Source organism: Neolamprologus brichardi, chromosome 9 (assembly GCF_056152115.1).
Source record: "Neolamprologus brichardi isolate AB-2024 chromosome 9, ASM5615211v1, whole genome shotgun sequence".
Taxonomy (NCBI): Eukaryota; Metazoa; Chordata; class Actinopteri; order Cichliformes; family Cichlidae; genus Neolamprologus; species Neolamprologus brichardi.
The window spans coordinates 30,271,852-30,416,030 of NC_142112.1; the positions used below are offsets into that span (position 1 = coordinate 30,271,852).

A 144,179-nucleotide genomic window follows, 5' to 3' on the forward strand; every position below is an offset into this window, starting at 1 on the left:
AGGTACTGTCCCTGCTAGTGAATTTAACAGCTACGCTTTTAAATATGTTATCACTTCAGACCTTCAATAAAAATGCACTTCATTGCTGCAACAATGAAATAAAATTAGCCAGACAAGGCTACATCTGTCAAACAATTAACAGGTTTTTTTTAATCTTTCTTAATAAACTTCAACCTTGACTGAATTTCTTTCCTTTCTCTTAAAAAATATATACAATTTCTTATCTCAAACTGGCTCTGAGAAACTGGTCCATGCATTCATGTCAAAAAGGTTACTGTCACACTCTTTTTTGCAGAATTGTGATTTCATCTTATTCAGAATGCAACAACCAGAGTCAATACATGGAAATGTTTGAACATATTACATCAGTATTGAAATCATTTGCTGCCAGTTCAACACAAAGTTACTTTAAAATCCTTCTATTAGTTTATAAAGAACTCAGTTGTTTGGCACCCCAGAACATCTATGACTTGCTCAGTGTCTATACCAAGACACTAAACCTCTCAGAGCATCAGGTACAGCTCTTCTAACTGTTCCCAGAATTAGATCTGGTGGTCATCTTCTTTGGAACACACCTCTGATCTGAGGTCAGTTGGATCTGTGTCTACATTCAAAAACAGTAAATGTTTTTATTCTTGCAGGTTTATGTTTTTATGTTTTTATCTGTTATAGTAAGCACATCACGTTTACGTGCAATATGCTATATACACGAAATATGGCATGTAAATAAAACTGGTGTTGACATTTAAAAACTAACCACTGTAACTTAAAGTTACAGTGGTTAGTTTTTTACCACTAGATGTCAATAAATTGCAGAATGCAGTCAAATTATAATATTAGCTTTGATCGCTGCCATAATCATGTTTTAGTCAGCCAGGATAGATTTAAAACTGTACGTCATAAAGGTCGTGGCTGCTTCTACTACTTTTTGAACTGGATCCAGATGCACCTGTGGAAGGCTGTCAGTTTACTGTTTATCTCAGCTGTCAATGCTGGGTGAGAAGTATCTACCCCTATTTGCTCTGGAAGAGGCATGGCTTTGTGAAAGGAGTCTGATATGGGTCAATGAGTCAGAGAAGCTCACTTCTGACCAATGACAGCCATACTGAGGTGAGTTGTTGAGGATATGCATAACTGCTAGTAGGCCTGCTGTGTTTGCCACTGTCAGCTGCTGTTTGCTGTTGTTAGTGAAACTGTCTTTGAATTCAACTTTGCTGAACTCACAGGCTTAGTGAATAAACTGTCATATGACACAACACTTGAGCCTAACATTAGCTGGCATAGTTCTTGTTGTTATTTAACCAGCTCTTGCTGGCTATCCTGATACGGGAAGGTCACATGTCTAATCTGTTATTTATATGAGAATGAATCAGTGTGTTAGAAGATGTAATTATGTTATGTTATTATGAATATACTTTTTTTTCTATTAAGTAACCTCAAAAATGACTGGCTGTACATTGTAGATACTATACCTTTTTGTTCTGGATTTCCTGGAATTTTTCTTCCATTTGAACAAAAAACTTTGGTAGAACTGCGATTATAAACGCAGCAGTGAATAGCTTCTATGTTTGTCTCAACTTACGTCATCTGAGAAATTTCCAAACTGACAAGTAAGGGAAAGCCTCATTTATTTTGAGTTTGCTTGTGAAGCAATAAAACCAACAAAATTTGTGGGAGAAGTCTGTTTCTTTGACGTGCATTTTTCTCTTTTCTCAGTTCTCATCCATGTTTTTGTTCCCAGATGAGCTGACAAGCATCTGGTGGTGAAAATGCAGTGACACATCAGTGTGCCAGTGTTTCTCAGAATTGAATTTACTGGCATGAGTGTATGACAAATTATTCAGATATATTCATGCAGTTTTCACAATTATTCCCAAGTGGCCTTGTTAAATAGTTTGTTCACAAAATATTTACTTTTATGTTTTTTAGTGTTGACATCAACATAAATTCTTTTAAATCATTAAGTGTACTTTGTTGCCCAATCGGACAAACATGAAAAGAAAACATTTAAAACAGATTTTTTGCTCTGTTTATGTCAGATTTTCAGCAAGACCTGGTTTGTCCCCCATTCAATTTCAGTGTTGCTGTGTTTCAGGTCATCCTTCAACCCTCAGCAACCATTGTTAACATTTCTAGTCACAATATTTTGAACATTTATCTAGGTGATGTTTTGTTTTGGTCTGAACCTCCGCTGCTCTATGTAATATTCAAAATCTGAATATCACATAAGGCAGAATTTGTGTTTGCTATAAAAACATTAAATATCTGCAGTGGACCATCTAAGATTAATGGCAGATAAGCTGGTAGAAGAGGTTTGCTGTTTCATCTCCCAGCCCTCCTGTCCACATGCTGAAGTGTCCTTGGAGAAGACACTAGACCCCAGGTTTGCACCAGTGGCAGGCTAGTGCCTTTTGTAATATGGGAGAGATAATCAAGCAGCTTAACTCCCAACTACCTGCACTAACAAGGACGCATATGTCCGCTTTAAGACCGCTAAATCAAGGTGATAATATCTGACTTTGCCCTGGGAGATTGGAAAACAATCCTTCAGTGTTGCTATACAGGCTGTGTTCTATAAAGCAGGATTTATGAGCTTTAACTTGAAATTAATAAAAAAAAATGATCCAGTGAAGTCCCAGGTGCCAGTAATTAGTTATCAATGTGGCCACGTTTTGGAATGCACATAAACCTACACATGACAAATAACAAAGTGTAAATAAAAGGGTAAAATAAGATAAACCTTTATTAGTCCCACACATGGGGCATGTAAAGTTTCACAGAAACTCTCAAAAGTTACTTTAAAAGCTCTTTCCATAACCTGCATAAAAGTTGTCCCCCACGTAAAGTTAAGTTACATGGTAGTATTTTGCGCTACTTAAATATGATGGGCTAACTCTTCAACTCCAATCAGATTTGCATCTAAAGTTTCTAAAGGCAAAAGCCTGGATTTCCCAGTGGCAGTAAACTTCCCAGTAAACTTGTGGGCTTCAGAAAGACAACACATTGCAACTGCCTTGCATATGTGTATGAGACCCAAATCAAAAACCCAGGAAGTAGAGGCCTTCATCAAAAACATCAACTCAACGGACAGAAACATCACCATCACTGTGAGGTAGCTTGCTGGAAAGCAGAAAGACTGGCAATCTGAAAAAATACAATTAAATCAAACACAAAGAGAAGAGTGGTTTGCACAGGGGAGCGGGAATTAAAAGCCACCTGGGTGTTTGCATGAGAAGGAGAGTGAGTGTCTTCTGAAGTGGGACAGAAGCACATTCTCACACACTCAGGCTTGATCACAACCTCTTCAGCAACACTTTTCAAAATATAGGGTAGTGCTCAGCTTTTGGGTTCAAGTACCACAGTGGTCTGACATTTCTTTTGTTTTCACTTGCTATTTAGTTTGATTTCAACATTGGGTTTATAGGGAAATAACCCATGATCTGTTGTAGTCTGAAGTGTTTGCTTATCTGTCCAGAAAGTGCACAGTAATGAGCCAAAACATTGTGGTTAATAACACAGGCGTGCACTCAGTTACCTAACAGAAGCCTGTGGTATACTGGTGTGAACATGTTATTGGCCTCAAGTCCAGTTATCTGCAGACTGGAGCTGATGATCAGCTGAGGATGATTTATACTCCTTCTGAAGTCTCCACTTCAGATTGTTTCTTGTAGATGGATGAGCCCGTATAGGCCGCCTTCTTCCTGAAAGAGAAGACACCGTTTGGGATTTTAAGCCTAGGTTGGCAGCTAACAGCCCTGTAGAGGAGCCACCACTTCTATTCCTTCAGGAATACTGCTGCTTTGTGTTCCTTTTTGTGTTACTGTTTGTATCAGTTTTGCGATGCTTTTTGCTATGTTTCTCTAAGAAGACAAAGAAAAAGAGTTCTAAGAACTTAAAAAGAGAGTGGGGTCAGAAGAGCAGGTAACATGTAATAGACAGACTGGTCCACTGTCCACAAATGCAGATGTGGGATTACTGCATGCAGAAGTTGCATAACCAGGAGAAGGAGAGTGAATGTTTTTTATTCACTACCGACTTCTTGCCTTAAATGTATGAAGTGCTTTCCAGGGTGCTTAAATGCCAGATATGATTAAGCTAGTCAGCTAACATGTATGTCTATGTAAATGTGTTAATAATACCTGTTTAAGCGATTTCCCATGATTATTGTCATGTTGGCTTAAAATCAATTATCTCCCCCTGCTGTTACTGCAACTTACTCCAACTTCTGCATGTGTGTCTGTCCTCTTCACATTTTGGAGAGGCAAAGCGTGACACGGTGGACCAGCATGCCTATTACACATTTAGCCGTAATATCGGGTTGCATCACAATTATGGAGGTGAAGAATACTTGAATGACTTACAGTTTTCCCCCACAGGATCCATCACAGTCAAGCGGAGCTTAGCTCGCCTCATCACCTCATTGTTTTAGTTTTTCCAAGCTGTTTATAGCATGCAAGCATTTAACTAACAATAAACTCATTATTATATGTAGTATTTCACATAAAATGAGAAATTGTGGCATTTTTTGTTGTCCTTAATAATGTGAAACTGTAAACATGAAATGGAAATGTAACAGTGTGTGAATCATGTGACTTAAAGGTCAGAGACAAAGGTTTCCAGGCATTTTTGTCCATTCCTGGATGACCACTTGGCCCTTTTTTTTCTACTTAAGCACTAAATGTGGCTAAATATGTCTTTCTTTTTGTATGAAAGTCACACAGTGTGGCAGTGTTACATCAACTTTCCCTCAAGGTGAACTAACAAGATGAAGAGTAGTGCAAAAGGTCACAGAGAGTTGAAACAGCTGCATATAACCAGAGCCCACTGAGATCAAGAATATCGGTGAGCATGTTTTTAGGGAGCTGAGGCTGAGCTGCAGCATTTGTCTTCATCGCCGTGATCAGCCGCAGGATGGAGAGAAAGAAAAAGGATGGAGATGATGAATGGTATTAAATGGCAAGATAACAAACAAGCATCACATGGCTGTGTGCTCATGTTGCATGTGTGCGTGCACCCAGGTGTAAATCAGACGACGTGCATGTGTGGGTGCATCTGTTTGAGAGTAATCTGCTGTGATGAATATTCTCATTACTCAACGTGTCCTTTGACATTTCCTTTGGCAACCCATTCACAGCTCCTAAGAAGAAAAGACAAACACAGTGATTGAATGGATGTGAATAATGTGTTTAAAATATTTAAAATATCACATAAAAAGCACGAGGCTACAAAGAAGAAAAGACCCCCCCCCTCTTTAAAATAATAGCTCATTAATTATGATGCAAAATAACCACAAATAAATGAGAACTTGCAGGCAGGATGGAATTACAGTTTAGTTTTATTATGTTTTCAAGAATGCTTGACTTTTCATGTGAAGATCTCTTAGTTTCGGCTCTTTCCCTGAAATTTTCATTTGCACTGTTCTTCTAGTGTCTGTGACTTTAGAGTGTACAGACATTTTTATTAATAAGACCTCAAACTGCACATTTGTTCCACACAAAAATGGAGTAATCAGATTAAAAAGGCTTAACACCTTAGAATTATGTGACGAAGACAAAGGACAAGTTACCAGAGGAAGGGAAGCAGGAATAATTATTGCGAGAGAGACGGATGCACAGACGGGAGGGTTGAAAAGGAGTGAAGCATGCTGAGTGCAAATTATCACACTGGGAGGTCAGAAATGTATGGTGAGCTTATGAACTGACAAGATAGTACAGAACGTGTCTAATAAACTGGGCTTGGCTGGGACATTTGTTTTGATCGATGTCCTCCTTGATGTCTTCATGATAACAGTTTTAGATCTTACAGCTGCGGGTGAAAGGGCTCACTTGTTCCCACTTTTCACTACACCCATTCCCCAGATAACAGTGTGGAGTGCCGTCAGGTATCTTCAATGAATTAATTAAATTTTAACCTTTTTTTTTTTTGGATGTTCTCCTTCTCATAACCTGCCAACCTGGCAGCTACCCTGGTGCCAACTTCTGCCACTTTCTGAGAAGGCTGGTGTAAGCTGTGAGAAATCCCTGTGGGTTTAGAGGGGACTTGGAGGTAGTGGGGGAAGGGAGGGCAGGGGAGTCCTTGTCCTTCCCCTTGAATATTTTGAATCTGCCAAAGGAGTTTACTTCATTCTCGGTACAAGTGAGAAGGATCTTACTTTCATACTAAATACTAAATATTCTAATGGTTTGAGCTTCGACCTTCGTAGGACCTCCATTTATACCACAGGTAGATTCAAATCTTGGATTATATGGGGGTCAGTGAATTTAAAAAAGAATGATTTATAGTCCTATTCAACTGGGAGCCAGACTGGGAAGCCTAAAGTAACCCTGTTAAAAGTTTAATCAAAGCAGACATCTGTGCATACAAGGACTTTAAACTGGATGAAGAAAGGCCTGAGCCTTAATTGATGCTGAGAAGCAGACGATTAAGGAAAAACATGGGTATTGTCATTAAATTGGTCAATAAAAGGCCCCAAAAGAGTTATCATGGATAAACAACATTGTAGGCTGTAAGCAAATAGACAGCTAGAAAATAAACAATACTTTAAGCAGATCCCCAACACAAATCATCATCTAGTCCAAGGAAATTAGAAGACAACACACTTACCATATCATGCTAAGTCCATACTGTACCTGTAAAGCAGAGGAACCTCTTAAGGACTAAGGACCTGCTTAGACTGTTGTATCTGCTGCCCAAGATCCATAAAGCAAGCGCTTTATGGATCTTGGGCAGGTAAAGGTAACGTCTCACCTGACCAACAAAGCTATGTTAAAGACACCAGGACTCCAAGAAGAATATCACTTCTTGGAGATTATCCACCTAGCAGCCATGCCCCTAAGAAAACCCTCCTCTTGACAAGTGATGCTAATACTCAAATGGCTTTGAGGCCTGTTTTCAGACGATGTCCCAATGTCAAAAGACTGGATTAGGGAATCTGAAAAAAGCCATGAGGGGAGAGATGTTCACAATCATATGCGAGCATATATATGAGCAAGTTGGAGAGGGGTATACTGGCTTTGTGCTCTCAACACCAATCTTTTACTTTAGGTTCTGGGATAATATGTGCTCAAGGCTATGAGCGACTTTGAGGCTTTGCATACATACCCAGTGTGTATGCAAAGGCACTTTACTAGGCACTGTGGTGTAGTTTGAGCAGATTCAGGGAAGAAACTAAAACAGGATGTTGACAAAGGTCTGCTTCAAGTAGAATAATATGCATGTACTCTTGCATAGGTCCACCTAATATCCTGCACACACATTTAGGGGTATAGTGAAATTTCAAATGATCCACTTCCGCAGATCCTCCTCTAATAAGAGTAATTTACATCGGGTGGCAGGAACCCTGTTTCAGAGTCTCAAACGCAGGGGATTTCTGTTCCAGAAACAAATTTGCAGGGAAATTCTGCCATTCTTCTCTTACACCTCTGACACAACCCCTCAGACACATGTCCTGTCGTCAAGAATGGAGAAACTGTAGTTCATGTCCTTCAGAGGCCCCAGACACGCAAGAAAACTATTTTTGCCCTTCTTGAGTACTTTCAACACTACATTCCCTTTCAATAAATCCTAGAGAAAAGCTTTGAAAACATTCAGGTGGAGGTATATGCCTCATAGATGTAAGGGGTCATGAGGGCATAAAAAAACATAGACCGATAGAAGGGTGGTGGGGGGTGGGTTTTGCACTCTCTTGCTTAACTATTGTCAGCAACATCCTGTCACCGCCTGGGGTGGTTGACTGGTGGTTGTAGATTCAGAAAGTAGGTACTTATGTTGAACATTTTTCATTTTTAGTGTGTAAGCCACAACAGATGTAAAGTTCCCCTCTTTACACAGTGTTTTGTAGCATACACTTTCCCCTTCCAGTTTATTTCTTCTCACTCTGCTGCTGTCTAGTTATGTACTATAATGGATGATCCTTAATATCCCAGGGGTGGCTGTAGCTCAGGAAGTAGAGCGGGTTATCTACTAGTCGGAAGGTTGGTGGTTAGATCCCTGGCTGCTCCATGTCAAATAACCTTGAGCAAGATACTAACCCCAAGTTGCTCTCCAGTGCATTCATCAGAGTGTGAATATTAGATAGAAAGCACTTAAGTCCTTGTATGAATGGGTGAATGACGCATGTTGTAAAAAAGTGTTTTAAGTGCTCAGGTAGAAAAACATTACATAAGAACAAGTCCATAACCTCTCCATCATTGGTGGATAGTCACAGGAGCACATTTCAGGAAAAAATCTCCATTGATGCAACACAGGAAGTCATCCCAACCAGCAGTCATCTAACATCACAGCTCCTCCCTATTTACTTATTTACTTTTGCCATATTGGCTCTTGAATGGCCTTAGTTTTTATAGAGTTGTATATGTCTGTGAAGGTTCTCAGTTGTATATGGTTTTGATATTTTTCCTGTCTTCATATTTTCTATCTTCAGTATTTACTTTTCAGTTGTCTACAACCAGTTTCCTTTTGGATTAATACAATATTCTGATTGTAACAGAACTGTGTCATTTCATAACTCACATTAGATGAGTGGGTTGACAAGTCCAAAAAGGAGTTGTTTTCTAATAAGGTCCTGCTTGTCGCATTTAATGCATCCCATCTCCAGTTGAACTGATTTGGCCATCACATGTAAGTCACCGGTTAACTCAACAGAGCAGCTCTGATCACACTGCAGACATATCTGACATCAGGTCTTTAGGATGGTGTCCTTTGTCATTTATACATAATTATGCCAATGTGGATCCAAAATCACACTTCATGGTGTTGGGAAATATAGACTTGTGAAAATAAACCCCAGCAGTTTGTGAAAACAGAATGTCAGGATTTTGTTGTCAGTGAACATGAAATTGTAAACAACATTGTCAGGAGAATGTTTGTTTGTTTTTATTTATGGAGAGAAAGCAGGGAGCATGTTTTGCCAGTTGCCATGTTACCATGGTAACTGGCAAAACAAGTTTTGTTTTGTTTTTTTTAAACATGTTTTTAAATAAGTGGCAACATTGTATCCAACACATGATATTTTTCTAAACCTAACAAAGTAGTTTTCAATGCCTAATGTTGGCAAATTCACACTGAGGAACACACACACACACACACACAAACACACACACACACAAACGTGAAAATTTGTGTCCATTTACGTGAAACAAGATGAAAGGTTGTGACTGTATCATGACCTGCCATGAGACAGAGTTGTGCGCCATATTTGTTTTCTGTTTAAAAACAGGTGGCGTGATCAAATGCCAAGTTTTAATACCACAGATTTCTGGAAATCCTATACAAACAAGAACTATTAAACTGTATGTTGGGACGGGTTTCATTAACTTGCCACTGCTAGTTTTGATGTGGGGATAAGAGGGGGCAAAAACAATCAATATTCCAAATTTTGGAAGAATACTGAAGTTTGAAATGCTCTAGGTCACTGCTGATTGGTCAGATGTAATAACGTCACTGCTACTTTCAGGTGCTCTTTTGCCACGAGTGGTCGGCACTGCAGGTCAGTGAGTTTTGCTCCAGATGTCCTTTCTGCCACAACTCCAAAGGTAATTTGTGTCTCTCCAACTGGAATCGAACCTTTCACTTGCCAACCAACAGTGTTCACCACTACACTTTTAGTCACATCTGCCAGACAAATTTAGTATTCAGCTTGTGAGGGGAAAGAAAACCCAAAACAATATTAAACTGAACTGAAAAAATCCAAATGTAAATTTCTCATGAACAATTGGGTGACATTTATCAGCACCACTATTTAGAACTTAAAACTGCATTTCTTTGTTGAAATTAAATGTGTCCTCTTTGCAGAAAATCTCAGAGAATTCAAACATAATTGATACATTTTTAGTCCACCATGGTCAGACTGATGTGTATTAATCCTCCCCCCCCCCCAAATAATTTATTTGCCATAAATAGCCACATTTACCATTGCATTAATCAAAAACTAATATACACAGCCAGGAAAAATCAATTGCCTGGCCTGACGTATAAATCATCAAAATGTAACTGCAGCTCTGTTTGAGTGAGCTGCTGCTTTGTAATGGACTTTGCCTGATAAGAGATTTGTGTGCATTTTTGGTAGCCTTGGCTCAGGTGAAGTGACAGGACATCTCTCCATTGAGCGTTAATAGTACCGCTGCCCTGAAAGAGGCTCCTTTTGTCAGCTGAAGGTGAAAACTTTTTATGACATTTCTGGAATTTTTCTGCCAACATAATTTCTGTGGTGAGGAAAAAATGTTTGATTGAATTTTCAAAATTGTACACGAAACTACAGGTTAGCAGACTTTCTTTTAACATCTGGATAAACTCGATCTACTGAGGAGGATCATGTGATAAGTTGAAAGCAGAGAAAGTGGTTGCCAACTACAAATTCAAAGTCAACAACAAAGCTTTGGTCTGTGAATAAAATGTCATCAGCTCATTTCCAAGAACAACATGTAACGTTATGATCTGTCCAATTTGGTTATAAAACAATTGTTTTCAAATCAGGCCAAAATCCAAATAATAAGATGCAACATTATGTAATTACTTAGACCAATGTTTCTTGGTCAGAGGGCCCGGTGTCGCCAGTGTCCGGCAGCCCCGCCTCTGTCAGTGCGCCCCAGGGTGGCTGTGGCTACAATGTAGCTTGCCATCACCAGTGTGTGAATGGGTGGATGACTGGATATGTAAAGCGCTTTGGGGTCCTTAGGGACTAGTAAAGCGCTATATAAATACAGGCCATTTACCATTTACCAACTAAGCACCACTTTCCAATTTACTTGGTAAAATCCACCAGTCTGCCACAATAAAGAAAGTGACTGCTATAATTCTAAAAGCAATGTTGACAGATGCTTATGACTTTATTGAACAGATGAGCTTGTCCCTCTCCCCACACCATCCCACAATTGATTGCCACTGGTGCACTTACCCATATGGAAAAGAAATAGTAAAAACATATATGATTTACTCATGAAAGTGGCCACTTTCTCATTACTTTCATATATTTTTTTAGTAAGTATCCAAAACATACAAGTTTCATTATATAATTTTTCAAGGGATCTTATATGTGTTTTCACTCAAGTTTCATACAAGACAGATACAAACTTTATAAGATTTATATATATCTTTTCCATATGGGTAAGTAGAACCGCAGACAAAAGATTTAAAACTCTTCAAAATAGAGAAAGATTTACCTGCATGCACAATCAGCATTGTATAAGCTCTAGTTGGGCAAGGGTCAGACTGCTGCAGATGTTTATATATAGGGAATTTTAAGTTCCTAAATCAGAAAGAGGACAGGTAAAGCTAAAAAAAAAAGAAATTATCCAAAGTAAGAGCTGAAAAAAACAATTTGCAGAACATTCAATCTAAAGTTCCAATCTTTCAATCGTTACGAGGTATTTCACTCACCAAACTAACGTGAGCATTTATCCTGAATGTGTAGTGAATATAAAATGAAATTACAAAGCCTCCGTCTCTCTTTATCAAGCTGCTAATGAGGATCTATGTAGTGATTTAGCTGAGACAGTAGAGATATTCACCCACTTTTTCAGTAGTACTCCCAGTGAGATTGGATTTGCTTCAGTTGCAAACAAGAGAGATATGATGAGTGGAAGTTTCTGCTCAATCCAATTAAAACTGCGTCGGAGGAAGGACAGGCTGAGGACGTCAAACCATCGTTTGTTAGTAATGAAAGTGTTTTTCTAAAAAAAAAAAAAAGGAAATTAGCTCATCTATCATTTCTGACTCTTTTTGTGTGTGTGTGTTTTGTGTTTAAACGTTTTTTGGCCACATTTGCCATAATACCTGTGTTAACATTAATAGTCCAGAGAGTACTTTAGAGTGAAAGACCAGTTAATCTCATTTAAATCTGCTGATTATAAATATCAGCGTCACAGCTGTGCCTCTCTATCATTTGCATGCCACAGGGATTAGTGTAGGCTGAATGCCACTTCCGACCAAGCTACAGAATCAATCTACCAAACAAAAAGGGTATGTCACTGTTCCTTTCAATGTGTCTTCTGGCTTCTGCAGAAAATGGTGAAGTCATGCCAGGTTTAGCATATTTGAAGATGTGGAGTCAAAATCTTGGACCTTACCCTTCAACTTGAATTTAATTTGGGTGAAAAAAAGGGATGAACTTTCAGGGAGCCAAATCAGGCTTGTAGGGCAGTAAGTAATGACGGTGTTTGTGTGGCCAAAAGTCATAATACACATGTAGTAGTGTAGCATGCTCCTGGTCACACGCTTGACCTGATATGGTGCTTGGGTTTGGATGCTATTGACTCACCCAAGGGAAATGGCTGTTAACTGACCCAGCTTTCATAAGTGAAGACTATGGGAGGGTTTCCAGCTATGAAAATTGGTTTGCTTTTCACTGTGTAGGAAGCAAACATCACTTATACTCCTCTATTTTCCATTTTTTATTATCTCTGGTGGGTTTTCTCATAAAAAACAAAGAATCCCAACAAAATAACAGGGGTAAAACATTACAACATTGCTGCCTTAGCTGAGAGTGTTTGCTAGTGCTGCAAATTTCCTCCAAAAAAAAAAAAAAAAGTAAAAAAGAAAAATACCTGGGATTCCCATGAGGGTATGGGGCTGTTTGGAGGTTTTTGTTTTTGTTTTGTTTGTTTTTTTGCCTCGTGCAATAATCCAACCCTGTATTCAGGCCAAACATTGTGTAAACCTCTGCCTGTTTTGAAAGTGGCAAGGGTGGCACACAGGGCTCCAGCAGACATCAAACAATCAAACCAAACCCACAGTCATGTGACAAGAGACTTAAACCTTTGTCCAGTTCTTCCACAGTTGAAACATGCAAGCTGTGACCTAAAGCATGAGATCATTCCCTCCTACACATCACAACAAGCCACAGTACAGATACCAGGCTGCACTGTTTAGTATTCACGAAAAAAACTTGCTAACAATTACATATTTCTACTGCTAGACTGCCACTTAGTAATAGATGGAACTCTTTTTTTTCCTCCTTTTTTTCCTGTGTGGGAAGGAAGGTAGACTGATGTAAATCAACACAGCGTGCATGAAATATAATAAGCTGACAATAATAAGCAATAATAAAAGGGCAGCCAGCTGTGAAGTGTCTCTTCAGAATAATGAAATTGGAGGCTACCTCCGTCACCGGCATGACTGTCACTGAAACCATGTTGATGATTATCCCATCATATCCTGTGGTACTTCATCAACTGGTTATCTCAAGCGAAAAAGTGAGTCAAAGGTGGCTGACAAAATTATTTTCAGGAGAAATTGAACACGTGCTTCAAAAGCACAAAGACGTGTAAGACGTGTGTCACATAAAGAATATGGAGATGAACGTCACTCATTTATTTGCTTACTTCCCAGATACTGTGCTTCACATTTTTTGGCAACCACCTCTTTAGCTTTCCTGTATTTGGTTCTTTTTTAAAAAAAAAAAAAAATTGTGTGTGTCAAAATATCTTTTAGTGCATTTTGCTCAGAAATATAAACAAAGAGCTCTTTTTTTTAAAAAAAATCTTAAGCACTCAATTTGACTTATTGCAATTGTCAAACATTTTCTGACTCACTAATTACTTAATATGGCTCTTGTAATACAAAACATTATATAACCTACTGGTACTGTTATTTCAATTTATAACATTCAGTGCCTGCAACTTCTCAGTATAATTTGATTAAAATGCAAGCGCTGTGTTATGACACTCCATCACAACAGAGTAACTGTTTATGATCTAGTGTGATATAAAGGGCACTGCGGTTAGTTGGAGATGTCTGGAGCTGATAATCTGCAACCATCTAATCTTTCTGATTATGTAATTGGTGTCTCTGCAAGTGATGCGGCCATGCTGCACAGTTTATGATTACATTCCAGACAGATAGATTCAACACAACCTTATATGTACATGCAGGAAGAAAACCTACTGTGAAATATTATATTCATGTTGAAAAAAGGCCCAAGCAACTTCATATTTAAAAAAAAAAAAATTATTTAAAAAATTAATTCTACATGTTTTTCTGTAGTATTTATGCTGTTCCTTTTATAATATTTTAATAGAACTGGGTTGTTCTTGTAAATAAGCTTGAAATAACTTCAAGCAAGTGTGATTCTCAAATGCACACCAGAACCACTTCTTCAGGGGATTCAATCATTTTGGTTTATAAGCCTTCATCCATTTCTAGCCTAGCACAGCATGGTGCTAATTCCAAAAGGAAGCATAGGTCCGTGCAGCAAAACATTTTTAATTGGCTAAGCTATTTATGCAACATAGTGCAACATCATCACTCAAAAAGCATCCTTAGATTACCTTACATGTGCAAGCGTGCATCCAGTGTAATATACTGAATAAGTTGCGATATTGAACACACAGTTCTTAAACAAATGGATTTCCTGTACTACCATCTCACTGTACCTTCTATCTACCTGACACATCACAAGCATGTCAGAAAATGGGGCTCCCCTCTAACACAGCAGTATCTGACACTCATGTACAAATAGTGACTTATACCTCTTGTACTAAACCTCTCTACTACCTCAAAGTTAGAAAATGATTTGCATTTCACTGAGATAAGTATTTGATCCCGAACCAAAACATGGCCTATAACACAGCGGTAAGATGTTTCTTGTAGTCTGTTACCAGTTGGTTACTCAGGATAGATTATGGCCCACTCCTCTTCACAGGAACTCTTTAAATCCTTTAGGTTTCTTGCCTGCTGTTTGTCAACGAAAAGCTTCATCTCCCAACTTTCTTGCTGATGGTTGTGTAGCCACCTTTGTGTAGGCTCACAATCTTATCCCTGACGTCCTTTGACAGCTCTTTGGTGTTACCCATGGTAGTGGGGGGTGTGGAGTGGAAGAAATAGATTTTGCAGACAGGTGTTATGCGAGCTGAGATCAGTAGTACAGGGAATTGACTGATTATAATCTGTGTACCGCATTTCTCTCCCACTGTAACACCTTTTTATACCTTCTAATTTCACTCCTCAAAAGTGGATCAGAAACCTTTTGGACAAGCTATGCCATCACAGCAGACCATATTATTTTTTATTTTATTCGATTAAAATACTTCAAATGATACCAGCAGTACAAATATAGTGGAAAGGTTCAGTTCAGTGACTTTAATTAGAGTAAGGGAGGGCTAGCAGATGATATATGGCCACTAACTTTCTGCTTCTTAACTCAGATAAAACTGAGGTCATTGTACTCGGTGCTGAAAAGCTTAGAAATATGGTATCTAAGCAGATTCTTACTCTGGATGGCATTACCTTGGCCTCCAGTAACACTGTGAGGAACCTTGGAGTCATTTTTGACCAGGATATGTCCTTCAACGCACATATTAAACAAATATGTAAGACTGCGTTCTTCCATTTGCGCAACATCTCTAAAATTAGAAATATCCTGTCTCAGACTGACGCTGAAAAACTAGTTCATGCATTTATTACTTCCAGGCTGGACTACTGCAATTCATTATTATCAGGATGTCCAAAAAACTCACTGAAAAGCCTTCAGCTAATCCAAAATGCTGCAGTAAGAGTACTGACAGGGACTAGAAAGAGAGAGCATATTTCTCCTGTTTTGGCTTCCCTTCATTGGCTTCCTGTTAAATCCAGAATTGAATTCAAAATCCTGCTCCTCACATACAAGGTCTTAAATAATCAGGCCCCATCTTATCTTAATGACCTTGTAGCACCATATCACCCTATTAGAGCACTTCGCTCTCGCTCTGCAGGCCTACTTGTTGTTCCTAGAGTATTTAAAAGTAGAATGGGAGGGAGAGCCTTCAGTTTTCAGGCCCCTCTTCTGTGGAACCAGCTTCCAGTTTGGATTCGGGAGACAGACACTATCTCTACTTTTAAGATTAGGCTTTCCTTTTTGCTAAAGCATATAGTTAGGGCTGGACCAGGTGACCCTGAATCCTCCCTTAGTTATGCTGCAATAGATGTAGGCTGCCGGGGGATTCCCATGATGCATTGAGTTTTTCCTTTCCAGTCACCTTTCTCGCACTCTATGTATTAACAGACCTCTCTGTGTTAAATCATATCTGTTATTAACCTCTGTCTCTCTTCCACAGCATGTCTTTTATCCTGTCTTCCTTCTCTCACCCCAACCGGTCGCAGCAGATGGCCGCCCCTCCCTGAGCCTGGTTCTGCCGGAGGTTTCTTCCTGTTAAAAGGGAGTTTTTCCTTCCCACTGTCGCCAAAGTGCTTGCTCATAGGGGGTCATATGATTGTTGGGTTTTTCTCTGTATCTATGAAGCGCCTTGAGGCGACTTTTGTTGAGATTTGGCGCTATATAAATAAAATTGAATTGAATTGAATTGACTTGAATTGAATATATCCAAATGAATAAACATTACCAAAAGACTTCTATATAACCTTAAAGTCTGCTGGCTGTTTGATAATAAACAAGATAAAGGTGTCACTTTTCATTCTGGAGGAACTATTTCTTTACACTTTTTGGGGCCAACTTTAAGCGGCAGTTAAAACTGTTTTTTGGTACTTCTCCACTGATGAGGTAGTCACCTAGTGGTAACATGTATGAAACTAAAAATCCCTGATAAAAGTGTTTTCAGTGTTTTCAGTGTAATGTAACTGAAACTGTGTGGAGCCATACTTAATTCCTGCAGCACACCGTCCTCCAAAAGATGAGATCAAGTAATCCACTGTGAAAACTCTGATATTGACTTGCGGTGCGTGAGTGTGTTCGCAGCCGTCAGCTCATTACATATTCATGGCCGTCATTTTGTGATATTCCATTCGAATGCTCCAAATACTGTTTGCTTCTCAAAGAGGCCAAGACTGGTAATCTGTTTTTCTCCCTGTAATAATGCCTGTGTTAATAATTCATGGATTAATCACCGCATGTGAATATGGAGAAAGTAAACTGACACAGTAACAGTGAGCTAAAGCTTCTCAGGAAAGAGACAAAAAAACTTTCAATGAAGGAAAAATACTGAGACATCCCAATCTGTTTCGGACATTATTTCATTTATGTTACATAAGCAAAGGAAAGTACATTAGGAGACAACACAAAACCAAACTGCCACCAAACAGAGAGACGCAGCAGTTTTAGAAATATCAGCAACTCAAAACACTGAAATACCTTACATGTCCCATGTAACATGGTGGAAGGTCCCTTTAATGGCTTTTGTAACAGTCCCAGCTCTGGTGAAAGGAGACTTCTATGCAGTGTAAATAAAGATCTAATAAAAACCATCTCAGTACTAAATTGCATGAAATTACTCAACAAATCCTTAATACTCTGTATCAAATCCTCTAATAGCCTACTGGTTTGGAAATTGGGTCAGGAAAAAATGCTTACCCTCCTTCTTCAACCAAATTGAAGTTGGAAAAAAAAATCCTGCTACAGTATCTGCAAACATAGCTGACAAAACATCAAAACCATCATCCAGGTAAGGAAATTCCAAAAAGTTGATTCTGCTTATCTGGACGTAGCGTTTTCATCTAAATGACTTCTTCAGTCTCAGCTGACTGCAGGTTTCCACAACCTTATAAACAGTGCATGTGCATTTTGAATTAAACTAGCACAACTGACAAACAATGGGCCGTGATATCAGTTTCTTGATCACAAATGATCAACAACCACTGATCAAAGACCATTGATTAATGACAATTGACAAATGGCCATGAGTAACAATTTACAGAGAGTTCAGGAATGGCTACAATCACAGCATTGTAAGATGGGGAAAGATGTACCCTTAGGTCCCCTCCTCAATTCAAAGATCGTCTTTCCTTTTTCACATAAATGGCCTCCTCGACTCCCTGATCAAACCAGCGTTCCTCCCTGTCCAGGATGTGTACATCCTCGTCATTGAAAGAGCGTCCATGGCCTGTAGACAGGCTAAGGAGTCTTGGTCTGACGAGTTTGCTCTTCTGTGTTTTGCATTTCACTTATCCACAGGTTGTCTGGTTTCCCCGATGTATAATTCATGGCACTCCTCCTGGCACTTAACAGCATACACTATATTACTATATTACTCTGTTTGTGTCGGGGAACAGGATCCTTGGAGTGGACCAATTTTTGGTGCAGCAGGTTTTGGGGTTTGAAAGCCATGGAGATGCTGTGTTTATAGAAAATGCATCTCAGCTGTTCTGATACGTCTGACACAACAGATCACTAAGGGCTTTTGCTTAAGCAGCAGCTGTCCTTATTCTCTCCTGGATTGACCTGGGTTTCACAAATGTAACCACATTTACTCAGGGCCTTCTTGATATGATGTTCTTCTGCTTCCCTGGCCGCTGTATCTGTGGGGCTGGTGTTGTAGCGTCCTGAGTATGCCCAGCATACTCCAGTGGATGATAAGAGTCATGGTAAATGGACTGATTCTTATATAGCGTTTCTACTCTCCCAGAGTACTCAAAGCGCTGTATGCAACATGCCACATTCACCCAATCACACCCATTCTCACAAGCACTGACTCTAAACCGAGTGCTTTTCTAACGACATTCACGCACACTCACACTCCGATGGATGCATTGGAGGTAGTATCTTGCCCAAGGATACTTGGCATGCAGACTAGAGGAGCCAGAACCACCAACGTTCCAATCAGTAGGTGACCTGCTCCACCTCCTGAGCTACAGCCACCCCCGAACCTTAAATAATTAGTCAACCCCAAGGATCAGGTCCCCCAGCACAAACAGAGTAATATAGTGTACGTTGTTAAGTGCCACAGGATTGCCATGATTTATACATCAGCGAACCTAAATAACCTGGCACAACACGGTACAGCTAACTCGCCAGGCCAGCACTCTGCAGTCTATTCACACCTACAGACCAGTGGAAACTCTTTCAGTGATGAGGATGTACACACCTGGACATTGAAGGCCATTTATGTGAAAAGGGAAAGACCATCTCTGAATCGAGGAGGGGGCCTAAGGGTACATCTTTTCCCATCTTACAATGCTGTGATTGCAGACGTTCCCCAACTCTCTGTGAATGGGTCAGTTGTTGCTGATCAATGGTCATGACACTTTGCATATCCCTTTAGTGTGCTAGTCTCAGTTATTATGCAAATGTACGGTTTGTGAGGTTGGGGAAACCTGCAGTCAGCTGGGACTAAAGAAGTCACTTGGATGAGTGACAAAACATTTGTCCCAATGCAAACACTATGTCCAGATGAACAGAATGAACTTTTTGGGATTCCCCCTTTGCACAAACAAAACAAAATGGAAAAAAAAAAAAAAAACAGGGATAGAAATCATCACCAAACAATTTATGAAATTGCTGCCAGAGACCGCTGTGGTTCTGCAAAATGTTCCTGAATTGGTTCTGTTAGTTACATAAAAAACACACACACATCCATACAAGCAAAAAGCTTAGCTTTTTTAAGCACTGTGTGGATTTTTTCATCTCTCTTTGTAATTGATTTACCGGCACATCTTCCTTTCCATTGGGACATCGGAATCATTAAAGTGCAGTCGTGCTTATTTCCATACCCATTACTGACATACTAGCAGTGGCCTAATAAACATGCTAATTCTTGGCTTGTAGCTAACACATTCTGCCACACACACACACACACACACACACACACACAAATATACACACACACACACACACAAATATACACATCTGAATACACGCAAATAAAGGGTTTAATTTCAAACGCAATTAATTACATAAAGACACATCTACTTGCAAACACATTACAATGTGCTATAAACCATTTAGTAAATCTGTATATACAGCTAGTAACTGCTAAATAATGGGGGCTCAAATTAAAGTGTTGTCGATGTATCCGTTCCAAATGCACTGTTGTTAAAACCAAGCATGAGTCTGTCCACAAAAACAACCATTATGTAAGCAGAGCCCCCATCTCATCGTGATTAAACATTTAGTAAAAGCGAATATCCACTTTTTCTAAAACAGCAGGCGTCTTGTTTTGTAATCTGCCTCTCCACGTTGGCACTGCGTGGGTCATGTTCTGACCATACATCCCTGACCACTTCTGCAGAATTAGGTAGAATTATCCGTCTTCCAGTGTGAAAGAAATACATGGTCCTTAATGTTAAACTTTAGGCAGAGGTAAGTGAGCTTTAATGCAACAGTTGTGCTCTTGTGTACAATGGATGCGATTATGGCGGGTACATCCTAATGGCAGAAGTGTGTGGTTTTAACACATAGCACTCTGTGTAGCCCTAATCTTCAAATCTGTCTTCTGATTTGTACACAGAGCCTCTATCCCTGTTTGCCGACCTCACACAGCATTGATAACCTGTTCTGGGATTAAAGCATCCCAGCTTGTATTTAAAACTCCCACTGCGGTCCCACTGCAATTGTTCTTTCCAGCTATTAAGAGGATTTGTTTCTTAATTGGAGACCTGTTCTCCCGCTCGTTTGTGCCTTCTTGTTTCTCTGAGCATTCACCTCCTGCTGTCTCTGTTTTTATTCCCTATAGTGAGCCACCAGAATCAGTTTAGGTTTGAAGCTGACAGCAGTAGGAGTTTGGGAAACCACACCGTCTCTTTTTGTTGGAGATTGAGCCACGTGATTAGCTTCCTGCGAGGACTCGTGAATGGAGTTGGGTGTGGGCAAGGCTGTGGATGGAGCGGCGGCAAACACCTGGGGTTCCTTCTCATGGCGGTTGGAGCGGAACGTCTTAGTCACCCGAGAAAACGTCTTTAAGGTGGAGCTCTGCTCAGGGATGGAGCAGCTGAAGAATGCTGTGAAACACCTGTAAAACTACACAAAAACACACAGACACACAGGATTAGCCACAGAGTGGTAACGAGTTTGTTAATGGCTGAAATTTCTAGATTTGGGTGTTTGGTTAGGAGGTAAAAGAAGTGAGCGTGACTGCAGGTGACTTTTGACTTGATGAATATTAAGATCTGTGATCACCTTTTCACCTCACCAGATAAAGCTTGTAACCTCTTACCAGACAGAAGGCCAACTTTTTCTAAGCACATTTTGCAATATGTGTAATAACATGATTGGTACTATATTTGTAATATATTGAATAAATGTTTTAATCAAATGCCACTACTCAAAGCTTAATAAAAAGGATATCAAAGAACAAACATGATTAAAAAAAATGATATAATTCCCACAAGAGACATAACAAGACTTGTTTCAGTAGTTTGCAGTAAAATTTAAGAATAATTTAAGCTGCTTTAGACTGAATAGAACTGCGGTACATCTACACACTGCTTTGCAACCCACCTCAACGCCAATTCACCCTTTCATGACTAAATAATTCAGTTTCACCTCTGTCACTGATGATTGCTATTTTGTATTGAATACAGATTACTGAAGTTCAGAATAACAATCTCATTGTGACATTCAGTAGTTAAAATCCTAATGCATGCTGCAATGACATAGTACTATGAGTAGAAACAGAAACAGGTAAAGTGTTGACTGTAGCTACAGTATCAGTGAAAGTGTAGACTTAGAAATAGTATTCTAGAAGTGATAATATGTAATTCTGCATGTAAGCAGTTCCCCAGACTTTTTGAAGGAGACTCAAAGCTCTTTTTTGCATGTTGGCTGCTTTTGTTTTGTTGTTCTTCTGTTCTCTGTCAAAGTGATTCAAATTCAAATTCAAATTCAAATTCAAATTTTTTATTTGTCACATACACAGTCATACACAGTATGATATGTAGTGAAATGCTTGGACAACTGCTCGTGACCTAAAGAAAAAGAAAAGGCTATGAATAAGATAGGAAATAAATAAATATGAAAATAAAAAAGGGTAAATTTAACCAGGAAGGAATAAAATAAAATATAAAAAAATTAAGTTAAGAATGAGATAACTGTACAACACAAAAAGAATGAAGGGTAAATTTAACTGGGAAAGAATAAGATAAAATATATAAATTAAAGTTGAAAATAAGATAACTGTACAACAAAATACAAAGTATAGACATTTATAAGAATGTAAGAGAAATATAAATATATATACACACAATAACAGCAGCTGCAATCCACATTATACAGTGTCTTGTGCAGTGCAAATATGCTTAAAGTGATGAAGTGTAAACAAATGTCCAGAATGTCCAGTGTGTGTGTAAGAACTATATGTGTGGGTCAGTACTGTGTGGTGGTGTGATTGAGAGACCGTATCGCCTGCGGGAAGAAGCTCCTCCTCAGTCTCTCTGTGTTGGTCTTCAGGGAGCGGAATCTCTTTCCTGACCTCAACAGAGAGAACAGTCCGTTGTTGGGATGGCTGAGGTCCTTCACGATCTTCCTGGCCTTGGTCCAGCACCGCCTGCTGTAGATTGAGTGCAGGTCAGGGAGCTCGGAGCGGATGGTGCGCTCAGCTGAACGCACAACCCTCTGTAGAGCTCGTCTGTCCTGCATGGTGCTGTTCCCGAACCAGGTTAAGATGTTTCCCGTCAGGATGCTCTCTATGGTGCAGGAGTAAAAGTTCCTGAGCACCTTGGGGGGCAGTCGGAAGTCTCTCAAGCGTCTGAGGTGGTAGAGACGCTGACAGGCCTTTTTCACCACGGTGTTGATGTGACAGGACCATGACAGGTCCTGCGTGATGTGAACTCCGAGGTATTTGAAGCTGTCCACTCTCTCCACTGGGCACTCGTTGATGACGGGGGTCTGGTAGTTCCTCTCCTGCTTAGTGCTGAAGTCCACTATCAACTCCTTTGTCTTACTGACGTTTAGAAGGAGGTTGTTCCTCTGGCACCAGTTCTCCAGATTCCTAATCTCCTTCAGGTAGGGCGTCTCGTTGTTGTCAGAGATCAGGCCCACCACGACGGTGTCGTCAGCAAACTTGATGATGGTGGTGGAGCTGGTAGTGGCCACACAGTCATATGTGTACAAGGAGTACAGCAGGGGGCTCAGAACACACCCCTGGGGGGCTCCAGTGCTGAGAATGGTGGAGGCTGAGACATGTCCGCCCATGTCTCAGCCCATGTCTCAGCCACAACACCATAATATTAAGGTTTGGGCTCCAAGAAATGACTGACAGTGTTCCATTACGTTTGTGTGTGTTTTATGCTGCTGCACATCCGATGCTTTCCACATGGTTTTGCATGATGGATGGTGCTTTTCTGCAATCATAATTTGAAGACTCTGGACAAGATGTTGATGAGGAATTGAACCACATATCTAAGTTCATCCCTCCACAAGACCAAATGCCACTGATCTTCAGTCCAGTTCGTGTGTAATTTGGCATACCTCAGCCTTTTCTCACTGTTTCCCTTCCTTAAGAATGCGTTTTTGACAGCCATCCTTCCACTGAGTCCATTTCTGATGAGGGTTGAGCAAACAACAGATGGACCAACTCAAAGGGCAGCTGTATCTCTCAGGCCCTGAGTCAGGTCTTTGCTGTATTTTCCCCTTTTTCTTAAGGATGTGCCTTTCAGATACATTTATTTTGCTGTAAATAATGCTTTAGGATATCAGTACACACAGCACACCGTTCTGTGATATATCGTGTTTTCAGCTAAAGCTCTTTGGGAATCCCTTTGTTGGATCAAAAGTGCTGTTTCATGCCTGTCTGATTTGTTACCTTTGGTATTTTTTTAGACAGACCACTAATAATGATGTGATTGAAGATCCTGAACTGAAAATGAGTGAAAAATCAGACAACATCCAAAGAAAAACTAGGAAAAGAGATTCAAAAAGGATGGACAAGTTTTGCACAATACTGTAAATCCTGTACTTACTAGTAGTAGTAATAGTATTTAACTGAAGTTTGCACTGAGTATAAAAAGTGAAACAGACAGCACAGCAGAAAGACTGGAAAAAAATGGAGAAAAAGGTAATTATTCAGCAATAACAGCAAACACTTATGACTAATGTCAATTACAGAAGACTGCAATGATACTGAAAATACTGATAAGGATATATGTTTCTCTCCAGTGTTCATAACTTTGGTATATTTCAGATATTTGTTAACAGAACTGTATTAATGTAAGGAATAACAGACAGCAACAAAATGACCAAAAGATCAGAACTTACTGGATGTTGCACAGACAGAAATACCATATAATGATAATCAAAGTAAAGTCATTGAAAAATAAGAGGAGGTTTGTATTTACACACTTTCAAGTTTTCTGTCTTCTGCATGTTTTGAGTCCGGCAGGCATCCCCTGGATAAACGTAGTGTACTTAGTATACTCCCCAGTTCCACATGTATACTTAAAGTCTACTACATTTCCCCAGGGTGCTGCAGATCAAACAAGCGTGCTGCATGAAACACGACACCTCGGCATGCAGTTTCCTCCAGCATGTTAGCACCCTTTGAAAATGTAGACAGCCACTTATTGATATGACAAATGAGACCAGTTTGTAGTGCTTTTTAACTAAGACACTTGAGCAATTGGGTGATAATTCCTCATATGAGCCAATTAATTTCTGTTACCCCGAGGAAATTATGCAGCTTTCAAAATTAGCTGTGTGCTTTAAATCTGCTTGTGTCTCAAATCCCAGTGTGTTAATCAACTAGAGAGATGTGCCTGGGGGAGAAAAAAAGAAAATGTCGGTTTGAAAGTAAAACCGCGGAGAAAAAAGAAAAGGCTAGATGTGAGAAGTGGGAAGGAGAAATTGGGGGGGAATGGATAAACAGGAGGGCGAGCTGACGTCAGGTGGGATTACAGTTGAGATCAGACACAGATTGGGATCTTAAGACTGATGAGTGACCAAATCCTCACCTGCCTCCAAACCTGTGGGAGTGATTAACACAAATGAACATGTGATACTACCTTGATGTGAAGTGTGGTCTTTAATGCAAGAGACTGGGGATGGTGGGTAGGAGCGATGATGTGAGGGTTTCACAGTTGGTGGTGTGCTTTTCATCTCCGATGGGCGTCTGCAGCTATTCTTTGCAGTGCAGTGTTGAAAACAAAAGCTAGGCTCATTCAAGGGATTTAGTTTATTTTTCAGACGTATGAAATAACACCCGGCAGCAATGTTCCCTCTAAGCTGCGCACGTGCTGCACGGTCTCTGCGCACAGAAAATCTGCGTTTTGCACAAAAAAAATCTAACCTGAATTGAAATTAAAATTAATACTTTAACAATTCTGTTTTGCAGTGTTAGTCAGTAAGTGACTGGCTGCTCCCATATGGGATTAGAACGATCCCACCTTATCCCATAGTCCAGCCAATACTGCGATTCACATTTGTATATACGCAGCTAATCAACGTCGTTGACAGCGTCCCTATGTGCCGACACCGGAGTTTTAGCTAGCAAAGCGGCGTGGCTGATGTGGAGTGAAGCCACGTTAACGACAACGTGTACAACCATTGGAGATGTGAGCAGGACAGACGGAGCAATTGACAGAAAAAGTGTGGACTTTATACCAGTTTTTAAATTGTGTTGATCGGCCACGTAAAACCAGAGTTATGATAAAAATATGCAATGTTTGGTTTCCTTGCTGAATATTATCGTTGTTTATATTTACTGCGGGAAGAAACGGTAAAAACGCCGTTTTGAAAGAAAAAAGGCTCGAAAGCGCTCTCCGCCTGTGAGCAAAAACAAAACAAATCCCCCACCTCCCCAACCCGTCTCTCTTTCCTATTCGTCCAAAAAAGTACCATGTCGACCAATCAAAAAATTGTATGGCAACGTGGCATCTAGTTGTTAAGAAACGGGGGGAGATTTTAGGAGTGACGGCGGTGTTTTGAGATGTGAGAGATTTGAGACGTTTAGCGCAAATCTTGTGTAGTTAGTGTGTAGTGTTGTCAATAGATTTGTTGTGTGTGTCAGAACAATGAGGCGACTGCTGAATGTTACAGGTGTTACAGCAGTGATACATCTCCTGTTGTCAGGCCTGCAGGTATCAGGCTGCTGTTCTCCTTTATCTCATAGTGGACAGAAATTATTTTTTGGAGTGGCACAAATAATTTGTGTGGCATCAAATTTGATGCAGAACAGCTGATTGTTCTGTAAATAGTTTGAAATGTTTATTTAAAAATGCATTGGCTGCATTTAAAAAAAAATAGCTGCAAAAAACGTCGTTGTTTGCCAAACTGAGTTACTTTTTTGAGGAGTAACTATATAATTATTTGCCCAACATTGGTCATTATATACTGTATTTTGCAGACAGAGAGTTACAGGACTCTCTCCCAGACCACAGACTCATACTCATAATACAAGTCAGAGCATATATATATATATATATATATATATATATATATATATATATATATATATATATATATATATATATATATCTATATCTCTATATCTATATATATATCTATATATCTATATCTCTATATCTATATCTATATATATATATCTATATCTATATCTATATATATATATATATATATATATATATATATATATATCTATATATATATCTATATATCTATATATATATATATATATATCTATATATCTATATCTATATATCTATATATAGATATATATATATATATATATATATAGATATATAGATATATAGATATATATATATATATATATATATATATCTTTTCCATATGGGTGGGGCTGCTTTTGTTTGGTGAGCCTACAACAGAAGACAGTAAAGCTCTTTGTTTGTAATGTAAGAAGTGTTGTTGTTTTTTTTATTATTCTAATTGTGGGCTGAGTACTTTTATGCGCTTGACACAATTAACTAACCACAGTGTGGCAACTCTAAATCAGCAATATTAAGATTTCTTCTTAACTGAAAGCACATGTGCTTTTAGCATCAAATCAAGCCAAAATCATGTCTGTTTTTTTAAGTTTAAAAAAAAGAAATTGGTTTAATATACTGCTGCTTTAATGTGTGATCAACTGAATATTGTAGCTAATGAAGATGAGGATTTTTTTTTTTGGAAATGTTTGATTTCAGGCCATGAGAAGTAACCCCAATGTAACAGCCAATAAAAAGAGAATTTCAAACACATAATGAAACATCACGTTACACATGGAATGTCTTAAGAGAAATCCTCGAAGCAGGTTTGTCTGTCTTGTGACTGATAAATATCTAGTGACCATTGCTTGTGACTAACCGATTTTATCTCGCTCTGAATTGGAGATTGCTATACATGCATTTATTTTGTCACGCTTGGATTATTGTAATTCGCTGTTTATGTGTCTAAGCAAAGGTTCTCTGGATCGTCTGCAGGTTGTGCAAAACGCTGCAGCTAGACTTTTGACAAAATCCTCCAAAGTACTCACATGTCACACCGTTGTTATCTCAGTTACACCGGCTTCCTGTTAAATTTAGAGTCAATTTTAAGGTCCTGGTCTTGACCTACACGGACTGGCACCAGCCTACATCTTTGATCTGCTACAGCCCTATGTCCCTAGCAGGTCTTTGAGGTCATCTGATCAGGGCTTACTTGCTTTAAAAAAATACTAAGAGGAGGACTAGAGGTGACAGAGCTTTTGCCACTGTGGAACTCTCTCCCCCAAACATTAAGAACTGCGGACTCATTAGCTGTTTTAAAAAAAAACAACTCAAAACTCACCTTTTTAAAACTGCCCGTTTTATTTTCTCTTTTTAAATCTTTTTATGACTTGTAATCTTATGTGCAGCACTTTGTGATTCTGTCTTGAAAGGTGCTATATAAATAAAAAAAAATTATTTATTTAAGGTGGTGAAGGCTGAAATACTGAGAGCTTCAAAATCAAGAAGGTTGCCAATGACGATAGCTTAATACATCACTCTACGGATATAGCAGATCTTTATAAAAAAAAAACCTGATGATGATTCATTCAACATTCTCAGTAATCCTGTAAGGTCAAATTGTTCATGAGTCATGAGCCACTCAGTCCACAGTGTTTTGCAGCACAAAATATCTTGGTGGAGAATTCAGGGGAGAGTCCAAACATACACCAAACTCTCCAAAAAAAACAAGTTACCAAGCAGCTGGTCTCTTTGGGATGGAACTGGCCTTGGGCTCCACATTTGTAGTTCAACTAGGGGCGTCAATTACATTAAAACATCATAATTTCTCATTTTATAGCATTTGGCACTGGAGTAAAAAACATTTTTTTCTTACACATGGTGAATTTGAATTATAAGTTAAGTCTTAATTTCAATATTTAGTTGAAATATTGAAAAAAAAACAAACATATACAGCGGGTAGGAAATATGCACTTGCTTAGATGAAATGTAACAGAAATATAAAAGATAGTGTTAAACAGCCAACATGTAAAAAGTAAATAAGATGCTCATTACATTGTCTGTATAAACTGGGCTGGAAAAAGTAGCAGCTGAGGTCCGGGTCGTGAATCTGCACAGCGCTTAAAGTCTTCAACTCGCCTCAACACATTGCTGCCATAGTTATGGGCTGGGAGGAACTGAAGACTGAAAGCGCCACACAGTGCGGCCTCCCACGTGGCCTCCCGAGAGCTTATCTGAAGTCCTGAAAGTTCAGTTAGTTGCTTAATCATCACATACAAACCCTAAAAACTTTACCGTCGTAATAAGTCAGCCATCAAAGACGGTTTAAATGTCTCACGAGCTCAAAAGTGACAACTTCAGCACCTGAACGACAGGCAGAGGCAGCAGATAAAAGCAGACGGAGGCAGATAAAAGACTGTTTGCGTGAACGTATGAGAGAGAGGAAAAAAGGAAAAGGTCACCACGGCACTGTGTCGCTCCCTGATAGTAACATGCTAATCAAAATCAAAGCCACGCTACCTTTGCAAGAATAAAAAGAACTCCATCCTTTACTCCTCCTGCCCGTCACCTTTCTCTTTCCCACCTTTCCTTCATCTTAATGTCTTGTATACTTTTCCAACTTCTACTATATTTCTGACATTTCTTCTTCACTGCCAGTCTAACAAATTTTCATTTCATTCCTTCTTTTTTGAAAAAAGTTTCTTCATTTTCTCCCCTCTTTTAACGTCCATCATCCAGCCTTTACATCCAGCTTCCTCATTACAGTTATATCTCCTGTCCTCCCTTCCTCACCTTGGATTTTTTCTGTTTTCCCCTTTTCCTGTGTCATCTTCCATTTCCTTCTGTAATTTTTTTTTACCTGCCTTCTTTTACTCTTTCATCCTTAATCTAACCTTGCATATTTTTTCTTTTTCCTGGTCAAGTTTTACTTTTTCCTCCACCCAGTCGACACGTTTGAATACCTCATATTCCCCTCATTTTTTCTTATGATTCATCGAAATGTCACAAGGTATTAAAAAGCAATAATTTTGCTGAGCTCTGGAGGTCACTGCTCATAAAAATGTAACATGGGGCATCTGAATCCTGTCAAAAACCATCCTGCCGTGACAGATTAACACATTAAAAAAAACGCCTCACTATACAAAGTATCATCGGAAAACATCAAACGGTAGCTGAATTTAAAAATGCATATATCACAGATGACAGGAAATGACGGAAAGAAAATTTTGCAAGAATACAAATGGATGAGATACGTTGCAGTTGATTTTGATGTAATTTGGCTGTTTTTCTGAGCTTGTTTTTTGAGAAAAAAGGAGAAAAAGCAGTTTTAAAACTTAAATTACTGTGAGAAACTACTGAGTGGTTGTTAGGACTGTCATCACTCCTCCTGCTCAGCACTTTATTAGAAGGTTCCACTCTTATTACGCAAGAACAGCGTGAATCCAAAGACACAACTGGCTTTGTGTCAGCAGTTTGCACTCTTCCTGGTGTTGCTGTGAAGGTGTGAGGAAAGTTTTCTTGGCAGAGCATGTGCCCCTTAACACCAGTGATCTGAATACCACAATGTGAATGTCACTGCTGATTATACACAGCCCTTAATAGGCATGAATGTACAACTTTCTGGCTTGCTGCAGCATAATAATGCACCACATTACAAAGGAATAATCCATCCATCCACTCGCTTCCGCTTATCCTTTTCAGGGTCGCGGGGGGCGCTGGAGCCTATCCCAGCTGTCATAGGGCGAGGGGCAGGGTACACCCTGGACAGGTCGCCAGTCTGTCGCAGAGCTAACACACAGGGACAGACAACCATTCGCACTCACATTCACTCCTGCATTCACACCTATGGGCAATTTGGATTAATCAATTAACCTATCCAGTTTGGCTAAAATAACAGGTAACTGGCTTCTCTAGTCACCCAGACAGTTCTCACTCCCAAAATGTATGCTGAGATTTTGTCAAAGCCGCGGGCATAAAGATATGTATAACATCAGGTGTTGTAAACGCTTGTATCCATTCTTCCTACTATATGCCATTTTTCTTGGGAAACAATCCAGGTAGTAAAAATGATTAAAATGGGGAAATGAGTGCACCTGAAAGGTGGGAACAGCCAATCTTTCAGTTAAGTCTCTCCCCATTTGTTTGTACATCCATTTGTTTTGTTTTTCCAGAACTGAATGCACTGTGTGTTGCATTCTCACACCCCACTGTATTTTGGTTTAAACAGAACTGAATAAATAAACTTTTTTTCTCTTTTTTGAGTTACAGGGAGGCTGGAGCCCATCCAGGCTGCCTGTCGCCGCCTCTTAAGTTCCAAAACAGAAAAATAGTCCACGAAAAGGCCGTGGGTGGCAACAGGTGGTTTGTTTCAGAACACACTTCTGACTTCTTTGAAAATATATTCGTGGTAAAATACAAAGAAAAAAATCAACCCAATAATTTCTTACAACTTAAACATAAACGAAAGTTAACTTAATTTGATTATACTTCAAAAAGTGGTCAACAAATCATTTTAAACCCTCCCGTCGTCCCAACTGACATTTGTTAAACAACAAAAAAAATAATAAATTTCCACCACACCCCCTAGCGTGCTCTTAATCCCTTAATTAATGGGAGGGTCCAAAAGTTACCAAACGAATCACTTTTCCAAAACTTTCCCAAAAGTAAAATTAATTACAGACTGACAAAGCAAACTAGGATATTCTTATTGTATTAAAGAAAATCAAAAATGGATAAAAATTATGTTTCATAAAAATTCAACAAAAATGGCCACAACACTGTCCTAGGGTAAGAGACCAGGCGCATACTTACAAGTCACTAGTGGCTGGGCTAATGCAGAGTGATGGACAGCCACTTACACCCACATGTACACGTACAGCCAAATTAGAACAGAGCCATACTGATATATCAGTCATCTGTGTCAATATTTATACCAGCTGATGAATGAAACTTCAAAAAGTAAAGCGGAGAGAGCAGAAACACCCTTCACGCATGTTTGGCGTTTTGACACTGCATAGTTTGTCCACTAGAGGGCACTCTGCTCAGATGGGCTGGTTGTTGCAGGGCGTAAATGACTAATTCAAAACTTGCTGTGAGAATTATAAACAAGATTATTTTTAAGCTTCATTGTCATCAGTTTTGTGAGGATGAGTAAATAACTATACATAACAAATGTTTGGGAAATATGTTTTGTGTGTCTGAAAGCAAATAAAAAAATAATCTATTGTCTGGTATGAGTCTAAAAAGTCCCACATTGGTCGGGCTCTAATTTAGATTCCCCATAAACCTAACAAGCATGTCGTAGTACTCTAGGAGAAGGCTGGAGTGCTTGGGGAAACTTCTACAGGAAACTCTACACAGAAAGACACCCCTCCCACCCCCCGACCAGTTCGCAGATCTGAACCCAGAGCTGAGGCAAGAGTGATCACCGCATCACTTATATGTTTTTCCCTTACTCAGTAAGGCAAGGAGATGAGTCCCAGGTGGACTCTTGCTTTAGATGTCAAATGCCCTGACATGACCTCCTCAGGAGAGGTTGTCAGGAGAGAAGTCTGACTGGAATGGTACACCTGTCATACTACATTCAGGTGTCCTAAGATGAACTCAGAAAGGACACGAACCTCCCCTGAAGAACAAGAAGGGCAAAAACTTGCTTGCTCTTGATTTCCAGTATGAATATGAATGCAGTGGATAAATCTGCAGAAATTATGCGATGCAATCATGTCTACATGGGGCAGAAGCTCAAAGGAATCTTTCTAATGACTTTTTTAAAAAAGTAGATTTTACCCAGTATCATTGTTTAGATGAACTTTTGACAACTCTGATAAGGTTTTAAGGTTTACTGACATATTAGGAGAAACCATAGAAACCATCGTTTTTTTCTCACTGTGATCAAAATAACTGCGTAAAGCCATCCTCTGTGTGCTGATCTGATTTTCTTTGCAGTCATTAAATTAATCTGCTAATGACTGCTTTAAAGATTTATCTACAGTGAAATTGCTAAAAAGCACCTTGAAGTTTGATCTGCTGTCATTTAGGAACAGCAGTAACATCAAATAGATTTTCCATCGTCCGTAAATGTCACATGTCAGATGTGTATCACAACAAAGGGGGGCGAGGTGGGGATGTTTTATGACTTTGACACCGTTAGAGTAATGTCAGATCTGTCTTTGTCTGCGCTGCGTCTTCATGTGTGTTCTAGCTGAATATGTAAAGAAAGAGACAGCAGAGGGTGAGAGGACGTCTGCTTGCTTTCTCCACAAGTGTAAATCCTATATTTCTTTAGTCACTGGATTTTTGCATAGAAACCTTTTGATACTCTGACAATTGAATGTTCTCTTCTTTTTTTTCCAAGCAGCACATTAATAGACAGAGCATCAGTCCTTACTGTTTGCAAGCATACATCACTGTAAATCACTGCATTTCATCTGCTTTGGTACTAACGAAAGTGAAAACAGGTGCACTGGAGAGGCAACAAACAGGCAACTCCCAAAAAGCGATTTTCTAAAGAACAGCACAACAGAGAGGCCTCCCAGTGGTGTCCGCTCTGTTCACAAATAAGAGCAAAAATTAGGTGTAAGAACATTTTGTCCAATTTAAATACAGCACTGTTTTGTTCTCTAACAGATCATTATGAGCTTTTGGTAGGGACAGTGTCTGATGTTCAGATTATTAACAAGAAAATATTTAAATTTTATTGTTGCCTCTGGTTGAGAAGTTTATGGAATTAATTGGTGTCAGAGCTGATACAAATGGCTTCTGGCAACGCTCAGTAAAATCAGCAAATGCACTGAACAATCAGCTGCTGTGTAATTTTTTTTTTTGTTTAGCTGAAAAAAATATCAAGGAGAGATAAAAAGTTTGATAATAGATTATTTTGCCTTGAAGATGGCTTTTTTTGTTTTGCTCATATTAAGCCACAATTCTAAAGCCTGCATATGACAGTTCAAAGATGAGTGCAAACAAAGATGACGCTGCCTTGACGGTCGGCACGTAGAACGCAAAACTCAGGAAATGCATGTCCTTGAGAACTGTGCAACAAAAAGACAAAAACAAAATGACAATTGACTGCACTCCTAGAAAAGTTGCAAAGAAGCATTAACAGTTCAGTAAACCTCAAACAACCAGCAGTGAGCAACTGCAATATGAAGTAGAACCAGTCTTAATAACTACACCCAGTCAGCCATCAAGACAAGCTGAACCCTCTCTGTTTTAAGCATTCTCCAAGCTATCTCAATAACAAACATCCACCCTCCATCTGTCATCCATATTTTATGAAAACCCATAAATTTACCAATAACCTCAGAATAACAGCGGTATGGTCTTTGGAAAAGGTCAGAAGGATGTAGTGTCCTTTCCATGCCTTTTATTATGTTTGTACTGTGTGTTTCTTTCTAAGATATCATTGATTTTTAAAGTTGTCCCTGTCAAACAAAGCACCTCTCTGTTCTTGTTCTCATGCCGCGTAGTGCTCATGCATGGAAAATGTCTGCAAATCCTCAGATTGTGGTACTATATGTGCATTGTTAAGTGAATGCAAGTCAGCTGGTTGGAGTTTGAGGGTGCAGCTGTCTCTGGAACCAGCTGGCCATTAGTGATAATGTTTTCCCCTACTACTCACCAACGTTGCTTCTGGAATGACCCAAAGGGAAGCTCCTCAGGGACATTGTGAGTGGAGTTAATTACATCATCAAGTGTTATATCAGATTAAACTTGCCAACAATGTGACAGACTAGAAGAAGACTCAATCTCACAGTTTAACAAGGTTCTTACTCAATTTATTACCCACTAAATGTTAAATGTATAAATCTCTTTCACTCTGTGTAAATGACATTAAGGCAGTGCTGTGAGAAAGTGTTTGCCCCTTTCTTGGTTTTGAAAACACCTAAATTTTATGGTTCCAGCTTTTAAATGTAATGTAATGTAAATGATCTCCTCTGCCTTTCAGTAATTTTGATAAATCTAGAAATTTGCGCTGTTGGTTGAACCAAGCAAACATTGAAAAGGTGTCATTTTGAGCTTAGAGTAGACTCAATTAAACCATTTGTGGCATCAATCAGAGCTGTGAAATCACAATTTAGTTTAGATATAGCTTCCAGGTGTGAAAAGAGTCTCTGTAAAAGGGTCAAATGTTTAATTTTTCATTTTGTCACAGAAAAAACTGCTTTCGGTTTGGTTTAATTATAGGTAGGAAGGAAGGGCCACACAACATCCATTTGGGTAGTTACCCGCTTTTCTCCAACATGTCAACACTAACTAATCCAAACAAATTCTAAGTTTGCATGTTCGTCTCTAAAGATGTAGACAACCTTAAATGAATTATGATGGATCTACAGTTATATAAAAGAGATGCTGCTTTTTCTACTGTAAGCATGTTTTAGAATAAAACTGAAGAGATGTTGAGAGAGAGTGATGTTTGCAAAAAAGTCATTAAGACAAATAAAGAGCACTAACCCACCTGTTTGTTCATGAATATGTAGATAAAGGGATTGATGACAGTGGACAATTTGGCCAGCAGTGACGGCATGATGGTCGCCTCTGGTGTCAAAAGATCATGCGGGCCGAAGGTTGCAAGCAGAGCTGCCACACCATAGGGCAGCCAGCAGACCAGGTAGCATACCACCATTGTGACAACCATCACCAGCACCCGCTGTTCTCTGCGACGGGTCACCACTGAACTCACGCTGCGGACCTGACAAAGAGGAAAAGACACTTTACTGATCTACTGTCATGACGCCAAAAACAACAACAACAACAACAAAAAAAAAAAAAACCCAGACAAAAAAACAGTGGTGCTGCAATTTCAGCAGCTTGTACACTTTCCCCCCCAACAGTGGCATTAATCTCTGCTTTATTATTCCCTACATGTCTGTGCCTCCCTGACCAGTTATAAAGCTGCCATACAAACACACCTTAAACCAGAGTGCAGACATTAGTTTTCAAAAACCAAAACACCTGATGCACAAGAGACTGAAACACAGATGATTTGAGAATTTTTTAAGACTAAAACCAAAGGATCATGAGCAAAGAGACAAATTGTGGTTGTGCTAATAACCTCTGACAGAAAAAGACCATAAATGCAGGCAGCAGCATGATGAACATCAAATAATTCAATCAGGCCACAAAGGCCTAGAGCAGTAAAAGCAATATTCTTTTAGCAACAACAGAGACTAATCTGTATGGTTTAATAAGCTGGACATCATAAATAAATAATTTCTATCATACATAAAAAAAGATGAGATTTTACTCAGTTCAGGACAGAAAAAGGAGAAAACATCATAAAAAGTTACTTTTGTCTTTTTTCCCCATTTAATTTTCATCAAACTGAATTTTCAAGGTGGGTTTACAAACTCACAAGCAAAGAAAGAAGACGTCCTCAGACTGAGAGTGCTTGGAGATCAATAAGAATTTTATTTAATCTAATGAATAATTAAGTGTTTATATTCTTCTCAGTATCTAGATTTATACTTATTCTGTTGATGAAATCTTTTTTTAAAAAAAACAAAAAAACACAGGTATGGCTTTCTTGTGTTATTTCTTGTGTTAGTGAGTTTATGACGTTATCAGTTAGTGCCGGTGAACGCTTTAGTCACTGGGATTAAATCAGAACTGAAGCATTGTCTGTGCTGTTAAATGTTAAATTGACTAACATTAAACACTGTCTCTTGTGGCATGTAATTAATTTAAACATGGACATCATCCAAGATGTCAAATATTTCCAGGTTTAAACCTGCACTTGGCACGCACTGGTTTGTATTACAGACAACAAAAATGTACTTGTGTTTAGGCGCTTGTGCTTGTTTCCATTATGTGTCAACTGTTGAAAGTAAAAAATGAACATTTGGAGAACAAAATCACGTCTTCCACATTACTCTCAGCAAACTGTAGCCTCTCAATCCATGTGACAGCTGCAGTGTCAGCTGGACGTGGAGGATGTTTGAAGATTATTTCAAGCCTCTACCCCCTGAAGCACATTTTTAAGGCAGAGTGTGCTAGAAAAACTAAGATATGTTTGGACATATGACAGCATCAGGTTAGACATAGTGCACAAAGTGTCACACGATCAAGGACATGCTCCATCACGTTGCTGGGTTGACATTTGGAGTTTGCATACAAGCAGAATGTGTGAGCATCTCTAGCTTCTCTTTGGAAATGATGAATCTGAACTAAGTTATAGATCTTAAGTAGAATGATAAGTAAAACATGGGCGTCAAAGGCTCCTGGTAACTCATATCAAAGTACACAGCAGTGGACAGAAGCTCAAGACTTTCCCTGATGAGTTTCTGCGGGAATTAAAATCTCATCAGTACTAAGCTGAACAAACATTTGCCATATTTCATGCCTGAGAGATTTAAAGCATGTCCTACAGACCTCATCTGGTTGAAAGAAGAGTACATCTGGATCTTCTCTGTAAATAAATATTGTCTAATGTTATGAATATAAATGATTTTTAAAATCCTTTCGAGTTAGTTTGAACTAGTCTCAAAGTAAAAAGTGTTTGTACTGTGGCACAAAGGGCAAAATTGCAATTCAGTCCTTCTGGTCATTTGTCCCAGACAAAAGCAATTCAACAAGCAGTCTATGCATCCGTAATTCCTGAATGGAAAGAAAGTCCAGACCTTACTGTCCATTATACTGAAGGAGCTGAAGGATGAATGAGATTAAATGTGTACAGTTGTATGCAGAGCAGAAGGTTCAGTGTGCATCCTGAATCTTAAGTCTGCAACTCTTCACAAGGAGGAGATGAAAAGTTCTTGCCAGCCTATAAAACTGCAACTCTAGGTAGCACAATGTTCATCATTCCCTAATCAAATAGATCAGTTTTTATGGACATCAACTTAATTTTTATAAAATCACCTAAGAGATGACAGCACGGGGATAGAAAAAAGTATTATTAAGCAAGCTTTGCGTAAACCAGAGGGACAGATGCAGAAAGGAGTGGAGTAGTCAGATTACCAGATAAGTAAAACTGTCTAGAGGCAAAATGTACGGCTCTGTGAAAAAGCATTCTTCTTAGTTTATATATATATATATATATATATATATATATATATATATATATATATATATATATATATATATATATAAAACACTATATTTCAGATAATCAAACAAAATTTAATATTAGACAAAGATAACCTGGGTAAGTCCAAAATAAAGTTTTAGAATGATGATTTCATTTATTAAGGGGGAAAAAGCTATCCAAACCTACCTGGTGCTGTGTGGAAAAGTAATTGCCCCTTAATCCTAATAACTGGCTCTGCTACCCTTGGCAACAAGAATTGCAATCAGGGAATTTGAATTAACTGACAATGAGTTTTTTGACTAATGTACCCCAAAACTTTCATTTTGGTTTTTTGTCCTGCTGCCGAACCCAAGCACCATCGAGCCTCAAGACATAAACCAGACATTATTCAGCCCCAGACTATCACACTACCACCACCATGTTTGGCATGATTTTCTTTTTATGAAATGCTGTTAGTTTAATTTTTTTGGAAGGCTTAATTTCTGTAACAGATTAGGCTTTTTCTCATCAGTCCACAGGATATTTTCTGTGAGTCTTTCTGTTCTTCTTGGTTAACGGTGGCTTTCACCTTGGATCTCTTTCTTATTGTTGAATCATGAACTCTAACCTTAACCGAGGCAGCTAATGCCTGCAGTTCTGTAGATGTTATTCTGTTGCTCATTTAACTGCATTTTGCATTTACTCGGGTCACCATTGTCTAACATCAAACTTTATTTGATGATGTGAAACATTTAAAAGTGAGAAATACTCATTGAATATTCTGACCTCACATTTAGTCCTATTTTGGTAATATAAATTATTACACAAATTTCAACTTAAAGGGGAGGTATTAGATTTAAATTATTTGCTCTAATTGCATTGGTGGCTGCTTAAATTAAACATAGATTAAAGATGGTTTAAACAGGTTTAAGCAGAAATGGATAAACTCGCAAAAAATAAGGTCAGCATGTGAGCCAAAAGCTTAGGCTTTGTGTTCTGACCTAAATGCTTTAATTTAATAGTTTAAGTCTTAAAACGTTAACTCAATTTATTGCTAAAGAATTGGAGACAAATAAATGAATTGAATTGAAATAGTGTGCAGACTTGTTCCCCCTTTTAGAAAGACAAACATATATTAAATGGTGCAGCCACCATTTAAAGTGTATGACTATTAAATTTTATCAACATTAAAAAAATTATTTCACATCATATCAAACTTTGGCAACTGTTTAATACATCTCATAAGCTGAGGCTTACATTAAGAAAGCTCTTTTTAAAGTCCTAATGTTAGTTATACAAAATCTCCTCAAAAAGACAACCCACGGTGCAATTTCCTGTCTGTTTCACCAGTTCCAAAGTATTAAATTTAACCATATTAGTAAGACTGTTACATATAAAGCAAGCCAATGGTTTGAACTTCCTTTCATTTTCAGTCTAAGAGTGGTGAGGTTACTCGAAGCTGTCACTCTGTTTAAAGTCATCAAGGTTGCAAAGAAGGTCTAAAAGGTCGGGGACAAGGGCACAGAGTTCCACATGAGGCAACAGTAATGTAGCCACATGAGCTTTTTCCACTCACTGGGGAGAAAGCTGTCGCATCCCATGTCAATTACAGTTTTGCAGACTGAGTCTGAGTCGCTCACCTTAACAGTGAATGACTTGCAAAACAGCTCTACCTGCTCTATCTGCAAAGCTTCTGCTGAGGTGTTTTTCAATGCTGCCACCAAACCAGTCCTATAACCTGCTATTACTGGAGGGATCTTCTCTTTTGGTCATTTGTTTACATTCAGTGCCAGTACGTACACTCTACTCTTTCATCGCTATGTTTGTCATTTTAGCTTATTTTAAAGCCTCCTTTCTACTTTCTTTTTCAGTCGTGACTGGTAATCATGGGTACCTACTGCTCTTTTTCCTGTCTCTTCATTCTGAATAAGAGAAAAAACTTTTGAAATATTTTACTGGAATCCAATAGCTTTATTTGCACTCAATAGCCAATTCTCCTTTCTTTCTCAGCCACTCCCATATCTCTCACTGACACAGCCACATAGACATCTCCAGATAGTCTGTGGAGATGCATTTCATCGCCTTCCTCTCGTCAGTCATGTGTCACATTGGTGCCTCAACCTAAAATAATTGTGTTTGCCTTTGCATATTTGCAGACTGAGATTTGGAGTCATTTTTAGTAGTAGCACCTGTAGTATCAGTTTATAAACCTGTGCATCAGCAATCAACCAAAAGTAACCTAATAATAGAATAAAATCTATATAGGCAGAAAACAACAAGTACATTTAAAAAAATATATTGATATATATCATTATGATAATTAATACATAAAGATTTGATGACAAGTCTTTGTGGTACTTCACACACAAAAGCTCAGTCAGCTGAAAATTATACACCAGGTTTTTGCAGTACACATATTCTCAAAGAAGCTTTAAGGCTAAGAAACAGAAACATTTTAATAAATATGTTTGAAAATCTCTGACGGGCCCCATCAATAAAACAGATACTTGTGCTGACTTTGTTTTTCTGACAGTGAATGGGAATAGTGCATTTCAGTAGATTCTCTTTTTTTTTTTTCAAGGTTTAACATATCAGCTGTCAGTGTTGTGTGGTGAAATAGAAAAGAGCGAAGTATTTACAGAACCACGATGCTGTGTTTGTTAAACCAAGAGTGGTTTAGTTATGAGATTGTTTTACAATGGGGAACACTTTCTGATTAATTTCACTTAGTTTAATCCCCAAGTAGCTAAATTATTTTTATTACATCAAATCAAATCAAAATTTATTTATATAGCACATATTAAAACAACAGTGTTGACCATAGTGCTTCACAGTCAGTAAAAGCATGATACAATTAAAACAAACAATAAAAGAGGACAACAAACAATAGGTAACAACACAACAAGCTGGACCAGCCAACTAGACAGAATCAAAAGCCAAAGTAAAAAAATACGTTTTAAGACGTGATTTAAAAGACTGGATCGACTCGGCAGTACGAATATGAACAGGGAGGTTATTCCAGAGTCTGGGTGCCACGGATGCAAAGGCCCGGTCACCTCTCGACTTCATTCGAGTCCTAGGTTGTCCTAGGAGCCTGTGGTTGGACAATCTAAGTGCTCTGTTGGGATTGTATAAGTGGAGTAGTTCAGAGAGATAGATGGGCGCTAAATTATTCAGAATATTAAAAGTGAACAAAAGAATTTTAAAATCTATGCGATATTTAACAAGGAGCCATGTAGTTTGGCTAAAATTGGAGTTATGTGTTCATGGATTCTCGTGCCTGTTAAAAGACGCGCAGCTGCATTTTGAATTAACTGAAGCCGGCAAAGAGAAGAGTGTTGGAGGCCCGAGTAAAGGGAGTTACAGTAGTCCAATCTGGATGTAATAAATGCGTGGATAAGCTTTTCAAGGTCCTTTAAAGGAAGGAACGGCTTTGCTTTGGAAATCTGACGCAACTAGTAAAAGCTGTTTTTTACCACAGTGGACACCTGTTTCTCAAGTTTAAAAGAGCCATCCAGGAACACTCCGAGGTGTCCTACAGTGGGCGAGAGATGGCTAGCGAGAGGGCCAAGGGCATCAGCTAACTGGTCTAGCAGAGTGTGACTACCAAAGACTATGGTTTCGGTCTTATTCTCGTTCAATGTAAGAAAATTATGTGATAACCAAATTTTAACTTCATGCAAACAGTTGAACAGAGGTTGCAAAGAAGCATCAACAGGCACATTAAGACTATGAAGGGAGAATGATGGTTTCTGTTCTTTAATTAGTGGCAAAATTAAACTGCATCTTTAGCCACTTTGTTAGCAGTTTGTGTAAAAAAACACATTTATTCATATAATTATGTAGCTTAATCTATGGAAAATGCCACAGATAATACAGTTTGACTGGCATTAAACGGTATTTCTGCACCAACAAGGTGATTCCCAAAGAACTATTGGTCACTGGCCACTTGACATCTCTCAACATGGTGTGGAGAGAGTTTAAAGAAGTCTGAAGAAATTGAGTGGAAGCGCTGTCGTGGTTAGGGGCTGCATTTCAGCCAGTGGTACTGGGGATACTGGTAAAATTGAAAGAATTATGAACATAGAAAAGGCCTGCCATGCAATACCAACTGGCAACAGAATTTGCCTCCCCAGATTTCAACATTATTAAAGCAGTGTTGGATCATCTTGACAGATAAGAGAATAAAAAGCAGGCAATATCCAAAAAAAGAGCTTTGAATGCAACTGCATCATAATGCTAATGCTAAATTGTTTTAAATTACGGGCTCCGAGGTTTCAATAAAACTGTAAAGGATTACAAATGTGGAGTAAAGCAAGCAAAACTCACATTGCTAGCAAAGATGCAGAAGCCCAAAGGAACTCTTCTCCCTCTTCAGTTTCTTCTGCTTGGTATGTGACTTGAACAGACACACTCAAGAGATTCAATCGCAAAACTATAAGGGGATGGCTTTATTTGTTTGTCCTGCAAGTGTGAAAAATACATGCTGTGTAAGCAAGGGATTATCTTGACCCCAGGTAACCTTACGCCTACGCTGCTGTGAGACGACAAACATCAACACACATACAAGGCAGCAAAGCAAAACTAAACGCATTCCCCAGCTGATGCCAATCTTCCTCACCGTGAGCATTTTCTCTTGTCTGCCTCCACGTGAAGCTGCATTTTGCTGCGGTTAATTAGAAAAACTTGCCAGCGATCCTCACGCAACATTCGATTAGAAAATCACCACATCACAACAAAGCTGAGAAAATGATTAGGATCCTTATCAGCTCATTAACCAGAGGGACTATCAGTTCAACTCTTGTTTTAAGATTCTGGCAACAAGTTTGTTTTAATAAATCACTTATCAACTTGGTAATAAGAATGATAGTTTAATGACTTCAAGTGGATCGCCACCAGCCGTGAATGAAAGATTTCTAAGTCGCAGAACTAATACATGAAACAAAGAGCTATCTTCCTGCCTTAAGGGCTTACTCTGTAGAAACGTGGCTTAATTTAGTGGACAGAAAGAAACAATCTTTCTCAAACTTTCCTCAGTATCTTTCTGTGAAAACAAACTGCATATTGTTCTTTTATTGACCAGCAAAACCAGCAGATCTGATGTGGTTAAGCGAAATGAAAATGTCACTGACTGTTCAGTATAAAAGAAAATTCCCACTGATTGCATCCATTTAGCTTTTTATTACATTACAGAGTGACAGGAAAGATTTATTAGCACACTTTCTCGCCACTGCAGTGATTATTTGGCTGTTTAATATAGCTGACATATTTATCAAGTTACCTAACAATTCTCAACCTACATGTGTTCCCAGTGACTAAAAGTCCAGTATTTACACTCCTCGTTTGCTCTGCACCAAGTCCCGAGACACCAACTTCTGGGTCATTTTAGGCGCTCTCCCTTAAAGCCAACATTTTTCTGATTGGCTGCCGGTGGCCTAGCAGGTGACTTTGACTGAGATGATCGAATAAAGGATGTCTGCTCTCAACGACAACATACAGAGCCAAGAATAAAAACTCCCTGAATGCTAGCGTCTGGATCAGTCAGAAACCTGGGATTTGGATCACTCGTACATGTACACATGTATATATACTGACTTAATTATATAAAACTTTGGCTACTTATGCTTAATCTGAACCATGTTAGGAGTGTACAATATAATAAAGTAAAATAATAATGATCTGAGATCATGAATGAAGATGATCGGTTGTAATCTTACAAGAAATCCAACTCTACAGATGAGCCTTTAATGGCAGATGCCAATAAGAAAAATATGGAGTGCAAAAGTGTAAAGAAAGTAGTAATCAAAGCACAAGGAAGTATCCCTGAAGAAATTAACAAGGTACACCCAAAGAAACATTACCAGACGACTTGACAAGGACAGAGAGGAAACACGGGTCTTTATACACACACAGACTAACTGGTAATGAGAAACAGGAAGGAGAGTGACACAGATGAACATAATTAACAAACAGGTAAAAAGAATGAGAGGAAGCAGAAGTGACACAGTAAACACACAAAACAGTCCTTCATAGTAAAACAGGAAGTAAACAAGGGAAACATGGTCACCAACAAGAAGTATGAGACAAAAAGGACCAATGCATAAACACAGAGTGAGTCAGATACAGATATAACAGGAATGCTGGGAAACCTACTTTGACCATATAATAATAATAAAAAAAGATTTAAATGAAAAGACAAGAAAACAAAACCTCAATGGTATATATGTCAAATAGACACAATAATAAAATATTTTGCAATGTAAAATTCTGTCCAGAGACCAGTTGGCAACCTTCTGGCAACCACTGATCACAAGGGAAAAATGTGTATTTGGGGCTAGGTGAAGTTGGTTGTGGAGAGGTGTGTAGTGCTACACCACAAGCATCCTTGCAATTGCTTTGGCAGTGGATAAAGATGAAACCATGAAGTGCAACAGATACCAGAACTGGAGACAAACCAACATGTTTCAAAAAAGCCCAACTTTTACTTTGAAGGGTAAAGTTTCCAGTTAGCATCACACTTTCCTCAAGTGTTTTCAGTGCAGCAGCCTTTTTCCAGCCGATTTTACCTGGAAATAGTCAGCAGACATTCACCAACTTGCTGCTGAATCTACATTTTATATCTCTAGACCTGTGTGACTGAAGACTAAGAACCATAGATGTAGAAAGTAAGCACCAGCACAACAACACAGAGAACATTAACTGAGACTCAGAAATCATCAGAAACAAGAATGAAAGACAGAAGAAACCATCTGTCTATGACTATATCTATGTGTGTTTGTTTGCTTGCTTGTTTGTTTGCTTGTTTGTTTAACACACTTGTTTAATATGAATAAAACCAGACACAGTTTTCTAAAAAAATCTTAATCATTACCAAAAAAACTGTTTATGTAAGATGATCCAGGTTTGACTTGGTGTCGACCACAGGAAACTGTGAAGGGCATTAAAAAAACAGTGTATACAGTAACTGCCAAAACGACATTAAAAAAATATCGCAGCTGTCAATCTCAACAGTCATCTTCCTGCTCAGCTATACCCTCTGGTTGTTTTTTGTTTTTTTTCTGGGGGGGGGGGTCCTGGTTCTCTACACCTACATCCATCAATGTACCTGCCATCACTGACAGGAAGCTAAGAGACTTCTCACTACATCTGGCCCGTCTTCCTCTGCTTAATTAATTCAGATGGCGTCACTGATAAAGTAACCGAGTCTGCAGCATCGCTTTCTTTATCTGCACCAACTGCTCCACTCCTTGTCTCCGTATCTTAAGGAATTTTATCACAGTTTACAATAGAATGTGAATTTAAACGATGCTTTGAAATCTGATATGGTTAATGTAATAAGGTTTAATCCTCTTTGGACAACAAACATGCACATTTGCAACATATTTTTGGGACAATCCATCTGATGGGTTGAAATATCTCAGTATGGATAAAAGGAAGCCAACTGATGGTGACCTCCAGAGATTACCAGCCTCCACGTTACTGATGCAGAAGAAGACTGACTTTGAAAAGTTACAATGTGACGTGTGTGCATTTACTATCGGGTCATGCTTTTAATGTTAATACAACCAAAACAGTTGCATTATTGAGACTTCAGTGAAGGTGTGTGTAACTATTTTCTTCTTCGCTTACTTACAGGTAACACTGCAATACAGAGAATATTTGAACTAGTGCTTATTGCATACAGTTACACTTAAATTGAGTCGCTGCTCCAAACAACTAGTTAAAAAAAAAGTTCCTTATGCTTGCAGGCATGGAAAAGACCCAGAGAAGCACGGTACATGAACCAGCAAATGGTGTGGCAAATTAAATTCTTGTGCAAACAACATCAACACAGACAACACCCACAGGGCTAATAGAAACGAACAGTTCCCACACAGTTAATGTGAAGACATACGATGCACAGCCGAAGACTGAGGCAACCCTAATTCTTAGACTCACTGTGCATGTAGCTGTCACAGATTAAGATGAAGGACATACATCACAGCGAAGGCAATGACAAACAGGCATCCATGCAGAAAGAGAACAAGGAGAATTAAGGGAGCCATTGTTTGTGTATAAACAGACAAGCAGAATATTTACAGCAGTGATTTGGAAATATTTTATTATCAATTAGTTTATATTATTTTTTCAAATGAATTTATTTCAACTATTTGACGGGTTAGGCTCAATCACTCAACATGATCTTCACTTAGTTTTATATTTGTGAAAGACATTTTCAGATCATTATTGTAAATATTTCCCATTTTTTCCTGATAGATTTCTTCAATCATTACAGATTATGACCCTAAACCCAACACTAATGCTATACAGAAGACACAAAAATGCTCATTCTGACATGCATCAAAAGCTATATTTTCGGTACTTTTTGATGTTCTCTAAAGTTAGCATTAAAGCTAGGGTTAGTGTTGGGGTTATCACTGACGGCTTAAACACATTTTGCCTTTTTAAGTTTGTTGCAAACTGAGTTTGCATTACTCTGTTAAATCCTTCGCTGATTTCTGGTTGAAGTGTAAAAGATTTTGGCCTAAACACTGAACCTCAGAGATAGTTTTATTAATTTCATCAGCACATATAAACTACTAATTACACATCTTTATAGCTTATAAGCTCTTAATAACTAATTTTGAGATCTGTGTTTATATCATAAACTTGTTTGTCACTGTTTTAATTGATGAGGTGAGAAATACTTTATTTGTCCCATCATTTGTAAAAGTCTTGTTACAGCAGTTGAAATGGAGATAAAACCAAGAATAATAGCCTTTTATCTGACAGATGACTCTTTGCCATACAAATATTCTATTATAAATGGCAACAGAGGAAATATTTCACAAAGAAAACTATCTGTCCTTGTAGCAGTACAGCTGAATCAATGTGTCCTCTGCTGCCTGTCCAGTAAATAGTGCAGAGGGTAGTCAGGATTATCCTTGATGGATTACAGTTTGTTCAGTGACCTTTCTTCCACAGCTGTAAAAATGTCCAAATTTCAGCCAGTCACAGAAACAGCCTTTCAAATACGCTTATTCAGCCTGGTGGTGTTCATCGCTCTGATGTCTGTGTAGGTTCTCAGTCATCCAGGACAACTGGGCTTCTTTAAGTTGGTGAATAGTTCCAGTTGTTTAATACCTCTTGAAATGTATTCACAAACTTAAAGAAGTCCAGTCGCTTTCTTTTTTCAGACAGCTGCTAGCTAAAATGCTGCTCTCCCCGCAGACCACTAAGCGCACTACTTCATTTTGCTGCACACACTGAAGGATATCAGCTTCCTTAGAAAACAGAGCTCTTGCTCTTGCTCTTGCACTTTTATGATACAGCCTGCTATTGAAATGAATGGCCAGGTAAATGTACCTAGGACAGACACAGACTGTAGCTGTCCTTTTCCTTCTGAAGTTGATCACCATTTCTCTGGTCTTATTCAGGTTCAGAAGCAGATTCCTCCCACACTACTCCATAAATCCACTAGTGTTTTGTACTCCTCCTGCCCATTCAACCACTGTAAAATCCGATTATTTCTATATGTGGCATGGTGAGCAGGAATGGAGACAGCACAACCCCCTGTGCAGCTCTGCACAGTCTGACATGCTGCAGCTTGTTTGTCAGGTAGTCAATAATCAATTTTTGCAGCATGTCATAAAGATGACACAATAGTAGGACAGTGGGAGCACTGTTAGTTCACAATAGGAGGGCCCTGGGTTCAAATTCACCAGCCAGCTGTGTGGACTTGTGCCTGCATGGGTTCTGCAGCTTCTTCTCACAGGCATGCTGGGTTAAATAGCCCTAGATGTGAATGTGAATGGGCATCTATGTCTCTGTGTTTGCCCTGCAACAGTGGTGAGCTGTTCAGGGTGTACTTCACATTTTGCCCAGTGAGATTGCTATTAAACATGAAGGAGGAGGTTGCAAAGAAAAGCGTCTGGACTTCTTTAAGTTACTTGAAAACGTTTCACCTCTCATCCGAGAAGCTTCTTCAGTTCTAAGGTCAAATGGTGGAGAGTCCCAGATATAAACCTAGTGGGAGTATCCCCCCACAGAGGGACAAAAGGACCCCCTGATGATCCTCTAATCGCCTGAGCCAAGGTGTGAAACTGGGTGTGGGTCCCAATCAGCCAGAGTTTCGGGTGAGTTCATTGTGAAACCTGGCCCCACCTTATCATGCGAATTCCTGAAGAGCCAACACAGAAGAGCCACCTCCACAGGACAAGACTCAGCTGTTCATCTGCATCTTAAGGATAAAGGACACTCTTTCGAGGATGCCAATGTTCACATTTTGGACAGAGAGGACAGATGGTTTGAAAGAGGAGTGAAAGAAGCCATCTATGTCCACTGTGAGCGACCATCTTTGAACAGAGGCGGTGGTTTACGACACCAACTCTCTGCCATCTATAATCCAGTTTTGAGATCCCTTCCCAGACGCCTTAACGCCCACTCACATCCTGGGCCATCTGACCTCAGGAATTCGCATGATAAGGTGGGGCCAGGTTTCACAACGAGCTCACCCGAAACTCTGGCTGATTGGGACCCACACCCAGTTTCACACCTTGGCTCAGGCGATTAGAGGATCATCAGGGGGTCCTTTTGTCCCTCTGTGGGGGGACACTCCCACTAGGTTTATATCTGGGACTCTCCACCATTTGACCTTAGAACTGAAGAAGCTTCCCGGATGAGAGGTGAAACGTTTTCAAGTAACTTAAAGAAGTCCAGACGCTTTTCTTTGCAAGCTCCTTTGACTACGATGACCTGGATGACTGAGAACCTTCACAGACATGAAGGAGGAGGTGGGACCTCAATATCACATCTCCACCCCTGCTTTACAGAATATCCTTACAAATGAACAGTGTGCCCACTTGCTCCACTTCTGTTAAGTTTTATCTATAGATTCTATGTTATGCACCCACCATCATATGGTCCATATGGTTTAGTAACTCATCTCTGACCTTGAGTATGTAACTCATCCCATCTCTCCGCCTAAAGAACAACTTACTTTGGAGCTGCTTCTGTGTAAATTGTTTAAATAATAATATTATAATGTTTAACCTCATTAATGAGCCTAATAGAACGACATATTACAGACAGGCACCATCAGCCTGAAGAGAAGAATGCATTTATATTTATGAATAAAAAGAAGTTAACATGTGTCACCATATTACATGCAATGAAATAAAAGTAAAAGAAACTTTAGCAAATCGGCGTTCCTTCTCTTGATGTACATTTTTCATAACATTCACATGTTTTTTGTTTGTTTTTTATTTGGGCTTTTCCATAAAGAGTTTTCGGCACTACAGTTAGCCGGCGCTGAGCGTGAAAGCCTGTATCCTCGAGGTTTAATGAAGCGCCTCAGCAGTGTGTAATGGACACAGTTGCCTGTAATCTTGTCATTAACACGCTGCAGACTGAAGCTCTGTGCCGCTCTTTATTTTTCTTACCAAACTACCATTTTCAGCTTTCTAATGTGAAAATCAGTCAAAGTCAGGCTTTAAAATATTGAATGTTACTGTTACTAGTTATTGATATTCACTGACCAATCACAATATTTACCTGAATATTGTTGTTTTTTTATTACATAAAGATCTTGAATGACCATTCGTCATCTGTTTCTGTGCTAAGTATAGTACGATTGTATGTGGCAGGTAATGGAGTATTTTGCTTTACAGTCCACTGATTCGTGCTCTTAAGTTTTAAAGTTATATGGATTTTACATATGAGTAATAATGTCACACTGATGATGTAGCTAATGCTACTAGCTGGTAAAAACACTGTGCAAGGCAGACTTAATCTCATTATTGTTGGAATGATTGAGGCATTTTCTATCTTTGCATATATATCTTGCCCTTATGTCTGATTAAAATGATGTATTTTCATAAATACAGCAGTATGTGGTAAGCAAGATAAAGCAGAAGTTATATTTAAGTTTAAATTAGCAAAACTTCCATTATTTTAAATAATGGAAATCCCTATGACCCAGAAGCTTACTTTTCTCCACTCTTAGATCCTTATGGTGTCAAAAAGCCAAGAACTATTTAATATGGTCATATGGCAGAATGCTAAGAAAGAATGAAGCTGGAAATGAGCAACAAAATCCTAGTTTAATCCGTAGAGCAAAGCACTTTAAACCAGGAGAGGAGGGAAATAGAACGATTACACCTGAAGGGAATAATAATACTCTAAATCCTAAAGTGTGAAATTTATCTTCAGCTTTTTCCTCCAAGTTATAGTCCTGTGGTTTGTGTTTGTATTATGTGAAGTTAAACTCATTTTGAAAATAAATAAATAAACTACATCAAAATAAATTATTAGAAAATGTTTAAACAACAAAGTCAAAGGAGCTTGCAAAGAAAAGCGTCTGGACTTCTTTAAGTTACTTGAAGACGTTTCACCTCTCAGTTCTTCAGTTCTAAGGTCAAATGGTGGAGAGTCCCAGATATAAACCTAGTGGGAGTATCCCCCCACAGAGGGACAAAAGGACCCCCTGATGATCCTCTAATTGCCTGAGCCAAGGTGTGGAACTGAGTGTGGGTCCCAATCAGCCAGAGTTTCGGGTGAGTTCATTGTGAAACCTGGCCCCACCTTATCATGCGAATTCCTGAGGTCAGATGGCCCAGGATGTGAGTGGGCGTTAAGGCGTCTGGGAAGGGATCTCAAAACTGGATTATAGATGGCAGAGAGTTGGTGAAACGTCTTCAAGTAACTTAAAGAGGTCCAGACGCTTTTCTTTGCAAGCTCCTTTGACTACGATGACCTGGATGACTGAGAACCTTCACAGACATATTTAAACAACAAACCAGAAGCACTCTGAGAGCATAAACCTCCTCCAAGGCAGAGTTCACTCTCTAGGTAGTATTTCATTTTAAGGAAAATGTATTAGAATTTGACCTCCTTCAAGGTCATAAATACAGAGGTCAAATGTGAGATGATATCTTAAATATCTATACTGTACTTTCTATATGTTGACAATACACAACACACAAAATGCTTGAACTAGAGGGACTCCAAACCTCTGATTGGTGGTGTAAATAAAACCATTAATATTTAAAACAGAAAATCTGGAAAAACTGAGCACACAACCTAGTTTCAGACATAACCGGAGCCGTTACAACAGTTCACCGGCTCATCAGCAATATGAAGACACAATTTGTGACTGTCATCCAGAATTCAGGTCATGATTTCCCATTTTTCTCTGTCTGCTCTTTCTTGCTTCGAGGTATCAATTATGCTCTGGCACATATGATGTGGCTTCAGAGGCTTTTAAAAGAAAACTCACAGCTGCAGTTTGACCCGAGCTTCCCCGACCGGCAGCGAAGGCGTAAAGTTAAAGACAAGAGAAGAAAATGATGTCGGCAGCTTTAATGGACGGTTGTTGAAAAGTCAAACCTGATCGGTGGTTCAAATTTCTCAGCTTTCAAGCTCAAGTCTTTGAAATGTTTGTACTCATGTTACCCGCTCTCTTGTCTTGCTTTGCAGCCTCGGGCTATACAGTGAAGAAAGGCTTATGATACACTCGTGATTCAGTTGAGGTCGTAGATAAGGGGCCGCTCTTGTGCTCTACATATAAATCACATAACGTATAGTTGACCTTGTGGTGTCTCATCTCAAATCTGGGTCATTTCCACACGACTGTCTTGACAGTCACATCTCATGACAGTATTAGTGTTCTGTTTTTCCCGAAAGGCTCATTTTCTCACTTTGGAACAAGCGCTCTCATAACATTTACATTGCAGATTCGCACCTGTCTGATGGCGTGCAGCAGCTTGCCGTAGGAGTAGAGGATGACGCCGAACGGCAGAACGAGGCAGAAGGTGAACAGGCAGATGATGTAGGAGATATTGTTTGGCGTACGTGTCCTCCAGTCAACCGAGCAGGTGGTGCCGGGACCCTCAGGACCATATCTGCTCCAGCCCAGCAGCGGAGGCACGGTCCAGGCCACGGAGTAAAGCCAGGAGAAGCAGATCCCTGCCAGGGTTGGGCGGAAGTCTCTACAGTCTGCAATAGTCTGCGCCATCATGGTGCAGTAGCGCTCGTAGGACAAAACAGCCAATGAGATGAGGGAAACAATACCTGAGGAGGGAGAAGGTCAGAACAAGTGGTCAGAGCCAGATATCAAGCAAATATTTGGGCTTTTGGGAGTCAGTGAGCAGCGGAGAATGAAAAAGCTTTCCTCAGAACTGGAGCAACTGCATTCTGTTTCCCTCAGAGTTAATGATTAATACATTTAGATACGAAGTCATGTCAATTTTCTGCTCGCTTTGATCATCTTAATAGCGTTTAACTTTGCATTGCTGGGGCACAAACAGAGGAAAATGAACCTCATTAGCTGGCATTTGCTTTGAAAGCTTTACAGTAACTGTGATGGCAAAGGCCTGCTGGATTCATTTCAATTTGTACATCTTGGAGCGCACTAAGGTTTGAGCTTTTTGCTAATCCACACGTGTTTGCTTCAGGCATTATCATATGTCAACCGAATCAGAATGTTTTTGTCTCTTTGCTTATGTACTTTATTTCTTTCCACTACAGGGCCTTCAGCCTGCTCCACTCTGTGTGCAGTGGGAGGATCACACATACAACGCATTCACTGTTATTTGACTTTCTACATTCATTCATATCTATGAATTCCCACGCCTCGTAATCCCAGGTTTAACCCTCAAACAAGCCTTTGAAATGGTATGAAAGGTAAAGATAGGTGGCCATGTTTAAATTAAACCGATTGTTTCTGCCTTTGTTTTCCTGCGAGAAAATCTTGTTTCAATGACTGCTTCTTGATAAAGCGGCAACCTATAATCTGTCCAATCTGCACAGACATGTTTTGAGCAGGTGCAATCAGACATACCCCCGTTCAGTGAGTGCTTCTGTATCACTTTTAGCATTCGGCAGTCATTTGTAGCTACAAAAACACGGGTTACAAAGAATCCAAATAGCAGTATTCATCACATGCTCACATTTCTTTTGCTTAACTAGAGTTTGCATACTGTTTTTTCCCTCTTCTTCAGTTCAATGTTTTGATTTTGTGCTACTGGCAGTAAGTTAAAAACTACTGAACACTGACTATTCGAACTGCAGGTAGTCATTTTCATTCAAGCTCAATCAGAAGATTAGTTTCATGTTAACCAGAAAACACTAAAAAACTAAAAGGACTTTTGAAGAGCTTTTCCTTCACCAAGGAGAATGTCCTAGTTAATTGACAAACAACACCAGAAACAGGCATTGCATCACAATTTAACGAAACCTCAAAAGATCTTTAAATGCTTCTTTTTTCTGAACAACGCAATAAAATCAAATCATAGTCAATATATTCTTTGGTTAAGAAAAGAAAGCAAATTAGCCTAAACAACTGATAGATTATTTATTGACAGTTTTAATCATTGTCAACCGAGTAGCTCTAATTCGTTTGGGAAACTTTCAGTTAACTGAAAAGGGAGTTTATTCAACAGCAAAAGTTGTGTCGTGGACTGATACAAACCCTGAGTCGTTGTATCCTCTAGTAGTTTAAAATATCATCACAATCTGTTCACACCAAAAAATGAAAAAACAAAAAAAACACCACTTACAGAAACACTGATTGGCAGACAGCACAGCCATGTGCTGTCTTTCCTCTGTGTTAATTGCAGATTGATGAAAGAAAATTGTTGCTGAAGTGAGTTAAGTCTTAAATCAGAGCTAATCAACACATACAGGCGAAAGTACTGGTCCAGAGGCGCTTTACCTCCATTATGCTGAGTCTGCTTGGGAAAAGAGACTTTGATTACAGGCAATCAGAGTGCCTTAATGCATAATGAAGCCTTCTGATTGGCTGAAACCATGCCATGTTGGCGTGGACAGCACACCGGGGCTGGGCGCATGATGTGTTGAAAGGAATAGCAAAGGGCGAGTGTCTTGAAAATAATGGAAATGATTTGGTGCTGGTATGTCTTGTGAAAGATATGTGTGTGCGTGTGCGTGTGCGTGCGTGCGTGTGTTTTCAGGTGGCTGAAGAGGGAGTTAGAGCTCTCACTTTTCATTACTGGCTAGATAAAGCATGGACACTTCAGATGTGTAGTTTTCCAGGTCAGACAGAAACTTCATTACACTCTGTACTAAGACAAAAACAAAAAATATCAGTTTAAAGTTCTTGATAAAAGCCAAGACACTGTAAAAAAAAAAAAAATGAAAACAAATATTTTAATTGCCATATATTTGAAGTCGCCACTAGGGGTCTCCAAAGTCAATTTTTTGGCCAGATTGGCTTTGCATTTCTTTAACTTTTTTACCCTAAAAATGCATGCCTGATTTGTATTTTTTCAGAGTGCAGCAGTAGTGTTTTATAAAAATGATCTAAACAGCTTGTGTGAGTTTAGTTCACTGTGTACCAAGTTCAGGGAAGCAATCTGCTGATACATTGCAAAGAATGGTTAATGTTACACTTTGTGGATTTTGTGCTCACTTCTCATTTTAAAAAGGATCGCCTCCAACAGTATGCAGCTACTGATTGTGAACACAGCTGCAGCTGCTTCACCCAGCAGCTGATGTGGTGTCATCCACGGACACATCCAGCTGTTACTGTCTGAACCTGTGTGCTTCAATATGCTGCCGACATACAGTAGCTTCAATACAACAATCATCCAGGAAAACCATCTGCATACATACAGAGTCAGACTCATAAAAAAATAATCAGAGCAAGAATCATAACTAATGAATCTTAGTCATGGTTAAAGTCACAGTGACAGCCGTATCATCACAGCAGCAGTCTGTCTCTGTTTAGAGAGAACACTTCCCCTCATCCACTCATCCATTTTCCACCAGAGGAAGTCTCAGAACACTTTTCCCACTCTGTCCCCACCATTTCCAATCTAGCCTAGAGACAAACCCTCCATGGCATGTTCTGCATCTGCCGTGGGGTTTCATCCCAGTTGGAAAATTCCTACATACCTGACCTAGAAGCTCTTCCACTTTTCCTTCTCAAGGCAATGGCTGAGACTCAGTCCTACACACAAAATAAGAGAAAGGCACACCATAGAAAAGACACAAATTGGCGAACAAAGTGTTGGAAGCAGAACAAAGAACCTGGTCTGAGTATAGAGTCTGTATGTGCGCGGCCTGAGTGATGAGGGGTGCTCAGACCGTGGCTCAGATTGGTGAGGTGAGTGGGGAGGGGAGGGGGGGATAGTGTTTGTTGGCACTCTGAATGGCTCAGGGGAAGAAGCTGTTTGTAAGATAATAATATTGTATTGCTGATTACGTTTAACCATTAGTGTCAACATTAACCTGCACTAAAGGAGCCATACAGATAAAGGTTATTTTTGAATAACAATAAAATTGGACAAGGAAAAATAATAGAAGTTTGCAACACTATTTTTTTTCTTTACCTCCCTCTGTGTTTTTTTTTCTTAATGAAAAAGACTTCCATCCATCAGTTTTCTTAACTGCTTATCCAGTTCACAATCGCAGGGAGAAAAGGCTTACATCCTTTAATACAACAGCCCCGAAAGGACAAAGTACAAACAAGGCTGATAGCAAAACATTTAAGAGTGAAATTCTGCAGTTTGGTAAACTCAACATCCACAAATTTAAAAAACAACAACAACAACAACAAAAACCCAGCATTTCATTAGGCATAAGGTTGACTCCTGAGCCAGGCCTATTCTGATCTCTTTGAGTTCTTAGGTAATTTACAATTGACTCCAGTGTCAAACATCTGATTAAAAAATGTAATTAAATGAAATTAATAAATGAAGCTTATAATATTCTTAAATGTACAGTTATGTGAGCCCATATTTTCTTTCTATATGACTTTTTTCACATTTCTCTTAAGGTCCCACCACAGCATTTCACTATGATTGAGGAGTAGACTTTGACTGTTTCATTGCAACACCTTTTCTTTTTTAGTCATTCTGTTGTAGATTTGTTGCTGTTCTCAGGATCATTGTTCTGATGCATGGGCCAGGCTTTAGCTGTCAGGCAGATGGCCTCCAGAACACTTTGGCATACAAAGGACTTAATGGTCAACTCAGTGACTGCAAATTGCCCAGGTTCTATGGCTGCAAAGCGACCCCAACATCCCTCCACCACCATGCACTTTGACAGTTGGTATGTGATATTTGTGCTGACATGCTGAGTTTGGCTTACTCCAAAAGTGAGGCTGTGCATGAGGGACAAGCATCTCCACTTTGGTCTTGTCTTTCCAAAGGAGATACTTCCAGAAATCTTTGTTTGGATGCAACTTTGAAAACCTAAGCTGTGCTTTCAACCTCTTCTAAGAGAAAAGAGGCTTTCTGCTGGCGACACTGTCCACGTGTCATTTGCCAAAGAAACAAGGGGGACAAGCTGAGAGAACCACTGACATCTATCCATCCAAAAGGGTCACCTGTTAAATCTAATACTTGCGCCACACTCATCTTGTTGGTTACTTCCCTCCCCCCCACCCCTAAAACACTTCTAAATACTCTCTGTAGTGGGATTTCTTTCATATTTTATATACTTATTCAATCTATTTGCACAGTAAAAGTACAGCATTGATCTTACTGTTGGTTTAGGAAGCAATATAAAAGCTCATAAAAAAGGACAAGAAAACCAAATGAGTATTGTGGAAAAAAATGAATTGCATAATCTCTGGTAAACAATACACAATGATATAGTGGATTCTCTTCATATGAATGGCCTGCCACCTCAGCAACTGGGCAACTTCTAAAGGCAACAAATCTTCCATTCATTTCCTATATTGACTGCACAGTCTGCACTCTTAGCCTGGTTAGAATATCAGCCCCTAAAAGTTGGCTTTGATTCAAACTTGGCCCACTTTGATTCTACAACATGCATTTTAATAGGATTTTCACCTGAGGTCTGATTCTTTCCCATCCAGCTCCGTATTGGTGTGGAATAGATTTATGGTAAAATGAATGACCCCACATTCCAAGCACAGCACAGCACAGGAGCTAATCATGTTTCATTGTCTTTTTTCTTCTCATTCTTTTCCTTCGTCTCACTCTCTCTTTCTCCTTCTTCATCTCACTCCTGCTATCTCTTTCCATCCATCTTCCTCGTACACTTCAGCTGACATTTTTCTTTTCCTTCATTTCTCTGCATTACCCATCACTGCCACCTCAGCACAACAAGCAGCACTATGTTTACTGTATGCAATTCCTTCAGTATTATGTAAATACCTAACCTGGTTTCTCTGATCAGGTTAGGAGATTCTATGAGTCTGATTTCTGACACCACATTTCTGAGAGCAAATGTCATGTCATCTGTAAACTTTAAACAGGGGACGTATTGTAAAATTGTAATATTAGCACTATTAGATTAAAAGAATAGAGAAAAGAAAAGAAGAGAAAAGTTTCCACAGATATAACAAATCCATTAGACCACTAAATGTTTTACCTCTGAAGTGGAGACATTTCTATATGTGAGAGTAATCCAAAAACTCAGGCTTCAAACTCAGTTTCAGACAGTTTTTTCTATTCTTGGCTCTGTGATGATATTAAGAGTGGATGTAGCTGGAAATGATTGTAACAGGTCCACTAAATGTGACTCAAGCTGGCAACTACAATATTAATTGCTAATTTCTACCATGTATGACTCCTGTAGGTGGGTCGGGCTTATTCCAGTGCATTCGTGAAATCTTTGGTGTGCCGTTGCCTCGCGTATCTCCAGGTGGTCCTGAGCAGTTTTTGTGTTGTTGTAGTTAGTCCCACTGAACAGTTGGGGGCAGCCACTGCTGTCTACAGCCCAACTGATTCATCTGCAATTTGATTTAGCTGATATTAGCTATTTGGCATCAGCATTTATAAACGGCAATAAGAGAAAATTGAAAAAGTAAATTAGAGAAACACCCTTCAACCACATTATGACTATTAATGTTGCATCATTTGTCCACCAGAGGGCACTCTCTGTTGCTTACACAAATAGATTTCCCTCAAATTTGTGTATGTTTTGTGTCAAAGACAAAAAAATTGAACATATATCTAAATATCTGATTTTGAAATCACCAAATATCTGTATCTGTCTTAAAGACTGTATAACACTGAGGCTCTCTCAATGGGTGATAAGTGGCAAAGTCACATCCATATGAATTCTAGAACCACAGGAGTTGTTATAACAAAGTGATCAATGTTATTCACTTCATCTGTCAAATATGTTTAATCTGCAGCAAAAAAAATGTTCAGTGCCAAAGTTGACACAGACCGGTGGAGTATAAGTGACATTAGCACTACTTCCACATTTCTTTCAGAAAATGATTCATTCCCCCAACACAGTTAATCGAATCTGAGTATAATTTCTTGAATAACATGCACACGTTTGTGCATTAAAGCAGGTTCACAAGAGCACAAACATCCAATAAACTTACAATTAAAGTCATAGAAAGTCTTTCCCATGTCTGTTACCCAATTATACACTTCCACTAGCTCGCCCATTAATCAGTGTTGGCTTGTTCACAGAGAAACAAAACAACAACTAAAGACAGAGAAAATGGTTGTCAGTGACTTCATGAGGATGACCTTATTCCAGCAAAAGTGACCTGATGAGGCTTGATGACAAGCCTGCTAACCATCACCGCTGTAGCTCTGCTGTGCATGCATCAGAGCAGACAATGTCTCATTAGCGAATTAAAAAACAGACAGAATTTCACCTCAGCTCACCCAGACAGGGGATGAAATTAGGTCTCAGCTCTGTTTTCACATCAGTCTCGACAAACTGAGTAGCTTATTTCTAGACCTATAAATTATGCTGTATCCAGTTTAATACATATTTCTAGTAACATTCTAGTAACACTCGGATAAATAAAGGTAGTTCTTATTTATTTCTTCAATTCAGTTATTTAGTTTTTTTTAGTTGGAGCTTCTTCTAATGCAGGCTGGTAAGATTTGTAGCAATTGAGTGCACAACAGAACTCTGCCATCACTTTGTGCCACTGCATTTCAACAGTATGAAGCTTCTTACATGGAAAGAAATTGCTGAAATTTGTTAAGCTGTTGCAAATATTTAATCCACTGAATACAAACAGATTTTCACCAGCAGAAACTCATTGAAAAGATTGAAGGGAATGTATGGGCTCAAATTGTCGTCATAAATATTTTGTACTTGTAAATCAGGATTTGTATGTGTAAAAAAGATTTGTGTGGGAGCCAAAAAATACGTGTTACAAAAAAAACTCTGCAAGTTACAAGTACGAATTTTGACCCTACTTTTCTTCCTTTGATCTGATTGACCAATGTCATGTCAATCACAAATTTAACTATCCAATCAGAGAACAGATGGGTTTGGCTATTGGAGGGGTGCTTTATGGAGCTTCAAGTCCACATACAAATCTTTTTTACGCACACACAAATTATTTTTACACATACAAATCCTGATTTACAAGTACAAAACTGATTTACAAGTACAAAATATTTATGACCACAATTTGAGCCCATAGGAGTGCTCTGATCTTTGCAAACTCCTCAAAAAACAGAAAGTTGGAACTAAGGATGGGTATTGATAAGATTTTCACAATTCCGATTCCATTTTCGATTCTGTTTAAGGATTCGATTCTTTATTGATTCTTTTAAAAAAGGAGAACACTAAGGTCAAATAGCTTATAACTTTGTTTTATAGCTTCTCTTTGAACAAGATAGAAATTTAGGAGTAACATGGCCTTACAAACCCAACAGTGAGATCTTAAGAGATCCACAGCCTACGGCTCTTCCATGGGGTGTCACAGGGTCCCCAGGAAAAAAATTGTAAATGTAAAATAATAAAATAAATATTCTTCTGTAGCAATAACAAAGTATAACATAAATTATTCTGTAGCAATTACAAGAATATCCAGTATAATATCCCTGCCTACAATTAAACACATTCACTTTTACCACAAACTTAGTCACTGCTCGGTGGCCTGAAAGGAGACGCTACCGGTAGACAGCAGTGAGAACTGCCAGCATCTGAGCCACCCAGACTGTCTAAGGTCATCGTGTGTTTTGTGAGCAAATGCTTTTGCATATTTGTAGTGTTTCCTCCATTAAATGAAATATCTACTTTGCAAGTATTGCAAGTTGCCCTGTTGTCATCCGTTCTCGTAAAGTATAACCAAATTTTTGAGCATTTGAGCCGCCATGTTTCCTGCCAGGTAAATGACGCTCCGCAACGTGGTGACGTCATTCGGGGCGACTGGAATCGATAAGGGAATCGTTTGCAAAAATGGCAAACGATTCCAAGGAATTGAAACAGTGGGAACCGGTTCTCAACAAGAACCGGTTTTCGATACCCATCCCTAGTTGGAACCCACTACTGCAACACCATGACATCACAGCATGCAGACAATAAGCTCTGATCTATCAGTTGCAGGTATAAATAAATTCACAGTGCATATGGAGCTATGAGTCTGTGTACCCAAGTAGGTGCTTTGTAAATGTGATTACTATCAAATCATAACCAAATCAAATGTCATGTTAAAACATCCACTAATCTTTTTTTTAGATAATAATAACAAATTTATGTATATAGATTTTTTTTAACATTATTACTTTATATTTGAGATAAAACCACACATTAAAGATAAGTATACATGTCCACACAGTCAAACATACAATCCTACATTCATTCTTACATGCACACTTTCACACATATAAGAAGAAGAGCTAAAAGTAAAGAGCAGAACGATTAAGAAAATGAGTCAAAATGAGTTTTCAGCAGATGTTTAAAACTAAATTAGGCCAGCCTGTTCCAAAGTGTAGGAGCTTCAACTTCAAAAGTGTGGTCACTTCTTAAAATAAGAGCATGAAACATGTAAAAGACCCTGATCAGATGATTGGAGAGGCCAATGTTGGAATAAAATCTTAGCAGGCCTGGTATATATGCCTGCTGTGTAGGTCTTTACATGTTATTAATGAAACTTTAAAATTCTGAATTTCCCAGGCTTGCTAGGAGCCTAGCTGCTGAGTTTGTGCCTGTTTGACACAGGCTAGTTGAGCACTGAGGTTTGTTTTTTGTGATGTTTCTTAAATGAAGGCAACAAGACTGGATTAGATATGAGATTCAAAATGCAAATACTGATGAAACATGATACCAAGGCTCTTAGCAGATGATATGATATTGCTGGAGTGGGAGCCGGTGTAATGACTGACCTCCTTAGAGAAATTGTCAGGGTCGAACACAAGTACCTCAGTTTTGCCAGAAATAAGGTATTTCCAAGCATCTGAAAAGATTACTTTTCTGTGAAATGTAGGCAGTGATGTTTGTTGGGTTATATCTAACTATTTATTCTAAAGAGACAACACAATTCAAGTTGAAGCTCCTCCTCGAGTTCCCTTCTATTCCACTAGAAAACAGTCTAGCTTGAGCTCTGACTCCTCTTCGAGATGAAAGAAACAAATCCAACAGCATTTTATAAATAAATACCACAAGCCTCACTCAGTATGATGTGAGGTTACCGTCTGTCCATACTGGGCTGCACATTTCCTTGTTTTTCCATTTGTCTGATCAATTCAAACCAAAAAGTCATCAATCACTCCCGACTCAATTCTTTGATGTCAGGGTGCCCATCTCTCCACTCCAGCAGCCTCGCAAAGCCAATAAAAGCACCAGTTGAAAACTGAAACATGAAGCATCTCAATCAAGGGTTTTTTTTTTGTGTGTGTAATTTTTTAGACAACCCTTTGATCCCATCACGTACAGTTTTGATCCTCTTGGTTATTGCTTGTTTATTCCACAGTTGTTCCTGAACGTGCACCAGTGGAAAAAATTATAATCCAAACTTAAGTGCTCAGTTTTCTGGTTATAGATATATAACCAGAAAACTGGTTATATATCTATAACCTATATAGGTTACCCATACCTATATAGGTATAGGTTATAGGTTATAGATGCTTGTAGCATCCAGGGCTTTACTGAGCAGCTGCTGACCAGGCCAGTAACTGTGAAGTTGAGCTGGGTCAGTGGGGAAAAGATGAGAAAACACAGGCCAGATTGAAAGTGGTTTGAGGGGGGAGAAACTATGCTGCAGGTCAGGACTCCAAAGAGTAAACACCAGATTAAAAGTGACAGACTCCATAAAAAAGTAATTTAATTTAAGAGATTTGACAACTGACTTCACTAAACCGTCCTGACTCCAAAGAGAAAACAATACCACCGTAGAGCACCTTATATCACACTAGACTACTCATAAAATGGCTGAGCCAAGTGCAATATTGTACTGCACCTTCCTCCAAGTGCAGACTCAGAAGGTAAAACAATATATTTAGAGGCGACAGCAACACCCTGCTGCACCTTACACTGCTTGAATTCCAAACTTCTAAGTGAAAAGCGATTTAAGAGCAACAACATCTCAGTGCACCTCCCTGAAAGTCCAGGCTCCACCATGAAAACAGCTAAATAAAGAGCAACAGCAGCGTACTTAACTTCACAGCAAGTTCAGACTCCACAGATGAAACGGCAACAGCTTACTACATCTATGTTCAAGTCAAGGTGTAAAGAGAAAACTGCCAAAATCTTCCCAAACTTCACTCCAAACTCCACAGACAAATCACGTAAATTAAGGGGAACAGCACATTCTTGCAAATTCAGACTTCACAAATGAAACATCACATTTAATAGCACTCAAACTAGAGAAAACAACTGGTTTAATAGTGACATTTTTGTTCTCTCTCTTTACAGTTGAAGACAGGTCTGTATTCAAGTCTATGGGCAGGCTGATTGTTCACTTAAAACTTGAAAGTCCATTTAGTGTAAAAAAAGAACATCTGCATTCAGGGGAGAGAAAAAAAGTCTGGCACAGCAGGATCACCTCCCAATCATCCTGGTGTTCTTCCCTGGTTTTCATGCTCCAGTGGGTAGAAAATCAGGATTCTTTGGTTTGTGAACATGGGGCTGACATCAATCAATCAATCCCAGACAGTAATTACAGTGATTGCCCCGAAACCGAAAGGTCACTGGTTTGATCCCAGCTCTGTCAACAGTCCTGTGCCACAAATCTGAGACAAGACCTCTGAGGATCCAGATAAGAGCCTTACAAGAGGAGATTTATTACGTAATGCGATCAGAAAGGCTTTTTCCATGTTTTATGTTTATTTTAACGTTCATCTTTCCAACGCCAATCATCTTCTCCCTGCAAAAAAAAAAAAAAAAAATCTATCTACAGAGTCCTCTTCACTAGATCGCATTATTTATGTCCCTGTAAGGGAAGTTTGGAAGCACACCATCAACAGATGATGCCTTCATAACAAAACTCTAATTCCCTTTAATTAATATTAATCGTTTTATGAAATTACCTGGAAAATTAAGCTGTTAATCATGCCGAATTTCTGTTGCCCATTGCTGCAGTCGAGGAATGCATTGCAAGCTGCCATTTAATTTTGCCTGTGAAACAGCTTTGGATAAAAATGATGATGACATGAGATTTTCACACAGGCTAAATTTGTTGGGAAAAGACGAAAATTGTATGAAATTACACACAGACCCGGTCTGACAGGCAACAGAATACGGTACAATAAGTATTTCGATTTTTGTTGGGGGGGTGAAATAAAAGGAAAGCGAAGATTAGACATTAAAAGAAATTAAAAGGAATAATTCTGTTGTTTTGGCCATTCATTCTCCAATGAAACGTATTAATTAAAAATAATTATAAAAATAATAAATTATTAATAATGATAATAATAAATATTCTTACCCAAACATGAGTTAACGAACCCATACCAAACGCACCCAGCGCGTCCGATCAACCACCGCCCCTGGGTGCTGGCTGCGAAGCTGAACGGAGTCCCCAGCACACTAACCAGCAGGTCGCTCGCCGAGATGCTCACCAGCATGAGATTCATGGGCGTGCGCAGAGCCCGGTACCGGCAGAACAGCGTGAGCACCAGGAAGTTACTGAGAAACCCGAAAGTGCCGATGAAGCCCAGGCACACCGCCACCAGAAGGTGCCCAGTCGGGCTCAGGGACGGAGGGGGCAGGGAACCGGATACCTCCTCGTACGCGTCCGTCGCCTCCGTGCTGCGGGCTACTCCCTCGGGACAGTGCGCGCAGCTCAGGCTCAAGTTGGAAATGATCATACCGGGATGAGCCGCGAAGTTTGCACCAGTCGGAAGTTTGTACCTCGGGAGGGAACCATCCGGTCTCGGTGTTTTTCACTCATCTGGAGAGGCGAATGCGTACGGGTGTCTCCACAGTCTGCGCGCATTAAGCACGTTTAACGAGCCAAGGGGTAATTTCTGTAAGTAATCTACTTTCTAGTCTGAGAGAGACACTTTGCGAATGAATGAGGAGAAGAGATGCTCTGTCCCGTTAGACCCGCCCCTCCACCGTGCGCTCCGGAGAGGTGCGCTCCTTTTCAGGCGCGGCCACTTAAGTGCGCCTGAGCTTTTATCACCCACAGCGCCCTTTAACGGGCTGGGAGACAAACACCTCAAACAAGAAGCGGTGGGTGGTGTTTGTGTGTGTGGATGTGTAATGGATGTGTGTAACAGGCTCGAGCCACGGTCACACCTGCATCATCAATCAAAGCGTTACATAACAACATGTAGGGAAACAAACTGAAAAGCTGCGTGACGGGTGAAGGCATTCAGATTTGTCCTGATTTTTCTGACATATACGTGTAATTAAAAGAAATCACTCAGTTCTCGTGTCAGGATTGAAACAGAAAATCCATAAGCTGTTTGACAAGAGATCAGTATGTTACAGCCTGAAGGGGGAAGGGCTCCATCCTCTTTTGAGCTCTCTGTCTCATCTGCTGGCTGATCACAGACTGATAACCACAGAAGTGTGTTTGTATATTTAAAATTTACATAGGGACCTATTGGTCACAGCTTGATTTCATGGTCCAAAAGCTATGCTATGCTTTTGATAGCTAACTATCAAAAGCATGGGAATCAATGATACTGTCTCCAGCTAGCAGCCTTCCTTTCTGTCAGTCAAAGGTTTCCTGTTGCTTGCTGTGCTTAGATGCTGTGTCTGCTGTCTTTCCCTCTCCACTTCTGACAAACACACAAAGAGACATGGCATCATTTCAAAGGGAGTTCTTAGTAAGAGCGAACAGGAAAATGTGGCATGACTATTAGCAACTCGTGATTAGAAAAATACACTAACAAGCACTTTGTTGCTATACTAATACTGGGTAGAGCCTCCCTCTGCTCTCAGTCGGTCTCTGTGTCTTTTTGGATTCCCCAAAGATTTTGGGAATAAATCTTTGAGGTTCTGCTCCATGTTGACATGATTCCGTCATATACTTTCTGCAGATTTTTCAGATGTCAATCTCCCATTCGTGCGCATCTCAAAGCTGTCTGCCAGATCCAGATCTGGATTGAAGGGAGGCTGCTGAAGTCTGAGGAACTTTCGTTTTTGTTTTGTTTTTTTTTTAGATATTCATCATCCTGCAAGAAGTAGCCATTAAAAGGTGGTAAGTGAGTTACTCAGGGGCTCAAAGTGTGCCAAGAAAGCTGAATTCACTGTTCTGGTCTAATTTATGTTTTTTCCTTTGGCTTTTACTTATTTTGCTTTTGTGGTTTGGTTTTTCCGCCCATTTTCCTGTGACTTATACTTTTCTCTGTGGCACCCCCTGTTTGTCTTTGAGTTTCTTTCAGTCTACCTCATCCTCATTAGTTTTATCTGTGTTCAAATATCTGTGCGTTTACCGTCCCCCTCTTCTGCTTGTTTTTTTCTCTTTTCTCCTAGGCTTTCTCTTTCTTTCTTGGTCTTGTGTTTTATTAGTTCTCCCCTTCTGAGGTTTGTGTTTTCCAAGACTTTTTATGTAAGTTCAGTGAGCTTTGTATTAACCCATAAGAACACAGACCCATTTCTCCTCAAAGGTTGTGAGTGAAATGTAGACATGCCAATAGGGTCTGAAAATGGCTACCCGCCACAATGGGACAGCTTGTTTCATTTTCCCAGTACGGATGGTTTCTTGGCATTTGGCACAGACCCATGCACAGACAGAGGCCAGTCAACATGCTGCTGTGACTTTCAGAGATTTGTACACTGTACAAATGTGTCTGTTTCTTCAGTAACACAAAGATGTCTGCTGTTTTGACCTGTTTTGAACACTCCAGGGGAGTATAGACATCATCTGAAGGAGTGGAACTCAATTCTTTGAATTTAAGCACTCAGGGTTCTCAGAAGATGAATTTCTCCAAGAAAATAGTTTTCTGTATATTTTTTTTCTTGGAATCTTAAGTTTTGCTGCCCAGGATACTTCATCACAATCGATAAACACTATCCGTCAATTATCTCCCGCCTATTAAATTCAAGGTAGCAGGGTGGACTTGAGCAGGTTGCCAAACTATTGCAAGACTAACACAACAGTTCACACTCACCAATTTAAAATAGCTAACTAATCTAACTCGACACGCCTTTGGAACTTAAGTCAGGGGTTTGACTCCCGACCAGGGGGTCTGTATCCAGTAAGGCTAGACCCCCCATGCTAACTTTAGATATGAGGGACAGAGAGAAAACTGAAGCCGTATAGACTCAGACGTCACCTGGATTAATATGGTCCATGTTAGGTGTTGAGGAACCAGGACACAGTGATGAGAAGTGGGCTCCTGGCACAAGTGGGCAAGAGATGAGAACAGGGCGCTGTTGGAATGCTACTATGCAAGTATCCCCAGCGGAAGGAGTTACATGAATAGGATGTGGGAATGAGATTTTCCTACAGAAAAGGAATACGGGAAGCTGGAGAAGTGTTAGGATGCCTGGGTTGTTGACCCAGGGCTTTTGAGTTTATTATATTATTTATAATTTCTAGTCTTTGGGTTTTCGTTAGAGTCATGTCTTATGGTTTGTCTCTGTGTAATCCTTGGTTGCTGTCTCCCCTGTCTGCTGTATCCCCGTGTCCAGTCTGTGTCTGCCCTGGTCCCACGTCTCTGTTCCCTCTGTTGTAGTGCCTGCATGTGAGTCTGTGTCTTTTGTTCAGTCTGTGTTTTGTGTTTCCTGTTTTACTTTGAAGGTCTCTGTCTTATCTCAGTGTGTTCAGTTTACGCTTCCTTGTCTCGTCAGTTCTGATTTGCCCCAGCTGTGTTTCCCTCCTGTTGTCCATTCCCTGATTGCTCCCTCTATGTATTTAAGCCCTGTGTTTCAATTTGTCATTGTTGTGATCTACCCTTATTTTGCTGTGTGTTCTGTCTGTGTAAAGTTTACCTTGGAGTCTCAGTTTTGTTACCTTTTGGAGTTCAGCATTAAAACCGTATTTAAGTTCACCTTTGATTTCCGTGAGTCTGCATTTTGGGTCCTTCATATCACCACCCCTGCGTGCACACAGCCATCACATAACAGAGAAGTACCAAGGGCTCAGAGAAGAGCTCCCTTTAAGGCTAGGAAATATCATGATAATAGCTACCGACTAGTGTAGAAACTCATCATATCTCAAAAATAAACCTTTTTTTTTTTAGTGAACCTTTTTGTTTAACTGACTCTGAGTTCCTGATCACAGTTTGTCATTTGTGTACATGATCTCTGACATGAATCCATGTCCAGCAGCTTTGTGATGATGGAACGACAGCCAATGAAGGAATCAAGATCTGCACATGTATTCTGTTGAAAAAATTCTGTGTGCGCGCGTGTGTGTGTGTGTGTGTGTGTGTGTGTGTGTGTGTGTGTGTGGTTTAATTGTTGCTTTGGGTTCATAGTTGATCACCTGTGCACCCTGAGACACAGCAATCTGTTTCTTTTGACCTCTGCGTGTTTGTACCTCTGATTTTAATAAGGTGAGTCAGAGGAGAGATTGGAGTTGGCTGTATGCTACCGACCCAGTCAGAGGTTAGAAAAGGGTGCTTGTACTTTGTGCTGCTTTTTCCATTTGGAAAACAATTTTTTTTACTTTTGACTGGGTGGGCAAGATGACAGGTCATTTGGCTGAGCCCACCCCTACCTGTAATTAGATACCAGAAAAGAATGTCTGATACTGATACTGGTATATTGGCATCACGCACCCCAGAATGACGAGAGTGGCATAAATAGACCAGAATAGGGGCGCACTACTCAAAGACACCTGGCTTCAATTAAGCCAGGGGCAATTGTGTGAAAATCAACCCCCCCCCCACACACACACACACACACACACACACAGAGAATCTCTCCAAAAGCAGTGCCAATTAACTATAAGGCAAGTCAGTGCAAAGATGATGCATCTCTACCTTTCTACTTGTCATGGGCCGACTTATTAGACATAAAAAATGACAGGAGAGGCGTGGACTTGCAAGTAAAGTAGATATCTTTTTCTAAAAGACACACACAATGAGTCAGTCTTATCAGTTGGGCCAAACCTAATCAAGAAGCCGACCAACGATGGTGCAGGGAGAATGGACAGGTGCTCCAAGGTGCACTGATGCACTCCACCTGAAGGGACCTGCACAGAGCAAAGACACAGGGCAGAATACACTGGGGCATCACACCTGGTGAGAACAACAATACTTATATTTGAAAAACACTTTATCTTAAGTGACAAATTTATTTATAGTTACAGGGTATGCCTCAGTTTCCATCTCATTTCACAAAAGCTGACATCATGTAGAGATACTAGAATTATTTGCACATCAAGATGGTAATCAGTATCAAGACTTTCATGCATGTACACAAGATACTAATAATGTTGTTTTTTCCTGGTGAGGACTGTCATAAAAAAGACTCTTCTACTTATTATGCAGGGAACGGGTGCTTTTGCTCCCCTGCTCTCTCATGTCTTTGTCTCTTTCACTGTTCCTTTGATTTCTAAGGTAACCTTGCCAACAGGTGCTCTTCAGTAGGAAAATGAATTATTAATTAGACAAAATTAGATAATTTAATGAAATTTGCTTCATATAAAAATCATCAAAACTTAAATACAGGACCTGTTACCAGCACTTTTGGTGGCTGCCTAATTAAAAAATAATTTTATTTAAACTTTATGAATATAGTCAGAAACTTCTTTTCAAGTCTGAATTAATAATAATGGAATTTTTTAATGTATGATTAAAAATATTACTTTATGCCTGAACTTGTTATAAATATTTCCCACTTTAAGTTTAAATTTGAATCCAAAACTGCCACCAAAGTGCTCTAAACCTTTAAAGAATTTTCAAATGATTTTCAAATTTGTACCGTTTATGAAATGCTTCAAGTGAAACACATTTTTTTTTAGAAACCATTTCATTTATGTGCAAAAGCCTGTTTCTTTGCATATGTGTGTATGTGTGTGAGAGATGAGGAAAATCTGCCAGGATGAGGTTTGCTGACATTCAAAGAAAATCATCAAAGCTTTAACTTGCGAGTCATTATCAAAGGAAACCTGGTGTGGCAACCAAAACCTTTTTCACTTCTAAACCTGACGTTTTCGCAAAGCTAAATCAGGGCGATTCACAGGTGACGTGAATATCAGTCAAACACACGTTTTAGGAAAACAAGACAGTTTTTGTCTGATGGTGTCTGGTTTGGTGAAGCAGAAATCAAACCAGTGCAGCCACTAGACGCCCACATTCTGTCACTCTGGTGTGACTCTATTTTAAACTGAGTGATGGCCTTTGTTAGCGAAGACACTGAAGAAAGCTGAAAATATTCAAGGGATGAAATAAAAGGGGGGAGATGCTTGCAAGCTATAGAAACACACAATACTCAAGTCAGTCTTGATCGTAATTCAACAAGTGAATTAAACAATTCCCTGATTCACTGACACACTTATTAAAGAAATACTTAGGTGCTAATTGAGTGGTTGGCTTTCAGTGATTAGAAAGACCAATGGCTTAGACATACTCAGTATTGATGAGTCATCTGGACAAAAATAGTCCATTCTCTTTTCATCCAAGATTCTCTAAACGACAGCATTATGTGTTTATTTGTTTATTTGTTTATTTATAAGGAGCCCCATTAGCTTCCACAACAGTGGTTGCTAGTCTTCCTGGGGCCCAAACCATCAATACCATCGAATAAAATGTTACACAATGAAGTGGATGCAAAACATCCATATAATTTGGCTCTTACATCCACAATAAGGTTTTACAATTCTGAAAATATAAGCATGTAAATATAAAAAAATATAAAAAAACACTCAAAGAAAATACACAATTTCCATTACAGGTGACATTACCCTCTTATAATATTTACAAATAAATTAAAAACTGCCTAAATAGGCTTTTAGGATTGTGTCAAGGATTAGTGTAGATGAAGATGAAAATTCAGATTAAAAGATGAGCCTTTATTGGTTAAAGCAAAAGTTTCAGAAACAAAAGGTGAAAAGAGAAACACTAAACAGGAATGAAGGGCAAACAGACTGAGGAGGCAACACAAAGTTTATCAGGAAAATCAACAGTGACAACAAGGGAGGAACAGCGAGGACCTTATACCCAGCAAACATGGTTGAAACCGTGACGTTATCTCCATGTTAGAGATCCGTTCAAAGAAATGTTGATCAGATTAGTACAATAAGACATCAAAGATACATTTTAAAAAAATGGTTTTTTTTGGAATCCAGTGACATATGATTGATTGGTCACAAAGTGTGATGAACTGATAGCCATACAGCTTCTGAAGATACACAGACTACCATTACGAAATCCCATTTGTTCCCTACTCTTGGATATTTTAATCATAACGTTTTTTCACTTACCCGGTGAGGCAGGGAGGCGAGCCCCAAGACGGCTCTCGCTTCTGGTGTCAAGCACCCGCCGGGCGTGACCCGCTCCGGGGACAGTGGCTGGTGGGAAGTTTAAATGGGGTGTCAAACTGTAACGCAGGTGTCCTAAGGCGAGCTCAGGGAGGACAGGAACCTCCCCTGGCGTAGCAGTGTGAATACAGACGTGAAAGTGGGGCCTCACAATCCTTTTGACTTTGGGGGTTTTAAGCTGGAGGTTTCAGAAAAGTTACCACGGGGATAACTGGCTTGTGGCGGCCAAGGGTTCATAGCGGCGTCGCTTTTTGATCCTTTGATGCCTATCATTGTGAAGCAGAATTCACCAAGCACTGGATTGTTCACCCACTAATAAAGAGCGTGAGCTGGGTTTAGACTGTTAGACAGGTTCATTTTACCCTACTGATGAAGATGGGATGCAAGAAGCTCATGGTTTAAATCAGATTAGCTTTTGAATCCTTGCTCACCTTTTGTGATGTTCTTACTCATTTTTCAATCAAGATCAATATTCATTTTTTTATTCTAATGGTTAAAAAGAAAACAAGAAACAATTTTTGCATTCTTCTCTCCTTGAAAAGTTTAGCAATGACATCCAGACAACATTGAAGAATTCAAGCGATTCAAGAAAAACTTTTGAAGTATTTATGAACCAAAGACTAGGGCTACGTCTGCAACTACACAGGTATTTTTTAAAAAGAGGATTTTCTGCTTTCATGTTGACAAAATATCTCAGTCCACATGAAATCCCACCATAAAAGTCCTGTCAAAACCATTGCAAAAGCTCTAGATGTCAGTATAACAAGCAATGGCCTGCAAGCAATAACATGGTACAAAATCTGACATCAAAAAATGAGATGAAGGCACTGCAAGACATAATCTTTGTTTTCCACATCTCAACACAGAAATAAACTAGTTTTTCAAAAGCTCCACTTCAGGGATGTAAAACACTGTTTATTTGTGCACAAAAGGCCAAAACACAGAAAAAAAGCTACCTATATACGCATACACAAAATACCTGTACACAAGAACAAGGTGTAGGTGTACAATAAAAGCTGTCATTCAATGATTATTTGATGTGGTAGTATTCGCCTGGTATGCACACACGAGTAATTATACAATACAAAATAGCCATCAAACAGGAACCACATTCAGTTGCTGAACCCAGAATACACGACATGTCTATATGTTGGAAAAACTCTCGGAAATGTACAAAAACTCCCAAAAGAACTTTGACTAGTTTGGAAATTTGTAGTTTCTGGCCACTGGTTGCAATATAACACATTGTTTACACACTGAATTCATGGAGGTGATGCGATTTCATACTATTCCATTATTAACAGCTTGTAGTATTATGTTAACATCCTGTGCAAGGGTAGGAATATGAGCATTATACAAACAATACAGTCTAGTTTGGAATTTCTCCACGGCTGGTTTTACAAATCTTTTATGAGGACCGGAATACGTGTAGTGCTTCTGTTAGGCTTGGAGCCTATTGAGGTTAGTGCAGTGACCAAATAACTAGAGTTGTCTAGGTTCTCGCAGTCAACATACAAATGAGGCTCTCAACTATGAAAACCTGCATATTTCACACTGCCGCTGCCTTTTATTACAGTTGTCTTGAAAAGACTAAGATTTTTAAATGATTGCTGGTTGGAAGCACCTGCCCTATTTCTTGGAAGAGAAGAGATTAAATTGCATACATAGAAACAAAATCTATGAGAAACAATTTCAATACCAGAATATCAAAAAGTTATCAGAGTTGATGCATTCAGCAGCAGCCCTGCATAAAACAGTGTTTTTGCACAAAAACCTTCCAACAATATGCCAACGGGCATACTTCTGTATGCATTGTGAATTGGAATTGAAAACAGCACATCCTATCGTTAGAATATTAAAATCACTTGTGACAGGTCACTGCATGATTAATATTTTTGATTTATTGCTTTGTTAGTGTTGGAGTTCACTTATCTTGTGTGTTAGAAAGTAAGCAGACAGACAGAGCTAGTTGTTCCTTTTTTCAGGAAGTGTGACCAGGCGGTGTATTCCAGCTTCACACCTATGAGCCTCCCTGGGAAGGTCAGTGCCAGGGTACTGGGGAGGAGAGTCCATCCATTAGTCTAAACTTCAATTTGAAAGAAAAATGTAGTTTTCATCCTGGTCATGTAACATTAGATTTATCCTCTCAAGGGTATTTGAAGGTTTGTGGGAGTTTACCCATTCGGTCCCCATGTGTTTTGTGGACTTGACTACATACCTTGGAGTGTCCTATGGAGGTTGCTTTGGGAGTATGGAATATCTGGCCCACTGTTGCAGGCTGAATGGTTCCTGTACAAGCATTGTGAGAGCTCGGTCTGCACTGCCAGCAACACATCAGATGCATTCTGTAGGCAGGGCTGAAGAATAGAGGGTGTGTGGTTCAGTGTTTCAGGATCTTATCTCTTCTTTCTGATGATAGCTTTCTGGTTCTGCTGCCTTTGTCAAATGCTGACACTCAGATGGTTTGTGGCAAAGTGACACCTCAAAATCTGAGGTGGTTCCTTGTCAGTGAAGTGGAGTGTCCACCCTGGATAAGAAATGGGTTGCTGTCCCAAGTACCTCAAGGGCTTGTTCATAAGTGAGGGAGAGTGGTGAGGGAGATAGACAAATAGACAGGTACAATGTCACCTACTGTACAATGTAGACTTTGTACTGATCTGTTGAGCTTAATGTAAAAACAAAGCTGTATATATACTGGTCAATCTACATCCCTACCCTCATGTGTGGTCACAAACCCTCAGTAGTGAATTTTTAAAAAAATGAGATAGAGAAATGAATTTCTTCTGAAGGGGGAGCGTAAAGCCAGCAGTCAGTTGACATGGTTCAGGCATCTGACCAGGATGCTAGGTAAGATGTTCCAAGCATGTTCCACTGTGAGGAGACCCAAGAGGGAGGTCTGGGTATCTCTGCTAAAACTCCTGCCTCCAGTTCTGATCTAGTTCTAAAATCATGTATGGATCAAAAGCCATTGTGTTCCCCCCTGAAGAGCTGGAGGAGGTGGCCAGGGAGAAGAAAGATGTTTCTATCCCTGCAAGTAGGCTGGATGGATGATTTCTCAGAATCATTGTAGAATATAAAACAAAAACACCTTCATAGTATGAACAAAATTCCAGTATGAAACAAAATACTACCAGATTCAGTTTTGTTGATTTCTTGTTCAAGGTCATATTCTCGAGCGTGTCAGACATCTTGTATCTGGTTGTTATTTTTCGATCACTACCTGGAAGTCCTCTTTTAGCACGTGCACTGTACTTCCTGTAACATTTATTGGATGGCACAGCTTGAATTATCAAAGGGTTAGACTGCCTAACGCTAATTTCCTTAACACATTAAAATTTCTGAAGATTTGCTTAAACCTTTGCACCATTTATAATTTCTGTGAGATGATACAGAGAAAACCAGTTAACCAGTTAAATATTCTCTTATAGTGGCCTGAAATACAGAAAAAAAACAAACAAACATACAAATCATTTCATCTTACACTTTTTACATAATGTAACAATCAGGAAATTATTTGGTCACTTGGACAGTTTTGTAACACAGTATTGTCACAAAACGTATAAACTCAAATGCAAACAGATGGAAATGAAGTATAAACCACGACTGCAGCTGCTGGCATTTCTAGGTCATGAGGCAACACGACGGTGGTGTGAATTTATTAGATCTGATATTCTGAATCACTTATCAGATATTACCCTAACACATGCAGCGTAATACATTAAACTAGTTTTGATAGTTGAAGGTTATGAGATTGATTCAAAAACCTTGCAACTTTTGGACAAATGCTCTGCATTTACATGGATCGGTGGATTTGTCCAGACTATCAAAGGTTTTGACTCATGCATACATTGGGAGTGACAATAAATATAGCACTTTTTATTTAGCTATCTAGTTCTAAATGTTCTGATTAAGAGCACAAAGTCCAGATTTCATAATAAATATGAACATGAAGCTCACTGGTGTTAATTACTGCCTTATGTAAAAGTTAACAGTCAGAGCTTTTACATATATGCTAATTGGGCAGACAACTAAAAACCATCATGCACCACAATGAGAGTGTTGCAGTGGCTATTCAATAGTGTAAGTGGCCCGTCTGTTTCTACAGCTACTGAGGAGAACAAGGTGAAGAGCCAGGGAAAAGGGCACGGGAGATGAGGAGCTGTTGTTTCCAAAACAAAAGACAAAGAGGAACGAGGGAGCCGGGCTTTGCTTTCATTGTAGTCTCTCTGGTATATGTTGTGGTCCAGGATGGAAGAGCTGCTTTACTGCACAGGGCTGAAAATGACCTGTTTAAAAAAGCTGTGTCTACATGTTTGAAAGAGCAGCCTATTCTCATTCCCAAGGTTTCAAATCCAGCCATTGTGACAAAGCTGCTGGCTATCTTAGATATTTGCACAAGATTTTCTTTGGCTATGGTGCTGTGATGCACAGAAAATGTTGACATGGGTCTCATATGCCTGTTCCGAAATACTTGTCACATTTATTTATAGTTACATATTTGTATTCTCAACATACAGGCTAAATTTTGTAAAGCACATTTGAGTCCATATCATGATCATTTACTACTTTATTACAAAGCTGTTAGCATGCAGCATCCTGTGAAGAGTGCATCAAGGTACCAGTGCCAAAGGAAACTTTGAGCGTTTCTCTTTAGCGACAAATGCAACAAAATGTGATGCCCTGGGAAGAGAGCCCTGGGAACTATTACATGACAAAAGTCATGTAACATGCCTTATCATGCACAACATGCAGATGCAATAGATGAATCAGACACTTTGACCTCTCACTTAAACAGTGTTTCAGACCAACCAAGGCATTCACTGACAGCAGGGACCTACCCTTTTAGGACAGTGACTGAACACAACACTGAGAGAAAAATCCCCAGGAACAGCTTGAAGAGAGTAACAAAGAGCTTAAGGTATTGATCCAACCTTCAAATTCCAATCTAAAACATCCCCGAGTTGCACCATAACAAATCATCTGTGGAGAGTACAAACTGCCACCCTACACAATATTGCACCTACACAATATTAGGCAGCTGTATTGGTGCAAATTACTTCAAATGTAATATTTCTTTGATGTTTCTCTCCTTTAGGAGATGTATATGATCTGCATGGCAAACATTAATGGCCTATAACAGGAAGAAACCCTCAAAATAGAAATTAAATTTGATGAGACCTCATTAAAGGCAACTTTCAAAGTTGTACTGCAGATCTAACTTTAACCAGCCACTCCTCCTCTTCCAGTCCTCATGACGTCTAATCGCCTCTGCCTCAGGCTAAAGATGTCACCTTAATCGCAACGGGATGAGTGACAGGTGCTTGTGCAGGAAAGTGGAATTAACAGTATTTCCTGCCTGGAGGTGAAAGGGTTGCTTTGATCAACTTTTTTTTTTTTTGGAAGGTGATTAAGAGAGAAGAGAAGATTAATAACGGTCTTTTCTTTTTTTAAACCTGAAAGAATTACATGGTCATTTGAAATCGTGTTTTGTTGTCTTTGGCCTATCGTAGTTAAACATAGAGTTAAATGATTTGTGAATCAGTGCATTTTGCTTTTGTTTACATCCTTACATTGTTGCAGCTGTTTTGCAATTGGCTTGTTTGAATGTTTCTTTTCTGTTCTGTTCTTCTTCTTCTTTTTTTTACTAGTATGGTATACTAGAAGTGCACAACACAGAGGGGTTTTTTTTAGTAGTTTTTATACAGTTTCTTTCAAATAATGGTTTTAAGGGAAATAATGGAAGTACTGAGAAGATTTTATCTTAAATAAAAATTAGATTTGACATAGTTCCTTTGACTAGTACTTACCATGGAAAAAAAGCACAAAAATGTGGCGCGAGTGGTTTAACGTACTAAGCTGAGATTGTGTTCGGCAAACCATGTGAATGTCACAATTCTTCAATAATGAAATTATAAAATAAAAAATTATTTCTGCATTCCAGTACAGTCCTCAAATTATGTGCATATTTCCCTGTAAACACAGTTATGGTTGTTGTAGTGTTTTTTTCCTTTAAAGGTCAACCAAGTTGCTTTACTTTTAAACTGCCACGGTCCTGGCGGGTCGCGAGCATACTTTCGTGTCCTCTGGAAACCCTGGCTTTCGCACCTGTTTGACATCAACTCATCAAGCATAAAACACCTGAAGACTGACTCAAAATCTATGGCCACATGATGAGTTTTATGACAAGAACGGGTATAATAGAAATAATCTTATTTTTCCTAGCGTAACCCTTCCTTTCCTTAACCCTGTTAAGTCCTTCAGTCCAGTAGGTGGTGGTAATGCACCTTTAAGCTGGTTGGCCGACCCCCAATAAAAAGATCAGCTCAAACCTTCACACTTATCCAGATTGTTCCCTACTCTGCAACGATAATCAAGTTTTCTAGTGTTTACTCTTAAAGGAGTCTGTTGGCACAGTCCTCCAAAATAACCTCACCTGTACTTTCCTGCACGCTTCTTACCTGCAGTCTGTTAATGAAAGACCAACAATTAAGCTAACCAGTCAGGATTACAAAATAATTCAAGCTACAATAATGATACTAACTTGGGCCCACTTTAACCTGTTCTCTACTATGGCAGAAATCCCCACGAAGTTCCTGTAAACAAGCCACTTACCTGTTCCCTCACCTGGTGGTCTGAAGAAATTTACTTGGTGATTACCTATTAATTCAGGTAATACATTTTCATCTTTGTGCATTCACCTGATTTACTGAACTTGATATAAGTGAGAGAATAGCAGCATTCAGATGGATCTTTTAAAGTGGTAAAGGTCTTGTAATATAAGTAAAGATGTCTCCCTCTCTCTCAATTACCAGCTTCTCATGTAAAGATAAATCTTTGTTTCTTTCTGAATTGAGAAGAGTTTTTGTCCTTACAATTCATGGTTCATTTCCAGTGTTGGTCAAGTTACTTGAAAAAAGTAATCAGTAACTAATTACTGATTCCTCCCCCCAAAACATAATCCCGTTACTTTACTGATTACTTATTTTCAAAAGTAATTAATTACTTAGTTACTTTTTAAAAACACGATTTACAACCTGAATAGGTGATAAATAGATCTTTCAGCCCAATTCTACTTTTTCTGCATAATCCATCATACAAAATGTAATCAAATGGAAAAGTCTCTTTTTAAAAGTTGTTTTATTAGTTTTAATCTTTTAACTTTATGCATCAAGCAAAAATTTAATTATATGCAACATTCACTGACTTGAAGAAATTAGTTTAACATTTAAACCTATTTTCTGCACATTCCAGCACATAAAATAAAATATTTTTTGTGTTCACACTCACTCTTTCAAATAAATGCACGTGAAACACAGCAGAAAATAAATAAAATCAAAGACTAGCGGCCCTGTTGCTCTATTTTCACCTGTATAGCAGGAGCGGAGTTTTGCCCTGGTGCAGGTGAGCAGCAGTAGTCAGTTGAAGAATCCGCGAGTTTCTCTGTGAATTTCCCATTACGTCGTAGCGCACTCGGTGCTTGCTTGGAAGTTTAGGGGGTTTTTTTGCTGTAAAAAGAAGTTTTCTTCCCACGCACAATGGACGCTAATGTTTTTGTCACTTTTTATGGAATCAAACTCAACGTAAGGTCAGTACTTCCACGCTTTAAACCCTGCATGCTCGCTTACGTCACTGTCATGAGACATTCTCGCAAAAAAATCACGATTTTAGTAATGCAGTAACGCAGCGTTCCTACGGGAAAGTAACGGTAATCTAATTACCGTTTTTGCAATAGTAATCCCTTACTTTACTTGTTACTTGAAAAAAGTAATCGGAAGTAACGTGTTACTGCCCGTCTCTGTTCATTTCATCCATCATGCTAAGAACCAAAAAGCCTTAATTAAATGCTCTCAAAAGACCATCAAGTCATCGCTTTGACTATTTTAAATAGATGCCATGTTTTAGAAGAAGCATGGTAACAAACCAACTATAACTAAGTCTCATCCTTGGGGTAAAAATGCTGTAGATGTTGAGAGTGACCAAAGACATTTGTCATCCAGATCAAAAAGAAATTCTTCTGGTGTTCCATTTGGATGATTTTCTGCTGTGAGAGCAGTAAACTCATGACTGAACAGCACAGAAAAAAAGAGCGCTGTAGCATGCAAGCAGCTATAAATCCTTCGATCGCTTTTTCTTTGATTAATTCTCATAAAGAACTCAGGTAAAATTGACACAGGGAGATGAAAGGTTCCTTATACCCCCTCTTCTCTCTTTTCATTCTCCTCGGGTTATTTCCTTCTCTCTGCCAGGGGACGTGTTTGGCTGTGAGCAGCAGAGTTGGGAACAGCATCAGCATCCATTTATCCACATCATTACCCACATCTACCACTGCTGCCACAGACACACAGAGCGCAGTCTCCAATCTCCAGCACACAAGATGACACTTTGACCTCTGGGAAGTGCTGCCATGTGATTACAGAAGAGCAGCAGAGGAGAGATGCAAAGACACAGTGAACAGTTTTTGTTGCTGTAACTTTGTCAAAAAATGACTATACAGGATGCCATTAGTACTAATAAATACACTCACTGACCACTTAAGGCTTAATTTTTAGTATAACTTCATTGTTGCGGAGGAATTTTGGTTCTTTAAACTGGTTCCTCAGAACTTAAAAACATATCCCCATCTTCATAAATCAGAGGAGAAAAATGTTGCTTTTCCTATAGATTTCAGTTCTAACAAATTTTGTGTTTGTAACCACAGGAGTCGCCCCCTACTGACCATTAAAAAGAATGCAATTTCAAAGAACTTCTGAATGCCTCTGAAGTTGTCTGAAAAGTAATTGACTTTACTTTTCAGACCTGGAAGCTACAGCCATATTTTTGTCCATATCTGTCCCGTTTGGATCTTTAGCCATCAGAATTGTTGTCTGAAGGCCAAGAAAGATGCCAAGTGGATTTACTTTACCAAGTGGATCATCATGGCCTTGCCATATTGGTCCATTTCGTTTTTTTAAAGACGGGACATACATGACTCAGGGATAGGACAGGGAGAAAGAATGAAAGAAAGAGAGGGAGAGAAAAAAAAATAGAGGGGAGAAGAGATGGTGAGAAAGGGGGAAAGAAAAAAAGAAAAACAAACAAAACACCTGGATCACCTGTATGGAGATTAAAAAAAAACAGAAGAGAAAACAAACAACAAAGAGCAACACAGTAAAAACAACACCATCACAATAAACTAGCTAATAGTAGATACTTTTTTAATTTCACCTGTTGAGAATGAAAAAAGAAAACAAGCAGAAGAAAACGAGAGCAATAGAATAAACAACATCACAATGATATATGGGAATGTAACGGTAAATACTAAATATTAAACATTATTGTGCAGCACGTAAGATCGACAGCGCACAGTGTGCTTTGAGGTAGGAGCCAAAAAGGGTGTAGTTTGTGTGTGTGATCACCTGTGTGTACACCTGTGAGCATGGACGCGCTTGTTTTTAAAAGGTTCCTTCATGTAATGATCTGCTAGAGGGTGTGGGGAGCCACAGCCCCGTCCACCAGGGCATGAAGCAGGTATGGAGGAGATCACAACTCCAGACATCCAGAGGCCCTCAGAACACAAGAGACCAAGGAAGACCAACAGGGGGGCAGCTGCGCCACTATCCCAGAAAGAGCTGAGGAGAGTCCCAGATGAGGGGTCACTCAGCAGCCGCGGAGCAGAAGCCAGGGGGGGTTGCAGTGACGTGCCCGTGAGCTCCGCCGGCAGCCAGCTGTGCCAGAGTGACCGAGCCCCAGGCCGAGAGGCCGGGGGCACCCCACCTACGAAGTGGCCCGAGCGAGCCCCAGGCTCCAGGCCCTCCGTCCTTTTCTCACCCCACATGCCACTGCCATTCTTGTCCATAGCCTTGTTACTTCCCGGATTGATTATTGTAATTCACTTCTTTTTGGTCTTACTCAAAAATCCATCCACAAGCTCCAACGCGTCCAGAACTCTGCTGCCCGTATCATCACCAGGACCCCTTCTGTCCACCACATCACTCCTGCCTTGCAGCAGCTTCACTGGCTCCCGGTCAAATATTGCATCAATTTCAAAATACTCTTGTACACATTTAAGGCTATTCATCATCTCTCTCCTTCATATCTCTCTGATCTGGTTAAGATCAATTCAATTCAATTCAATTCAATTTTATTTATATAGCGCCAAATCACAACAAAAGTCGCCTCAAGGCGCTTCATAGATACAGAGAAAAACCCAACAATCAAATGACCCCCTATGAGCGAGCACTTTGGCGACAGTGGTAAGGAAAAACTCCCCTTTAACAGGAAGAAACCTCCGGCAGAACCAGGCTCAGGGAGGGGCGGCCATCTACTGCGACCGGTTGGTGAGAGATCACCGCCCCATCTCAGTGTCTCAGATCTTCTTCGCTTTCTCTTTCTATCCCTTCCCCCCATCTTGCAACCATGGGGAGCAGGGCTGTCAGCTGCTCTGCTCCACGACTCTGGAATTCCCTACCTCCTGATTTAAGAAATATCTCTTCCTTCTCTCTCTTTAAGTCCAAACTCAAAACCCACTCAAAATAGCTTATCCCACATAACCTCTCCACTCTGCTATTTTATTTGTTTATGTCTTATGCTTTTATGATTCTGTAAACTGCTTGCTTTTATGTTGCTTTTATTCTACTGTGTACAGTGACCTTGAGTGTTTTGAAAGGCGCTTTCAAATAAAATGTATTATTATTATTATTACATCTTTACCCCAAGGCCCTGCATGTGTGGGTGATTGTGGTGGAGCGGGAAGAGGGAGGCAGCTGGAAATGGGGAGGGAAGGAAGGGAGGGGCAAGTGACCCCTCCCTGGGGTCAGCTCCCCCCGCTGACCCAGTAGGCACCCCCATACTCTGCAACCCGCTAGGGAAAGGGGGCCCAGGCCCATCCGGACCGGGGCCCAGTACAGCAGCGCAGCCCGGCCCCACAGAGCCCGGAACAGCCCCCCCGACCCCACCTCAGAGAAAACTGCACCCACCTCGTCATCCACTTATCTTCCAGACTACACAAGACAATAGACGCCCAGGCTGAGATCTTCCTCCACCTCTCCTGTATCTCCCCCTCCTGCAGACGGAGTTCCTGAAGAGAGGAGAGCTCCTGCAAGACGTAACAACCTCCCCCACCAGTTGAAGAGCCCCCCAGGTGGCTCGATGCACCGGCGGCACCCTGCGCCAGGACTGGGCCCCCATACGCCCACAGCCCCAGCCCCAGCCCAGAAACAGAGCGCCCCCAGAACCTCACGCCCGTCCCGGACCCACCCAGGGGGAGCCAGGCTACCAGGTCAGTAACCCATGTCCGTCAGCACAGACCCTCCCCTAGCCCCGCTGCACGCAGCCATGAGAAAACCGTCACCTAAGAGCCAACAGAGCCCTTAATAGGCCATGACCGCAACCCCGGGTTGAACCCTCCAAGGAAGATGCTCCTGGGGAACCTTTGGAGATATTAATTAACAGACAGCTGCATTAAGCAGTGTGTGCTTCAGTCACACGGTGAATAGGACACGAGTGCCCTTCTTGTACTGATGGTTTGTGTTTCTTTTCAAATGTAAAAGAATAAAGGAGGGCACCCATCATTTAGTCACTGCTTTCTTTCTATACTTTTTTATCTGAATAAAACCATATAGCCATATCTGAAGTGGATTTGAAAAAATTAAAAAGCACTTGAACTTTTTACACAGAACTTTGAGTTCTTTGTCCCACATTCAATTAATGTTTAGTAGAGGTTAACATAAGGGTTATTAATTTGAAAGGGCTTGGCACTTGCTCCAGGCCTTGAAATTAATAATGAGCTTTGAAAACACTTTACCCTTCTATTCTTTATCCCACTCAGTCCTTTGAAGATCTGTCATTAATGAATGAGTGTCGCTTCTAATCCACTGTGGGCCACAAAAGGTGATTCATTCAGAGTATATTACCAGGTAAAAGTATTGATTGATCAAAACACAGTTCAGAGATGTAAAGAATGCTACTATCACATGGCTAACAAAGGTACCAAAATTATAAAGCTTATGTAAAATCATAAAAATAAAATGTAATGAATAAGAAAATTCTGCAGAGGGTAGAGGGTTTTTTTCCACTGGGGAATGTATAAGTGTCTGCTTTAGTCCAAAAGTTATGCCAATCAAGCAAGCTGCATTGTAATATTTTCCTCCTACTCAGGGCGACCTTGTGGAAGGAGCAGGAATCAAAGCTGGACTCAAGGTTGAAGTTCGAATGATCAGGAGCTTGATATGGCACAATGGCAATTCATTTTTTCCATTTGTGATTTCCCAGCATGGCCGAATACCAAACTCCAAACTCATTCAAACTCGGTTCTGCTCTGCTGCACTTTGACTACTCTACAGATCTGGTAAGATGCACGCATTTACATAATAATAGCACATTTAGATGGTGGATGAACAGCAACTGCAAGCCTTTACATTTTGATGCCGAGTCATTCTCCAGTGCGTACTATGTACCATTTGTAGACAGTAATAAAATGCAGAACCTTTAGGCCAATCCTTATTCTTGAGCACAATCGATTTTTTTCAGTTGATAAAGTGTTGTCTGATGTCCTCAGCTCCTTGCATACACTATAAATGCTTCCGCTAAATAACAAACACTCAGGTGTTGCACTTCAAGGTAATTGCCTTTGCACCTTGGAAGTCAATCAGCCACAAAACAATAAATGAGCATTTGGCACAAGAATTCAGTTGTGTAAAAAGTTACTTAACAATTCTGCTACATGCACTCTGAAACATGCAAATATCTACATAAGAATATAATACACATGATAGCTTGTTGGTATATGCAACCTTTTAAAAGTTATCCTTTAGGAACAAAGCCAATTTTTCAACATTAGAATCCCACGGGAGTCTAGGAGTACTGACTAACATTCAGAATTGGCCTAAGTCACCATTCTGCATTCTTTCTAATCACCAGCAAGAGACTATTGCTCTTTAACAAAACAGTGCTCAGCTCCCATGATCTGTAACCTGGCCAAACACCTGTCTGATATGCTTTTTCTGGTAGGCTTTACAATGTGATTTTCCACTTTCTACTTTTTAACATTCTAGTCAGTGACTTTCACTGATTCAGGGTTACAGGCAGTGAAGCAAAGGTAGAGGAACTGACACAAGCTGGAGAGAATTGAGGAGGCAACAAGATGCAAGGAACCTACAGAGCACAAACATCTCCATTATAATGCAATAATCCAGATAATACAGTTTTATCCGGTGCCTGCTGCGTCTCCCTATTATAAACAAATTTTATACACAGTCCCACAATTTTCAGAGGCTTGAAAGTAAATGGAAATCAGTTTTATCGTCAGGTGAGGCCTGTTCTCTTATTAGTTTGATATTAAACCACACCTAATGTGTGAAGCCGATTCAAATAGTTGAATTTGTGTTTTATAGCTTTTTACTGTAATTTTCAATTAGGGGCCTAAAGAGATGTTAGCTCCAGAGAGAGGGGCCATTATTGGGCTAATAACAAAACCCGACAAACTACGAATGGGAACTGATAAGGATTTAGCAATTCCGATTCGATTATCAACATCACTTGTCGATTTGATTCATTATTGATTTTCACTGGATTCTCATTGTGTGCACTGGGAGTCACCAGTGTCGCATGTCAAAGACATTACATTCTGCAAATTAATTGCATGCTGTGTGGTCAAATGATTGTGTGTGTAGGAGGTATTTTTCCTCTTTGTTGTGATCAGTGTGTTGGGGTCGTTACTCCAACACTGATGAACATGTTAAAGTTACTACACAAAATTTACACAGAACACTTTTCTTAAAAGTATTGCAGTACATTACGTAATTATTCCTTTTGCGTTTTTCTGCAAAATTACATGAAAAAAAGTCTCATAATTAGCATTTAACACTATAAATCTGTAGGCTACAGTCCCACACACCAACACAAATCCCTATCCTAATGAGGACACACATACAATCTTTCTCTTAGTTTTTAGGTAAGAACACAAAGCTGACAACACAAAGCAAAGATGAAAACCAGCACATAGACATTTCAAAGCTATCGTCAAACCGATTCTACTTCAGAAACAAGAACAGGTAGAAACAGAGGCAGCAGCCTGACTGCTCATCAGTTTGTTACCTGTTGAAGTTCAGAGTCTGGCTGCTGGGCTGGAAGAGCATTCGCTCAGCTTTAACATTACACTCAGTTCTCGACTAGCTTAGCGTTAGCATAGGTGAGCATGCTTGCAAAGAGCCAAAGTTGTAATAGCAGCATAATGCTGTTGTTTCTATTCTGGAAGCAGTGTGCACTTTACCATTCCGCTCTTGTCCTTTATACAATAACAATATGTCCATATCAATGCTGTAGACTGCACCACTGTTTTCCCTCCTACAGCACATCAACTTAAATCAGCTGATTGTACTGCAAGTGCAAATGGAACCAATAAGCAGGATCAATACCCAAGGAGACTAACAAGTCCAAGGAACTGAACTGGTAACCTTCTCAATTCCCATCCCTACAAACAAAAGCAAAAACTTTCTTGGTGACCAAATCAAAAATCTGGCACATTCTTAAAAAGGAATGAACTGGCCTGCTCACCAACACCAAAAGTCCTAAAAGATCACAGAATACACAAGTGCATACAAGTGCATGATGCAGATAATTATTTCATTGGTTTTAAAAAAAACAGCCTCATAACATCTAACCAAGTCAAGAAGAAGCAGGTGTCAAGGTGCAAACCACAGGTTATAACTCAAGAAAAAGAAGACCAGATTTGCCAGAAAACATCTAAAAGTGCTTAAACATGATGGAGCCAATATTATAGCATGGCCATGTATAACTTCCAGTGGAGCTAATGTTTATTGATGATGTGGTTGGTGCCAGAAGCATGAGGGTGAATTGTGAAGTGGACAAGGCTGTACTCACAGCCCAGATTCAGACAAATGCTGCAAAAATGACCGGATATAGGTTCACACTACAAATGGATAATGAGGCAAAGACTTTTTTAATACATAGAAATTGGATATTCTTCAATGGCCAAGTCAGCCACCTGATCTCAGCCTAATAAATCATGTCTTTCAGTTACTAAGGATAAAACTTATGGCAGAGAGAGCCACAAATAAGCATTAACTATAAATAGAAATGGCTGTAATTTGTAAAGAGTAAAAGCAACATTTTTGTAATGCTGCATAAATTAACTTAAATACAGCATTTGATTCAAATCTTGATTGTCTGATTTCAAATGCATTGCAGTAGAAGCAAAACTGCTAAGGTTGTGTCTCCAACAAACCATGGAGCGAAGTATATCTAATACTTATTCATGATTTACAGCAGCTGTAAACTAATATTTGTCACTTCTTTTGAAAGTAAATCACAAGCAGATTGAATGATTTTCAGGCAGCCTTGTGATGTTCACTTTGAACGGCTTTGTACGGTTGAAAGAAAACAGCAGCTAGTGCTTTAATTAGAGATTTCCCATTTGACCTATCTTGCGTGTTAGTCACTGAAGAATGATTATAATATAAGACAAACTAAGTCTCTGTGTTGTGTCAGTGTGTTTGAGCGGTGGGTGAATAGTATCAGCAGTCTTGTTCATCATTGACTGGGTCACTGGGATCCTCTTGTGGATATGCAAAGAGAGATGAGCATCAGATAAAGGCTTAACGGGATAAAGAATGTGTGAGACGTCCCAGAGGACGTTGAGCCAGCACACGGTTTCACTGCCCTTTTCCACCTGAAGGAAAGAACAAAACTTGGCAAAGAGCATTAGCCAGATGCTCGAGTTGCCAATCAATAACACAAGACCCAGAGTTATTTCTCTTTATCCCTCTGCCATTCCAGTGTATTGAAGCAGGAAGCTTGTCAAGAGACAAAATCTATAAGTGAAAGGTCATTGGTTTGTTCTGCAAGACCTAAAGCTCTTCCATTAACAGCCGTGTCTCATGTGGCTGGTTTCATATGAATTTAACAGAATGTTTTCAGTCATTTTATGGCTGTAATAGACATCTTTAGTCACAGTGGTAGCAAACAGAAAACAAAGAGTTGTAGATGTTATTAAAAGCAGCTCAGCAAGCTGGACTCAAACACAGAAGCAAATATTGGAAAAAGTGTGAGCACAGGTAAGAAGCTTGCAGGTGCTTTCTGCTTTTTAAATGCCAACATAACCCTGTGTTACAAAATCATTGTTTTTATCCACTTAAAATTATGTTGATGATCAAGACTCGTGTACATTTTAAAAACATATCTAACTAGGCAGCCAGAGATTACGTGGGAAATTAGTTAATTCCATTAATCAGCATTAAGCATGGCTAAACAGAGCGCTGCCTATTTGTCCTATGGAGCAGTGTTCAGTATACAACTGAACTTAAAGAGCAAAACTAAAGGCATACGTAAGTCAAATTTGCTAAGTAGGCTTACCAAAATCTCAGGTTAAATCTTATTAAACTAATGCTAACAACTGGGTTAATCAGCTTACAAAGATTAGCTCTTTCCTCAGCTGAGAAGCTAGCTAACTGTCTTGAGTACTGGAGGAAGCCACAAAGTTTTGATGGTCTCCGAATAGTCTTTGAGACTCTTTCATGATCCTCCCACCAAGCCTTTCGGAATGGTGACAGTATTTTGGAGGAAAATTTATCAGCAGGCGGCACTTTTCTGTGTCTTTATCTAATAAACCAGCAAAGATTTCCACTGCAGTGCACCTGAGAAAAACCGCCACGAAACCTGGGGTTGGACCTGAAGTTATCTTACATAAGCACTCAGAAGCAGCAGCAGCAGCATCTGCAGGAGAGCCGTGATACTCGGGAAGAAACTAGATTTTAGATACGCATAGAAAACAGGCTAAACATGAAAAGCAGGCACAGATAATTAAAGATGACGAGGATGAAGATAATTCCAGGATGATAAAAGCCATATCCTAGGCCTGGGCGCAGTGAAAAGGGCCACTGTGCTCCCTCAGCTGCATTCTAATTCACAAGTTATTGTGTTGTGTTCTGTTGTGTTTAGTTGTCCCATCGGCACTATGACTGAATTACAATAAAGAGGTATCTTATCTCATCTTATCTTAATGATATGCTATCATATATCATATACAACAGTAAGTAAAAGTTGGTAATGAAAAGGTTAACCATACACGCCACACGTTATTAAATGGTTAATAGTAGCTTAGTACATCTGCAGCAATTGTAGCCACATGACTGATTTGGATCAGATGGGTCTCACTTTGGGAAGTACCCCTCATGTCTCTTTGGAACTAGAAAGAGACCATTCATCAGCTTGTGAAGTAACTTTTAAAGCATGATCTCGCTCAGAAATTGCAAAACAAATGGAAATGTGCTGAGAATGTTCTGAACTGACAGTCAGTGACCGCGGCTGTCACAGTTCACAGTTCAGTTTCCCGCTTTGTACACCATGTGACCAAAGACAAATACACTTTTATAACTCTTTTTAAAGTGTGGGTATATTTCATCATGGGGTTTAAAGTACATCGTTTAGGATTTTATAATAATGGATTGCATTTATATAGCGCTTTTCGGTGCCCTCAAAGCACTTTACAATTCCACTATTCATTCACTCTCACATTCACACACTGGTGGAGGCAGCTACAGTTGTAGCCACAGCTGCCCTGGGGCAGACTGACAGAAGCGAGGCTGCCATATCGCGCCATCGGCCCCTCTGGCCAACACCAGTAGGCGGTAGATGAAGTGTCTTGCCCAAGGACACAACGACCGAGACTGTCCAAGCCGGGGCTCGAACCGGCAACCTTCCGCTTACAAGACGAACTACCAACTCTTTGAGCCACGATCGCCCCACAGGAATTATTATATCATTTTATGATAATTGTTATGCGACTGAATTTGTTGTGTAGCCTTTAAAGTTTGTATGGTTATAATTGTGTAGGATTCTATTTTAAATAAATAAATATATTATATATAACATATATGTAAATATACTAAATGGTCCTCTGGTAATTGTTAGTGCAGTGCATCATTCAGTGCATATACTGTCCATACAAGTGTGCGTATGTGTGTGTGTGTGTGTGTGTGTGGTATAAATGTTATAAGAATAATAAAAACAAATAAATCAGACATGATATTGTTTTTTAGACTGAAAATGAAAGAAAAAAAACTACCAATTTTAAGCAAACTGCAATTGAAGACTATCAATAAAATTCCCAAATTCTTCCCTCTACTCTAAATTAGAAGAAAAATATGACTTTTAAATTATTTTTCTCTTAATATATGTGTTCCTAATATTCCATCATATTTTCATTTGGTCAGTTCCAAAGTATTTTGAATGGCCAATCTGTCTCAGCTATTCTTGATTTTCATCTTAAGTGCTGTAAGTTGTTATATTTCCCTCAAGCAAAGTGTCCATGCTTGTAATCTAACCGAAAGTGTGAAGAAGTGCTTCATAAATGTGTGAGAAAGCACTTAAACACTGGTAGCATTCAAAGTGGGCCTTTGAAGCCTTCCTTCAAAGTCAAATTGGTGAACAGGCAGCTTGTGCTCCACCTTTAAGACTTTGGAATAGAATATTTATTGAAAAGCTTAAAGAAGACGAATTGGTCTAATTAGAAACCCCAAAAAAGAAACACAGAATTTATTCTCTACAAGTTAAATGTCTGAGTTTTTTGCACTGTGAATGTCAAAGTTGTGCCCACAGACACACAATCACACCATGATGAGTGTATTCCCCTGTGTGTGTTTGAATTAGTGCTCTCCTGAGTACTTGTGCAATTTTTGCTTTGTTTATCGCGAGAACCCTTTTACCTTCTTGCCCCTCTGGTCTCCGGTCTCCTCTTTGTCCTTTAGTCCTTTTACTTCTCTGTGGGGAGAACACATTTTCCTCTCGGTTTGACACAATCGATCTCAACCCAGTTCAAGGATGTCTCATTTTTACTCTCTCACTCCACCTTTGTCTACCTATTGCTTTCTCACCATGTACTTATATAATTATTCAATTACTTTTGTCCACCAATCAATCCACTCAGATCAAATTAAATTAGTTTCAGAGCTTAGTGCCTGTTTCCTACACAGAGTCAGAGTTTGGCATGGAGACATCCACGAGACAAATTTAAATGACAGGGTGGAAGCTGTTAACATCATGTTGCTAATAAGACTGACTGAAGGGGAGCAGGTGGTAGAAAAGAGAGAAAAGACTTAAACTATTTCCTGTCTTGTACAAGCTCTTCTCCTAAGACTAATTAAACAACACCTTCTGTTAAGAAATATTTAATCCCAGAGAGAATCTCAGAGATTTATGACACCCTTTACCCGTAGATTGCAGGGGTTTTTCTCTTCAAGAAAAATCTATATTTTATATGTGTTATGGTGCAAACAAAAGTGGACCTTTTCCCAGTGTCGCTGAAAGCCATTATCCTGTGTACACTTAATACTGGTTTGTTTGGGGGGAGTTTTTATTTTGAAGCTGCAGTAGTGTGCAGGGTTAGCAGGGTTATTTTCTGCTAGTGTGAAGTCACTCACAAAGTAGTATTAAAACAGACAGACTGGCCTCAGCCCAGTTAACAGAAGTCCCAACACCTCTTATACAGGATGTCTGTATTTGTAGTCCAGTCCAGTTTATTATTGAGGTGAACACCCAGGTACTTATAAGAGTCCACTATCTCAGTGTTTTGCCCTTGGATGTTTACCAGTGTTGTAGGGGGTGACTTCCTCCTGAAGTCTATGATCATCTCCTTTGTCTTGCCGGCGTTGATTTGGAGTACGTTGGTCTCACACCAGCCAACAAAGTCACTGATGACCAGTGTTGGGTAAGTTACTTTAAATGAGTAACTTAGTCACATTACTAGTTACTAGACTTCTCTTGTTAATGTGTTGCTTCCGTAACTGGATACCCAGCCAGACTGCCAGTCTTCTAGCTTGCTTACTTGCCACAAGTGCACTGTGCCACCTACCAGTAGAAAGGAAAAAATAATGTGCATATTTCCATGGGAGAAATCCCACGCCTGGACCATCGTTGACCGCCGCCATGATTCTAGCCTACGTCACAGCGTCATGTGCGCTTTTTACATCCAACACAAAAACTGCAGTCGTGGTCCTTTGATACTCAGAACTCGGAAATTCTGCCTTCCGAAATTACAGATGTAGGTAACACCAGACTGCAGATGAGCTGCATACAGGGCTGGACTGGGACAAAAAAATCACCCCGGGCATTTTGACTGACTGGCCCACCATTATAGGAAAAATCATAAAGCCTTTGAATGAAAACAAACACTGTTGTGACAGTGATGTACACCGTTTTGATGGTATATATGTATCAATCTATCAATCGTTTATTGTAAGATTCAGATAATTATTTTTTAAAAGCTAGATATTTTAAATGAGAATAAGAAAGAAAAGTATTTCTTTGTGCCCCCTTTTCCCTGTTAATGCCCTACATGCCCCCCTGGCAAAACTTTGCTAGACCCGCCCCTGCACAGTTACCAGCTGTCAGCTACATGAAAAAAAGGATGCTGGTGTTATTTGTCTCTCAGAAACAGTTTATAACTTCCCTTCAACTCATTCATGTCACCTAAAAGGTAAACCTGTTTCTCCATCACCTGTTCAGCTCTGATGATTCAGTAAAGACATCTCCTGGTTTCATCTTCATGCAACTGGAGGGGGGGGGATCATGATGATGACATTAGCTTACCTTTTGTTAAATGTTAGTGTTCTTCATTTTACTAGTATAAAGTCATTCAATGAACATAAACAACATGTTTTCGGCAGCAGAGGAACTAATGAGGAGCTTTGGTGTGCAATCCCACTGATTCTGCAGTTCACTGAATAAGACTCTGCAATTTGAGTCTAATTAGTTCATTGATCCGTTCACATGTCTGTAACTCCACCCCGATAGTGTTTAGTTCGTGAAAAGACGGTATCTGTTCCAGTAATGCAACTTGATGCCGTCTTATAGACAATTTCAGGTAATCAAACTGAATTAAGATACAACCTTAAATGGCTGTGATTAAAACAGATGCAGCATTGCTGTGCTACATTTCTGTTACATCACATTTCATATGATGATTCTCAGGAAAAATCAGTTTTTACTGATGTATTGTTATCTAAGCTTCTAAGCTCCCAAGTGGTTATTTTGATCTTACAACAGCTCAATCAACACTAACAAGAGAGGTTAACAGCATCCTTTGTTTTAATTAAAAGAAAACCAAATATGTTTCTACAGATATTTTTATTCGGGTTTAAAATGTGGAAAAAAGTTGTGTAGCAGTGCATTGGTATTGGTGACATATATAAATGATTATAATAATAACAACGTGATAAGCTGTAACTGTTCTTTTTTGCATATTTATGGAATGGAGTCTCTGGACCTTTCTGCACAGTTATTTTGGGTAATTCAGTTGTCAAACGGAGACTATCAGTCAAACTGTGCATACTGTGCATTTTGTTGTTATTATTGTTAAATCAATTTCTATAATTTATCACAATAATATTGTTATTGTGACTTCATTTGGGTGTTAAATTAGTGTACTGGAAGCTAGTTTAAGCAAACATTGATGAAAGAACAGTTATAGAATTATTGTGTGCCTCTTTGAAACCTTTCAGTGTGCATTCTCCCTGCAGGTTATAAGCTTGTTGGCATTTGTCTAACTTAATCATAATCTCATATCAAAACACCCAGATATTCAGATACTCAACCTGAAGAGTTAACAGGAGGTATAAAATAACACATGTGCTTGGATTACATTACAGGTGAAACTCCAAAAATTAGAACTAATATATGATATAGACTCAGTACATGCAAAGCGAGATATTTCAAGCCTTTGTTATCATTTGGATGATTATGGCTTACAGCTTATAAAAAACCCAAATTCAAAAGCTCAGAAAAGTAGAATGTTGTAAAAAAAAAAAAAAAAAAAAAGGTTTAATATTGTGCGCTCAAAGTGTCACACCCTAATCAGCTATTTAATCCAAAACAACTGCAAAGGGTTCCTGAGCCTTTAAATGGTCTCTCAGTCTGGTTCAGTAGGAAATACAATCATTGGGAACACTGCTGACCTGACAGTTGTGCAGAAAACCATCATTGACAACCTCCATAAGGAGGGAAAGCCTCAAAAGGTAATAGCAAAAGAAGTTGGATGTTCCCAAAGTCCTATATCAAAGCATTAATAGAAAGTTATGTGGAAGGGGAAAGTGTGGAAGAAAAGGGTGCACAAGCAGCAGGATGGCCACAGGCTGGAGAGGATTGTCAGGAAAAGAGTCCTGTCATCTGCTGGTGTTGATCTATTAAGTCCAGAATGAATGCAGCTGCCTACCAGGACATTTTGGAGCACTTTATGCTTTCTTCCACAAAAAAGCTTTTTGGAGATGCTGCATTTTCCAGCAGGACTTGGCACCTGGCCACACTGCCAAAAGTACCAGAACCTGGTTCAATGACCATGGGATTACTGTGCTTGATTGGCCGGCAAACTCGGCTGACTTGAACCTAATAGAGAATCTGTGGAACATTGCCAAGAGAAAGATGAGAAACATGAGACCAAACAATGCAGAAGAGCTGAAGACGCTATTGAAGCATCCTGATCTTCCCTAAGTCACTCATCCAAGTGACGAAACATTTCTCCCACTGAAAACGCTACGTCCAGATGAACAGAGTCAACTTTTGGAGAAAGGCTTGAAATATCTCACTTTGCATGTCATGAGTTTATATCATAAATTAGTTTCACCTTTTAAGTTAAATTATGGAAATAAATGAACTTTTGCACGATATTCTACATACTTTACAAGTTTGATCAAAGAGCTTTAGTTTTGTTTGTGTTTTCCACAGACTTTCCAAACCTATGGAGATAATGGAGAGAAATAGTAAAAGTAAAAATAAAAATAAATGAGTAAGTAAAAATAAGCATGGACATACTACATTCTTGCAAATGCAGATTTGATGTGATTTATATTGTCACATATTTTGGGAAGGTAACTGTAGGCAAATGGAAGCTTGATCAAATGTCTTCTTCTGCTTTTTTTCTAAAAGTGGAAGGTTCAAAAGGAAGTCTGTGAGCTCTAGAAAATCACCAAAGGCTGTTCCAGGCCTCCCATAATGAAAATGTTACATAACAAGATATTAGTGTGGCTGAAAAGACTGGTTACATTTTTGCCAACTTGTTTGCCCACAGGTTATGTGCTTCTTTGCATATATCTGTTGTGGCATTCAAAAGCATCTATTAAGTATTTTTAGCATTATTTGAGAATCTTTTCATGTTGCTTGTGTTCTGTGGAGTATCCGGGAACAAAAAAATATCTCCACCTATTCTGTTCCTAATAGAGCATGTGCGCGGTTTCTCTCTGGCTCGTTTATTTTTTCTAATATTCTGACCCTCTCAAGTACACTCATTAGAGCCTCAGTCAGGCATGGTTGCCAGATTGTGTTTGGCATGAGCACAAACAACACTGGCAGCACTTTTTGTCTCCAAGTTGTCTGCCCTCTAAGTTCAAAAGATCAAAAACAACAACAACCAACTCAAAGACAATGAGAGGATGACATGGGTTTAGACACAAATCTGCGTCACCATGCTTCTGATTTCAGTCTAATGAGGCATGCCATCAGTTTGTGCCTCCTTGAAGTTCCAGTTCATGTGATTGACTGGATTGGACCCAAGAACAAATAAAAGATGGCAGCCCTTCAAATGAGAACATATGAACACTCAAAATGTCTCCAATGTTAAGTTACACTTTATATAAATACTAATTAGAAGTTCCTTTCAAGTTCCTGTTCAACCAACCGAAAAATACGGTATACTGTCTTAAGATGGCAGATGCAAACAAAAATATCTAGCAAGGTGTAAATTAAGGTTAGGGACCAAAAGTTTCCTTTAAACAAACGTCCTGTGTTTATTTTTACTGCATTTATGCTTTGTGTACTTTAAACTGAATGAACAAGACCACAGAGAACTCTTTGTTGGCCCCATCATCATCATCCTAGGCACAAATTATTTTGGAGTTGCATCAGAAAAGTGCATCTATGTCAAAGATAGATCAATAAAATCTGTCAAATCAAATATGGAAAGGAAGTTGCAGAAAGTAGCACCTAATGTCCTAGAAAAATAAATAAATAAAAACAACAGCATCCGTGATGGTGTTTACTCTGAGCCTGCCACCAAAACACAGATATTCTTGAATCATAGATTTCAGAGGCCCTTGTCATGAGTTTTAATTCCACAGCATAAATGGATCCTAAAGGATAACCACCCATCAGCAAAGGTGGAGATAAGCACTCAGTCACACAGCTTTAGAAACGTGTTGGTGAGCTCCTGGCAACCTCCAGGGTTGCTATAGAAAACTATGATCTATATAGCACCTAATGTCAGGGTTCATCCATCATGTTACACAAAGTGAAAACTTTGTGCTCTGTCCATGGTCCTGAAATTATAACAGCTTAATTTGAATGTAATAAAACATTATGCTTTTAAAGTTCATTGACATAAACATATTCATCAAAAAGCAAACAAACAGCAAACTATAAACCAATTCAAATTAAATTGCTATTAAGACTTCACTTTTCCGACGTCCATCCAAATCTGAATATTTTTAGGACATTTTTTGGACATTAATTTCAAATTCAGTATCCTCATCCTGTGAAGTTTCTACCACACAAACCACAGGATTTTGGAAGAAGATTTGAAAGTGTTGGAAGACTTCTTGTTGCATGACACCTGTTTTTAGTTGGAGGTTCCAGGTCATCGCTGAGATTATTGAGCAAATTTAACATTAGATAGCTTGGTAATCTATACATTTTTATCACATCTTTTTCTGACATTGCAAAGAAACTGACACAAGCGAAGAAAAGTCTCACTCTTTCAGCACGAGCTCTTAAATCTCTGTGATGCCTTCTCCACACAGAAATAACTAATTTTATATAAAGTTAATACAAAGTGAAAAAATGAGCTTGGCGTTTTACAAATATGCATAATAATAAATTGCACTCTTGTAGGATTCTTCATTCTTGTAGTATTTATATACTCAACATGTACTCATGTATCTCTTTGCCATCATAACTATGGAAGCTGTTACAGTAGAAACGGCCTTTAAGTGTGGTTTATCTGGTCTTTGTAGAATTCATCTTGTCTTTGGATGTGTCCAAAGCATTAGAAGAGGTCACCTGGAAACATATAAAGGTATTATTTCATTAGACTTTAGTGTGGTGAGATAACCAGCAGGTTGACAGATATTCTCAGTTGAACTTGACATCCTAAAGGTCATAGCATGTGTGCTAATGGTGGGTTGTGCAGAATTTCAATTGTATTTAAAAATCCTCCTCCAGGCATGTTCAACGATAAAAGAATTAATAATCTTCTTAGAACACACATTTTAAATCTGTTTTTTTCTGTTACATGGACAGAAATTCTGCCCTCTACACCTCCTCTCTCAATGAGAAATGGAGAATGTTTCAGTATGCAAATACTATGTTTCCCATTGGTGAAGACAATACCATGCAGTTGGTTGTGGCTCCCAGGAATGACTGATCACAAATCCTATTCATACTTAAATGCCTTTGATCCTGTTTTTTTTTTTTTTTTTATCAGATTTTGGCATCTGCCGATTGCCCCACAAGGTTTCCTTTTGGCATTGGTTCGCCATGATGTTGTGCCAATGGTTAGATCAGTCGCATGCCCAGCACTTCAGGAAGGTTTGGCGTCACATGTTGATGGACTGGGCAGCCATGAGAATCAGAATCAGAGAGTATACTGATGCTGATTTTAAGCAGGTTTAATGTTAATGTTATTTTTAGTGTGGGAAATACTGCACTCTTTTAGTTAATGATCTTGAGATCCCACAGCCACCCATCCAATCTCCTTTAGGGACTTTGTTGCTGTTTCAAACAGGACTGTTTGCTTTCAGCATTTAATACTGTTAAGGGGCAGATGCCAAAGGACTGTGTTTTTCCTGATGTCTCCTGAGGTCTCTAATAGTAGCTAAGATTTTGCTTGGAACCTTCATGAGACTATGTAGGTGTGTTTGATTAAATCCATCTCTAATAGTGCTTGAACTGGAAGCTGAAGCACTAGGGAGGGTCTTTGTTGTAGTAGAGCTTTGTGAACCTGCCAGCATTGGTGGGCCCATCGTCGACAAGACTGTGGCAGGAGGTTTAGAACCTGGAAGGGCTAGAGTTTGGCGGCTTCACTCTTTTGAGACTGTTTCACCAATTCACAAACCAAACTGAACATAAGGCAAGGCAACATCTCTCTCTTGCAAAATGCTCCCTTCTAAAAATCTGTGACCCTCCTCCCCCAAATATTTCAGAAACCTTGCCTTTCCTCTCCCTGCCATCTGCAGATTCCAAGAACAGTACAACTTCTGTACAAGTCAAAAGAGCTACAATGGAAATACATGAGACAGCCTGAAACATTTTAAAATTACACTATTTCAGACCAGCTATATTTATCTATGGCTGACTGACTGTAATTAAGTGGGTGGAAGGCACAGCAGAATTACATGTTGACGTTAATGAAATACAGCAACAGAAATTGTCCAGTGTCCTTATTGCACTTAGAAATCTCCCCTATTGGCTGCAATGTATAGTCACAGGCACAAGTGAGCAAAGATGTTTAAATATGTACATAAAGTTTGCATATGGAGAATCCAACATGATAATTACATTATCATGGTAATTACACCCATGTCAGCACTGAAATGTATCTTTAGTTGATAGGCAGGTTGAAGAAAGTAAGGAGGAGCTGGCATGTCAGTGCAGCGGGAGCGAAGATGAGTTGCCATACACAAAACGTGATCTTTTATCTTTCCCCTCCATTTTTCTCCTCTTCCTCCCACATGCAGTCAAATAGTCTGAGTGAAATGTGTTCTTTTAAAAGGATTGAACGGTGTGATTGAAGCTTAAAGGTAATTTTGACAAATAGCTTTTCAGTGGTTGAGGAAATGAGTACATCTCCACTGACAGACTTAAAGTAACAGCTGAAAGGAAGATAAAGTCCTGCTGTATCACTCAAGGTTATATATGAAGCAATCATGTACGGGACGAGTGAACAAGGAGAGAAGGAAAATCTATTTGTGAAGTAGCCTCGGCATTACCGAACATGACAAAAAGTCTCATCTCTGACCTCTCCATCTTTGTCAGGAGTGTTTGTGAACAGCTTCCACAGTCTGGAAGGCCTGGATGAGGACAGAGAGAGTTATTGGAAGGTCAATTGTCCAGGTAGTCAATCGATACTATTAACTGATGTATTGATCCACCATCTGTTTGATCACTCTGTCAGGTAGAGCAGAGGCAGGTGAGTTCTGAGCAATCAATCTCCAGCAGTCTCACGTACAGCCTCCAGCTGGTTGTCGATTGGCTGCAAGAGTCTGCTGATGAGCCAAATGTCTGAAAGGCCCCAAGAGAAATCAATGCACAGCCCCACACAAAGATTTTACACTTCATGTTCTGTGATGGCTGCACTTACAGCCACACAGTGGTAATACCCACCATGTTAGTGTAGAGGCTTATAAGTAACATTGCATTCACATTTGTCTTTCTTTAAATATAGGAATTAATTTACAGGACAATAAATAACTGGTTTTGGTTTAGAATTCATTCACATACCCACATAACACTGCATTCTAAAATAAGTGCGCACATTTTAGTTTACACTGTTATGTGTGATTAAGCTTTTGTTTTCTGAGTTACCTTAGTTGCGGCTGTTCCAGTCCCTTGATTAAGGAGCCAAGAGGTGGAAAAGGGGAGGAGCGAGCTTTAAAGGAAGACTACAAATTGGTTCATGCCATAACTCGGGACCATGGGGGGGAATTGGAGTTCATTATGTTTGGTTTAGTTAGGTTTTGTGTGTTTTACCCCTTCTCCTGTTTTTGTGGGCTGATCAGCCACTATTTAAGTTTCCCCTTTGTCTCGTTAAGTTAGGTCAGTTTGTTTGAGTTATCAGTAGTGTTGTCAACTTTGAGTAGAGTTTTGTTATTTTGACCTCTTTTCTCTTTATTTTGCCCAAGATTTTGATTCTTTTTGCATGATTTAACCAATTATGTTTTTTTGGGTTAAATAAAAAAATCGTTTTTATGGACATTAACCTGTACCTAAGTTTCCTTCACTGCTCGGTCCATCACATGTTCTTTAGTTGATCATATGTCTGAAAGGTAAATCACAGGTTCATGTACAGTGCTGTTATAGAGTGAAGAAAAGACAACAAATCAAAAAGCTGAAATAAAGTTTTTTGATTAGTTTTTTTTTTAGTTCTTCCAGCTGAGGTAATAAATCATCTTGTTTGGTTAAGTAAATATATAGTTCAGCTAATCAATGCCTTGCCTAGTTACTGTTGCTACAGCTGTCAAGTTTTCAGGTTCAGTATACAGTTGGGAAAAAATAACAACAATTGATGTAACAGTCGAAGTTCTGACTCAATTTGACACGGAAATAATGAGGTCATCTTCGATTTATGACAAGAAAAGAAAAACATTGATGATGACTGTGCTTGAATGAGCCTCTAGCAAAGAAGTGTATAGTGCACAGGTGAGCTCCTAGTTTATGGAAACCTCCACAAAACTGTGCAGTATGGATATGATCAATTGTTTTTGTAGCAAGACTCTGGAAGCATTGGAATGCTCAATATTTGCCCAAGCATTTTATGATGTTGTGGGGAAATAAAATGTTTATTTTTAAAATTGTATATTTTGTGGATATATTGTATATATCCACAGATAATGTCTAAAATTATCCAGTGCCTGCAGCTACTTTAGTTGGCAAGATTGCACTGTTAGTCTGATTATTTGCTGATGTGTCAGACTAATGTGAAACCTGTGCCAAAATTGTCTGGAGATGGTTTTGATTGATAGCTATGGACCGCAGACTTCAAGACCCATATATAGGGAGACAACTAAAAACAGACTAACAGCTGGTGACAAGCTTGCTGTAAAGAAAATCCCAAATGGAAACAGTGCTGCACAGTATATAAGGAGAGGTTACTATATAATGAGTAAAACAAGGTATTTATACAACGAGGGATGACTGGGGAAACGGGAAGAACAAGAGCCAGGTGAGAGTAATTACACACAGGTGAGAGCAATCAAGGGAAGCCAGAGAAATAAAACCATCACAGGATATGGAAGAAAATAAATTTTCAAATTAAAAAAGGAAGTAACCAAAAGATAACTAGTAAACAAACAGACCTAAAAGAGCAAGAAATAATAAATAATAAACCAAGAATTCAAACCAATGACAGAACAGTAAAGAAATCTAAATAGGAACCAGAACTCAAAATAATATGAGATGTAGTGTTTATGAATTTGGCAGACTCAGGTTGTGAATGTGGTCCGACCTCAATCCCACCCGACTATCACCTGTGCGGGTTTGAGCTAAAAAACTTCCCGCATCCAGTATGGTTTGTATTCTGGGATGCTGCAAGGTACTAAAGATGTGCAAAGGTCCGTACAGGCTAACAACTAGCTGTGCAATGAACGGTAATTCTCCAGTAGTGCAGAACACAGCAACTTCTTCCTGTATTTACTGTTGTTGCCCCTGCCCCCAGACACATTTGGCCTATAAGTAGACTGAAAGTTCTCACGTAGTGACACATTTTGGTTCATTTGTAGTTCACTTGGCTTTTCCTCTGTCTGAAAACTAACCAAACCAGAGGGAAAAGATACAAGTTTACAAACTCATGAACTGATTTAGGCCAGAGTAAATTAACTACTCTGGCCTAGTGTCGAGAAAAACTGGCCAACTTTGTCTATTAGCTCCATAATCTAGTTCTGAAACATTTTCATGTGTCACAGTGTTCAGGACAGGAGCCTGAGCACAGAGTCAGCCTTCTTCCTCACACACATCAGTGAGCTTTGGACTCCTTGAACCACGTTTGCTAGAAACACCCCACAAAACCTGACATTTTGGTCCAGCCATCTACAGCCATTACAATACATCCCCTGTCAAAGATCCTCCAAACCCATCAGCTACAAGAAGTGAACGATCACAATCTGCCTGATGTATCCCGCCCCTTAAAGGGTGTCATTTCAACAATAAAACATTTCATATCAACAATGAATCGATCATGCATCTATCTAATGCTGTAGCTAAGTTTACATAATCATGATAACACTAGAAGCAAATATCAAATTAAGTGATTTTGGGTGATATTAAGCAGGAATTTGATGACACCTCTTGATCACCACAGCCCATTTTCTACTCGCCTCTTTTGTGTGTGCGTGAGGCACAAAGTATGTGTGTGAGTGCAGTATGTATGTGTGTGTCCCATTCATCATCGGTGAAAGTGACAGAGTGCTTACTGCTGTAGCTGAGAAGTGCAGTGTGAGCGTCCGGGTGCTGTCCAGGGATCACACTGGGCAATCAGACCACAATGCACTGCAGCTGCAGTCAATTCAAGGAGAGAGTGTGCGTGAGAGAGAGGGGAAGACAGAGGAGATGGTCCCAGAGGAAGCAGAGTAGACTTCCATTAGATACAGGAAGCGAGCTTGTGACTAAGATAGAATACTTGGACAGGTTTACTTGAACTCTAGAACTGCGATTGCCATATTTCCTGGTGACTAAAGTCTGAAGATATGCCATAAACATGGATAAAGATGGATACTCATTGTATTATACTCATGTATAATAGAGGTCCCGAAGGTGATTTTCTAATAAAACCATATGTAGATTTCTTATATATTATAGCTGAGAATGCAGTGAGGCAAATGAAAAAAATACTTCAATGGTCTCCTGAACTGAAGTGAGATATTTTTGGTAGAGGAAGTACAGGAATATGGGAAGAAGAGGACCAACTCGCCCATCATTAGGGCTGAGGTTACAGAGGCTGTTAATAAATTCTTTGAATAAACTCATTGAATGAAATTTGCCCTGAGTCCTTGGATGTTGTAGGGCTAACCTGGGACAGAGTCTCTGGATTGGCAAACCTTTTAAGATACGTGGTCGGAGGATGTGCCCCAGCTTCACAATCCTTTGAAAGGTGACTGGAGAGTAGACTGTCCACTAGTCGAACCTTGGATTGAAGAGGAAAAATGGGGTTTATGTCCTGGCAACAACTCTATACTCTTGAGGATATCTGAGGATTTGCATGCATGTGTTTTTTGCACTAGGAGAAAGCATTCAATCACTTCTTTTGGGACACTTCTGTTCTGACCAGATCACTTTACAGCGTGTATATACCCACTGACAAGATATGGGTTCAAGGTGTGGAAGGGTTTCGGCTCTATTCAAAAGCCACACGACTGGGTCCTAACCAAGAACTGAAAGCAACCCCATCTGGAGCTTTCATTCATCATGGAGAAAATATGCACACAACACAGTGACTTTTGAGTGTTCTTTAGGTTTTCAGCCTTCCTGATTCCTAGCATTGGAGGGAGAATTTGGTGGTCCCTCCATCCAACTCCATGCAGGATTTGGAGAACTGCAAGGGAAGCCTTACTCCTGAGAGTCAACCAAAATAAATGCTTGACAGACTGTTCTGACCTCCTACAGCATAAAAGGATATTCCATCAAAGACCAAGTCCAAAAAGATTGTCACCCAGGTTCATTGGATGTTTTGAAGTTGGCAGTGTGATACCTTCTGCAGCCCATTTCAAATCACCTACAAATGGTGTCCATAATTCATTGCACGTCTCAGCTTAAACTAGTTGTCTGGGGCCCATTAAATGCTGGCTCATCCACTCACTACTACTTGTATCAGGCTCCCTAGAGAAACCTCTAGGTCTTTGTGTTTCCCTGGGGAAACAATCTCAGGGATTAATTTTGGCTTTCCTGTGTTGAGGCCACACATCAGATACCTTTAATACCTGCCCACTCACTTTTACCACTCCGAGAACGCAGCCTCAGGATCCATGCTCCCATTCCCTTACATCTTCTCTTAGCCTGATTCCAGTGTCACATCGTGCTTCAGGGTCCACTTGATCTGGTGTAAACAAAATAGTTTTAGGGGGATTTTTTCAGTTAATTTGACATTATTTAATCAAAAGATTAGTTTATCCCATTAAAATCAGACTCCCATATCCTTAACATCTTTGCCAACCACCAGTTCCATCTCCGCTTTGTGCCTTCCAGTCTTCCCGCTGTATCCAACTAATGAAATAACCACAGGAAAGCTTTCAGAAATGAGATTACAGTTTATTATAAAACAACAAAGGCCATATTTGCATTTTACATTTGTAAGCAACTCAGATTAAACAGTACATTATAGTCAGTGTCACATTAAACAGATTTCATAGTTGAGCTTAACTGAATGCTTCACACATACTGAGTTATGACTGCTATAAACATATTCACCAAGCTGCTACCACCTGTCTGAAGTTTAATTTTCCAGTTTTGTTGTTTGTTTTTTTGTAAAAAAAAAGAAACTTTTCCATGTAGCTGTTAAAATGATTAATATCTGTACACACGCATTATGAAATTTGGCATCGACAGCACGTAGCAGTAGCCCACTAAATCAAGTGCGTGACAGGTTTTTCAGCATGATGATTATCATACAGCAGAATCACAGTAAGAAATACTAACCATGAGTTTAAAGTAGCAGTAGATATCTAATTTGCAGAGATTTGACTAATACCCTGTATCCACGAGGAAACGGTAGGAATATTCTTATAATAAAAACTAAAGACATCACTCTCACAATTCCTGCTGTTGTAAAGCCAGAAATGTTTTGCTTAAAGGCAACCTGTGGAGTTCTTGAACTCTCAAAGCACTGTGAAGCAGTTTGTTTACGATTCACATTGCAATTTGCCAGCGACGGCAGGAAAGACGACGACATGCTGGGATGTGAAGAACGCAGGTTTCAAGACTTTTGAGTGCCTTTTTACATGAAAACTCCACATGGAACCTTTAAGACACAAAAATACAGTAATAATAACAATATCTGATATGCTTTCAGTCATATCAACATTTTCACTTCACTGATAGATTGTTCTTCTGACCAGCAGTTAGCATCTTTGTTGACATGCTCGGTAAAATGTTTTATACAACATTATTTGTATATTTTTCCTAAAAGTGCAACTATACGCCAGCTCATACCTCCCTGATTCTTTTTGACAGCAAAAAGCCATTTGACATTACAGTAAGCTTATGCACACACACGCACGCACACACACACACACACACACACAGGCCTCTACAACAACCTCACAACCAGAAAAAGTCTGCAGCAGCTACCAGCTGAAACAAACTCTGGATTAATGCAATGATAAAAAAGGAACAACAAAAAAAGATAAATAACAACTGTTCAAGTAAATATTGTGAATCATGTAACAGCTGCTCCTTTAGGTTATAGTGAGCATGCATGTGAGTGACACAGGTAGTAGCAGGTATTCACATATGCTGCTTCAGAGACGCTTTTTAATGGTCATTAAAAAGCGTCTCTGGTCTTTGGAGCAATGAGTCATCCTGCCGACTCGGTGTCATCGCGCTGATCCAGATGAGCTCGGGAGCTTGTCAGAAGGTGACTGCCGCTCAATTTGTCCTCCTGCTGTCACTTCCTAAGAAGCAGAAAAACAATGTACAATATCAGCTTCTTTGTTTAGGATTCTGTAAACCAGCAAACAATCGCTGAACGCTGAGTGTTTAAGCTCTAAGCAGGGCTGAAAAATGAAGCCAAAAACTGCACTTCCCGTAGTGGCAACTGGAGATTGGCTAGAAAAAAAGCAGTGAATCGTGTGCTAAAATTCCTAAACTTACAGAACAAATAAACATGTTGCTTCTACATCTAAATTTCGTGTTCACAGTTACTCATGTTTCTAACTAAGCTCACCTGCTCACATTTTTATTGGGAATGCGTGAATGACAGATGGATTTTTACGAGGCTGTTGGTTTTCTGTTAGCTGTCACCACAGCAGAATATGACTTGCTGACCTCCTCTTTACCACGTTTTTGCTGTTATTTTTTCCTTTTTTAAATTTTTTTTGCAGTGTAGTCAACTGTACAAACAGAAATCCAGATACTTAATCTTACTGCAAACTTAATAGCAGGAGTCTGTGTCTGTATTTTACAAATCAAGCCTGCAAGTCTTAGTGGATAATTTACCTCTGGCTCCAAAAAGCTTCCACATTCAGTGGTTCCACATACTTTTGACACTGCCCCCTAGTGACAGTAGCAGTTACATACCAGTGACAAAAGTTTATTACTTTGATGAGAATGATCGCTGAGTGTCAGCTGTGTCTGAGCTGACATATAATGACGCTTACTGTGGACAACAAATAAATGAATGACAAAAGCAAAATCCATAAAGTTAGATAAAAGTAAAAATGAGAACTTGAGGTTTTTTTTTTTTTTTAAAAGCACTCTTTCCAATATGACCAACTGAAAATCTAAAATAAGAAAATTACTTGAGAGATTATTTTAGCTCAAGTTCTTTTTCTCACTGTGTCAACGAGCCAGAAGTCAGAAATTTGACAGCCACAGGTTAAGAAGTGTATAAAATATTCCTTAAAAGCGACCGGAGCAGAAGTCTGACAGGAGGATGAAGCAGATGGATCGTTAGCACATTTTTGCTCGTGCTGTCATGTCATGCTGACAAACTTAGCGGCACATTAAAAGCAGGTTTCAACCTGGGAGAGACATCAGCCGCTGCAGACAGTAGTAACTCAGAGCTCAGTACTACAAAAAACAAAGTGGGCATCCGCTCTTTTCTGTCCATTTACTTTTGATTACCTGTTGCGATGTGGTCCGTATGTGTCCAGCATGACCGTGCTGGCATGTTCCAGGTCCCACTGGTGATGCTGCAGCAGCTCCTCGCACTCGGCTCTTGAACGCAGCCCTAGCCGAAACAGCTGCTCCACCTACAGCGCAGATGGTGAAAGAAGCATTTTAGACACGTGATTTACCATCATTGTTTTTACTACATTTATCTCTCTTCTTGATGTTCTGATGCTCTTTTGCAGCATGAACACTGGCTTTCTTTAGCAACAGAAAAGCTCCCACATCCTAACCTTTATGATAACAATAAACTTTAGCTACCTATGTACTTCTCAAAAGCAGAGCCACTTAATGGCTTAAATGTTAAAATTGAAAGAAAACAATTTAATCCAGTTTCATTAATTATAATAAGACCTTTAAAAGCACAGGACAAAAACAATCAGTGACCTCCGTAACTCAATGTGTGTGTTTACAATAAATGGTATATAACCCTCTTTCAGTTCTATGGTTGAACGTGCCATTATTAGTCTTGTCTTTATGTGACAAGACTAAGCCAAAATGTAGAATCAGCATGTGGAAAGCTAAGTACACCCCATGATTTAATAGCTTGTAGAAACACCTTTAGCAGCAATAATCTGAAGTAATCGCTTTTTGTAGGACTTTATCAGTATCTGACATCACAAGCTTGAATTTTGGCCCGCTCTTCTTTAATAGTTGCTTCATTGAGGTTTAAGTGCATTCATTTATGCACAGCTCTTATATCTTCCCACTGAGGTCTGGACTTTCGGCTATTGCAACGCATTGATTCTTTTCTTTTTCAGCAATTCTGTTTTCAATTTTCTGCTGTGTTGGATCAGACAGTTTACAGAGCAGTTTATGGTCCATCAGTAACTGCAAGAGGTCAGTAACACACTTAATAGCTGTTAATGTCACTTTTTTGCGCTTTGATTCATTTATATATTCTTTGTTAACAGCAACAAATAAACTAGGAAGGTGTATCGACAGATAGTTGCACCTTTAAATGGTTTATGGCCTGAGGGATGCTCCACTCGTGGCTCTGCAGAGCAGCCTGACACTCCTCTATCGTGACACCGTGCACAGCTCCTTGGACCTGACGATCAGACAATAAACTTAACGTCATGTTTGCATTTTAAAGAAGTGCAACTGTCATATTGATACACATGAAAAGAAATCTACTTTTATTTAAGAGAGTAACTCTGCGTGGGCATATTTGTTACTATGCTTGTACGAAGAGAAGAAGTGACAAAACGAGCAGGTTTCCTTCTTTTTAAACTCTCTCAGTCACTTTTGCAATGAATCAAACTGTTTTTAAATTAGCCACAAGTCCCTTGAAGCTTTTCCCTAATTCGCAGTCCCAATGAAATTAGTAATAAAGTTAATGATTTTCTTTTTTAATATTATTCTTCCTCAGGTAATGTTAAAACCATATGAATATGTTTCAAATCTGCAGCTTTTTGAGCATTACATTCTCGCAATTAAAAGCTTTGTTGATAAAAGGATGTGAATTCAATAAAAAGGGACAATTTAGCTTTTCATATGTTATCTAGAAATCAGTTACTCTAATTTGTCTGCTTGTGGAAAACAACAGCATTCGGTGTTTGTCATTTCTGTGACTCTCAACAAATAATAGTTATGAATGATTTTAATAGAAAAAGTGACATTCCTTATGATCTCCCTCACCTGTGTGATGCTCTGTTCCCGTTGAATGCTGGGAGCTGCAGCTCGGCCGTTATTGTTGTTGTAGGAGGTGTTCGGTTTGGCTCCACTAGGGTGCTGCTGCATCATAGGTTTGACTGCCGCCATGTTGGCTGCTCCGTATCTGTTAAGAAACATGAAATATGGCATATGAATTATTTTGAATGGTAAATGGCCTGTATTTGTATAGCGCTTTACTTTGTCCCTAAGGACCCCAAAGCGCTTTACACTACATTCAGTCATCCACCCATTCACACACTGGTGATGGCAAGCTACATTGTAGCCACAGCCACTTTGGGGCGCACTGACAGAGGCGAGGCTGCTGGACACTGGCGCCACCGGGCCCTCTGGCCACCACCAGCAGGCAACGGGGGAAGTGTCTTGCCCAAGGACACAACAACAGAGACTGTCCGAGCCGGGGCTCAAACCGGCAACCTTCCAATTACAAGACAAACGTCCAACTCTTGAGCCACCATCGCCCCTTAGCTGATGATGTTTCTCTGTGAATGACATCTGAAATTTTACTATTGCACTGAAGAAATTCTCGTAATAATAAGTCGCTGACGACATTTTCCAACTATAAAACATTTATTTAGTATGAGCTTTTATTCGCTTTCATAACTGTGTTACTTAAAAAGTTGGGATGAAGTCACTGCATGTCAAACCTCCTGTCAGCTAAAAACAGGAAACTGACACTACAGTTTGTACACGCTCACTAAAACTGAATTACTGAAGATTGGAAGACTGGCGCCTTGTCTGATGAGTACATTTCCGCAGCAACATTCAGATGGTAGGGTCAGAAATCATGGATCCATCCTGCCTTGTATCAACAGTTCAGGCTGGTGGTGGTTGTGTAATGATGTGGATTATATTTTCTTGGAACCAAATGAGTGTCACTTAAACACCACAGCATACATGAGTATATTTTGCAAAATGAAAATGAGTAAAATGTGGCCTCTACAGTCACCACGTCTCAGTCCATTAGAGCACCTTCAGGATGCAGTGAAACAGGAGATTGGCATCACGAATGTGCAGCACCTGTGTGATGCTTTTATGTCGATATGGACCCAAATATCTGAGGAATGTTTCCAGCTCCTCGTTAATCTATGGTATGAAGACTTAAGGATGCTATGAAGGACAAATGAGGTCCAAACTGGCAAGTGGTTGGTGGGCGCCCACAGTCCTGTCTTCCTGGTTTAAAAGCTAGCTTGTTTTCTGTATTGGGGTCCCCCCTGAACTCGGCACACAGATGTGAGCTTTGTTTCAACAGCTTGACGACAAATTTAAACAAGCTGAAAAAATATTCTTTTACAACAAATGCTAATAAAATAGCAATGCCTCATGCCAAGTGATTTGATGACTCACTTTAGCTCCTGATCTTCATGAAAATAAATAATAATAAATAAAAATTATGTCACATTTCAACCTATGTGTTATTCACATAATTGTGGGTATTTTTCACTTGTTATTTACACTGTGGGAAATTTGGAAATAAATATATCCGTGTAAAGTCAGTAAGCGTTGAAGAAGGAGCACACGTGCCATTTAGTTAATGTCACGCAATGCAGGGGTTAATTGGATGATCCCTCACATGCACAAACACCCCAGTGTACACGTGTACCATTTCACTTGATTGGTCCCTTGTTTTTTTTGGTAGGGTGCAGTGCTGATGTCAGAGACACAAAAATCTCTAACACTGAGCTGGCAAAAATATAATGTTACCCCAACATTACATTTGAGGACTATTTTTTGTTTATACATATATGCTCTGGAAGAAATATAAATTATCAAGGGAACAAATTTGTTTTTTGCTCTCCACCCATAAAAATCTGCCTCCATGAAAAACTCACCTCTCCAGGAAAGCTGGTCTCTCCGGCAGTGGAACGGGGGCAGAGCTCTGCGAACTGTCAATCAGTGAGGAAAGGCCACGCCCCTCACGAAAGGCGAGTGGATCCAGTAAGGACGTGGAGGAGTACGATGAGCCAGGAAGTCCTAAGCGTGAGGAATGGGATGAAGCTTGAGGCAAAGAGGAAGACGACGATGGAGAGTTGGAGGACAGGAGTGGACCCAGCAGTCCCGATGCCCGACGGGGCGAGACGGCGAGAGGAGGAGGTGGCAATGCTACAGGTGACGAGGAGCGGGAGCCTGGCTGAGAAAAGGCGTGGTCTCTGGGTGGGATCTGAGGAGGTGTGTCATCATCGTTGCCCAGTGAAATGGAGCTGGTGCGTGCTTCTGGGTTTATGGCACGGGCGGAGAGGTTGTGTTTGGAGGGACGCAGAGGAGGGACGGGACTGCGAGGAGGCAGCACAGGCCTGTCCTCAAAGCAGGAGGCGAAGGAGGAGGCAGACGAGGGAGATGGAGGGGGAAGATAGATCTGTCGGTGCGGGCCCAAAGGAGCCAGAGGCATGGGGAGTGGGGAGGAGGGGAGGGAGCGGCCTGTTGCCATTGGAACCTGCAGCTTCACCATCACCTACATCAACAGAGAAACAGCAGCTTTATGTTAGCTTGGGTGATAATTTAAGAGTAAAAATCGATCCCGAATGGCATTAATACAGCTTTCACTACCTCCCTCTGTAGCTCCTGGAAGAGGTCAGCTGACTGGGATTCGCTCCTTCCTGTCAAGCCACCACCAGCGGATGAAGAAGCTTCTTCAGTCAACCCTTTGTATATGGACCGCACTTCCTGGTCCTCTGATTGATCCGCAGGCTCTGCAGTAACTTCATCGTACGCTGGCTGGGGGAGAGGCCAGTCCAGAATGGAGGGAGTGTCCTGAGAAGACAAATAGATACAAGGAAAAGTTATCCAACGTTATTAAGATTTTTCCTGCATGATGAAAAAAAAAAAGTTTGAGCCAGAGCCAAAAGGAAATCATCACTGCTGCAGTAATATTACTTCTTTGTGTTCACTGGGGTTTGAATTACTCACATTTGTGCTCATTAATTCTTCAGAAATAACCAGAAAATGCACATATTTCCATCAAATGTGGTACCAAATCATCATTACATTTATATTTATTTATGCATAGTTACCCACTGTCGGTCAAGAAAACCTGACTTTCAGCCAGAAAATCCTGAAAATTTGTTTTGCAAAGGTCTGGATATCCTCTGTCTTTCTTTTTTTAAATGTTCAAGCCAAGATATTAAGTTAACCTTGTTTAGCCAACAGTACAGCTCTGTTTAAGAAAACTATTACAGAACCCAGAAGCTGGAAGTGGTCATTTTTGGTTGACCTATTAAGGTCCACCTCCTTAGGGTTAGAGTTTTATTTTAGTCACAAGTTTCAGTTATTCAATATTGTTATATTGTTTGTTTGGTGGTGGTGGTCACCAAAGGTGATGAGATGGCTTACAGGGAGGAGGTCAGCGCCCTGACACACTGGTGCCAAGAGAACCATCTCACCCTCAAACTCACAAAGACAAAAGAGTTGATAGTGGGCTTCCAGAGGTGTAGGGAAGCACATACCCCCATCACCATCAAGAGAGAGTGAGCAGCTTCCGTTTCCTAGGCGACATCTGGCGAGGGATCTCACATGGTCAGTACACACAAAACAGTGAAGAAGTCGCAGCAGTGCCTCTTCTTTCTCAGGAGTCTGAAGTGATTCAGCATGAGCCCCCACATCCTCAGGACCTTCTACTGCTGTGCCATTAAGAGCATCCTCACTGGATGCATCGCCACGTGCTATGGCAACAGCACCGGTTACAACCGCAAAGCTCTCCAGAGAGTGGTGCTGTGTTCTGAAAGGATAATTGGAGGTGGTGGTGTTGCCTGAGGAAAGTGGGTAGGATCATCAAGGCTCCACTCACCCCAGCCATAAACTGTTCAAACTACTTCGGTCAGGCAGGAGGTTCTGCAGTATCCGTCCCGAACCAGCAGAATGAGGGACAGCTTTTTCCCCTCGGGCCACCAGACTGCTGAACACTTCATAGACACCTCGCTCTCACCTACCGGATCTTCAACACTATGCACTCCATAATGTACATATATGCCATTTTTGTGCACAATATTCAAACTGCTGACCTCTGTATATTTTACATATATGTATGTATATATACACACACACATATATATATATATATATATATATATATATATATATATATGTGTGTATATATATATATATATATATATATATACACATATATACATATATATACACATATATACACATATATACATATATATACGTATATACATATATATACACATATATACACATATATACACCATACCAACATCAGTGTACCAGTAATGTGACGTGACACTAAAAGTGATTTGATTTGTTTGAAATGCTTTTCTATTTCCATGTGAAGCACTTTGTAATAGCTTCCTTTCTTAAAAAGTGCTATATAAATAAATTTTACTTTTACTTCAAAAACTTCAGTATAAATATCATGAAGCTGCAACTTGGTCAGGATGATCGAAGGCAGACTGAAGGTATGAGGTGGAATTACCGTACAACTCCGCTGAAGACCACTAAAGCGTGAACGTGTACATTATCAATCAATAAGTACTGATCATCCATCACATTGCACGCGCGTTGGGTGAATTCAAGCGGAAGGGGTTATTTATGACATTTCTAGGCCAAAGGTTGGACCACTGACTCTGGGGAACAAGACAGCTCATCATTTGTGAGTAGTGGCAAAGATTTCAAGCTGTGTGTGCACCACCTACACTTGATTGAGGGTACTGCCATGCATGTGGCCGTGTAAGGTCCCTCATGTGTCTTGAAAACCTTTGAACTACATCACAATCATTGTTTAGTTGTAGAGTGTGAACTGAAAAGATCAGATGGCTAATTCTCCAGATGAGCTGGGAATATAAGACCCCTCTGCTGTGATTACAGGATGGTTCCACTCGGGGAGTGGGTGACATTCAAAGAAGGAAAAGAATCATGCCAACCTCAGCTTGATCAACCCTCAACAGCTCATTAAAAGACAGTTCTAGGCCATAATGAAAGGGGAAATGGGACTCAAATGGGACTTGAAGTCACATTAGGTGAAGTACAAAAAAAACCTCTTACTAATGAGGGTAAGAGCATCAACTATTACAGTCTGACTCAGGCCTGAGCTACCTTTAGGGTGTCCTCATCCAGCTGCCGAGACTCAGTGAGCGGAGAAGGTGTGGTAGAGCTGAAACTGTCATCTGTGAAGTCAATAAGCGACACCTCGCTCTTGGCTGAACGCACGCCTGTCCCCTCCCACGGCCGAAGCTTCAGACCCAGGGATGCTCCCAGCTTCTTCAACCCAGACGACGCGCTGGCGTCTTCCTCGTCATCGTAATCGTCCATCACAGAGTCGTAGAACGGCTCTGGACACACATGAAACACTGGATTTAGAAAATTGCTTCTACTGACATGCATGTGTTTGAAGGATTAAAGAAAAAATCTCACTCTTGAGCAGAACGGCTGGTTGGGGTGGACGAGGGGGAGGTAGCTCTGATAAAAAACAGACAAAGGCGTTTAGGTTCGATTTGACATGCATCGGTGTAACAGAAAAGTTAGATCACTATTCAGCAAAAATACAGTCTCACGGCACAAATGAATTTACTCTTGGCACGGTTGGGAAGTTTGGTCGGTCTCGCAATGCCTGAATCCATTCCCAGGACATCAGGAGGGTCCATGGGGTTCCCCAAGTACAGGCTAAGGACAGAAAATCATTTTTATGTAATAAAAGTTTAAAATTGAAAATAAGTCCAAGTCCCCTCCTTTAACTCATACTGAAGCTGGTTGAAGCTAATAAACATACTTGTTAATAACATGTTAATAATCCCGTTGCAGGTACTGGAACATCAGTAAAATTATTTCACTACTCCTCTGTTGTTGCAAACAGTGTAGTGATGTGGACGTGTCTTCTAAAATCCCCTAAAGCTCAACAGTAAAACATCTGTTTAACTATGCATGATACACAGCTGCCCTCTAGTGGGGAGCTGCAGTATAGGCAGTCTTAAAAGAGTACATGCAAGGTTTCAGTTAAAACGCAATTTTAGTGCTTTGTCTTTATGTGATTTTTTTCTCTCAAACTGATTTTTTTTAGGACTGTTATCCGTTCTCCTGCCTTATCATTGTGGAATCCTAATGTAAATAACACAAATCTATGAATCCTCCTTCCTAACCTGTTTTTAAAGAAGAGTCCATTCTGTAATAGATTCATTTTCCAGTTTTCTATTTCTGTGTTCTGGACTTGTGGTGGGACTCTAACATTTGTACAGCAGCCTACAGCCATCCACGGACGCAGAGAGCACAGTCACATCTGACGAAGCACACTGTATGACACTACATTACTGTAGGTACTGTATCATTAACCTGTCTATGCGGTCTGCGTGTCCCCAGCTCCTCTGGGGGTCTGTGTCTCCATGTCCAGTGTGTATAAAAGAGTGTTTAAGTGGCCGGCTGATGTCCTGGGCGGAAAGACCGGCGACTGACGTCACTACATGACGGGGAAACTGACCGACACGCAGTGTGCGCCTGTTCTGACCTCGCCACCAGTAGTGCTCTGCCCTGAAAACACACAAACAGGTATGAAAACAACGTGGTGACTGTCCTACAGTAATGTGCATTCTTGTAGCAGTACACGTTCTTAATTGCCAACTTCTGGGTTTTAATTTAGTAGTTAGGTAGTTACAGACATACAATATATACAATGGACACACGCATATTAATGTGATAAGGAAGTCATAAGATTATAATTGCAGTAATTTTCTACAATGTAAGGAATTCAGTTTCAACGGGAGATCCGTTGTCTAGTAGGCACTTATATAAGCACGACTCTCAAACCCACTAAGCTGATTAAGAAACTGCTTTCTCTCTCAAAATCAGGCTAAAAGGATGCCTTACAGGCATGTTCTAGCTAACAAAACATCACACACTGACCTTCCTTCAATGATGGTGATTACATCATTCATTGTAATCTGGAGCTTGTCTTCCTCCTCAAAGTCCTGCAGGGCTCTCATATCTGTGGGCATGGTCTGCAGAGCACACACAGTGTCGTCAGTGTCACCAGCAGAGTCAAAGACAGCCTTTAGACATGGAATTCATACTTGCAGCCAACAAAGAATGGTTTCCTGAAGCACATTTACTGATTACGATAGACAGTGTTTTACTTAAACTACTGTGCTACCTCGAGCAGGAAGTCTCTGAGGGCAATGAAAGTTGGTCTGTCTTCAGGTTTGGGGCTCCAGCACTGCAGCATCACATTGTAGATATCCTGAGGACAATCGTCTGGTTTACACAGCCTCTCAGCTTCCACGTCCACCTTGTGAAGGATCTGTAAACCGACACATAAATAGTAGCATGATTAGCTGAAGCTAATGAATAATTCATTTATATTATTTTTTATGGCGGAGGGTTGTTCAAAGATGCACCTGGCTCCCATTCAGACCCAGCCACGGCTCCTGTCCGTGGGTGAACATCTCCCAAAGGGTGACCCCAAACATCCAGGTGTCAGATGCGTGAGAGAAAGTGCGAGACTTCAGAGACTCTGGAGCACACCTGGAGAGATCGGTGAAAAACAACTGAGATGCTGAGATAATGAAACACAGATAGTATGTAGAGACAGAAAAAAGTCACTCTCACCATGGGAAAGGGATTTTGTGGCCTTCCTCCATGACATATTGGTCGGTGTGTTTAGGCAGTGCCCTCATTAGGCCAAAGTCTCCGATCTTCACAGTTTCATTGGTGGACAGCAGCACATTACGGGCTGCGAGGTCCCTGTGGAGGAAACGCTTCTGTTCCAGGTAAGCCATCCCGCAGGCCACCTGTGGAGAAGGTGTGGAGTGACAGATGGGAGCATTTTTGCATTCTTACACATGGGAAATGTCATAAAATAGAGCTGTATCTCCAACAAATAAACATTTAAATGTAAACAAATGTACAAATATTATGGAAGTTGTACTCAAGAAAATGTAATAGAGAGAACAGTGTGATAAAACTGAATTTCATTGTGGGATTTTTTCCTTTCGGTATTAACTGACCTGCACGGCATAGTTACACAGCGAGGAGATGAGGATGTGACCCTGCCGCTTTCTGAGCCGATCCAACAGGGAGCCCAGAGGAGCCAGCTCAGTCACCTACACTCAAACAAACAAAATGTGCTCAGAGCTCATTGTGTTTATATGTTTTGTGCACTGCTTTTGAAATATATATCCTGTCTGTACTGTTTTTCAGTGCTTTTTTAAAAATTATGTTACCTCTGGAAGCGGCAAATCTTTAACTTCACTGCAACAATAAAGAATCAAGGAGACTGTGGGAACTCTTTTGTACTTGAATTTCCTCTGTGTGTGGGAAACACTGATCTTATATTCAGGGCTATTCTAAAGTAGCCAGACCTGAGGCAGCAGAAACTACTGCAGGCTAAACTGAGCTTAACAGCTCTGAAACCTTCAGCGTAAAAACACTGAAAACATCTGATAGCTCAGCAGCTACAATATATCGGCTGTTGGAAATAAATCGTTCTCAAAAAGAGGACAAACTCCCTCTTATAAGTGTGTGTGTGTGTCTCATGGATTACCATCTTCATAGGCTGTGTGAGGACGATGCCATACAGGCGGATGAGGTTTTGGTGGCTCAGTGAATGCATGGCATTCACCTCTCTGATGAAATCATCCAGACCGTCTGAGTCCAGTACATTTGATTTCAGGCATTTTACTGCCACTGACAACTACAAAGAAAAGGAGAGATGACATTAGAGAAACCTCTGTAAAAAATAAATAAGTAAATCACTTTGTGGAGTTCAAATGGGATGCTCTAACTTAAGAGGAAGTGACAAATACCCAGCAAATGTGTCCTTTTGGGGCATGTGTGGCCTCGATGCGGGCGGACCCACACAACCCACAGTGGGCCGCAGAACACGTGTGATATTTCAGAAAATGGAAGATTGGACTGATAACATTCACTTCTTTTTCAGTATATCAATAAGATCCATTTTACTAAAATGGTTTGAATCAGTCACCTTCTCTCAGCTGCAAACCCACATTTATCCTACGTGGCCCCTAGTTGGTGCCCACAGAGCCCATGGCAGCTTTGCCCTTTCTACCTCCTACGTAGGTTTTCTCATGCAAGCAGACTATGAGTTACCCACTAGGGGTGGGTTTTGATAATCGATTTATCGATTAAAATCGATTCTGGCTTGGATAACGTGATATTGATTCAATAAAATCCTGAATCGATTTTTTAATATACATTTATTTTGCCCAAAACACCAGAATCTCACAAAATTTCTACAACCACCAAACAACTAAAACAGTAAATGAGAGCAGGTACACGGCTTCTGCACAAAGACGTAAACACAAAGCGCGGACCCGCCGACGGATCAGAATCAGTGAGATGTCGCCTTTCTTGATGGCACGGACACGGTCGGGGCTGAAAGCCGATAGCTCACTGATTCTGATGTTTTGGCGGGTCCACGCTTTGTGTTTACGCCCTTTTTGCGCTGATTCTAAAGCTGTTAGTTTTATCTCCAAACAATATTGACTGAACCAGCAGCAAAAGAAGATCCAAACTACGCTTCACATAAACATCGTCATGAATTCCCTCTGACTTTTGCTGTTTTGCTTCCACCACAATAAAATCACACTTCATGCACAGCTCTCTCTCTCTCTCTTGCTCTCTTAGTGTACTTCAAGAACAGTTTCCCATCTAAAAATCTGTTTTCTGCATTATTCACTTGCTTGTTACGGACATGTCTACCATTGTTTACAGCGCTGTCAGCCGCAGTTTTTTTTCCCCTTTTACTTACTTTCGAAAAGAAAACCTAATTTCTGCCGTTCAATAGGCTTCTGAACAAATTTAAAATTTTAAAATTATTTTTTAAAATTATGAAAAATGCAAAATGCTTAGCCGTGTCTCTAATAAAACCTCTGTAACTTCAGAGGCAATGTTCATGTGTTGATTAATGGTTTTCTTTCGTTTAAAATCCCAGGCCAGGAAAATCACCTTCATGTTTTTCTGTGTTTTATCTTCAGCTACTTTGACACAAAGGCCTCTGCTGTGATGCTCACACCTTTGATAAAGTCTGGAAAGTGTCAGCTTCCTTTTTATAGATACAAAAATATGTAAATGTACTGATCTGAATTATAATATTTCTGACTGTCTGAGGCAAAATTTCCCGGATTCAAATCGAATTGAATCTAATCAAACTGAATCTAATCGATTCAACACCTTGTGAATCGGAATCGAATCGATTCTAGAAATCAGTGACCTATTGCCCACAGATATATTTCTTACAGGTCAAAGGGATAAACTGCTATGGGACCCACATGCCTAGCCTAGATGGGACCCAAGTGGGTTGTTTGTGGGCAAACACACCCTGAGCCTCTATGTCATACATTCTCAGCTGTCTCATACTGTGTTTCTTCATCTCACCACTCTGCCGTTGGGTGCAGTCCACTCTCCTCGCCGCACCACCCCGAATGTCCCGTCTCCAAGCCGCTCGAACAGCTGAAGCTCCGACTCTCTAATCAGGCAGGTGAGCGCGGCCCCTGACTCACTACTGGCCGGGACTTCAGCAGACGATGCCCCGTGGGGCTGCTGCGTGTCAGCGTCTGGTCGTTTCACTGGAAACACCTGCAGGGCCAGAAACTTCTTATGCATGCAAACACGCTTGATTTGAATCTAAATGAATCTAAATTAACCTATTTTGATAAAAGACACACATAGACCATGTGACATAACATGAAAAAAATAAAATTAGAATCAAAGCCACATCAATACAAACTAAAATTCCTTTTCCTAAATATACCTGAAGGTGAAAGCAGACATTTTTACAAATGCAGCTTATACATGAACATCATATTGTGAGATTGCAGCCTTGCTTGAGCAACTTTCAGGACAGGAGAGGTACTGCACCTTGCTCATCCAGGATTTTCTTTTATAAAGGGCTCGTCTCCTCTTGACTGCCTCCCAGAGCCTCCTCTGACCTGGACCAGCAAAAACACAAACACAAATAAACCTGGATTTTATTGTATGTTTATAGAGTATTTTTCTGAAAGATAACACTCAGACACATCTGATATTTGTTTAGATTACCTGTTTATCACGTAGGTTTGGGGTGAAAAACACTTAAAGAGGTACCTGGGCGTCCCATGCCGATCTTCTCCAGGTCTTCATTCTTGACGTAGTCAAAGTGTGAGAGTCGTGTGACGTTGAGATCATCACGGATCCGCAGGAAGTACTGCTGCAGCTGCACGTCTGTCAGCAGCTCCAGCAGCCACTCTGTGCCCTCCTCACACTGCATCTGTACAGCAAACACACATTTCACCTGCATCAGCATGCATACAGTGCTGTTAACAGCCTGCAGTTTTAACATAGCTCTGCTTATGTGATTGAATTGTTCCATTACTGAGCATGATGTTAATGGACCCCTTTAATGGGCACACTGTAATGTGTGCTCTAAGTGCAGGAGCTACACTCAGCTATGAAAAGATAAAATGACTGATGGGATGTGACATCTGCAGCACCAATGTAATGATTAGATATCTGGAAAAGCATCAAGAACGGAAAACAATAAGTGCTCATATTTTAAGAAGCTGGAGTAAGAAAATTTGGGGCATTTTTACTCCTGAAAATGACTTTCAAGATTCAACAAACACATTTTCTTACAATTGTTTAGGACGCTACTGTTTCATCTTTTTTTGCAGATCCCCCAGCAAAAGGTACTTTCTGCTGCTCCTTTATTTCCCAAGGGGTAGCCAAAGCGGATAGATCTGCAAATTTGATTTGGCACCGATTTTACGCTGGATGCTCTTCCTGACGCAGCCCTCCCACTTATCCAGGCTTTGTGCAGACACGAGGAGTACACTAGCTTGAGACCCCTTAAGGCTGGAATTTGTGTCTCCTCCTGATCTCGAAGCAGGAGTCATTTTGCATGTGCAGCAAATGTGCAGATTCACCGATTCACATGTTGAAAGTTGTTTTTCACAGACTTTCAATTATTAACTAAAACCAGTTTTGCACCATTTCATGATAAGCAAACTACAATTTCCTCTTAACTAATTGCTTTAATTGTATACCGTATACTGTGACAATATACTACAACATTTACTTTGCCTTAATCTAATGGCACTCTTACATACAAACTTCACTTACTGATGTCAAGCCTAAAACCAACAGTGGTTTAATTTAGCCAAGAACAGAGGAGCTAGCCAGGCTCTATGTGAAAGAGAAAAATCCAAGTAAATCGCATCTAATTAGCAATATTCTGTGTTTGTTGAGGCAGAATAAGTGAAGTGACAACTCTCTTGGATAATTAATAAAGATACAAAATGTTCATTAGATCTTTAGAGTGTTTGTGAGCGTTACCTTTACAGCATTTGTCTGTAACTGTAGTCTACAGTCTTTGTTAAGCTAAGGTAAACAACCACTAGCTCTAGCTTCTTGCTTTTTGTATAGCTTCATCCTAATATTTCAAAACTATTAAAAGATGTAAACGCATTAATACAGCGCTGTCATAGAGCTCTTTGCAAAACTAAACTTTACCCTTGGGAGCAGCACATTACGCACAGAAACATGTTTGAGTTGGCTGAAATCCCCTCTCCATAGGCAAACGCATGTTCAAACAGCCCCAATTGTGGAACCATGACTTAAGCATTAGACTAGCACAAAATGGTTAAAATGTAATGGTAGCAACACGATTAAGTGTGAAGGCTTTTGTCTGCCATTCACAATTAAAAAACAGAACAAACAAAACAAGAAAATCCAGGCAGAGGTGAGTTAAAATTTCAAATGTTGACCTACTTAATCAAAAGTAACTCTAAAATGTTGAGATACTCAATCAGTAAGTCAAAATTTTGACATGCAATTTTGAGACAATAACCCAAATTAACTTGATATTACCTCTGCAGACTTGCAGAAAGAAGCTTCCATAATTAAGTGGCAGGAATACATTTGTTTGCTTGTTTGTTAATTTATTGCTTTACAGTCAATTGCTGTTGGGTAATTTTAGACCCTAAAACTGAATTCAGAATGAAGTATTTTGGTTTAACTTATAACTGGTGCAGTTACAGGGTTCACAAAGTAGACACTGTTTTTTAAACCATGAGGATACTAAATAATTTAAACAGACATCAAATGAAATCTGGTGTCTGTTGTAAGATTAGACCCAAGATCAATACACCTGCATCCCCACACCCACACTTATATTCATAGAAAAATACTGAACAAAAAGACACAGACAATTACAGCCAGAGAAGAAGAGATGCTGCACATCCACCCACAACTTCAGACTTTACCATTTGTCCACCGACACTCCTGTCTCCCGCCTCTTCGTCCTCCCCCTCCCCCTCTCCTCTGGTGTAGGGGAGTCGCTGGTACATATAGCTCTCCCCCATACTGCAACAGCTCCTCTTGTCCTTTTTGTATTGAGCCCTCCTGTTTCTGCGCTATTCAGAGGAGGCGTTAGCTCTGCTGCCGTGCTCCCCCTACTCCGAGTCTAGTTTGCTAATCTCCTCTCAGCTCCATGACCTTCTCCGCTCAATCGATGCGCGCATGCACAAACACGGACACAAACGCACCGGGAGGCATTTGACGCCACTCTCTCCTGTCGTATCACCTAAAGCTATCTATAAACTCCTTCACTCCTCCCTCCCACTGTTCCTTTCTCTCCCTGCTGACTCACGACTTCCCGCAGTATCGGACACCTCCATGCTTCCCCGTCTCTCCAGCTTTTCCTCCTCTCCTCTTCATCTCCTTCTGGCTCAGCAGCCAAGCCCACTGTCTGATGTTAAATAATTCAGCAGCTCTAATGAGAGGGCGAGTGGTAGAGGGAGATCTTAGAGGAAGGAGGGGAAAGACTGCAGATACAAATAGGTGGACAGATGGATGGTCAGGCTGAAGAGAAAGGAGATGGAGACAGTTCCCAGCATGCATTTAATAGATTCTGACATGCAGATGGCATAGGCGCTAAGCTCAACCCAAACAAGCAGAACATTTCTAAAAGATGGTAACGTGATGTGGCCATCAATTTCAGGAAGTGTCAGAAACATTGCTGAAATCTCTCATCAAGTAAAAACTGTGAAACAGTCACTGATTGCAGTTTGGCAGACGAGAGGATTTCCTGCTTTTCTCTGTTCTATATTAACCAAGCACAGTACTGTTTCAGGCAGATCATGAGGTCAATCTCAGTCACAATCCAGGCAGATCAGCTGATCTCAATCCCAGATCACATCAGCTGACGTCTCAGCTGATAAGCTTCCACACATCCAATTAGCAAATCTTATATAGGGCGCGCTATTTAAGCTGCTTCAGATTGTGTACAGTTCCTGCATATCTGCAAAATTTACATTACAAACCATCTCCACCCCAGCCTCGGGGGGGTGGGGGTCTTGCTCCTGCTCTTAGAGATGTGTCCCAGAATAAAGCCATACCACTGAATTTAAATTAGTGCAGATGGGAGTCACAATCCTCCTTTTACTACAGCAGTCTTAAATTATAGTCCTGCTGTGAGTCAAGACAACCGTAATTTGTCTTGACTCACAACAAGCAATTAAGATAGTTCTGTGAGGCATTTAATCACTATTTAATTTGAGTTTAATTGATCAAAAAACACTGGCAAAGAATGGAAAGGACAATGGCTAAAGAGCCCAAAGTGTGCCTAAACCACATCATTACACCACCACCAACCTTAACTGCTACACCAAATTCAGTACCTGCCATCCGAATGTCACGGCAGAAATCGAGGCCCATCAGAACAGGCAATGTTTTTCCAGTCTTATGTAGTCTAATTTTGCTCAGCCTGTGCAAATTGAAGCCTCAGTTTGCTGTTGTTCCTGTTCTTAGCTGACAACAGTGAAACCCAGTGTGGTCTTCTGCTACCATGGCCCATTTATTCAAGGTTCAATATAATATGCATTCACAGATGGTCTTCTGCTTGCTTTGGGTGAATTCTAAATCATTACCCAAATTATCTGGAATATCACTCATTCCCTCTTTTATACATATTCCTAAAGAGTTCACTTGCAATAAATATACAATTGTGCATATAAGCTACATTGCCTGTCATGTCTAGGTGCAATCCTAACATCAGCAGCAAACGCTGCATAGCCTTTAGCAAATAAATAAAGTGAAAGTGAAATTAAATAAATTATCCTGAGCATTTTTTCTACTTTGATTGTACACAGTAAATGCATAATACTGTTTATAGTAAAAATATAATTTATTAGTCAGTTGTAATTCATTTAAGCAGACTTAAAACAGATGTTTTAGCTATTTAACTAGATTAACCTCTTAAGCCCCAACGCCCCCTGATACGGGAAAAGGCAGGAGATCAGTTAGGCTTGGGGCTTAAGAGGTTAAAAAACCCCAAAAACATTTCACGATTTTCAACAACATATGGATGCTGGATCAGATATAATATGTATACTGTCAGATGGAAAATCAGAATATCAATTACTCCATGAGATAATTTATTTTCTATGCAGCTCTAATTATTGTGGAAAACGTTTTTTCTCTCCTTTTCTTTTTGAATTTATATTATTAACATAAAAGGATCTCAGTGTGGCTTTTTCTTTGTTTGAACTGGTTTTGAAGTGGGTGGGCTGCCATATACAGTTTCTGATCTGATTAAGTATATCAAAGTACATCTTGTTTGGCAGTTAAAGCCGTTAACAGTGTTGAAGTGCAGTGCCTTAGATCCTGCTGTAATTCAAAAATGAAAGAAAGGCAAATGTGAGAAACTGGGCTGTTACCATTAGCAACATGTGACAGCAAGATGAGCTAACTGGTGCATGAAGTCACTGTTTGGATCATTCATGCTCATGTATGAGTGTGTGGGCGCATCTGCGGCCTAAATGAGGACAGAAGCAGATCTTTCATCTCCGCACGGCATCATGTGTTTTATTGAGGGTGATGGTCCAAAAATAGGAGAGCTAAATTTAGCTTGCGTTCAGTGGCAATAGGAGGGAAGTGGCTGCTTAATTTTTCTCTCATCTTAGCATCAGATATCTGAGATTCAGTCGGGACTGTCAACGTGCACAGATGAAGATTTATTCTGCATATTTCATCCCCGTCCTGGTTTAGGCAGAGCGTGATATGAATTCAACAGCACCTGGTAGAATTGCCTGCCATATTTGTTTGTGTGTTTCAATATTTCTGATATAAGTCACCTTAAAAGAAAAAAACACTGCAGGAAAAGAAAGCTTTGAGGTTCATTCAGCCTGTGCTTTGGAAAGAAAACAACAGTTTTCTTCTGCAATTTCATAACTAATTCAAATGTTACACCAAATATTTGGCCACTAGAGGGGGCGATCGTGGCTCAAGAGTTGGGAGTTTGCCTTGTAATCGGAAGGTTGCCGGTTCGAGCTCCAGCTCGGACAGTCTCAGTCGTTGTGTCCTTGGGCAAGACACTTCACCTACCGCCTACTGGTGTTGGCCAGAAGGGCCGATGGAGCGATATGGCAGCCTCGCTTCTGTCAGTCTGCCCCAGGGCAGCTGTGGCTACAACTGTAGCTTGCCTCCACCAGTGTGTGAATGGGTGGATGACTGGGTGTGTAAAGCGCTTTGGGGTTCCTAGAGGGGACTAGTAAAAGCGCCATACAAATACGGGCCATTTACCATTTACCATTTAATGAGATAAAACGTTTGAGGTTTTGGTTTCGTTCTGTGAAAGAGGTCACAATGCAGGAACTCCAGCAACACTTGAGGGAAGATGAACAACTTTAATAATTGACCAACACGTTTCGGGTTGTGGCCTTCATCAGGGTCATGAGGTGTCAGACAACATGATTTTTCTCATGATCTTGTGTAATTTAATCGCTTGTTATATGATTTAAAACTGATCCAAATGTTCCAGTCAAGAAGGGAAATGTAAACATGATTTTGATTTAATGCAGGTGAAATATTGCTTGTCTTACTGCAAACAGATGAAAATTAGTAAACGGAAAAGTATGGCTGGGCCATATCATACAGTTCACAGTAATACCAGTATAATGTTAGGAATGATAAGAAAATAGAATATGGCGATAGAATATGGGTAAAATGCGCTGTGCCTTTGTTTTCATACGCACATGGCAGAAAAACTAAGGCAGCGACGGAGAATGAGAAGGGCAGATGAAACCAGAAATGGTTTGTAAAAATGCTGCAACTTCAGTGGTGTGGAACTGGTTTGGCTTTTGTCCGTCAGATACACAACAAAGCCCATTTTTTGGTAGAGCATGCAAGTGGGCCGTCGTTATTACCGTGTTTTTTGGAATTTAAGTCGCTCTCAAAATCCTTTGATTTTCTGAAGAATCGGCAGTGCCCCTTATAATCCAGTGTGCCTTATGTATGAATTCTGGTTGTGCTTACTGACCTCGAACCGATTTTATGTGGTACACAGCGCTCGAAAATCTGTCAAAAAATGTTTTAGTACAACTTTGGTAGCTACAAAGCCGCACCGCTTGATGGATTGTCCGAGCATTATGGCTACCGTAGTCAGGAGCCTCGCTGAGTGATACGTACTGTGCTTCAACATAATATTACCGTATTGTGTGTTTATAACCTATATAACCTTAAGTTTTGTGGATATTATACATGGTTCTGCTCAGGATATGTCGGCCAATTTCCACTGGAAATGCCTTTTGGTTAAACTGTCAGCGAGGAATTTGCACTGTTACATTTTTATATAACTTTAATGCACATAAAAAACAGCTGCTTGTTTAAGTAAAAATACATTGATGGGGTTTTTTTTGCACTAATAAAGTTGTGGAGTTGTAAAGTTTTTTGTCTCACGTCAATTATATCGTCAGTTATATCATTATCGCAAAATTTCAAATATATATCGTGATAAATATTTTTGGCCATATTGCCCTGCCCTACTGAAAAGAGTAAAATATAACTGTCACAGCAAACTCCTTATAGAAACAAGTCTTACCACAGACATTTTGGTCATATCTCTAGGCGACTAAATGGATGAGAACCATAAGCTCACTTTCAAGGGTCAGCAGGATATAAATATTGCACGAGTTTGTTTTTTTTAGCTTTAGCTTTAGCTTATACTTTTACCACGCATGCTGAAAGTTACACATTACAGCTTCTTTAACAGTCCAAAGTGAGGATATGATAATGACTCATGGCTCATCCCATAGACACAGGAAGCTGAGAGGAATAAGGACACTCAGCTGATTTTTTACTTCCATAACAAATGGATATATGTCAGTGCAACAATATGATTGGCTGTTGGGAGACAGGTGAGGTTGACGGCCATTATTAGAGTTACAAACTTCTCATATTCAGGATTTGTTGAGTCTCGTGTCTCTCTTTTATAAAGTCTCTAGTTTCAATAATGTTACTGGGGAGGCCAAACCATGACTCATAATGTTTAACTGTATGTTTCCAATTCAGGTATGCAGTGTATTTGGAATAATTTCCATGCTAATAAATGAAGCTGTTAGCAAGATCTAGATGTTACTGCATAGTGAATCGAAATCTGATGGTTTTATGTGTTCATTTTTCACAAGCTCAACACCACTGGCTGAAATGCAGCCTCAAGCCATGACAGAGCCTCCACCTCTTTTAGAAGAGACACCCACTGTTGTACCTCTCTCTGGACCTCCTTCATACATATCGACGATGATTTAAACCAAACATTTCAAATTTGGATTTGTCACTTTCTAAAAATTGTTAGCACTGATTTTCTGTGCAGTTCTTGTGTATTTTGGCACACCTCACCCTTTTCTCCTTGTTTGCCTTCCTTAAGAAAGGCTTCTTGACTGCCACCCTTCCACTGAGAACTTTTCTGATGAGGCTTTGGAAAGATAGATCTCCTGAAGCATCAGACACACAGCTTTTTGTTGGATTTTTCCTATTTATTATGGACTTGACTTTCAGAGACAGTTCATCAACTGCACATATTTTTAAGGTCTGCCACTTCTTCCTCTTTCTTTCACTTCTTCAGAACTTCCTCAAAGTCTTTAAGGACACACTGCACTTAGATTCAACTAGAAAATGGATACAAATAATGTGTTTTTCTGTCTATCATCTTTAAACACAACAACAGTCCATTGGTTGAGCTGTTAAGTGTGTTAACAAGCAACACAGTCAGAACCACCATGCGAAGACTGGGCTGAAAATAACTGAAAAAGCAGCCAATGTCAAAAGGAAAACTATGAAAAACTGTCAAAAAGCCTGGAGAAGTACTGTCCACAACCACTTTAAAAACAAACTATAAAGAACTGAGGGGTGGCTCAAAACTTTTGCACAGTACTGTACATTCATCAGCTTCAGCCTAATCCATTTCCAGAGACAACTGGAAGTCCCCATTTTGTCTTAGTGTATAAAAATAATAATAAATACTACACACGACGACTCTTTTGCTAGCCATTTCATCACATATAACTCTTTTTGTCAGAGATGAGGCATTAGTAATTAGCAGGAACTGAGAATGTACATTAATCTTTATTCCTATAACCAACTTCCAAATACACACACTGCTAGTCCAAACAGCTCCAAACCATAAAGATCTGCACTTCTAAAGGTAACCTGAGGCAGCAGAGACCACCCTCAGTTACTTTGAGGCATTTAGTGGAATTGGTTGTGAACGGTCATAATGTTTTGGCTTATCTGTCACACCCTGCAGGGGTCCTCTGGTGGAGTCACTAGAGGTCATCTGGCTGCAGCCATGGACGAAGGGACTCCACATCTACACAAAGTTAAAGAGAGACGGAGAGCAAGTCAGCGTCAAAACTATTAACAAGAAAGGAAAAAAATAAAACACTTCAAATTTCCATCTGCTGCTGTGAAGAGAGCAGCAGAAAAACTCTCAGAAGCAACAGCCGATAGAAATTGTGCAGGAGGTGAAAACGAGCACGCAGGAACAGGCTGTGCCCATATTGTCACCACGGGGGAGGCTCAGACAGACCTGCTGCCTCATCGCTGAGAAAGAGTGTAAAAAGTCAATTGTTTGAAAATGAACTCTTTTAAAAAAGATTTTAAAGTGTCAAATGATTATTTTAGGGTTTAAAATTGTTAACCGTTTGAATACTAATTCAAGTGATCATAGACAGTCTTTCATACTATTGCATCTCATTAACATATGGCAGGAGGTGTGTTTGAATTCATAGTGTACAGGATTTTCTGTATTTCACAGCTGTTACTTTACTGGCTGATTGACTAACTGCAAAATAAGTAGGCTGACAAATGCTCTCTAGTCCAAAAATGACTAATGAATGTGTTTGTAATCTTTCTCTACTTATATGGTAGTTTCTAATCCGTCCTCTTAAACAGGAGTGTCAGAACTAAGGCCCAGGTCCAGAATCGGTACGGCAAAGATCAGGCCCCCTGGAAGGCTTTGGAAAATGTGAAGGATACATAAGTTTTGGACTTTAAATAATAGATAAAGACTTAAATCAGATAAAAGTTATTGTTTTTCCACTATCGACTGTTGAAATTTCAAAACAAATAATACATTTTGTAACCACAGAACAGTCTGTGTGCCCAGAACTTTTTCTGTAATTTTACCCTTTTGCTTATTTCTTACAAATTAAGCCCAAAGTTTAGTGGTAACGATCTCTTTCATTTACTACAGCATTTTGTTATTGTGTAGAAAAACTGTGCCCTACTGCTGAAACTGCACTTCTTTTTTCTTATATTGAGATATCTCAGGTTGAACGTGTAGTTTACACTGACAGAAAGAGGTCTGTTCTGATCCAAGTGGGCTGCATGCGGCCCACAGTGTAAAATAACATCCCTGCCCTACAGAACCACACCAGACATTGCAAGACTATTTAGTGCAGCTGCACACTGATAAACTCACATGTACATATGGTGGACTAGCCCTTTATTCAATCGTGAAGCAAAGATTGCTTTATGTTTTTGTAAAAGTTCAACATAAAGTTAAATCAGTCAGATAAACAGTTGAGAGTAAGCAGATAGCATCTCTCTCATGCTGAGAACAGAAAAGATTTTAATTCATCTTCTCAGTCAGTCAGCCTAAAGCTGATTAGCCCTAAGTGGACACATACTCGTCCCAATACAATGAAGAGCCAAGGCTAATAATATTACACCCCCTTTTACACTGTTTTATACTTTTCCCACTATTGTTCGCTTGTAATTTTTTTTATTTATGAACTTAACGTGTTTGTTTTGGTACAACATGTACAAAAACAAATCCAAGAAAGAGCAACAACAGAGATGACCCCCATCGTACCGACCTAAAACGACGGGCTTTGCGGAGGGGACGGTCCCTCTCCTCCGGTCACTCCTCACTCTGCCCGCCGTACTCGGACGTGCAATTTATCGGGTATCTGTGAAATTCACCTGAACCGTTATCTCCGTCTCTTTCCTCCGTTAATTCCGGGACGCTTCCCAGTGAGCGTGCAAGGATTTCAGAGCGTCACGACACGTCAGAAGACGGAACTCACCAAAATAACAGCACATCTTGTTAAGAAATGTAACTTTCAAAATAAAAGCACGTTACAGAAGTTAATTTTATTTCCGCTATTTTTTACGTCCTCTTTACACACTTTACCATTACTTCATTAAATTGGAGGCAAGTATTTGATTTATATCGGTTGTCCCATGTAGGGTTGCATGCAAAACTCTTGAGGTACACCAAAAATTTCTCTAAAAACAAATTTGTCTTTTTAAAATTTTACACAAGCTACTGTCATGATTGAATTTTTAAATTATTAATAAGGAAATTAGAATGTTTTCAATTTACTGAACATCTGAAGAGGGGAAAAAAAAAAAACAAGAAAACCCTCAAAGCTGAACCTGCCTTTAGCTAAAACATAAACCGTAAGGATTAAGACAATGAAGGAGCGAGACAGTCTTTATGCTAAGCCAAAGGGTTTATTACAATTTTCTACTGAACATGGATGTCACAATAAAGAATGTCAACAACATCTGAAGTACAGAAATCATTCTCAGTATTTTTCAGCAACACGGTGAGCCAAAACAAATTTTCTAATGATCACATTTCTAGTTCAGGATGTGGAGAAACTTATTCTTGTAATGGATGCAAGATAATACAGGAGTAGCTGAACTAATGAAATCAGCTTAAATAATGAAACAGTTTTTCAGGGACAGATCCTTTTGATACGATTAGTAGCTTTTAATATCCTGTACTGATTTATGACATTTTAACTTGACGGTTATAACTCTACTAATTCATGGATAACAATTCCAGAAAAGAAAAAAAAAATAGTTGGAATTGTGATCAACAAACATTTAATTTGGACAAGTGAAACTCTAATATGGTTCCACTCTGAGCGATACTTTAGTAACATGCAGTGAGGAGAAAACCCATGCAAGTGAATTCATTTGTGTTTTCAGTCACTAACAAAGAAAAGAGGTTTTGAGGTCACAAGGCTAACAGAGCAGGTTTGTTGCTATAACGTTAATGATTATAGTGCACTCATTTCAACATCCTTCAGTGCTTAGAATTATTGTATAAGCAGTAAAAGCCTCATATGGACTGGATTCACTGAAAAGGCAGTAGGTAATTTAAAAAAAAAAAAATGATAATGAAAGCAGCAGCAAATGTCTGAATTTTAAAATAGGCTTGCCTATCCTTTAAGGTTAAGTCACGTTAAAGTAATAATGTAGTTATAGACATCATAGCTATTAAAAGAGTGAGACCCTGTAAAAGCTTCAATATGCTACTGCAGGGTAGTTTTCGGTGTGTAGCCCCTTTCTCCTTTTCCCAACCACTTCTCCTTGAGCTTAATTTAAAAAAGGATCAGCAAGTTACAATTTGATCAAATTAAGAAAAACTGATTAAACTCAAAAAGCAACATTTTTGATCTGATGCGGGTACTGACACTGGTATACTTTTATTGGTGCCACAATTTAAACCTAATTGGCTATGAGCCCCTACTGATTATAATAACCCTATAGACACAGAACTATCAATTCATATTGAAAAGAAATGTGAGTAATGAATTTTTCCTAGCTGATTTATAACCAATACAAATGACAAATTGCTTTTCCCACCACCCCATCTAGATGACTTTGTTTATGCGCCGTTTGGAATAATGTCCTCATTTTCTACCTCGACCTGTACTGTCAATCCTGCCCAGATGAGGCTCACTATGATGAGTAATAGTATTAAAGAGGAAATGTATGCAAAAACAAAAACAGTAGGAACCAGAAGAGTGCACACACTCTATGAAGGACAATACCTATATGCACACAAAACAAAAGCCCAAAACAAATAAATAAAGTATAAAACTCTGGGAAACACTGTTCCCGATAAGTTGTTCCACTTTTCAAGTGAAATATGAGAGACACTGCTCTCGATAAATACACGTATACAAAAAACACACAATGGTAGGCAAAAACTACCGTCACTGTTTATCATTATGGAAGGCACTGCTCCCGATAATGCGGTTTAATTATGGAAGGCACTGCTCCCGATAATGCGGTTTAATTATGGAAGGCACTGCTCCCGATAATGCGGTTTAATTATGGAAGGCACTGCTCCCGATAAAAATATTAAAACTCATTAAATGCTTCAAAGTAGACAGTGCAACATAAAGGTCTCTTTGAGCTCAGAGGATTTAGTATTGTGCCTGCATTGCTTTTGTTTGTTTGTTTAAACCTTATTTGACATTCACTTTGCCACCAATTGCAGAATAAACCTCTTTGCTTGTGATAAATAAACAATTTTCCACAAACTGCAGACAATTTTTTTGTTTCCTTGCCAGCTTTAGTCAGGCATTGGAAAATCTCATTAAATACTTTTTTTTTTTAAATCTACCAAGATACAATATTTTATACCCTTGATTTCTCCCTTCTAACAGAGGGAGTCCACAGATGCACTTATGTCAGTCTATTTGTGAATCCTGCTTTTACAGCAGCTCAACGCTAAAGGAAGAAAAAGAGGGTAGAAAAATGAAACTTTATCTGGGTCTTTTTTCCCAGCAACATTTGGAGTCATTTCTGTAGCAGATACTGCCGTAGGTTTCGACAGTATAACCGTCATAATTATGGAAGACACTGCTTCCGATAATGTCGTATAAAAAGACAAACAACAGCTTTATAGTGGACACTGCCACTGATAAATAATTTAAAAAAAAACAAAAAAAACAAATACATATAAGGTCTTTTAGTGCTTTGATGGCAAGTGGTCGCAGCAAGAGCTTTGAGTCTACTTGAGAGGAGGTGGATTTGTCAGTAGCATTTCATTTCTTCAAGTAATCCTTGTTCACAGTTTTCAGCCCTACATTTTAACACCGTTCTCTTTGAGACTATTTGTGGAATTGATTTGAATTCCCCTGAAATCTGAGCATAAGCCTATAACAACGGTTGGGGTTTCTGATTAACGGCTTGTGCTTTTAAGTGCTGATATTGGAGCGCTATGATTTACTTTCCAAAAAATACACATGCAAACACACAACTCCCACCCTCACATCTCTGCGTCCCACCAATTTAAATTTCTTCATCGAGGTCCCAGATGTTTCCCACCATGGCATTGGCACATCCCTGCAAGTTCCAGGTGGCTAAGGCCAGCTGGGTGTGGAGTTCATCCACGTCAGTAGTCTCAGCAATGGACGCCAGAGTGTGGGAGCCTCGGCCAAACAGTAGGTGACGAAAGGGAACCTTAACAGGTGAGACGTATGGGGAGAGGAGGCTGTGCTCAACCTTTAGTTAAAAAACAAAAAAACAAAATTCACATAATTAGTAACTACAGAATAGCTCTTGCTGATTTTTTCCTTGTGGTTTCAGAAAAGAATGCTAGACTAGGTGTAGAAAAAGAGTCCCAGCTTTTTATTCATTTCCATCAGCTGGGATATAAGACACCAGGACGTCACTACACAGTAACTAACAGATAAGGTACCATAAAACAATGTCGGCCACTTGTGTAGATTGCATGCATGTTTGCACGTTGCAATAAATCGATGCACCCACTTACTAGGGGTGGGGGAAAAAATCTATACTGTGTAGTATCGTGATATTTTGTTTGCTAATAATGTATTGATACAGGGACAGCAGAAATCGATATTTTGTTACAAAAAAGGTTTTTGTGCTCTGACTTCAGAGCATGTTGATCCTTTTTCTGAGCAAGAATCCTGACATTCCTTCACTGTCCAAATGTGTTTAACGTTTTTTTTGGCAGCAATAAACATGACAGTTTACTTATTTTAATTTAAGACATGTTTTATTTTAATTAAGTTTAAATTTTTTTATTTAATGTAAAATTATATTTTGTTTTAATTTACTTTCAAATTCTTCAGTTGCTGAAGGGGCTGCATAGTTTTCATAAACTGCATAGTTCAGAATAGCTATAATTGTACCAGATGGTTGCGTTCAGTTAAGTTGGACTAGACTGTAATACAAACCGTTCAGTTTGTCAACAATAAAACTGAAATGAGAGAAAGACTGAGTGTGAGACTTTGATATTAGATAAAATGAATATTGATAAAGTTTACCTTTATGTACAGAATCTGAATATCGCAAAATATTTTTAAAAATTGCAATAATATCGTATTGTGCGTTAAGTATTGTGATAATATCGTATCGTGGGATGTATGGTGATTCCCACCTCTACCACTTACCATTTCTTCTATCAAAATATAAAGCAAGGAACCTTAAAATATTGTGCAAAAAAATCTTGAGCACAATGTTCTAAGTTGGGTCAAACCACATCACTAGTTTTTTTCTTGTAATTAAAATACAAAATCCAGCATCTTGTAGTTTTTTTTTTGTTTTTAACTTAAAAATCTTCTGCTAAGCAACAAAATGGCATGTCTGAGCTTTTGGTTAATGACAATCTTGTGTAAACCAACATTTTCTGATGCGAGCACAGCACTGCAACACAGACGCCAAGCTTCATAATGAAGTTTGGTCTGTCAGCATCTGTGACATCTATAAACTGACTGAGCTTACAATTCCATGTGGCCTTGGTTTTCCTCTTTTAGGAGAAGAGGAAAAGAGGAAAACTAGGGCCGCAGATGTTTTGCATGCTTGTCAAGCTCACAGTTGAGCTTTAGGTATTACAACTTACAAAAATTAGGAATGAGAGGGGAGAGACAAATTAGATTGAGGCTCAGCAAACCTGAACAAATGAGGGGTACGGAGCAGAAAAGTATTTTCAAAATGTAAAGTTTTTTTAAATTACAAAACACGACCCAGCAGAGGTCTTGTAATACATGCATTACCGTCATGATCCTGTTGTTGAGGATTCGACAGGCTTCTTTGTCATCCAAGTTGGTGTTGGCAATGTCATTGTAGAGGTTCATGGCAGCACGCTGGAAGGAGCCTCGTGCACGGTTCAACCAGCTGGGACTCAAATCCTTCACCAGACAAAACAAATATTCTTAATCACATGAAATTCATAACATGGATGAAAATGAAACAAAAAGAGTCAGGAAGACGCCAACCTGTGAGAGCAGCCGGATGTGTTTGTACACTCCCCCAACAGCCTTGGTGAGAGTTTTGCTGTACCGGTTCACATCCAAGCTCAGCAGATGGTCATGAACCAGGTGCAGGGCCATCTGACCAGCAAACTGCGCTGCTATCGCCGTGATCTCGTTGGTTTGATTGTTGGTTTCATAGTTAAGTTGGTCCACGGTGTCCAATTGAGTGCCATAATAAGTGTAGACCTCAGACTTAAGTGGAGAAACATACAGACAGTTCAATACACATCACTGTTTGCTTAATGTTTAAAACGACAAGCAGACTTGGTTTTTTTTAAATATATAAATGAACCACCCCTCACATTTGGTTTGATGAAGTGAAAGGAGACTGAGGGAATTCCAGAAAAAGCCAAGAAGGGATAGGCTGGGTCATCTATTGTCATCGGTCTCATTCTGCAGGGAAAGAAGAAAAAAATAATAATAATAGTTATTGTAGATGGGTAAAACAGAAAGAAACAAAGTAATCCCTGATTATCTGCTATGAAATAACTGGTTTAGAGTCATTTTTATAAGTGTTTAGACAGTTATTTTAAAGGGGCCTATTATACTTATTTTTGGCTCTAGTAGAACAGCTTGGTAGGACTCACACTTATTAATATTTTTTAATCTTATACAGAGCCTTATACAGAATCTTATACAGAGCTCATCCTGTCTGAAACGAGCCATTTTAGCTCCTCTTCCTTACTTCCAATTGGTTCCCCACTTTCAAACAACAGGTGGATTGGGGTTACAACCGGAATGCCTGGGATGACCATCGTTTGTTTCGTGGTGTCCCAAAATAAACTGTCAATATTTTTTCACCGTTTTGATGTTCACTGTAGTGGCTATATGAATTTCTTAAAGTAAGTAAGTAAAGTAAAATTTTATTTGTATAGCACCTTTCAAGACAAAAATCACAAAGTGCTTCACAGAAAAACTAAAACAAAGTTCTCTCTCTCTTATATTTAATATGACCACACTACAGACAGACAAGCACCTGTTTTTATGCGCTGTTGTTAGCAACATTGTATGTCCGCTTGTTTATTTTCCACATAAACCTTTCACAATAAAGCTCAAGATCCTGTTGAGAATTTTCAAAATAAACGAAATCACATGAAAGAGTATGCAGAGTATTTATGGATGAGAGGCAAAAAAAAAAAAAAAAAAAAAAAGAGCCGTCAGGTGCTAAAAAATAAACCTTAGAGTTAAACGTTAGAACAGGCTTTTCCCCGCAGCACGCCGTGTAATAAATACTCACAAAGAAAACGGCGGACGTTACAACTTATGTCTAAAAATGTATAGTTTCATGCATCAGTTAAAAAACACTCAACTCCAGGTACACGACACCCAGCTGGAAACACTTCATGCAAATAGAGCTGCCCAAGATTCACAGAAAATGTTAAATTTCTGTGATTTTTTTTCCCATTACCATTGGGATATCTGTCTCTCTCACACACATATTATATATATATATATATATATATATATATATATATATATATATATATATATATATATATATATATATATATATATATATATATATATATATATATATATATATATATATATATATGGACAGGACATTTCGGTCATATCGCCCAGCCCTAATCAATCACTCATTAGTCTGTCAAATATTGTCCAGGGGCCTGTTTATAGTAAATCCATTTGTCCCCTTCATATGCAAGACTGTTCCTCTATTACTTGACTAACGTTTTATGCACTGTGGTTCATTTCACTACACTGGTTTCCTACTTACACATTAGCCTCCCACTTTGTTGTTCCTGCCATTTTGTACACCGTGCCAGCACCAACAGGACTATTTACCTTTAAGAAAAAGGCAGATTACAGTCAGCACAAACTATCCATTTGTACGAAACGTGTATCACTATGAATCAGTGTAATACCTCTTTCATCGTGGTCTCAAGGAGGCTGTAGAGCAGTGGACTTGCTGAGGCCATAAAGCCCCCCTCACCTTGTAAAGAAAAAGCAACAAATCAAAAAACAAAAAACAAAAGAGGTCAACTGGCAAATGCCACCATTTAAGTGCTGAGATGTCCTGCGTGTGTAAATTTGTCTACATACCCATGACAACCCCGTCCAGGCTTATGTAGGTGAACACTTTTTTGTCAATAGAGGCCATATAACCCTTAAAAAGAAAACAAAACAAACAGATGAGACATGTTAAAACACTATCAATACAGTAGGCATTTCCTTTCAAAAGGTATGCAGTTCTCACCTCCAGCCACTCTGTAGCGCCAACACTTCCATATTCTCCTGCACTCCAGCTCGCAAACACCAGGCTTCTCCTGGGCCTGAACCCATCTATAGACGACATGATACTTCTTGCACTGCGGTCCAGTGTACCCAATCCCACCAACTGTTGTTTGTATAGCATTTTGTTTTTATTCCTTACCATTCTCGACCATCTCATGGAAAGCCTTGGCCAGCTGTACCAGTACTGAGGTGCCAACAGTGGCTCTGGCGTAGCCGCTACCCCAGGCATCCCTCTGAGCTCCCAGTACAATGTAGCGATCTGCAGGTTCATGCACAAATCCATCTTAATGTCACACGTCTTGGCCTAAGACTAAGCAAAAGCTAAGTCATTCCAAATAAAAGTTTAGTCTTACCAGGATCATCAAATCCTTTGATCACCCCAAACACATTATGGATCTCCTTGTTCACCAGCTTGTTGTTGACCTCAAGAGTGATGTTCTCAATGCCTCCCAGCCTGTAAGACACTTGCTTGAATCCACCTTTAAAACCACTTGTTTCATCTGGTTCAGGACCACCAATTTTCCTAAAAGAACACAATTGAAAAGTTTTAACTGTGGCAGATATAATACTGAACTCAGCAGCATGAAATTGTAGAGGTGTCTGGCAGCTGTCCTGTTTAACTGATGCTGATGGTAAAGCCATGATCATCATGGTCGTCACACAGTGGGTAAACATATGAATGTTTCTTAATCTGTAGAACACTGTTCATGTCTGCATTGATCTGTGTGTGGCCTTACTGAAGAAGTTTTACAGCAACACTGCGGGTGAGAGTCTGGGCTGGGATTTTGGGGAGGCCAGATGACTGAGTTGGGGGGAACTGGGTGTGGTTAAAGGAGGGGAATCCAGGGGTGTAGGGGTCACCTGAGCCCAGATGGACCTGAAAGGGACATGAACACAGATTCAGGCAAAAGGGATGGGAAAAAAAATCCACTATCATAACAAAACAACACTTTACTGCCTACTTGACTTATTTTACAAACTCACATGTCCATAGAGCACAGTGTCAGCTACATAATTGTAATCAGCTTCATCGGGGTAGATCAGAACAGCAGACGCCCCTCTACCTTCAGCATTGGCCACCTGAAAGGGGGAAAAAATAAAAAAATAAATAAAAACAACTAAAGAATTTTGTTCCTGGAACAAAACCTGCTCGTCAGCTTCCTTAATGTAAATGCATCTCAAAGCCTTCCAAGTGAAGGCTGATCAATGTAAAAGCTAAAAGTTTAAGCTGAATTAAATTGAAAGTTTTTCAATTTAAAGAAAAACTTTGACAACCAGCTGTGAGTAACTGAACCCATTTCCTCAAAGTTGCAGTTAAATTTGAGTTACTCACAAGTAGAATTCATTTTTCTAACGCTTCACTCTGCTACCCTACCTACACCATCTTCATCATGCACACATACCTGCTCTGCAAAACTGATCTTTCCAGCACGGACGAGCAGCACGCAGTCTTTTAACTCAACCTTATTTTTATTCACGATATCCAGGTCCTCTTTACGCCCATAGTTGCCGTACACAAGTTTGCCCTGTAAATACCAATTAATAGCAGTTAGTTAAATTAACAAGATACACAAGGTTTCTGAACAACAGTCCTAACTACAAATCTTCTGACAGTCGTGGTTTGTGTCACAGGTTTCAGAAAGTGAAACTAAGGTGGTTCTTTGCCAAAGCTTTAGGCTCACCTGAACTCTGCCTGTAGCGCTGTAGGCCAGATACCCAGTAAGGCTGAAATCTTCTGAACCAAACTGAACCTTGTTTGGATTCTGGCTGCAAAGGAGAAGGCAAGAACCTGTTAAAAACCATTTTCCTTGGACACACTCTATTTTACAGGTTTGTGACATTTCAATCCATTTCTCGTCACAAACATCCATGTGTGTTCCAGTGTTTATTTAACAAATATACAACTTATAATGAAGCATTAGAAAATGGACAAATTCAGGTGTAATTTGTAGAATTCTTTTTTGTTTTGATTTTGTAACTCCTCCTTTTACACTAAACAGTTTGGCGTGCAAAACTCAAATCAGGAAATCACAGAGATAGAAAGCCTCCCTCTGAATTAATGCCACAATCATTTAATTAAATAAAAAACTTATTTTTTTTTTTAGTTCCAGGTACCTGTCTGGGATCGGCAGCTGAACATAGTGGATGTCTGTCCAGGGATCCATCTCTAGTTTCTTGAATTCATCAAAGATGCTGTTTGCCAAACTCATGTCTTCATCATTTCCGGCTGAACGCCCGGGCTTATCAAAGTCCCTGCAGAAAGGACATCTTATTTACTTTTTCTGTTGGCATCTCAGTTTAGTCTTGAAATGATTGACATCTCTTTAACATGCAGTTCAAACATTTCACGTAAAAGGCATCTCAAATGACTCACTGGCTTAACCAAGCACACAGTGTCCCCCGTTTTAAGCGCCAGGCATTATGTTTCCATGAAACATGGGGAACTTTTTGAAAATAATGAGTGTAGTTTCACAATGAGAAGTCGAAGGTGAAAATGAGTCTACATGAAAAACCCCTGCAAGTCAAAGTTCCCCCTCCACCGCCAACTTTCATTTGCAGTGAACGCTTAATAGATGACAAACATTAGTCCAGGCAGCCAAATGGATCCCATAATCAGTTCTGTTAAAATTATGAAGAAGCAGAAGTATGGCAGTAGTTTGAATGAATCTTGACAACATTTAACCACCACTGACGGCACTTAAAATCAACTCGTTTTAATGCAACCTTCTCCTCTGCACTGGAAAAAAGGATTTATAATTCACCACATTTATTTATCCATTATTTTTCCCTCAAGTCACATGTCCTAATTCGATTTAGTGTTAGAGAGAAATGTTTCTCTTTGTAATCATTTACTTTTTATTGGTTCAGCAGTAGAGTTGTTTGATGTGTGCCCATACTGATATTAAATGTGTGCTTGGTTTGAAGGTGTGTGCATATTCAGTGTACCCTAGAGTCTTTTGAAAGGCCTCTCTGGTCATTTTCCTCGCAAGAAGTTGAGAGATGTTCTTGAAGTCCATCTCAACCTCTGCAGGTTGTGCAACTGGAGCTTGTGTCACTGGTGCAACCGGAGTTTGTGTCACTGGTGCAACCGGAGCTTGTGTCACTGGTGCAACCGGAGCTTGTGTCACTGGGCTGCAGTTCAGCGACTCCACTTTAGGTTTACTGTGACTGATATAACCAACCAGATAGCCTGGAAGACACAGCACACACCAAAACCGATTAAAATGTAGTACATACAAAGTACATAAAGAGAGTCATTTTCCTTTCTGTAGACTTGGATTAGTATAAGAGGTTTTCAGAGCATAACCTACCAACGATAAATATCAGCAGGGTTCCCAGGAGTAGGAAGGCAATGGAATGCCGGCTATAATTTTGAGGTGCCGGTCTGAAGCTTGGCGAGCCCTCGGCCTCCACGTCTGTAAACTCCTCAGCACCATCTTCAGACAGTTTGACCTCCAGATGACTTTCTCCGTTCTCTGTGGGCTGCAGGGGGAACCTGCTGTAACGCACACTTTTAACCTGGAGAAGATCAGAGTGAAAATTATGAGAGCAACATGCTCCAGATTTAGCAGCTGCATAAGAGCAAGAGCAGCAAAGTAGTAACAATGGTAGAGTTGTTAAAATAAAAAGAAAAGAAAAAGCAAAACAAAGCTTATCACTTTGTGATTGCATCCGTTTTATCAGTTTGCTCAAGATACAAACGGTGATGAAGATGTGACAATGTGCAAAATTTAGGCTGTGAACGTACCACGCCGTTAAACGCCAATCTCATCTGATCCATCGCTCCTGGTTTTGTTGTTGTTCTAAAAACAGAATATAGGACAAAGAGTCAATGAGGCAGTGGGCAGCAAAGAGAGAGAGGCCAGGAGAGAGCACGAGAGAGGAGGGAAGGGGGGAAAAAAATAAAAAATAAAAAATTTTTTAAAAAAAGAGGACGTGCAGCAAATCAGGTAACAGAGCAGCTATTCATGGTATTGCAGGGTGGAGTGTTTCCTCTACACTAACTGCCTTAAAACCCTTATTTTGTATACAGTAAAACCTTGTTTTATATACACGGTATCCTCTACCTGAGCTGTGGATCACACAGGATTTGGCTTTTCTGGTTGTTTTTGGGAATGCAAAGAATGCAAATATGTGCAGGAAAGACTTGGACGATAATGGAGGGGACACAAATCCCTTAGGGGGTCAGGAAGGACATCTGGTATCCAAAAAAAAAAAAAAAAAAAAAAAAGGCCAGCGCAGATCTGCAGGGGCTGTCTCCTGTGGTCCCACACAGACAAGTTAACAGAATATACGTAATTGAGCCAGTTCTCAAGTAAAATAAGGATAAAGAACAGTATTCAATTGTCTTTACTGTACCATGCAGTTTACAGCTTTGCTTGGCATCTACAAAACTGTGTCACCTTATGAAGGCTGTGCTGTTTGTTGTTGAAATTTGTTTTATTAACACTATGTGGATCAAAGTGCATATAGAGTGAGAATCTGTTCGACTATATACTCTGTATAAGGGAAGAATGAGATCTGTGCAGTGCAGAATTACAGCATCTCTTTCTGCTATCCAGCCCTCTCATCTACAAGATGTGGGCCTGTAACAAACAGGCGCAGCCTGCTTCTTAATATATTGCATCCAGCAGTTAACCAGCGCGCCCAATGATTGGCACGATTGGTTCATACTAGCAATGTTTGATTTTCTAATCAACTTACAGGGCAGTGATATTACAGCCAGTAATAAGGATGTAATAGTTCATGTCTCTCTGCTGGACAAACTGTACTGAAATGAAACTATGGAACATTATCATATCAGCAAACATCAGAAAAAAAAAAAACTGTAATTGTTGGTCGACTAATATCAGTGACCAAGTTTATCACATAAAGGCACCACACAACAAAAACGTTTCATCATTTTTTTTTGGCATTTAAAAACACCAAGAACGTAACCAGGAAATATATACTGAAAAAATAACCTAAAAATATTTGCTACCTAAATGATGTCTGCTTCCTTATGAGTTACCGTATTTACTAATCTTTCTATTGAAACATGCCATGTGTGGCTTACTGGAAGGAGGAAGATTTCCCCATGTGTCACATCCTTTGAAGACATTTTGTCAGCCTGCAGATAATACAAGTACTTCCTGCTGCAGTGTATCTTACAGCCAGCAAGTAACGTAGTTTAATTCAGTGATCTTCAAATAAATCCTCCCTCCATTAAGGATAAGGCTTACATACATTTATGTAAGCATACATTTATAAAACATTACCAGACCAAGCAGGAATGAAGCAAGAGTTTTACCCCCTGTGTTCATGTTCTGTTCTTTTGTATACTTCATCTGTTTGTATGTTGTATACTCGTTGTTTGTCCAATAAAGTTCATTAAAAAAAATAAATAAATAAAAAAAGTTATAAAGCAGGAAGCCGTTGGGGAGTGGTTCCTGAAGGTTACATCATGTACCAGCTCCAAGTGAACTTGCACGCATTCTGCGTTATTATTAAGATTGGGCAAAAATAAAAGCATTACATATATGTATAATGGCTAACTATAACAGTGAAACATGGTGGCAAGAGAGTGCATTGAAAAGCCAGGTGACATTGGACACTATTAAGATAATTAGCAAAACGTTCGTTTAACACATATTCTGAGTCATTGCTTCACAGGAATCGAATGAAACGCACTGCCGCTAAAGAAAAGGCTTTCTTTTCAAAATTAAAATACACGAATGATTGATTAATACAAGACCAAAGCGAGGACTCTCACCTTCTCGACGTTCCACAACGTCCGCTTCTTTACTGAGAAGATTCCTTTCCTTATAAAGCTGTGTCACTTCCGGGTCGTCTGTTAACACACATGCGCAGAGCCTGTGATTTGATGTGCGGGAAAATGTATTATAAATCTGTACAAGTATAATTTAATGAACAACTTAAAATTATCTCAGGAAAATTTACTGATTTTTTTAGTTGTTTGGAGGTTGTTGTTTTTTTTCGTATGTTTAATAAGTTTGGACAGAGCTTTTCTGCCTCCAAAAATTACACCTTTAAACTATAACTTTGTGATACTAATAAATGTATATGTATTTTTTTCACATTATTATTTTTTTTTAATTGCATGACATGGTAATAGTACATGAGCTACACAAAAATGTAATAATTAAATAATTATCTTAATAATTAAATTTACATAAATCCAGGTTTATCTTTTGCAGTGTCTCCATTAGAAATAATGTTATATGCCACTGCTATTGTTTTATTTTACAGCCCATTTATGGAGCAACATCTATACTATTTTAATTTTTACGTCTATTGACATTATATTTGTGTTAACCTTACGACAGACTGGCAACCTGTCCAGGATCATATAACCCTCCACGGTGTCCAGGGACAACCCTCACTAGGGTTTAAATACCTGGGACTCCCCCACCTGCCAAAACCTGGATCACTGATAGCCTACACAGATACATGTAGCTTTTAGCATGATTAATTGATCCAGTATGAACTTTTGGTACCATTTACCACAATTAAAGAATTACAATGTATTTATGTATTTATGTATTTCAACAAGTAACAATTGGACCCTTAGAAGACATTTGTACTTAATAGTTTTCCCACAGTTTTATTTGTCCATTACTTTTAAAAGGTTGTGGCTATTTTTCTTCTAATCTTGTGCAGTGTAGCACTTGTAGTACATTACAAAACTCGCCATTGTTAGCAGTGCCGAGAAATATGCTTTATTAAGTGGGTGGAGTTTGAAATAATGAACCTGGATTGTTGAGGCCAGGCTTCACATACCACATGACACCAATGCTTCTGTAAATAATGACTGAATTGTTGGCATGCTCTGTTCCTTCATTTTTTTTAATCAAAAGCCTTTTGTAGTCTACTTCCTTTTACCAAAACAAGCAGGACAGGAGGAACAAAATACTGAACAAGCGCACATTTATAATTACGCTTCATTACTAACAACCACCCATTATAATACAAATGAATGGGAAATTATGCTGCTGTACACACCCATCTGTGGAAGACACTTACAGTAACTTTAGCTCATTCTGTGATGTGAATACTGTGATGTATCCATGTGATGTGGTTAATGCTGGCCTGAGAAGACATTTCAGTCATTCACTCATGTGACAATTGTTTCTTCTCACTGAAACGGATCTAATTAGATCTGTAACATCAAAGACCTCCACGGCACCCTCTCTTTTTAAAAAATAAAATGTACTTTTATTTGTATTTAACAGTTAAAAAAACAAACAAATAACCAAACAATGCAGTTTGGTATTCAAACCATCACCAAGGATTTAAACAAATTTCCTAAAGACTAAAAAGACATTTCTAGTCATGTTGTACCAAGAGAATCTTTAAAACCTGTAAACTCCAAAACAGTGTAAATGAAAAACCCATATACTTCTGCACCTTCTTATTGCTTGAATGCTTCAATTGCTTGATTGGTATTTTCATGAATGTAAAAATAAAACAAAAACAGAGAGGAAAAACTACTTTTTAACAGGAAGAAATGTCAGACAGAGCTAGGTTCAGGAAGGGACAGCCATTTGTCATTAACGGTTGAGGGTGACAGATTATTTCATTGCTTTATTGTTCTGGAAGTTTTCCAATCAGAATTTTTACAGAATGTTTACATGTGGTGAGGGCTTAAAGAGACAGGAACTTGGTAAACAGCTTCTTTAGGCTGATATCTCTATTTAACACAATGATAAAGGTTTGTATGCTGAGACGTTTTGGAGGTTTTTTATATTAAGCTTAAAAATAAAAAAAAGTTTACATTTTATTTCATGTTTTAAGTATTTTTTATATGATTTGATGTATATTTTATACATGTAGTTTTAGCATCTATTTAAATTAACTTAATTTAGAACATTCTTCAAGATAACTACCCAAGTAAGTGCAAAGAGATATTTCTTAGTTTCCTGCTGAGCAACTTGCTTTTCAGCAAACTTTTCTTTCAGTTGCAACTATCAGACATGCTTTAGTGTTATGAAACCAAGATCAAGCTCCTAGGGCAATTTGTTATGGGTTACTGAGATGCACAAACAGTCTTGTAGAACTCTTAAGATTTAATGCATTCATGAAAAAAAGCTAAGCAAATGGTAGTAAAACTATAATCTAATGCATAATATAGTGCAAGTATTTTAATACTTAATATCAGTAGCCACAAACAAGATGTTGCTTTTGCCATCCCGGTCCCAACTTTGGTCCCATCCTTGCAGATAAAAGCGATCAAGATTTTCTCAAATGCAGCTTTTTATTTTTTTGCATATGTGATGTACAAAACCCCCCAAAAGGTGCTAGAAATCCTTCCCACAGTATTAGGAACTCTTGTTATGTTTAGGGCAAACTATAACTAAGGCTGAGTCCATTATGTAATACCAACCCTCCGCCAGATGGGGTCACCTTAGTGATTTGTGATAAATTATTTTTCTCTGGAGGATAACAACCACCATCTCTAATGATAAAACAGTTCTTCATCCTTAAAGCAGCAGCATCAATGTGTGTGAGAAAACATCCCGTTGACACTGAGAAGGTAGAAACTAACAGTGTTGCATTTTGTTGATGTCTGTTATGGCATTAAATTTGTGACATTTCAACTCCCACTGTGACTATGGTTCATTAAATGACACCATTAAAAACAAAAAAACAAATTAACATTAACATTGATTTAAATGACTTAAGTGGTGTAATAGAATTAAAATAGAAACATAGGAGACTGAAGACGTAATCAAGTCGTTTGTGAAAATAAAGGTTCTTCTTTTTGATAACGATATTGAATTAGTTACAAATTCTGTATTGCCATTTAGCATAAAAGTAATAATAAGATCAAAAGTCAATATCATAGGCAACTTCATTGTCAATTCTGAAATATGTACAAAACATACACAGGACCAAAACATCAATTCCCCCTAACTAGCATGTGCAAGTCGAAGCTTATCATCGAGTTACGAGAGTATGAAATGTAGATATGAACATAAATATCTGTAAGTATGAGTTATGTCGTTAAAAAGCTACTTAAATTATCAAAATGAAACTACTTAGTATGCAGAATAATCTCTGCCGATGCTATATTTACATATGTAAATGTTATTTTCTCCTGCTCCCTTTTTCACAAGGGGTTGCCACAGGGCTTAGCTCTGCATATTTGAATTGGCAGATTTTTTTTTAACCAGATGCCCTTGCTGAATGAATCATTATTAATGATGTATAAATATGAATGCATTTCAGTCCTGCAATCCCACATACCATAGGGCAACGGCATTAGTCAGCATAGCAAATGCATTTGAGAAGAGCTTTTGTATTTGATGCTTTTTGTTGCATTTAAACTAAACATGTAATATTTAAGAATCCTTACTTTTTTTCAAAATGTGTGATTTATTTATAAAGTTTGGGAATAATTAGAAAAATTAGTGGCTTTGAAATTGTAAATATGAATGACATTTTTTGACTTGAAAGATTTGCAGTAACCCTGGCAACAATATTGTCAAGTCAATATGGGAAACAGCTAATAACATGTTGTTTAAGTACTACATTTTTTCCACATTATGATTTAATAACACAAGAAGACATAAAAATAAGCAAATCAATCAAAAAATGTGTCAAGCAGCTTGTCTTTGAAGCTAAGCTAAGCTAATCTAATGTTGGCTGGTGCTTCATGGTTGTCATGGTGATCGCAGTAAATTTGTAGCATTCTCATCCAACCCTTGGCCAGAAATACTGAATCTGAAGATTAATTTGGTGTCTTACACAAAACAGGAGTGTTGTATTGTTTTCTTTTATACTTAATAATATA

The 144,179-nt window shown here is 39.5% G+C and overlaps 3 protein-coding genes across 5 annotated transcripts; all 3 read right to left on the reverse strand.

Annotated features, from left to right (window-relative positions):
* Positions 1 to 19,705: 19,705 nt before the first annotated feature.
* On the reverse strand, positions 19,706 to 63,171 carry tmtopsb (teleost multiple tissue opsin b). Its single transcript, XM_087845663.1, has 4 exons — positions 62,625 to 63,171; positions 50,742 to 51,070; positions 34,475 to 34,708; positions 19,706 to 20,659 (listed from the first exon to the last, which is right to left on the reverse strand). The coding sequence occupies exons 1-4, from the start codon at positions 63,004 to 63,006 to the stop codon at positions 20,363 to 20,365; spliced, it is 1,242 nt and encodes a 413-aa protein (XP_087701789.1). The 5' UTR covers positions 63,007 to 63,171; the 3' UTR covers positions 19,706 to 20,362.
* A 38,384-nt stretch (positions 63,172 to 101,555) lies between these two features.
* Positions 101,556 to 127,098, reverse strand: tnk2a (tyrosine kinase, non-receptor, 2a). 3 transcript variants are annotated; one of them, XM_087846289.1, is made up of 21 exons: positions 126,923 to 127,098; positions 125,343 to 125,412; positions 116,874 to 117,036; positions 116,649 to 116,719; positions 116,166 to 116,366; positions 114,313 to 114,462; positions 113,777 to 113,872; positions 113,379 to 113,560; positions 113,168 to 113,294; positions 112,924 to 113,070; positions 112,677 to 112,771; positions 112,110 to 112,304; positions 111,355 to 111,446; positions 111,198 to 111,242; positions 110,880 to 111,115; positions 108,375 to 108,578; positions 107,660 to 108,279; positions 105,795 to 105,933; positions 105,109 to 105,204; positions 104,109 to 104,236; positions 101,556 to 102,937 (listed from the first exon to the last, which is right to left on the reverse strand). In XM_087846289.1, the coding sequence occupies exons 3-21, from the start codon at positions 117,034 to 117,036 to the stop codon at positions 102,931 to 102,933; spliced, it is 2,994 nt and encodes a 997-aa protein (XP_087702415.1). In that variant the 5' UTR covers positions 125,343 to 125,412; positions 126,923 to 127,098; the 3' UTR covers positions 101,556 to 102,930. The 3 variants fall into 3 exon arrangements, with proteins under 3 accessions (XP_087702415.1, XP_087702416.1, XP_087702414.1); XM_087846290.1 differs by having other exon boundaries at positions 127,029 to 127,087; XM_087846288.1 differs by lacking the exons at positions 125,343 to 125,412; positions 126,923 to 127,098 and adding an exon at positions 119,030 to 119,698.
* Positions 127,099 to 127,542: 444 nt separating this feature from the next.
* Positions 127,543 to 140,185, reverse strand: tfr1b (transferrin receptor 1b). The gene is made up of 19 exons (XM_006799222.2): positions 140,139 to 140,185; positions 138,135 to 138,189; positions 137,698 to 137,905; positions 137,333 to 137,576; positions 136,502 to 136,639; positions 136,069 to 136,153; positions 135,790 to 135,912; positions 135,371 to 135,466; positions 135,124 to 135,263; positions 134,740 to 134,909; positions 134,526 to 134,645; positions 134,349 to 134,434; positions 134,195 to 134,258; positions 134,017 to 134,084; positions 133,869 to 133,936; positions 132,433 to 132,523; positions 132,095 to 132,322; positions 131,873 to 132,007; positions 127,543 to 130,355 (listed from the first exon to the last, which is right to left on the reverse strand). The coding sequence occupies exons 2-19, from the start codon at positions 138,165 to 138,167 to the stop codon at positions 130,143 to 130,145; spliced, it is 2,310 nt and encodes a 769-aa protein (XP_006799285.2). The 5' UTR covers positions 138,168 to 138,189; positions 140,139 to 140,185; the 3' UTR covers positions 127,543 to 130,142.
* Positions 140,186 to 144,179: the final 3,994 nt, after the last annotated feature.

Coding starts and splice junctions, on each gene's coding strand:
- tfr1b (XM_006799222.2), bottom strand. CDS start 138,167: ATGGATCAGATGAGATTGGCGTTTAACGGCGTG. Junction 137,577..137,697: donor CCTGCTGATATTTATCGTTG/GTAGGTTATGCT, acceptor TGTGTCTTCCAG/GCTATCTGGTTGGTTATATC. Junction 130,356..131,872: donor TCAACAACAGGATCATGACG/GTAATGCATGTA, acceptor TTTTAACTAAAG/GTTGAGCACAGCCTCCTCTC.
- tnk2a (XM_087846288.1), bottom strand. CDS start 119,128: ATGGGGGAGAGCTATATGTACCAGCGACTCCCCTACACCAGAGGAGAG. Junction 111,116..111,197: donor ACCAGCCGTTCTGCTCAAGA/GTGAGATTTTTT, acceptor ATGTGTGTCCAG/AGCCGTTCTACGACTCTGTG. Junction 108,579..110,879: donor TGGATGAGGACACCCTAAAG/GTAGCTCAGGCC, acceptor TTGTCTTCTCAG/GACACTCCCTCCATTCTGGA.
- tmtopsb (XM_087845663.1), bottom strand. CDS start 63,006: ATGATCATTTCCAACTTGAGCCTGAGCTGCGCGCACTGTCCCGAGGGA. Junction 51,071..62,624: donor GTTCGTTAACTCATGTTTGG/GTAAGAATATTT, acceptor CTCCCTCCTCAG/GTATTGTTTCCCTCATCTCA. Junction 20,660..34,474: donor ACATATTCATGAACAAACAG/GTGGGTTAGTGC, acceptor GTTTTTGTGTAG/TTTTACAGGTGTTTCACAGC.